The sequence below is a fragment of the Corvus moneduloides genome, chromosome 3 (genome assembly GCF_009650955.1).
Source record: "Corvus moneduloides isolate bCorMon1 chromosome 3, bCorMon1.pri, whole genome shotgun sequence".
In the NCBI taxonomy this organism is placed as follows: domain Eukaryota; kingdom Metazoa; phylum Chordata; class Aves; order Passeriformes; family Corvidae; genus Corvus; species Corvus moneduloides.
The window spans coordinates 37,325,943-37,470,121 of NC_045478.1; the positions used below are offsets into that span (position 1 = coordinate 37,325,943).

The 144,179-nt window shown below is 40.1% G+C and overlaps 2 protein-coding genes across 16 annotated transcripts; one reads left to right on the forward strand and one right to left on the reverse strand.

The window, feature by feature from the left end:
- The first annotated feature begins 20,221 nt into the window (after positions 1-20,221).
- On the forward strand, positions 20,222-41,115 carry MRAP2 (melanocortin 2 receptor accessory protein 2). Of its 7 annotated transcripts, none has more exons than XM_032104969.1 (7): positions 20,222-22,471; positions 25,295-25,389; positions 26,048-26,206; positions 28,950-29,054; positions 29,457-29,606; positions 34,502-34,601; positions 39,391-41,115. In XM_032104969.1, the coding sequence occupies exons 5-7, from the start codon at positions 29,480-29,482 to the stop codon at positions 39,782-39,784; spliced, it is 621 nt and encodes a 206-aa protein (XP_031960860.1). In that variant the 5' UTR covers positions 20,222-22,471; positions 25,295-25,389; positions 26,048-26,206; positions 28,950-29,054; positions 29,457-29,479; the 3' UTR covers positions 39,785-41,115. The 7 variants fall into 7 exon arrangements, with proteins under 7 accessions (XP_031960860.1, XP_031960862.1, XP_031960863.1 ...); XM_032104971.1 differs by having other exon boundaries at positions 20,222-21,662; positions 22,367-25,389; XM_032104972.1 differs by having other exon boundaries at positions 20,222-21,662.
- A 10,411-nt stretch (positions 41,116-51,526) lies between these two features.
- On the reverse strand, positions 51,527-93,862 carry CEP162 (centrosomal protein 162). Of its 9 annotated transcripts, XM_032104961.1 has the most exons (31): positions 93,617-93,858; positions 93,457-93,521; positions 92,870-92,955; positions 91,920-92,024; positions 87,107-87,245; positions 83,601-83,711; positions 80,961-81,110; positions 78,141-78,293; positions 77,688-77,874; positions 76,685-76,737; positions 75,355-75,470; positions 74,336-74,366; positions 73,840-73,962; positions 72,972-73,163; positions 72,724-72,805; positions 71,613-71,877; positions 70,174-70,441; positions 68,372-68,511; positions 67,350-67,577; positions 66,620-66,757; positions 65,602-65,714; positions 64,728-64,833; positions 64,303-64,429; positions 63,249-63,412; positions 61,738-61,842; positions 60,464-60,688; positions 58,683-59,353; positions 57,747-57,888; positions 56,658-56,756; positions 53,698-53,832; positions 51,527-52,005 (listed from the first exon to the last, which is right to left on the reverse strand). In XM_032104961.1, the coding sequence occupies exons 4-31, from the start codon at positions 91,977-91,979 to the stop codon at positions 51,787-51,789; spliced, it is 4,542 nt and encodes a 1,513-aa protein (XP_031960852.1). In that variant the 5' UTR covers positions 91,980-92,024; positions 92,870-92,955; positions 93,457-93,521; positions 93,617-93,858; the 3' UTR covers positions 51,527-51,786. The 9 variants fall into 9 exon arrangements, with proteins under 9 accessions (XP_031960852.1, XP_031960853.1, XP_031960855.1 ...); XM_032104962.1 differs by lacking the exon at positions 93,457-93,521; XM_032104964.1 differs by having other exon boundaries at positions 73,840-73,941; positions 93,457-93,858.
- Positions 93,863-144,179: the final 50,317 nt, after the last annotated feature.

Here is a 144,179-nt window from a genome sequence, read left to right on the forward strand (position 1 = left end):
CTACATTTCCAAGCTCCTTTTGTAATCACTAGAATTCAAATCAGCACAGCCTGTGCAGGTCTGAGAGTTGGTTCAGCTGTGCTGGAAATGGGATTCAGGGTGCCCAGGGCCATTTGAGATGTTCAGTGGCAAGCCAGACCTATCAACAGCATCTCTTTTTCTTTGTCTGTTTGTTTTTCCTTCAGTTTATGCCTGTCAGACAGTATTTTCTATATCTGAAGCCCAGTTCACTGCTTAAATCTGTCTCAATAACTAGGTCTTTGATCACTAATGATGTAAAGTAATAGCGCTATGAAAGCAGGTTTAGGTTTCTTGGTGTCTTTTTTTTTTTAAACTGTCTTCAGGTTTTTCCTGTATATGGTTATTAAAAAATATATATCTGCACTCCTAAAGAATTAATACTTTTATGATTTTCCGGATCTTACTTTAAATGGTCCTATTAAAATAGCTGTTTTCACACAATCAGCAGCAAGAAAAAGCTTACTTCATTTTGTATTCTACAGATATTTAAATCTACTTGGAGCAAGTTTTTCTAGGCTAGCCTGGAGGAATTTGGATTGACAAAACCCCAAACTCTCTGTACCACAACACTTTCAACTTCTTGAGCAGATATTATAAATATTAAAGTTGCCAATCACTGAGGGGAAAAACCTTGTATTTTTACAGAGCTGTCCTAGAGTATGTGAACACTCTACTCAGAGTCCAAATTTACTTAGTTCTTCTTCAGAGTAAATATTCTGTGGCTCTCTCTACAGTCCTATGAGTATGCAATACAAATTCTCTTAGTTAATTGCCTGCCTTTCATTCTTTGATTTTCCTGTTACTGGATAAATTTCATATTTTCCCAGCTGAAGTTTCAGGGCAGGCCTGCGTGCTTAGTTCCCATGGAAACAGATTACTGTCTTCACACAAACTGGACATGCTGAGTTGCTGTGGCAACACAGGTAAAAAATTCTTGTAGGTGTAGAAAAGTGTCAAGTCCGTGCTGGCTGCTAAGCCTGAGCATCTGGTGTCTGCCAGGAGCTGCTGCTGGATGTCCCAGAAGGGAGTGAGGAGCTCCCTAGGATGCAGATGATGGTCTTAAACCTTAAAGTGGCAGAATGTTCCTCCCAGCTTGCATATCTTTCTGCATTTAACCATGAGAAATGCACTTGCCTTGTGTGTTTTCTAGCTTCCCAAGGAATTTATTGATCCTGTTATTGATGATTGGGCATGTAGAGGTCAAAAAGGAATGTCTGGGTTTTGTCACCAACTTGCAAATGCTTCTAACTGAAATGTACCTGCTGGCAATCCTGTCTGTATTTGCATCTGTAGGTAGAAAACATGATCCTGTTGGAAATATTTTCTCCTGTTTGAAATAAGGAATCTGTTTAAAATGCAGTGGGATAAGGTAAGGAAGATCTACTTATTGTGGATTTAAAAGCAAATAAAACAAGAAGTTTGAATCAACTTGCAAAAGATACAAAGGTATTTACCTGGCAGAAAATGGAGGGGTGGGAAAGCACTTGAGATTATGTGATAGAGGAGTAAGTGACTTCATGCTACTCGAATTGACTAGACTGTTAGTCCTACAAGAGAAGCTTTTACCAATGTCTATAAAGACAGATATGTTAGTTAAAGCACAGTATGACAGGACCTTTCTACTCACTTAAGTTAGAAGTGGGGCCTGGCTCATTCCCAGTAAAGAGGAAGAAAGTTGCTAAACCACTCGAGCAGCTCAGGATGGAAGAAGGGGGTCACCTTGCTTCCCTTTTGGTCTTGTTGATCTCGGCTTTGAGCTGTGTCCCTCTTGATGAAATGAAGGTCAGTGCAGAACACAAAGTAAAATTTTGAGCATCAGCTCCATAAAAGATGAAGAGGAGACAAACCATTTTAGGGAAGAGTCATCTGCTTCAGTTAAAGTTGTGAAAACTGCACCATGAATGGTGTTCATGGAGAAGGCAGGGAGGTCCTGCTCTGCTGCATGCTCCAAAATGGCAATATGGGAGGTACAAGTGACAGGTCTAAACGTCAGCTACTTGAGAGGTGAAAGAAATGATGTCCAGGAAGGTGATAATTTAGGGGCTTCTGCCCACTATGAAATTAAAAATGGCCTTCTTGTCTTGAGTGATCCATTCATATGTCACTGGTCTAAGTGGTGAAAGGCCTTTACAGGTATTTTTAGACCATGGGGAGGAGAGAGAAAGGACGGTATCTAGAGTGTAACCTAAATTTTGTGGGGAAGACTTCTAAAAATTAGGAACTTGAAGGTAGATACCTAAATGCAGGGGCACAAAAACTAACTCCAGGTGGCACAAAGAGCAGCTGAGTACCTCAGTGCTCACCAATGTGAGCAGTTGTCATGTGTCTTAAGGAAGAGCTATCTCCTACCTCCACAGCAGGCTGAGTCACTGTTAAAAAGTGCATCCAGTGCCTCTGGTAGCTCATTCTGTTTGGAGCAGTGGAGTTTGCTCCTAAATAACACTATTTGAGTTTTAAGTAAGGTCATCTTCACCTGCTGCCACCCTGTAGCCATTCAACAAGATGAATAAATAAAAGCAGAGTAGATTCTTTATGGCAGCATGTTTTAAGTCTAAAAATGTGTTTAAATAACCATCTTAAATCCATCTATTGTCGCTTCAAGACTCTGCATCATTCCTCCCTGGAAAAATAAATTAACTGAAATTCATTACACTAGTTAAATGAACATTATTCTTTCTTGGTGCAGAAATTTCTGCACAATTATTTTTCTATAAAGAATACTGAATAGGGAAATCTTAAAAAAGAAATGGTCTGGATAAATAATACTTACATGCAGAGATTCCTCTGCATATTTTGAAATAAGTGAAGCAATTTTAATGACTTAATATCTTCCCTTCCGTATTTTCATGAACTTTAGGAAACTTGCCAGCAATGTTTACATGCTGAGTTACTGCTATGTCCTCTTCCTAGAAAAGTCAGGGACTTGACCAGCCCTCCCAAGCTGGCATCCTGGAACCACGCAGCTTGGCATAGGCTGCATTGTGTCTGTTCAGGCTCCCAGTGTGAGAGAGATGGCTACCATAGGACTGGTACTTCCCTAGCTTTGGGCTTTGTGAGTACAGTACAGATGGACCCTGCCAAGCGTTTTTGCAAACCTTGCACCTCACCATGCCTCTACTGAAGAGAAGTAGAGGCTGAAGGGCTTGTCTCGCACACCTTGGAGGCTGTGGACTGGTGCATACTGGAGAACATGGGGAGTGTTCCAGCTTCTGCAGAGAGCCATTTTGGAGAGCAGGAGTTTGGTGCACCATAGGCCTGAGTGGATATTCAGTTATACAATTTTGGTCTTCCCCTAATTAGAGTCAGCTTGTTCTTGCATTTCTCTAAGTTGATGATGCAAATGGCTACCAAAGCCTTATCAGATATTTTATTCATATTTAAATAAATAAATAAATAAATAAATCAGTTGTTTTAAATGTGAACCTATGAGGCTTTGGTTACCTTTTGAACTCATCTCCTAGGCTCTATTTATATTTGAGACATAGCCTCTCAAAAACTCCACTCAAGAGACCTTTGATCAGGCCTTTGCAATGGTGTCCTGCAGAAGCACAGATGGTCAGGGAGTAAGGGCAAGGGAGGGAATTCTACACTGATAATACACCAGCTTCTGCTTATACAGGATGTTTGGTGTATTATTTTTCAGACTTGTTGTTTATACATCAGTTTGTCCAGTGCAACTAATCTCTAGCTTAGCTTGCCTTATTCAATGCTGTTGTCTCAAAATGTCTCTCTACCCTACTCTCTCCAATTTAAGGTCTCAAACCACCTCATATGCATGAACCTATATACTTTATATACTCCACAGCACTCATGACTGGTGTGTGCGTGTCTCTGTCCCCTGTGCCTAACACTGTGCTCACCATTCTCCTCAGGAGCACTCTCCTCTGCTCCGTGCTGCTCTCTTTCCTTTCCCCTTAAGCTGAGTAACTGAGGAACAGAATCAAGTTCAGATCAACCATCTCAAATTTCAGCTGGAAGTCTCTTCTTGCTGTTTGTGTGCCCTCCTTTTGTTTTTCTTATTTCAGTTTGTCTAAGACAAGAAATAGCGTCTCCCAGCAAAACACATCTTGTTAAGATTAGAAAACCTCAACACACTCCTTTAGCATATGTTGAGGGACATAAGAAAATGGTGTCTTGCATATGTAAGGGAGACATTTGCCAATCTCTCTTGATAAGGCCTTGTGCTAAGGTGTTCCTTATCTCGGTGAGCATTTAAATCTGTGCAGCACTCCCTGGCATTCTCTTAGTAAAATAAGAATAATTTAGTAATAAAATGTCGATGTATCTATAGCTACAAAAGAGCTTCTCCCAGCCCAGCAAATAATTGCTTTGGAAAATAGTTTGTAAAACATTAATAGCAAATAAAGATCTGGCAACAAAACTTGCAAGTAATGGCCAAACTTTTATTAGTTTGATTATTAGTATGACTACTGATTATTGATATGACTACTTCAAAACGTCTACAAAGAAAAATTGAGTGCAGCTCCTTTCCTTTTTCATCCTTTGCCAGAAGCCAAGAAAACTCATGAATCCTGTGCATAACTGCTTAGTTTGTTTCAACTAGAAATTATACTTTTGTATATTCTTTCAGGCAGCAGAAAAATAAATTGAATTTATATTCTGCAAGCTAAGGATGATTAAAAAATTATAAATGATTAAAAATTATTAAAAATGATTAAAATAAATCCTCCAGCAAAATCGTGCAGCAGATTTAATGCTCCTGGTCTGGCTGTGCTGCATCATAGTGGTTGGTTTTGTGGTACCTTTGAACCATAGTTGTTACACCAGAAGCCGTAAACTGAGACTGATGGACAGCTTAGATTGTGCTGGAACAGTTTAATCTATTAAAAAGCCAAACAATGTCTTAGGGCAAGGCACTGAGGTGTCCTGATCTGACACACAAGCTGAAAGCACCAGAACTTTTTTTCTTTCAGGTGCCTGGCTTTGATTCTCTGTATTAGTTTCTCTAGTCCAACTCTGAAAACTATCTTATGGCATGAACATGGAAAATGCACATAACCTTGCGTCTCTGCAAATGGCTGAGATCCCTTTGACAGCATGAAGTGTGGTCTTCTTGACAGTGGCAGGAGTGGTTTTTTCCATTTGCAGATGTGGCTATAAAGAGGTTCTGTAATCAGTGAATATCTGTGCTCCCCAAAACATACGTAGATATAGCAGAATAAGCAGGAGTTCCCTTGGATCTGAGGAATTGAGAAATAATTACCTAAACTGATCTGCTACTCTTGTCCTATAACAACTGTATAGTTACCATAGCAATGAAAATGTTGCTCAGCATAAGAGAGAAGTCAGCTGGACTGATGGACCATGCCATGGGTGGTTTGGAACAACACTTAGTTCAGATTCCATTCACGGGGAATAAAGCCAACAGAAAAATGTCATATTTAATAAAACAGGAAAATAACAACACCAGAGTATGTCTCAGGTGAATAAATTCCACAGAAAAAGGCACAGGATGCAATTTTTGTTTGTATTCTATGCACAGTTCTATTTTTAATGGCAGGCAGCAGTTTTGGCAGTCCAAACAGCTTCCTAAGTGAAAGCATGTTTGCTTTTATTTCCCCTTTCAAATAGACTGGTATTGTGGCACTCTTTACAAATAAATTTTATGTACTCAAGGGAGAATGAGTGCGAGGCAAATTCAGAATTTGTATCCTGTTAGGCTGTGTACAGTGAGACCCAAAGATAGTGGAATTTTACTCAGTAAATAATAATGATATAAGTATGAAAAAAAATACTTAATAAATGATGGTTATATACATTTTTTAATGCAGTGGGATTTCCTCTTGGTAAAGCTCTTAATCAAATTCTAAGCATGGCAGCAATGCTTATGAATTGAGTATTGGGATGCTCACACAACCTGAACACTTGAAAAAGTTGCTGACAGATCATGACCCCGAGAAGTGGGGTTATCTGGAAGTATCTCTTAATGTGTGCTGCTTGACAGGAGAGCAGGATAAATCCATCATTCAGGCACAAGGATTACTTCTTTTCTGTTAGACATTGGAGGTGACTGATCCAGCAACTGCAAACACCCCTTGTGTAGGTTGGGGTTCTATGCACATTCAGCTCAATGCATGTTGGCTTTAGGAAGCAGGGTCACTCCCGCTCTGATGGGGTTTCCTGACCTTGCTGGTCTTTTGTGAGGGTACAGCATCAGCGGGACATTCGTCTTTCATCCTCCATCCTGACAGACTGCTCTCATCTCAGATTTTAATCTAGGTTGAAAATTTGGTATAGTGAAGATGCTTCAGTCTTCTCATATCTCTCTCATCAAATTGTCTAATTGTTCCCACAAAATGAAAAACTTCTGGCCATCCCTTGCCCAGCAATTTCTGAGGAGCTTTGCCAGGAAGCCAACAATGTAAAAAGCATGCAGGGAACAACTGGCTTGGTCTATTTCTATGCCCCTAGTCCTGCAGGGTGGGACCTGCACCCTGTCAGTGAACTGGCACAAACAGCTCTCGAACCAAGCGCAAGTCAAAGGTTTTAGTAAAAGGAAGATGGGTGATCTCTTGGGAAGAGCATCCTCAAAGCTCTTGTAGAGAAGGTCCTTCTCTGAGGCTTGTTAAAGACTGCTCCCATTACCCCAAATGAGACAGGTAATGCTGTTGCTCAGCAAAGCTGCCTGTGCTGTTTCTGCTGGAAGCAAACGTTTCTCAGTACTTGTGTAGAGCATCTGTTGTACTCGTTGCTGTGTATGATGGAAGGTATGTCTGGCCCATGCTTCTTTGACACTGTTTCAGCAAGGGATGGGCCTGGCCAAATATGGATGCAATCTATGTGTTATGTACCTCGGCAGATGCTTTGGCATCAGACCCTTGGAAAAGCAAACTGAGGTACAATGGGCTTAGCCTGCTTCTATGTCCACTGTTCATCCTTCTCTTTGGAACTAAAAGATGCTCCTGATCATAAGGTCTAGTGAGTGAACTCTTCTTTCCAACCTAGGTTTGTGTTGCAAAGTGCTGAAAATAGTTTCAGCAGTAGTTTTGTCACCAGCAACTAGAGTGTGAGCTCCTAGGCACAGAAAAAAACCCCACTTCCGACTGATCCTGTGATAGTGCCTGTTTTAGCACACAATTGACCATATAGATGTCTGTGCTGGGACTGAAAGTACTGCTGCCTAGCCTGGGTGGTAGTTAAAACTGGAATGAAGCAACAATGAGAACTGCAGCTTGTTTTCTAAAGTTGACCTGGGCTCTTCAGTATCTGTCACTTATGAAAATGTGGACTTGAAAATAGTGCCTGCTGTCTTATTACTAGCTTGGGATGATTTCATGTGTTGGTGGAGGTGAAAGGCAGCAAACACTTTATTCCTTCTCTCTTCCTCACCTCAGCCTTCACTGAAGAGAAGAAATGGCAGCATAATAGAGAAACACAGGTGTTGAGGAGAACATGAACTTGACACAACCAGCAATTTCAGAGTGCCTCAGAGCATTTCTTGAAAAAATGCCAAGATAAATAACCAGGGAAAACAGAGGAGCTAAATGTAAATGTTTTGACCAGTGGGTGTTATTTTACTGACATGTTCACAAGGGTGCTTAGAGATGGGAATGTGATGGCTAAAGAAGTGTTAGAAAATTAAACCAGCATGAAATTCTGTAATGTGCCTGTAGAAATCTAGAGGTGATGCCAAGGTGCAAAGTGTTACCTTTTTTTCTTTGGTTTCAGTGAGCCCAAGGTCAGGCCCTGAATGCACATTCTCCTGCTGTAATTTTGCAGGGCTTGCAGGGGACCCTTCTGATGAACATAAGCAGTAAATATCTTCTCCTTCCTTGCTTCACATTGGGCAAAAAATATGTTTGGCCCAGACAGAATTTAATCAAAGTGCTAATTTGTTTCAGGTTTCCCCTGATTCTTCTGTAAACATGGTGGTTTTTTCAAGTCTAGATTGCTGTTGAAAACAAAACCTGAAACTGTTTTTTAATAAAATCTACCTCATCTGTGAAAATAATCTGTTATGTAATTGCAGGGGTATAATTACCACAGTCACTGTCAGAATTGCATAATTTAAATCCTTTAACCCATGGAAGAAAAGGAACTAATTATTACAAGGATTCCCATTATTTATAAAGAGCAAGATTCTTAAAAGAAATTCAGTCCATTGGTGGCAGGTGACGTGTCTCATCCCAAGGAGCATTGCAAGGCTTGTCTGTGTGAACCCCAGGGAGATGTGGGTGTGGGGCCTTTGTTTCAGCTTTTGTGTTAGGTAAGTGCAGGGATCTGAATGTATACATTGAATTTGCAGAAAAAGGTCTCTGTGCACATCATCTTCTAAAGAAGAGTCTCTGCTAGTACTCTGAGATGAGAGTAAACCATGTTCTCCTGGATCATTGGCAGCCAGTGCTGCTGGTGAGGCATGTTTAGGCTGACAGATAGAAGACTTATTTACAAAATATGTCCCATCTTCCCTTCAGACATATTCATGGATATATTATTTTATCGCCACTGACAAGAAATTCTGATCTGTTCAAAGGACCTGGAAGTCTGTGTTGAGCTTCTTGTTTGTCCTGCCTTCCTGGTCATTGGCCTCTTTGTCTCTGCAAGGATCCAAAACATCTTTATTTTGCCTAATGACTACATTTCCTGGCAAGCCATCTTTTATTTATTCCAATTACTCCCTCTGTCTCTCATGCTTCTCACTCTTGGTAAGGTACTTTACACAACAGAGCAAATGTGTCAAGACTTGTCTACGCTGTCCTTTGCTTCCACAGCCTACCATCAGAGTTATCCTGACACTATGGACCTATCCTGTCTGTGCAAGTCACTTTCTGAAATATCTGGTAAAACAAACTACTTGGCTGGTATTGCCATTAGTTCTGTTAAAAAACCCACCAGCTTGATACTTCAATTGTTATTTTATCTCCTATGCAGCATGATACTCTTTTAAACCGTACTCTGGTAGGCTGGCACTGAAGAGTGGCATCATCAAGCAGCTACCTTTTAGCTATCTTTTTCTGTCCTCTTTAGAAACAAGATATTTTTTTCCAAAGTGATCACTGTCCTGTAGTGTGGAATACTTGAAGTGTCTTTATTGAGTCTTCCTGACCTCGAGCTCACTGTTCTGTCAGTCTGTTTCTCAGTAAGCCTTCAGTGACAAGGTGAACCTTAGCTTGGCGCAGATCCTCAGCTGTCATGATTTTTCCAGGACTTACTGCTAATTACTCTGATTTCCGTGTTCCCTTCCTAGCTGTAATCTTAACAATCTTCTCCAGAGTGAGAAGGGTAAGTACAGAACAGACCAGTCTGGACAGAAGATGGGATGTGTGCAAAAAAAGGCTGAAGAAGTGAAAATGTGCCAAGACACAGCTTTTTATCAGCTGGTTTTATATAGAATCATAGAATGGTTTGGGTTGGAAGCAACCTTAAAGATCATCTAGATCCACACCCCCATCAAGACTTTTCTTTTTTGCTGTGGGCTGTACCCTGTAGTTATTTCTGACACTTATGAATCTGACATTCTTCATATGTTAAGCAGTACCCAAACACTGTCCATTAAGTTGGTTGATAAGTGATCATATTCAGCAATCAAACGTGGACAAATGCAGTTTGCTGTTAAACTGGATAGAAAATCTTTGTGTATTGTTCTAGTAACTGAAAAGCCTGAGGTGGGGATGGGAAAATTGTAAGCTGTGCAACATACCAAGTTCCTTTTTAAGTTATGACATCCATAACAGCAGGGCTCATCTAGAAGTAAACCTGATATTACTCTCCCCTTTTGGGAGGGTAAGATTTGAACTTAAACACTTCTTCAGGAGTTGCATAGCAATGTAATTTGCTTGCTATCACAAGATGTGTGAGCCTGAATATTTCTTTCATCTTCTGATTATGAGTGTCTCAAAACTGGGGCAATCCTCACCAAGCATGCTGTAGGAAATTTCCTTCCACTCCATGCATTTGTTTTTTCAGTAATTGCCACTGTTGCTCGCCTTCAAACAAAAGCATTAACAGGAAGGTGTTCTACCTTTACATGTAATGGGGGTGACAGAAAAGTGAGATGCATGATTCACCTTCCTTGACTACCCAGAAATCAAGTGTAGGCTGTTCAGCTCACTCCTGCTTATAGTCAGGGGGAGAAGGACAGGAAAGGGCTCCTACAGTGGATGTGTCACTTAATTGCAGACAGACACGTTTCCACTAGGCAATGATTCCCATCTTCCCCTCCACTTTCCCCTGTACTGATCCTGGCTGGAATGCACTTTATTTTCTTCATGGCAGCTCATATGGTGCTTTCCTTGGGTTTGTGACCAAAGAGTGGTGATAACATGCTGATGTTTTAGCTATAGATGTACAGTGTCTGCACAGCAGCAAGGCCTTGGTTTCTCACTCTTCATGTCCACCCTCAACGGGGAATAGATTGGGGATAGGGAGGGGACAATCAGGCAAATGTCACGAGCTAAGCAAAAGGATATTCCATGCCATATAATGTCATGTTCAGCAACAAAATAGACAGGAGGGTGTTTAGGGAAATGAGCCATCCTTTTTTTGCTCATGGCTGGGCATCAGTCCACTTGTGGGAGGCGGTGAGTGATTGTTTTGGTTTGGTTCAATTTGTTTTCTTTCTCTCTTCTTCCACTTCTCCTTTTCTTATTAAACAACTTTTATCTTGCTTTTGCTCTTCCTTTCCTCCTCCCCTGCTCCACTGTTGATTGGAGGGGGATGCAAGTGAGCAGTTATGTGGTGGTCAGTTGCCTGCCCAGCTAACCCATAACACAACATTGCTGCACTGAGAAGACAGCTCCACTTCCAGTCAAGTCGTGTGAGTTTCTGAAGCCTTGGTTGGAATAGTAATAGCATATTTATATATGGCAGGTCTCTGAAGCCACTGAAGCCAAGCAACTCTTATAGGATGGATCTTAACAGTGAATACAGTAATAAACTGTGTTTGGTTAAAGCCAGAGAGCTTCTGAAGATACACAGGCATGAGGATCTGGGAACATATGCAGGAGTCTGGGTCTTCTCCACTGCTGTAAACAATGACTTACAAAGCCCTGGTTGTCTTCTAGTGGTGCTTGGGGATGACCAGTCTAGCCATGCCAATATGTAGGCCAGACTCATGCATGAGCAAGAAAGAATGGTCTCAAGTACCAGCTGCTTCTGGCTCATGGTTTTTCAAGCACCATCTGGTTTCGGTTCCTGGCTTAGCCATGGACTGCTTGGGCAAGACCCTTCAAATCTCTGCAGTGGCTCCACACCATCTACTCCAGTACTGTGGCAGTGGGAGGTTGTCACAGAAAAGCTTGGTATCAGGCTCAAATAACCATACAGACTGTGGCTGCAAGAAGCTTTCTCCCATGCTTTGAAGCTGACTTGCCCAAATTGAAGCCGAATGGAGGATGATAGAGCACTCTTTGTCTCTTTTTCCCCTTACAGTGATAAATGTTCCTCCTATGGTTTCATTTTTAAATTAAAGCAATTTAAATCCATTGTGCTTTCTCTGTACCTTTATTTAATTTTCAGCCTCTTGGCATTTTCCTTTCACTCTTCTTCAAAATTTGTTATGATTTTTACTGTCTGATTAAATTAATTTAGGGCTCTAGTTGTCACTTGTTTATTGTCTGACTCCCTAGCTCCCTTCACTCTCCTACAGTTTAATACTTAGTACACATTTTATTTCCCAGCTTTGGCAATATTTTCTCCACCTTCCTTGGCTGTTGTCCAGTATTTTGCTTATGAGTAGTTTTCAGGACATAAATTCTTCCTATTGCTATCCATCAACATTGGAAACCTTTGAGTCAGCTTCTCAGCAAAGAAGCAGCTTGAGCCACCAGTCCTGCAAGTTTCAGTACTAGCTAGTAGCACTGTGACTAGTTCAGCCACCACATTTGTTTCTTTTCTGATACCAAATGTAAGTTTTTGAAAATCTGAGAGAGGTGTTTTAAACCATGAGATTGTGCTGGTATCTCCAGCCTTATGTTCTCCCAACATACCTTGCTTTAGTGTCCTTTTTGCTTCTGTGAAGATGGTAAGAAAATTAAGTTCAATTGTATTTTATTCCTATAACTGACTTGCTGGTTATTTTCTTTATCCTCCTGGAAAGTCAGAGAAATATTTGAAACCAATCAATGTAGCACAGTTACAGGATACTCCATCAACAATTCACCAGAGTTTACTTTCTCACTGCTCATGATGGAGGATTTAATCACAGTCACAAAGGTAAGAGTTGGGAACAAGCTTTCTAGTGCATTTTTATATTTCCCCCTTGGGACAGATAGCTGGGGTGTCTTCCCTGGACACAATGTGTGACTATATTTTTATGCTTTGTGTTTCTCAAATCTCCTTTTGGGCATCTTGCTGTAACATCCCTCACTTCCATTTAACCTCTACATGCCTCAGGACAGGGCTGCCCCCATTATGTAGACTTGTACTCTGCTTCCTACTATGTAACTTCAATATCTGGAGCCACTGCCAAGGGCTATGTTAAAGAAAAAAAAAGGGAAATTAAGAACTGAAGTTCTTCAACTTCATCTGGAGATCCTTAGCTCTCTTGTATATCAAGGGTTTTTTTCTGGATCTTAAAATCATAGAAATGTAGAACAGTCTGGGTTGGAAATGACCTTTAAATGCTCTCTAGTCCAACCCCCATGCAGTAAGCAGGGACATCTTCAACTAGATCAAGTTGCTCAGATCCAAACTGGCCTTGAAATTTTCCAGGGTTTTACCACCCTCATTATAAAAAACTTCTAAATTAGATATGAAGACCGTTGTATCCTACAAGCTCAGAGGACATTGGGCCCTTTTCATTATCATAATGGACTTACCAAAATATATGATAACTTGCTTACTAGGAACTTGAGTTACAAGAAAGATATATGGATATTAAAAGTTTCATTTTCATTCCATCCCATGTAATCCAAAAATTGATCTTGAAGACATGGAAAAGCAGCAAGAAGTTAATAATCCGCCCTTGCTGGAGAGAAGCAACTCAGTATTAATTGTGTCTCTCATGAGGAGGCTTCAGGCATATCACTTCCACTCACACTGATCATAAAACCAGTACTTTGAATTGTTTCACATTTGTATCCGTATCAAGCTGATGCCAATTTATGACTGTTATGTTCTTTTTAAATACTAAAATCTTATCTTGTTTGGATCTGTACAGACAAGGCCTGGTAGTTCCATTATGAGGTATATAGTATGATTGCATAAAGCTGCCTGTTATTTATATTACTGAGCTTTTAGAACTTCATTCTCAAACACCACCCTAACAAGAGAACTAGCATAACAGGCAATTGTCACTGAAGGGCAATTAATGTCTGTCAGTTTAAACATACCTGGTGGTCTCATTTTAGCTGAGCTTTCTAAACCATTCTTAACTATAGCATGTTCTTGTAGCAGGTTTTTTTGCTCTTTTTGGTGAATGGGTGTGCCATGTGTTTGCCCAGAGTACGCAGAGGGCTGAATGGTGCTTGAAGCTGGTGGCAGTCACCTCTGCCCTTCCCTTTTCTGTCCCACTGAGTTCCATTTGAGAACAAGTGGCCAATGGGGATTTCAGGAACCATGCGGACTTGGAAATAGTGTGGTTTGGATTAGGCCTGGCAGAGTCGTTGGACTGAGATTTTGACCTAAGTGAGCTGAAAAGAGGTGGTTTTTCTCTGCCTAAGAAAGACTGTGGATGGATACAAAAATTCCTTATTGAGAACAGACTTAAAAATTCCACACTCACACAGCCTCTCACACAAGAGTCTTTCACTGAAGAAAGGCAGCATGCTACCTATCAAGGTTTTCAATGCTGTAGAGAAAAACTTTTCCACACTATGAAATAATCTTTGAACTGTTGGAAAGTGCAACTGCCAGACCCTCAGGGAAGGAAGGCCTGCAGGTCAGCAAGTTCAGCCTTTTCAATTTACTAGCAAGCCCTTTGTGATGGGGGCAGCCTCATTCAAAGGTGCAGGAATGAATACACCTCACCTAGTTGCTGGTGAAAAGTTCTGACCTCCTGTCCTCGTGCTGGCCAGAAGGATTCCTGTATCGATCATCCTTGTTCTCCATGCTCTCCAGCCACCGAGATTATTTGGCCTCTGGAGCACTTTAAATCTGATCATGCAGAAAATAAAGGAGCCTGTGGCCTTTTCTCTGACACAGGAGGCAGCTTAAATAACTCTGTTGAACTCAAGAGTCAGAACTGAAGCTGGCCTAAGGTCTTGAGACCTCCAGATGAAAGGTATTTCACTATACAAATAGCATATACTTAAATATTAATAGCTATTTCTGAGCTCTATCCTAGTCCAAGAGGAAAGCTTATTTCTTTGAAGAAATATGACTTTCAAAGATTAGAGGCTAAAAAACTTGATCAGAGTGCAAGAATATCTTGCTTTATCAAAGGAAACTTTTCAAAGCTGAAGATGGCTAAAAGCCAGTGTTTTTCATGCAGACTTCAGGGAGCTGTGGTTTTATACAAACTGTGGATCCAAAACGAATTTTTTAAAACAGCAAACCCTTTAAAGAGCAAAATTTTAATTGGAAGTTAAATGAGAGCTGAGTTTTAAAGTGGTGTTTAGTATTTAAAGTGCCTAATAAAAATGGAAGCTGTTAAAATTTTAGGAGTCTCTGCTGACCACCTTGAAGAAAAGAGGCAATTCCTTCCCACCAAGGATCTTTTCTTTCTCTCTAGAGGGCAGGTCACTCTTGAGTGTGCATTTCTTCCATACACTCAGCAGTGCTCTGTGACAACTGTGCATGTTTTATAAACCTGGGTTTGTTTCTATAACATAGTAAGGTGTATTTAAGGGCCCCCCCAAACCCATGATGTTTTAAGAAGGAGCATCCTTCTTAAATGAATGTTGTCATTACAAGTATCTGAACTTGATATGTTGGACCGTAGCTGTTTTTTGTAGAAGTGGGTATGTTGATCTAGGAATTTTGAAGAAACCAAACTGCTGCTGTGCAGTACCACAGAGCAAACACCTCCTTACAGTCATACTGTCAACGTTTTCAGAGAAAATGCTCCTTTAACCTCTCTCATGACCCTCAAGTTGTTTACCTTAACCAGAAGAGTCTGGCAAGCATAGTCGATAACTGTACTGCATACTGAAAACCACAGACTGAAAAAAATTGTTGGGTTTGTAGCACATACTGCTTCTGCCTACTTCACATCCTTGATTTATCCCTTACAAATCTACTCTGTAAGGAGTAAACGACTTCTCTCTCTTTTTTTTTGGAGCTACCGGTCTTACAGCTATATGTCTCTCTAATACCAACCTCTGCTTTACAGGTTGCAATCACATATTCCTTCAAACCATTTAACAGGTTAACATAAAAAGTTAAAATCTCATTCAAATTGCGCTTGGCTTTGAGGATGTAGCTTCTCCTTTAGACCAGAAGAAGGACTGTGTGCACATTAGTTTGCCTGTCTGATTATGTTAGTTTCTCCTGGTTTATCTGATAGAAGAAATTGGCTCACAGCAAACAATGCCCCCAAGAAGGTAGTGCAATAATTTTTTTATGGTGTGTTGCCTGGTACTTTAACAACATGATTTCTCAAGAGGTGTAGACCTGGTTGATCAAGATCCTCTCTACAGCAGTGATTTATGTGACTGTAAATCTTCTGCAAGCAAGCACACTTCTGGCAGAGGGTGATCCCCACTGCCAGTATCCCCCCCTACTATGGAGGAGACAGCAGGAAGGAAAATACTACAAGTTTGAGGCTAGACTGGACACAGCCTGCCCTAAGGGTTCAGCGTAAGATGACAGCCTTTGTACAGGACCAGAGAATGAATATCTGAATGTCCTCTCTCTCGTATCTAAGGGAATGTGGAATCATATTGATGTCCCGCTTTTGTGGTCTCCAGCTATCTGAGCACACACATCCCATTTATCCCATTTATCCCCTGCAGGAAAGAATGGCCCACTCACAGGCCCATCAGAGCTATGATTTGAGCTACAAGAAGGAGAACACGGACTGAGCAGGGCAGTAGGTGCAGTAAAGCCTATCATAACCTAAACATCTGCATCAATACCTGCAAGGCACACCAGTATTAATATGCTTGGCAGGTCGTTCCTGCCTAGAGAAGGATATGGATCTGTGAAAACAGAACAGATGAGCTGCAGAGACAGCTGCCCTTGCTAGGAGGCCTGGGAATACTTGCAGTGAAACATTTCCTTTCGTCCAGTCTCAGAGCAGCCAGTTCCTCACAGACAGCTTCAGGACAACTGAATTTCAGTGCAGGGGTCTGTGAGCACTTTTGAGCCTGATTTCTGAAGGCAGAATGGAACTTAGGCTTCCTCCTTCCCTTCCAATAGTCTATGGAAAGACACAACTGCCTTGTCTTCCACTGCAGAAGTGCTCTTCTACACAGCACAGCAAAATCTGTGCAGTAAAAGCAAAATTAGGTTTACCTGTTTCTTGGACTGCAAAATAAAACAAACATAACCTGGAAGAGCTTTGGGCAGTAAGGCACACTCATGATTTCTACCAGTTGGCATGGCTTACCAGTTACAGTGGGTGAACATGACTTTCTGATAAAGCTTTGTGTGATGTAGCTTATCAAATCTCAGTGACATGGAGCACATTTCTGTTTTATTACTTACTGATGCTGGGCTTGGCAGGCACTGCAGGTTATTTTGCTAAATTATGACAGAACTGTAATCTGCAGGATAAACTAGGATATAATGCCTGTGACTCATGAGTAGTTTTGTTGGAATAAAGCTGCTTCATATCCAACACAATATTTAGAAAACAATACCTGGAATTTATCGGAATGAAGTCTGCCCGTCCCTCCCTCCTTGTGTGGCTTACAAGATTGACCTGGAAACCTCTGAGGATTTTTTCCCCCTCAATTCCTCACAGAAATAGGAGCTGCTCCAGGAACAAGACACTTCATAAAGTAGGGTGTAATATGACAACTCAAAATAATTTTTTCTATGATCAAAACACAAAGGAAAAAGAATGCTGTTCTAAGGCATTACCAAAAGGACCAATGGGAGGATCTGTACAGGGACAACCTAGATAGGTTACCACAGGTGGACAAAAGAACACAAACTGTGGGCAAGGAGGGTGCCTCAGAAGCTATTCCACTGGCACAACATACCATTTCCCCATAGCTTTTCTGCAGCCTCAACTTAGTACTAATTCCATCTTAAAGTTATCACTTGTGAAATAGCGACAGGATATGAACACAGTGGGTGAGTAATCCACTTTTTATTAATTATTTATATCTGTAGATTTGCATCTAACCTGAAGGGGTGGCTTCTTCACTCTGCGTTCATGAACATTTTAGTTTTAGCTTCTAATTTAGTTTCATGTTGAAAGGTAAATTATGCTTTCCCCTAAAATATTGTTTCTTTTAAAACATGACAAACAGAGGAATTCAACAGAGTTTGAAGGAAAATCAGAACCAATTTTTGGCAACTTTGAACCCTGAATTTGTAAGTATAATTGTGTATCAACAACACTGGAAATTCAGCTTGGGCAGCTAGTTTGTAGATCTGAAACCCTGAGAAGTTTTTTTGAGAGTGTAGTACAGAAAAAAATGACAAAAATTCAGAAGTTTGTTTCTTTATATAATTTTTATTAACATACAAATGCAACCACACAAATTTATTCTTGTAACATAGTCATAATTGTCGTAAGTGGTGCAGGAAAGCTCCTCTCTTCCTTTCTGTTTGAATCACCACAGATCTGGAAGGAATTCAAAGCTTTTCACTCTGTAATAATGTTCCTTTCAAGAATGTTTTTCTGTTGTTGTTTTGTTGTTGTTTGTTTGCAATTCTAAGCTACAGTGAGAAGGGTTGTTTACTTTCCTTTGCTGTTGCTTTCTAGGTGTCTGTTAAACCCCAAGCAGCTGCTAACTACACACAAATCTAAAGATCTGGCAAGTGAGAAGGACTGGTAGAATGAATTTCTGCAGAATTTGTGCTCTAATTGTAAATGCAGTTTCTGGCTCTGTGTCACTAAACCCGGGGCTGACGCCGCAGCTGCCGAGCCATAAGAGGGCAGCTGCTGCAGATGGAACTCCATCCTCATTCTGGTCAGCCACAACCTGAATGCCTGTGCTACCTCTCCTCTTCCCTCAGCTGAATTCCTTTGCATTTTAAAAATTCCCAGTGCTGTCCCTATTAAGAGGAAGAGACAGTAATGATGAGCATGAAGAGTCAGAAAACTAAATGACGGGAGGAATGGAAAAAAGATTGTGTAGCACCCTTATCTACTACACTTGCAGTTGTGCATCCGCAGTTCCACATCTCATCAGGCAAGAATATTGTGCCTCTTCTGCTGCAATCTCAGCCACATTGCTATTACTGAACAGTCATTAATTCTGCATTTTCACTAATAAGAACTATTAGAAACAAAATTTAGCATCTTGGGAAAATGCTACAATTCTGGTAAATTAGTCTGTGGTTTGTTTTTGTTTGGCTTCTTTGGTATTTGGTACAAAAGCTCTAAAATATTTTCTTGAAGGACAAAGCAGAGATATGTTGGAAGTAGAGTACTGGCTACATGAGGCTTCTTCCTTTTAGAGAGAATTTGAATGCTAATTTTTTTTTTAAGGCTCAGAAATATGAGCAAAAGAATGAGTCATTTTGCCTTTTCAACCGCAGTGCAAATAGCAGGAGATGGGAAGTTCCTGACTTGCCACTGTGCTTATCCACATTTCTGATTACAATCATGAATGTGCATAAGCATCAGTGCTATATTTTTGAGATGAAGATGACAGTATTTGTAGCTTTTATGACCATTGCTGGAAAGGGACAGTACTGTCTAAGACCCAGGTCCTGCCTATAAAGAAAGATGAAGACAGTGTGTCAGAGCACTGGCAAAGATCCACTGTAACATTAGAGGGGGGGTACTGCAGGGGGCTGGTTGCTTTTTGGATTGGTGGTGTCTGAGACTTGTTTCCTAGTACTGGATTGAATAATTAAGCCATGTCATTCCTTACAACATCTGGTTGCCATGAAGACAGTTAGAAGCCATGAAGATGGTGAAGAGCCTGGGCATGTGATGTATGAGAATTGTCTAAGGGATCTGTGATTGCTTAGCCTAGAGAAGGCTCAGGGTGCTCTTACCAATGTGGATGAAGACTGATGGTGGGAGTAAAGGAAGGTGGAGTGGGATTGTTCTCAGTGGTGTCCAGTGACAGGCCAAGAGGAAATGGACGTGAATTGGAATAATAGACACTTCCATTAAACATGAGAATTTTTTGGTTGTTTTTTTTTTTTTTTTTTTTTTTGCAGTGAGGGTGATCAGGGTTTCCCAGACAGGATCTGGAGTCTCCATCCTTGGAGTTACTGAAGACCCAACTCATGTCCTGAGCAAAACACCGTAGCTGACTCATAGGCCTAGATGATCTCCAGATGTCCTACCAACCCCCAGCAAGTCTGTCAGAGCAAGCTACAGATATCACATATTCCAAAAGGTTTCTTTGTTTTAAGAAGATACAATTCATAGGTTTGGAAATTCAGAAGATGGGTACTGATTACAGTATATATAAGCAACTAAAGGGGGTGACAAGATGATGGAGCCAGGCTCTTCAACAGGCAGAAAGTGATGCACAGGAAGTTTCATCTGAACATGAGGAAGAATTTTACTGTGCTGGTGACTGTGTACTGGAACAGGTCACCCAGAGATGTTGTGGAATCTCCCTCACTGGAGATATTCAAGCACCACCTGGATGCAATCCTGTGCAATGTGCTCTGGAGTGACCCAGCTTTAACAGGGATATTGGATCACATCACTCATTGTGGTCCTTTCTAACCTGACCCATCCTGTGATATGGTTCAAGAGACCTGAGCCAAATCCCTGTAGATTTAGGGCACTGCCCTTCACCTCCTGGCGGCTGAGACAGCAACTCTTAACAACCTTCGCTGCTCCCCACCAGGTCCCACTCACAATGACTTCCCACGTGCAAGTGCGCTGGCCCCTCAGCCTCCAAGTGGGAACAGGCCATCCCTCCCCCTCCAAACCGATGTTTCCCCTTGGGATGTGCGAGCTCCTGGCCGGCAAGCGCCAAGCGGGGCTTGCCCCCAGCTGATGCTCTGCCTGGAGCTCGCCGCTCCCTGCCCCTCGACGGCCACGGCCAGACCCGAGCCCGCCGCCGGCCCCGCGCCCTGCCCGCACCTGCGGCCCATTGGAGCTGCCCATTGGAGCGGGAGCGTCACGCGGCCGATCCCTGCCGCCCGCGGGCCGGGGCAGCGCGCCCGCTCCTCATTCATTGGCTCTGCCGGGGAGCGAGCCCGCAGCGTTCCGCCCGCTCCGTCCCGCCCGCAGCGCTGGCTCGGCTCCGCTCCGCTCGGCTCGGCTCGGCTGGCCGGGGCCAGGGCGTTCCGGGAGGGCTGCGCCTTTCGGCCGGGACCAAGCGGCTCTTCGGGATCTGGCCGGGCGGACGTGCCCGGCGCGGTAAGGGGCCGGCGCAGCGGGCGGGGGGTGAGCGAGCGGAGGAGAGAAAGGGACGGCCCTGCCCTGCCCCGCCGTGTCCCTGCCCCGCTGTGTCCCTGCCCGTCCCTTCCCGGGGGTGGGTGCTCCCGGCTGGGCGGCGCGGGGACACCCGAGCGCCTGCAGTTCAGCCTGCGGTTAACAGGTGGCCGAGGCTGCTCGGAACAGAGACCAGGCGGCTCCCGCAAGCATTAAGATCCGAAGCGCTCCGCCAATTTTTCTTTTATTTTAAATAATAATAATAATAATAAATGCATGAAGTGGCATTGTTATTTGGGTGACGTGGGGAATGCCAGCTGTAGAAAAGCTTGTGTCTCCTTTCTGAATTTGTAACGGAGCGATTCCTTCTGCATTCAAAAGCAAAACAGCTAAAAAGCACTGACTGCTGAGCATTTGAATGAACTTAACAATTGAATCAAAAATGTTTCAAAAAAAAATGTGCGGGGAAAAAAAGAAAGCCACGACAAGTTTATTGTGTGTTTGTTGTCGGGTTTTTTTGCCTTTTTTTCTCCCCGCCAGGTAACATCTCTCTTCCTTTGTGCTTTCAGACTGAAGGGATGAACATCTCCTCCATGCAGCCTTAGATTACTTCTCCTGTTCTGTCTTGCCTTCGTCCCTTTCTCCATGTGCCCTTTCTAGTCTCCTGTTGACTCATACTTTCCCCCTGCCCCTTCCCTCCCTTCCTTCTCCCTTAACAGTCTCTAGTTTAAACAGTTGTCATCTCAGTGGTCTCTTCCTCTGGCCTCAGCCTCTGTTGACAGTGACTGGTGTGTAAGTTCAGGTCCCTCTCCTGAGCTGTCTGCCATTCTTTTTTTTTTGCTGGAAATGATCACCTCAATGATAAGCTTGCAAAACTTCTCTCTGAGCAGTCACTGTTCCCTGACATTTGCCTTTTCATCCTGTCGTATAGCCTTGTTTGGCATGTAAAGCTGGACAGTGACTGGAGGCATAGACACAGCACTGGTTTGGCATTTCTCCTGTGACACACATAGCTCATAGAGAGATGGGACAGCAGTGGCAGTGCTGCCTCAAACTGCCTCAGCAGGGCTGGTTGGACCTTGTTGGAGAGAGCACTGAGGTGCTTCTATTTCCAGGTGTGTTTCCCAGCCCACTGCTCTGTCTTGGAGTGTCTCCCTATTTTGGTTTGTTCCTCTCATTTGAGCTTCCCGGAGGCTGTGTACACAGGGGTGCAGATGTATGTAATCGCTGTGGAAACAAACAGATGTTTTGGTTTCTACTTAGAGATAATCAGGTAACAGTCTCCAATTCTGGTTGTTTTCCTTCTCCATTTGTGGCTTTCTATTCAGATTCTCAGTCAGAGTCAAGACAATTTTGACCACAGGAGTAAATGCCTGGAAAGATGCCAGGGGAATGGCAGGTCTCCACTGACTGAGGACGGCCTGGCTCCATTCTTGTAAAAAATAATGAGATGTTCTGGCTGTATCAATCACAACCAAATTTGTATAAAATAAATCAAGCTATTGCAAGTAATTTTATTTTATTTTAAGGAAAAAGAACCTCACAATATTAAGAGCTGGACAAAGTAATTTACTGCCTACTCTTTCCCTGGTTGTCCATGTAGACTTTGTGATGGAAAAGGTTTAGAGTGAAGCACAGATGATACTCTTGCAGCTTGTTCAGCAATTTAAATCAAATTTAAAGTCTGTGAACCTATAATAGCAGCTATTACTGGCAAAATTATACTGCAAATCTTATTACAAATAAATTAAGGCTTTATTCTGTGTACTCACTGCAATGGGCTGTGGTTATACAGGTTTAGTGATGTTTTCTTGGCATCTAGTTACTTATTTATAGCCTGGTGTTACACAGACACATGGCAGGGATAAGAATGGGAAAATTTAGATGTGTGCCTGTGAGTTGGGTACTGCTGTCTGATTTACATGAGGAGAAATTTGTATTTGAGGCACTACAATAAATTGTTTGCTTCCTCGACAGTGCTGGAGGGAAGACTTAGATTTGAAGATGGGGAAAAAAAATCCCTCAGTTCTTGTTTGAAACAATCCCAGACCAGTTTGACTCTGAATGAACAGCTCCATTTCAGTGAGTGCTTAAAATTGTCACTGAACCGATTAAGGCAATATTTCTGCACTGTGTTGTAGGACAACTACAGAAGTTGAGAATATATTTGTCATATAGGTGTGGAAATTTTAAAGAAAATCTCTATAATTTTATTTTATTAGCTCCTGAGGAAATGTAATACGTGATTCAAATTGAAAAGCTCACGTGTTATTTTGCATCTGAGAGATTGTGGCTTACAGACCCTGTGTGGGTGAGAGCACAAGCTGAAGATTTTTCCACCATAGCATTGTCAAACCCCAGCTGTGAGATACCAAAGTGTGGGAGTAGCTCTGATAAATGCTCTATCATACCTATTTTGCTTGGGTTTCTTTCATCCCTGCCAGCTGGTTTATCTTGCTCTGGCTTCAGCAGAAGCTGGGAACAGAACCATTTCTGCAGGGAGAACCACTGAGAAGTGAAGAGGTGCTATGGGAAGCATGCTTCAGACCAGATGAACACTGTGTGAAGATTAGAGAATTATTTTGTAATGGGAGAGAGGAAATTGTCTTTGGCTTCCACTCTTCTTGTCAGCCTCAGCTCTGTGGTGACTTTTTCACTGATGCAAAGCTGACACAGAGCTATGAAACAAGGCCTGAACACACTCATCCATTTTCTGGGCTGTGCAACCCTACGAGCACCTGCATTTAAACCTGGAGCCTGGCACACTGCAGGTTGGTAAGGCCGCCTGTGCAGCAGCAGCCCCGCTGTGGGGCACGGGGCATCGCCGGGCACGGGGCATCGCCGGGCCCGGGTCACTGACACAAAGGGAGCCCAGGTAATTTCAGCTGCAAATCAGTGCTGAGTTTCCCAGGAACAATCACACAAGAGTAGTTCTCTCTTTCAGCCTTGCCCCTGTTACAAATGGTTGGTTTAGGTGTGGTTATTTGAAACACACCTGGGTGCCTCTGTTCTTGGATTTGGTTGTGTTTTCTGGCTGAGCTGAACACTGTGCTTCCAGTGTGTCTTCATGGCTTGCAGACCAGCCAATTTGAGTCAGTCTAGTCAGGTAACCATATGCATTGACATAATTTCTCAGTGAGGATTTTTTGCTTTCAAATTGAATTGCCATCTTTTAGTTACAAAAAAAGGGCAATGTTTCTGCTGTCTCTTCTGTGGAAGCTGCTTTTTTTTTTTTTTTTTTAATATGTTCTTACATGGTAGCACAAATAGAAGGTGTTTTAAAAGCAGCTCTTAAGGGTAGGTCATATTCTGATGGAGCCATTCCAGTTAACCTGCAGCGTGCTGATCAGTAAGAGTGGAGGAAGGAAGCTTTCCTTTCTCTTTGCTCAGAATAAGGCGCCAGAATGACAGACTTCAGGGCTAGAAGAGAATTCAGAACATCCTCATCTCAACACTGAGATTTCTGTGAGAATAAAGCTAATAAAGAAAAACATTTACTAAAACTTGCTTTACAGTTTAATCTTACCTCATTAGTAGATATGCCAGGGCTCTTTCAGTTCAGGGTTTTCTAGAACAAATCAGCCCCAGAGGTTAAAAATTTGTAGTGAGAAAGGTTAAAATAGGCAATATTATAAATAGGTGAGGGAAAAGCAGCCTTTCTTTGGGGAAGTGTTGAATATATGTATACATAGCATTGATGTCAGCATTTATAACATTATAGGACTGAAAATCTCAGTACTTTAATGCTCACTTATAGGGCTTCTTCTAGTCTGGTTGGTCTTGAGGAAACTTGGGTTTGCAGCTGCCATACCTGCACATCTAAGAGGAGGTTGGCTTTTAGGAAGATGGGCTCAGTACTGATTGGGTAATCCTGCCCTAGATGCAAGAAATAAATGGAATTATAGCTAATCTTTATTACTTTTAGATAATGCTGTCTCTTCAGACTGTATGTTCTGGTTGTAATATCTAAAGCTTTTGGTACTGGAGTTAAGCTCAGCTTCAGTGTGTTTTGGGAACAAGTCCCAGTAGCTCCCTACTAACTGATCCATGTCCGTTTACTGTCAGTGTGGGCCTGAAACTTTTTAAGAGGAATGCAGGCCTTCTTTGATACCGTGTTAGGTGTAACTCATCTGTCTTCTCAGACAAGGCTAGTGAGTGCGCTCTTGTAGGATTTGCTTTATTTATTTTTAGAACTATACAGTTGTCAGTGTATGGTGTCATTTCATATTGGCTTCTGCCTTAACTTCCAGGTGGCACCTACTGAGTTGGACTGCTAAGTGGGCATTATTGTCTACTTATATTGTTATTGCCTGTAGGAAAATAGTTGGCAAACCTTTTTTGCCTTTTTAAAGTTTTACTTTCAAGTCATAATGTCATTGCTTTTTAACTAGGTACAAACAGTAGCTATACAATTAGTATGCAAATTATATATATGGTGTGGGGTGTATAAGTAGTTTGTTTTTGGAGTCTATTTTGCATTGCACAGTTATAAGGATAATAAAATGTATATTATATGATGTGTAATATGGTGGCATGAGGCAAAGATGTCTGTAACTGTAACCTCTCATCCTTAGTTCACAGCTTAAGCAATGACTAAACCAGCTTTTTTCCTTTCTTTTGTTATAAATTCCTTTTGTGATGAATCCAATGTTATTCTTGTTACTTTAGTGCAACAGCTCAGACAATGCTGTTTGTGAACATCAGTAACAAACATGACCATGATTAACACTGGACTTTCTTTTCTCTCCAAGGAAAAACCTAGTTATCAGAGTTGGCATTTATGATTGATTTTTAATTTTAAAATCAGTTTTCAGCTATCTTTCTTTCTTTTCTTCTTTTTTTTTTTTTTTTTTTTTGTTAAATTTAACTGATTTTTATTGTCTGCTTTCCTCTCTTTTATTGCAGGTGGGATTGGGTATTCCCCTGAAAAGACCACAAATTTGAGCTCAAACCCTGCCCATCTAGGATATTGAGAATTAGAAAGAAGCAAGAACCGTTAGGTGAAGTATTTCCTGCAGACTACTTTCCTGTCTGTGCTTGGGAGTGGCACAGCTTGTTCAAAGCCATGTGGCAGGGCTGCAGAAAGATGGGGTCCATATTGCTTTTCAGCTGATGCAGTGCAGCAGAGTAAATAAGTTTATGCTTGTTTTTTTCATTTGTTTTTTTCTCTGACTTCACCTCCTAGTCTTTGGGATGGAGTAAAAAGGAATGTGGGGGTGGCTGGCTCCCTCTTTCCTCATGCAAAATATTGGTGCTGCTATGGGGACTTAGAAGATGTGGGAACAGCCTGAGTTATTAACTTCTCATAGCCAACAACTTCTGGGTTGATGGTACTGCCCAGCTGATGGAGCTGATGTACCAGGGTGTAGTGCTAAGCTTTCTTAGGCTGGGACATCTCACAGTTTGAAATGTTCCTTCTCTTTTCACCTGTCTGGCTCTTGGGATCTTCAGAGTTTGTAAGAGGACACTGGATTAATCATTTATTCTTTTAGAAGACCACTGAGCACTTAGATTCTGTGGCACTAAGTAGAATAGGAGTATGTGGAAAACAGATGTAGTTCTTGACTGAAAATTCACCAAGCTCCTTGTGTCTACCATATTGCTCCAGAAACAAATAGTGCATGAACAATCCACATGGTTTTCTCTTTGTGCATGCAGGTCACCTTCGGAGGTAGTTGTTGCTGGTTATAAGGACAGTTTCAGACATACACAAAACCAGATATGCCTTTGTGGCCCCAGTGGTGGTATAAGCCATGAAGTTGTGTTGCAGATGTGGTGTGCGTTCAGTTTTGCTTTTACAGTGACTCATTTTGAAAGGTAAGTGGCTGAGAGCCTTGTGCAATGTATCAGTGATGTCCAGATTGGAGAAAATAGCCCAGCTGCACAGTGTTTGATGTCCTGCTGCTGCCACTCAAGGGCATGGATTTTATGCAAACATAACCCAACAGCCAAGCTAGCTTGCTCAGGTGCCACTGGCAGCTGTCAGGCCAGCTGAGACTTTACAGACTTTCACATAGGTTACAAACAAGTTCTCATGAAGGTATAATTCAACTCCAGGAGTTGCAGTTGGGTCTTCAAGGGGAACATCTGGTTACATTTATCTGCAGGGAGCAACCCAGTGCTCCAGAAGAAGGCCCTGAGCATTTGCTCTTTTTAGTTTCCAGGATACCGACCTGCCTAAATTTCTGGTTGCCAGCACTGAACACAGTCCTTTCTTCAATAATCAAAATGAAGCTTTTTGTTCCTGACTTACTTGGAACTCCTGGAAGAAGAGAGCTGGAGTGAGGAAAGCCTGTCTGCATCCATACACATCAAAATCAATAGAGAGGCTTTCATGTTTGCCTCAAAAGGCTCCTGTACCTTCCTTAAAAAGCCTCAGCAAAGTCAGTTAGAGGAGCTCCCTGTGAAGCTTTGGAGCTGTGGGATGAATCATGGCTCTCCATGTCTGACAGAAAGAGTGTTTGAGAGCATCTCCTGGAGGAATTCCTTCTTAGAAGTGCTTACCTCTTACCTTAATCCCTGCATGATGTGCTGTGGCCAGGCAAATGCACCTGACAGGCTGCTACCATGCCAGCTCAGCCTGCTTTGCTCTTCCTTAGGAGATGCAAGGTCTAAATAGTCACTACTTTCACTATGCTGGTCCTTGTACCACCATGCTGGACTGGCTTTTTAAGTAGAAAAGAAGGTTTTTGCATGTTTGAGGCTGAGTTTTTGGAGGTATTTGGACAGAAAAAGCTTACAAGTGAGCTGAAAGTTGGTTTGGAGCAGTGCTTATGCTTAGCCCTACTGGTTGTTTTAGAGGCATATTTTCTATGTCCCTCAAAGCACAGATTAGCCTGAGAGCTGGTGACTCATCTTTTCATTAGCACCTCTCCCTCTGATAGTGGTTTGTCTACAGTGAGAGCAAGTCTCCACATGCATGCAGTCAGTGGTGAAAGGCTGGAGCTTCTATCCTAACCTAATACTAAACTGGGACAGATCCTTGTGTCCTGGAAGGGGCTATCCTCTCCATAAATCATAAATGGACACTAGTGACTAGACTGGGAGAGAGCTCTGCATGCGGCCCAATGAATCCCATCTGCTTTGAGAGTGGGAAGAAACCCTTGACATGGAAGAAACAACATTTTTCAGATGGCTCCTATACCCCATTCTGAAGTTTTCTGCAAGTGGATTTCAGCTCTTTTTTGCAATACTAAATGGACGGAGATGACAATGGCCATTAGTGATGCCATATGTGGACTATTTAAATGAAAGGCTTCTCTGGAAAGCTATAAAAGAGAAAAACAACCTTTAAGCAGGACTAATAAATGTTGTCAAGAGACATGTTACCAAAAAAACATTGAGGAGAAGGGGGGAAAAGGATGGCGGGAACCCTGTGTAGCACCATGTAGTCTCCTGGAGCACAATCACAAAATGAAACCCCAAGTCTTGTCATAAACAGCTGACAGAGCTGAGATGGGAGCAAACTAGGACAGGGATCCTAGGGTTTTCTCTCTGCCACTTCTTCCTCCCAGAGGAGGCAGCAGTGGCTTTAGTTGATTAAAAATATGAAAACTTCTGTCTAAAGCTTAATTAGACATTCTCTCTTTAATTTGAGGAAATGGAAAAGCCAAGGAGGAACTTTACTGTCAACACAGGCACTTTTAGTTAGACTTATGTCTTTCTCTCATTCTTAAAGGGCTGGAAGTACAAGATGGGAAACATCCTCAGCCATGAGCTGGGTTGTCCATTTATGGTCATGGTTTTTTTTTCCTTCTCTACTGTGCTTCAGGCTATTTATTCATGCTGGAGGCTTTCTGAATGGCCAAGGGAGGGTGAGGGTAATGTGGTGAAGCTTCTTATCCTGTCCCAAGAATGGGGTTGGTCACTTCTCTCCCCAGCCCACCCTCTCACCTTTGCTGCTGTTAGGTTGCTCATTGTGAAAGCTAAATGGGTTTGGGTTGAAAAATAGATCCATTTTGTTTTAAAAGATTTATAACTTGCCAGTTAAGTTTTTTGGTGTATGTTTAAAATTCTGAACATTGTAACTAAGAGTGAAGTTTACTTTTTCAGGCCTACTGTTTATTTAAAATTGCTTTGAGGCATTACTGCCAGCATTTGTTAATGGTAAAATAGTTGCAGAAAGAACTATTTCACAAATTTGAAATGCTGTTCATATTCCCTGAGTGAAAGTGTTTCTTATTTTGTGCCTGATTTTTGTTCTTTGCCTATGGCCCTTCTAGCACTTGACGCCTTATCCAGTCCTGCTGGATTTTAATTGAATGCAAAATTACCCAAAGCTCAGCTTACTTTCACGAAAACTATTTTGTAATATGTTACAATTTGGATTTCCTGACTCCAGCTACTGTAGCAGACGTTTTGTGCAGAGATGTGCTTTCTTTTGGTGTGCATAAAACTGTCTTATATTCTGAAAAAATTACTCTGCAAGATGCAAAGCTCTGGCACAGAATGGTGGTAATGACAGAAATATCTATCAAGGTAATTTCATGATGCTCAGTGTTGCTTTGCAGTTTTTGTTGTCTTTGAGCGAAATCACTCCTGTTTTATTTTCCTTCTGTAGTGGCATATTGAGCCCGTTTATCAGCATAGAGAAATTTAGGTTGGAAGGGACCCCTGGTGGTCATCTGGTCCAACCTCCTACTCAAAGCATGTTCAACTAGATCAGGTAAATTTTTCCTTGTATCTAATTTGAATTTCCTGTTCCCCAATTTTTGTCCATTGCTTCTTGTCCTCTTCCTGTGCACCTCCAGCATCATCTCTGCACCCTCTAAGTGTAGACAGCACTAAGGCCTCCCTGGAGCTGTCTCTTCTCCAGGCTGAACAAACCCTTAGGCTCTTGTGCCTCCTGTGCTTCAGCTCCCTAAACATCTTGGTTGCCTTTCACTGGGCTCCAGTGTCTGAGTCTATAATTAGGGGAAGGAATGGGAGGGGATGTGATAGCCTTGTCTGATGAGGCAGTGGCTGCTCTGGGGAACAGTGACGAGGAAGTGATCCAATAGATGAGAAAGAATAAAAGCCCAAAAGCAGTGCTAGGTGTAGTCTCCATTAATGCATTTCATATCCACAGGTCTGTATTTGCTGAGGTGCAAGATGTCTGCCCTGAGGCTGATCTCTAACAAAACCTCCCACCAGGCCTTGTCTAACTCGGATTACACCTGGGACTATGAGTACTATGAGTATGGACCAGTGTCATTTGAAGGGCTGAAGGCTCATAAGTGTAAGTTCAGTAGAGACATGCTTCATTGCGGCTGAGCTTCCTGTCTACGTGTTCTATTCTTCACTTGAGACTGAATATTGTACAAAAAGATCTCTCTCCTAATTCCTAGGATTCTCTGCAATTAGCAGTATCTCTCTATTTATTAGATCTTCATTATTGTTTATTATTCTGTATCCTTTTGGTGGCTGTTCTTCTTGTGCATGAGAGAACCATGGATTTATTGGCTGTGGTAGAAATTTGTCAATACTGACGAATTGACTGTCAGGAAACATTATCAATAACAAGTTCAGATATACTGCTGCTTCTGGTGACTGCTTCGTACAATCAGTGTTTCTTTGTTTTTGTTTCTATTTGTTTGTATTTGTTTCTATTAATGGTAAAAAGGCAGTGGTTACTTGTTCAGTTCTGTGTTACTTGTGTTCGGTTCTGCTGATAGAAAATAAATTTTAGGTTTGAAAATAAGAGAAGAATTTCCTCCTTCTGAACAAACTTGCCATTGGTACTTTCTTCATAGGAGGAGTGTGCTAAATTCAGCATTCTGTTAATACTGGAGCTGTTTTACAGTAGAAGCAACAAATGAAGGATAAGGACCAGAGAGATGAAAAATATGGATTGGAATTGGGAGAAAATGTAACTAGGACAAGCTAATACAGCTGGACCAACATTTTTCTAAAAACTAGACAACGGATTTGATGATCTTTCCTTTTAGAGGAGATGATTGTGAGGCGAGAACAATAAAAGAGGGGAGAAAAAACAGAAACCAACTCAATTGCCTGATGGGTCTTGCAAGCACTGCTGAAGAGAAAAGAAGCCATCCTGTTTCTTTGTTTCTGAGCTAGATACAAAGTGAAAGGATTTGATCCCCAGTCTTCAAAGCTTTTGGGAAGGGTCTCCATCCGGTGCTGGAGCACTGGTCCAGGTTGGATTACATACTTTCTGTCTCATTTGTCACGATGAGCGTTCAGATTGGGAAAAAGTAGTGCCTGCACTGGCAAACAGCAGCTCAGAAAGGCTGAGTCTCCCTTGCTTCTACACAGCAGCTTTTGGGGAGGCTCTGCAAGGGACAGAACAAACTTGCTGAAGTTATTAACACTTCTGAAAAAAAATAGAGTAGAATTTGCTTTTTATTTTTTTCCCTCCAAAAAATCTGCTGATTGCTGTCTGTATTTTTACAAATTATAGGCACTTGAAAAATGTGGGTTAGCTTTTATCATGTTTTTAATTTATCTTCTATTCTTCCACCTAATCAGAGGTCAAACCTGATAGCAAGGATTACTGGTTGCAAAGATCAGCTGAAATGTTATGTACACACCTTCATTTCAGCTCGGCCTCTCAAACAGCATGATGGGACAAAAGGTATAAATGACAGCTGCCTCTGGATTGTAGAAGGCACAGCTGCAAATCAGATCTTGGATTGCCATCGAAGTGACTGCCATGCTGAGCATGGCAGCTGAACTTCCCTGTCTGGCTGTGCTGTGCATAGAGCAGAAGGTCCTGGACAGCTCTTAGAGAATGGGACAGAAGTAACAAGTGCTTTTCAGATGGAACTTGATGAAAAATGTCATTAGTAGTACTTGAATCAGTGATCTAGGAAGTCCCTTCTGGTTGTGGTGGATTTTCTTTAGTTTTTGTTTGTTTCTTTGTTTTAACTGATAGATTAGAGTTGTCTCTGTTTAATTCATTGTTATTACATGCATTGCCCAGAGGGCAGAGTTTAATCTACTAAAGGAACAGTCTGTGTTGTGTCTGGGATGATATTTCTTGACATGGTGTGTTCTTGTTCCAGCTGCTGCCAGCAGAGATGAGATTGTTGTGAAATGTGGAGGCAATGTGATCAGATATGAACTTCTCCGAAATCCTAAACTGAGGAGAAGGAGAGGAGATTAAACAAGGGTTACATGAGGAGCGAGACCTTGAATACTTACAAAGAAGAGGTGTCAATGAATGCCTGTAACTTATGTTGGAGAGTTCAACAGGGAATGGACTCCAGTTTAGGTGATTTGATTTAAATATAAAGGAATTCAGAAACCTGTTTTCTGAAAGCAGAGAAACATTTATTCGAAGTGAGTCATGAGAAAAAGGATTGACAAAATAATCTACCACACAAAAATAGTTTTCTTAAAAAAAAAAAAAAAAAGATGCCACAGTGATGTTTCAAATATATGCCTGCAAAAAAGGGAAAAAAAAATCAAAAAATATGTTCTGCTGGAGGAAAAGTGAAGGCAGGAACTAGAAATCAAAAAATCTGGAAAAGTAGGGACCAGATATTTTGTACATTAAAGCTTTAGAAAGCAAATAGACAAAGATAGCCAGAAGATACTTGTAAGTGGCAGAGATAAGAACAAAATCACTTTTTGTTCCTTTGAAAATGGGGAAGCCTCAGTAATGTTAGTGAGAGGCAAAATAGGTAGGAATGATAAGAGGAGTTAAAACTGCTGCCAGGATAGTATGAGTCTGTGTTATGAAGAAAAGGAAGGCTGAAACTGCAACTTGAAAATGTAAAAGTATCCCATGACTATCTATTTGTAACTTTGGGCAGTATTAATGTCCCTCATACTGTATTTTTTGAACAAAATTTGTGTCATGTACTGTTAATTTCAAACAAATATTTAGAATTTAGTAGGTTTGAATAATTTCCACTTAAGTGAGTGAGATCTAAATGAAATATTGAAGAGAACTCAGGTCACCTGCTTGAATTTTAAACAAATTCAAATAATGTAATTAATACAGCAGAGAGTTGGAATTTATACAGTGGAGGGTTGGAAGTGTGTCAGGAGGCACAATAAAACAAGGAAGATGTAGTGTTAGGCTCAGTAAACGTAAGAATTCTGTTGGGAGCAGGAACAGCAAACCAACCACGAAACAGGCTTGTTATTCAGCACACAGTGCTAGCAGGTGTGATTTTTGTGGGGAGTAGTAGTTTATCAGAGCCTTGATTTTCTTTTTTTCTTTTTCTTTTGTTTCCTTTTAGTTAAGTTTTTCAGCTTGATTGATATAATCTATGTGTGTCTATTTTAGTCATATTAAACGCATTTTACATTCTGGTTGTTAATGCAGCTGCATATCATCCAAGCACGTCTGACTAATTGGAAGGTACTAGTAGCTATAAATGGCTAAGTGGTAAATTTTTTAAAGAGATTATTTCTTCTTAGATGAAATCTGCAGGTACTACGAAGTCCAGCAGGATGAGCTATTGCGTATTAGAAGGTCAACCATAAGGTGTATCTTGAACCACCTAATACAGGCTGTGCTTACAGAATGATTCTGAAAGTAATTTAGGGCACATAATATATGGAATTACAGAAATAAACTCGTGGCAGAATGCTTTAAGCAGAAAGGAGTATAAAAAACTCCTCCCCCTCCATCACAGAGACCTATGCTCAAACCACATTCCAGTTATTTTACACAGGGTGTTGAGAGGGGAGGATATGGCACAGGAGAGATGGAATAAATATTGCAGTGGGAGACTGGAAACTTAACCTCCTTAGCTTACCTGAGAAAGGGATTATGGAGGGACTTCATTGTGATAAGGTATTTTCACAGGGAGAAAATCTCAAGTTGCAGCAGGCATTTTGACTTTGCAGCTAAAGAGAGAATGGTTTGAGCTGATTACCAGTTTCCACATCTGCCTTTCAGCATGGAAAGATATTCAGATATTTCACAGTGGGAGCATGATTAACAGCTGGGGTCAAGCACCAGGCAGGATAGCTGATTCCTTTTTTTTCAGTGTCTTTAGTTAGCCCTGTAGGAAATTCAGCAGTTCTGTGCTGTGCCTGCTGCACTGGGTCACACATTACAGCCAGTGAGGATCTCTGAGGTTTGGTAGTGGCTGTGTGAGAGGTTAAGGGTAGAAAGGACTCCTGTCCTGACCAAGCCTTCCCTCTTGCACGTTTGTATGTAATGTTTTTGAACTTCTATAGTGGAAGTTTTGAATACTTGCATAAGCAAAGAATAACTAACTGAAATGATGTGAAAAAATACCTGTGTGCTGATGGGTCCTGGACCAGGTGATATTGTGTGTTGGTGCTCTGTAACTTTGGTCCATGCTAATCAGTTGATTGTTGTCTGGAAATATGTTTGTCCCACTTGAACCCCTCTAAATCAAGTTCCTGGAAACAGTAGGTACAGTTTATGCACACAGGTAGAAACCCATGCTCTTCCCAATGGCTGCTATATTTGGTTATTGCACTGATGTTTTTCTATTGATTAACTGGTTGGTTGACTTTTTTTGCCCAAATCTGTTGCGCTCCTCTGACATTGTATTGTGGCTGTCTGTACTTAAGTTGGAAACCCAAATTGAAAATTATTCAAAAACATCTTGTATCTGTTGGTTATTGATATTTAGTGAAGCAGCAAATAGTTTTTTATCTGTGGTCTTGTTTCTTGCAGAACGCTCTGTCTTGCCACTAAAAGGTCTTCCTAAACATATTGCATCAAAGAAATCCATTTAAATCCAGAAACTTAATGGTCTGGGGCAGAAATAACTTAAAATAGCAGGAGTCCAGTTCTACAGAGACAGAGGATTATGTGGAAAATAAATAATCCTCTCTTCCTAGTTCTAGCACTGAAGTTTTTTCCACAGCAATGCTTGGAAATGGGCCTGGCATCACATAGGGATCTCCTCTTACTTTACTAGCCAAGAGAACTGTCTTCCCTCTTTTATCTACTGTGGTTTTTCTAGATATCAGTAAAACTTGGTCTTAAAATGCGATTTTCAATGGCAGCTTTCTGTTTAAAAATACATGAAGATAAATTTGATTATCCTTTCTCTTTGTCACCCAGAAACAAGCTGCAAATTGTTTTGGGTTTGCACTCATGCTGCGTGTGGAAGGCAACTTTTTGCAAGTGCAAGTAAAATATTGATCATCTTGTTTTCTCTTTTTTTTTCCCACCAGATTCCATTGTGATTGGATTTTGGGTTGGTCTTGCAGTTTTTGTCATCTTCATGTTTTTTGTCCTGACCCTGCTGACGAAGACAGGAGCACCACATCAAGAGTGAGTCTGAAAACGGGAATAAGAAATGCAGCCTACTATGCAGCCCCCAAACAAGCAGTGACAGTGCTGACATTGTACTGGCTCAGCCTCATCTTAGTCTGGTCTGTTCTTATGAAACACTGCAGTCTGTCTTCATTTCAAGTAATTTTAGCATTTTCATTCTGAAAGGATGTTTTGGGTAGGCTGCCAAACAGGTGCCTTTAGATTACTGTTTTGGCAACGGGTGGGATGGTTCTAGGTAGGCTCAAGTTTTCATGGAGTGAAAGTGTGAATATCAACAGAGTATATACAAATAAAATGCAGTGCAGCTGTTGAATTAAGGAAGCTGAACCCTGGCTGGTTTCCAAATGTTTGTGTGTTCAACTCCAAAAGACAGATACGGGTAGTATTTGCAAAATCTTCCCTTAACCCCCGAGGTCTCAGAGTGTCTTAGTTTCTGCTGAGAAATTGCAATAGATGCTGAAGTACAGATCAGCTCGACATTTCTCTAAAGCCAGGGTCCCTTGAAAGTCCTCTATTTTTTATTCTTTCTGGCTGATAAATATGTGCAGACCATGCCTTGCCTCAATGCTCTATCTGCATTTGCATGGGACACAGGCTGTCAGTGTCCCTTCCTCTGAGAAAGTTTGAACCCACATCTCCTCTCAGGCTTCTGTGCCATGAAGTGGAAATAAAAAGCCTCTCTGGAGCGTGAGATTGCTTGCAGGCAGGTAGCAGTGATGAGAAGCTGATTGTAAAAGGCAATTGCTGGTGCTTATCGCTTCCTAAAGCAGCCTATCTCTGCCTCCTGGAGTCCCTTTGCTATTTAATCACATGTAAAGTGGCTCTGAAACTCCTTGTAATAGCACAACTCTAGAGACAGGGTCAGATGTATGTCTTGAGTCTCTTCTGTGATCCTAAAGAAGCAAATAGTGGCAAAAGAATCCAGCTTACCAGAACTGACTTACTGGTAGTTTTGCTTCCCCTACAGACTGTTAAGAAGTAGCCAGACAATTCCCCCGAACAGATTTTAAATCCCTGTAATTGTTGGTGTGCTGCCTCTTTTTCACAAAGACCTAATTTATTAGCTGAGCATGAGGCTGGATCCCATGTGGATAATTTGAAAGGGGAAAAAGTAAAAATTACATATATAGAGAGAATTTCATATGGCTATTTGTCAAAAATTTTTACACTTGTAAAAATTTCTTTTCAGGTAGCAGAGGCCTGCTTGATATCTCCCACTTTTTTCTGCCTTTTTCACCAATTTTCTCAGAACATTGTCCTAGAGAGTTTGTGAAATGTCCACCTTTGGTCAACTTCTACATCCACATCAGAATGCAGAGTTGCCCTTGCCTTCATCATTAGGCTTGAGACCTCCAGAAGTCCCTTCTGTCCTAAACCTTAATGTAATTTTTCTTTAGTTGCTGGAAAGAGACCAATTATTCCTTTCTGTATTTGCTATAAACCTCTTTGCAGCTTTGGGAGCTGTGTGCCTGAGTGCTTGCCCACTTGCTATGCATGCTGAGTTGGCACCTTTAACAAATCTGAGCACTATTTTTTTGCCATTTGGTAACGAAATGTGCATAGTACTGAACATGGATCCTCCAGGGATACACTAAGTGCAGTGAATACAGTTGTGTCCTCTTACTTTTTTACATGTATATAAAAACTGGACAATAGCTTCCTGTAAAACCAGAGCAGACTGGTTTTGGTTTGCCTGCATCTTCTATTTTTATACCTGACTGGACTCTTCATGACTTGGCATTTCATTAGTGGGCTGTCTTGAGACCTCCTTTAGAAATAGATGTTAATGGGATTCCAAGGTCTTGGGAGAAAGCCAGCTTGATTGATGGATGAAGTCTCTGAAGTCTCCAACTTCAGTAAGGCTCTTTGGCTGTTCTTTAAAGTACCATTAATGTGAGAGATTAAGTGTAACTGGGCTCAGATGGATGGATCCAACGTAGAATAGTCTGATTTTTTTCTAGTAGTATGCTTTTCTTGGCTCAGTATAAAGGGGCATGATAGGATGTACTTTTCAAAATTACACAAGATGTTCAGAGTTAGGTACGTTCTCAGACCAGAAGGGTCAGGATATGGATAGGGACAGGCAGAAATTTAATCAGCTACAGAAATTATGTCTGCTGCATTTCTCCTTTGTTTGCTTGCATATATATTAGCTTGTGCAACCAAAAAAAAACTGTTGGCAATCTCTGAATTTCTGTCCAAAAAACGCTCTCGTTCATCATTCAGGAGAGGAAAGCATGCTATATTTGCTTCTGCATTTGAAAATGTCTTTAAGAGCTCATTTGTGCAACAAATGCAAGAGTTCATGCAACTTATCTGTACAAAATATTGGCTGATGTGATCTTAAAGCAGTAAACATTAAATAACTGATTTTTTTTTTTTTTTAGAAGTCAGTTGACCTTGGTTAAGTAAAACTGGGATCTTTGAGGCTACTTTTTTTGAGTGTTCTGAAAAGATACCTGCTGAGGTGTTCTTGAGTATTGTAATGAGCAAGACTATGCAAGTTTATACTCTAGTTTTAAGAAAACAAAATTCCTCTCCAAAATACAAAGATAGTGTTTGTGAATTTCACAATCCAAAAATATCACTGTATATTAGATTGTGTGTTCCCTGCTCATGAACATAGGATTATGCTTCATCATATATCCTCAACATTCGGGTCACTGTAAAATTTATTTGCATCTTCTATTTGTCCATTAAGATTAGGTGGCCACTGCCAGTCTCGTGTGCCCCTCTGCATGATCAGCCTTTGCTCCTTCACAGCTCACTGGATTATGAAGCACTTGCCACACCTATGCAGTAATTCTATTCCTCTAGAGGATGTGTTTTAAGCTTTCTTCTGCAGTCACTTTGATGCCATGAAGATTTTTGCCTTTTCTTTTATACCCCTGTTATACCTTTTTAAAACTTCCGTATTCCTAATGCTTTTTGCCTACATTCTTGAACTTGTTTGTCAAGCTAAGAGACTAAACATTTTAGAAGCTTCATAGCCAGGGATCAGTGTGCCCCAGACCCCAAGGTCCTCTCCAGAACACATTCTGTAAAGTAAGATAGAACCATCCAGGGGAAGGTTCCTTGGGGAGGGGGGCTCACTTGAACCTCTCATTGGGGAATCTTTGATAGATATGCTAATTAGTAAAACCTATAATGTTATACCCAATGTTGAGGGGGGGACACAGAGATAAACTCGGCGGGGTGCATCTCGATGCATGTGACCTGGACGTGTACACCTAAGGATCCTTAAAAGAAATACCAAGGTAAAATCCCTTTTCCCCTTCTAACCGTGTATGCCTCTTGATTTTAAGACCAGGAAAAGGCATCAACTTCTTCCTGGCCTTACAGTGCTTGTCCTTCTTTCTGTGCTTATTTGCCACATCCACTGTCTGTGACATAACGCTACCTAGAAACTCTTGGGACAGACTTGCCAAACGATATATGAAACTTAAAGTGGAGCTTTTCACTGCATTATAAATACATAAATCTCAGTTCAGAATTATTCCAGGCTGTTTGCCCCCTGCTGTGTATACAGTAGATTAGTAGTTAGTTACCTGTCAGTCTTACATCAATTTAAATGTTATTCTTCTACCTGGTTCACTTTGAAATGCAGAATGAGCCAATACAGTTTTGACAAACTAGAGAACTGCTTTGATTTCTAGGCTAGTGGAAGTGATGTTAGGACAGAATGCTCCCTTCATGTAATGGAAGTAAATTAGCTTTTGAGAAGAAGGGAAGAAGGGAAGATTAACTGCACCTGAAAGACTAATGGTAGGTATCCTGTGAACTTGAAAGTTTTAGTGGGTAGATTTCTGAAGGTGTCATCTGAGGCTTTCAAAAGCTTGTGGGCACTTAATCTCCTACTGCAGGCTTGAGGAACTACAATTAGACTGAAAAACTCTGAAGTGCTGGGTGGACCTTTAGGTGTCCAATTATCTGACTCCAGTGTCATTTACTACATCTTCAGATGTAAACAGTATGGTTTATTAATTCCTAACAAAAATCCATATTCTAGGAACATGTTTAGATTTTCATTGCTCTTTCTCTGAATACCTCCACTGCTTTTCAGATGCAAATAACCTGTGTTTTGTGATTACAGCATATAAATTCAGCCTGACAAAGAATGAATCTTTTCTCAGCTCCAAATGGCTCTTGCACAAGTCCATGCAGATTGGTGCTGGTTTGAGATAAGATTTATAGAGAAAACTGCCAAAAAAGATGTTAAACTATCCTTCCTGGGCTGCCTGGACTGTTAAGACTTCCAGCCTTTAAAGCAGTCTTTAGTTCCAGCTCTCCTAATTTGGAAATCTGAATGTCATTGATTGAAGTCAGTGGAAAAGATGGTTTGATGTCTGGACAACCAAGCACTCAATGCCTTTAGCAAGAGCAGAGCTGGCTGTGCCTCAGGAACATTTTGTCTATCAAGGACTTCTCTCAAACTGTTCTTGCAAGCCATTTAAAAAAATTGTTACTACTTGATACTACTTGAAATCAAGAGTATTTCTAAACCCGTTCAGTAAGGTGATTATTACAGTATATTGATTACTAGAAGTGCCATTTAAGAGTGCTGGCATTAACTTATTTCCATGGAAAATTATCATGACAAATGAAGACTTACAATTGTTCAGCAGAAAATAATAAATAGTGCTGGCTTACAGGTCTGTGGTAGATAAACTGTAGGGTTTCCTTTTCTCCTGATCATAATGGTTGCTGAAAAAAAGCTTGTTGATAAGAACTCAAATAGTTCCACTTTTACTGTATTTTTTACTGTATTTTTCTTTTCCCTCCATAGCAATGCAGAACCTTCTGAAAAAAGATTCCGTATGAACAGCTTTGTGGCGGATTTTGGGAGACCTTTGGAGTCTGAGAGAGATTTTTCTCATCAAATGGCTGAAGAATCCCAGTCACTTTTCCATTTCCATATTAATGAAGTGGACCATATGAACAAAGCAAAAGACAGTCAGAAAGGTCCAAGTCCGGAGAGTAATACCCACTTCCAGGAGGTTCCCAGAAGCTGTGGAGTGTTTGAGGAAGACCTACATTGTCTTACAAAATTTAACATTCCTAACTTTGTGAACACTGAGCAGAACCCTTCATTAGGTGAGGAGGATCTCCTCATTTCAGAGCCACCAATCATTTTAGAAAGCAAATTGGTTATGCAATCTTCCCATCGGATCCTTGACTGAAAAAGTCTTTAAGGTAAACATTCCTGTTATTGTCCAGCTTGAAGCCTTTCTTGGCCTCCCACTCTTTTGACAGAAGGTATTTCAGACGTGTGCTTTTTACTGGATGTAAGACTGGCTGTACTGATAGAACTCAGTTTAGACAAGAAGTAAGACACTGAATGCTTTATTATGATGCCTTCTGTGGTCTAAAACTTTTGCCCAGCATTATTTGATTTTTTTTTTTTTGCTTGTTTCTTGTTTTGTTCTTCATTTTTAAATGACTGCTTATGACCAGCTTCTGAAGGATAGTAATTTACAAGGACTGTGAAGGCTGGAGCCTGGCATTGGGAGGTGTATGAAAATTCCTTGGCCAAGAAAAGTGTAAATCTCAAAGAAGACTGAAGAAAGGAATAAACAGCCCCTGGGGAAGTTCTGTAGTTTCTGCTACTCCCAATCAGGATGCCTGAAGCTGAGCAGCACAATAAATATCTGCTTGGGATTAACTTCAATTTCTGATTCCTAACTGCTTTTCTGTGCAGGTTAAACCCAATTTACAAAGCTTCCAGAAGGAATACCTTGCAAATTAAATTGTTTGGTTGCAGTGTTTACAAAATGCTATCACCACCTGCTGCTGAGTAAAGGCAAATCGGTGCCTGTAATTATACTCCAGAGTGACACCGCAGCAGCTGCCCCATGATGACATGGAATTAGTCACCTACACACAGCACAAGCTGTGATTTGACTCTTTTTTTTTTTTTTTTTTCCCTGTTAATTGCTGATGTGAATTTCCAATTTAGTAAGTACAGGATTCAGTAGCTAAATCACAGGATATAAGAAAAAACCTATTTTTCTTTTTCCAATAAAGTTACTACATGCAAATGGTGGTGGTATGTTAAGCTGGTGTTATGTGTTGCCTATAGGTTGAACCTTCCTGTGCTTTTTGGCTTTATACATGGCCATTTCTTTACTCATTGGCCAGTGAAGTGCTAGCAGGCTTTGAGTTGTTGAGAGGACCAACTCCAAAAAATGTAGCTAAGCTGTGCTTGCTCCATCTTCTTTTTGTACTCAGCTGGGATAGAGTCGCAACCTCAGCTGTTCTCCCAGTGAAAGATTTGGTAAGGATTTGAATAGGTGTAGTTTCAACCTTTATTTTTTAGAGGTGGAATAAAGTTCTGAACCTTTGAGAGTACTTAAAATTGTATTTCAGCTTTCTTCAAAAGATGGTAATTAGTGACTGAATGGTTTTAGAGCAAGCATATAGGATGCAGACGTACCAGGTTCAAACCCTTTGCTAGATTTTGAGTATGCTCTGCAGGAAGTTCTTAACTGAAATTAAAAGAGTGGATTCCAGAGACTGTGCCTCACTGGGTTTTCTTAAAATTAACATGCTTTGTATACAACACAGGTGTGTTAAGAGTTTAGAGATCTGCTGATACATCCTTCAGCCAATTAAATGCTGATTAATTCATCCCTTCTTCACCTTACAAACAGGAAAAAGAGTGAATGGGTTGAGCATTTAAAGAATACAAATTGTGTAGGAAGAGTGCAGGAAACATCCTTTGTTTTTATCTCCCGTGCCCTTATTACATACCACTTATAGATAAATTTCTTGTTTTCAAATGTAATTCTTGCATGATGTGCTAGTGTTTAAAGTAACAGGATTATACTTAAAACAAAGCAGAGACTGTTTAAAACTAGCAGGTTGTTGCTGAAAATAGTTCCCAGAGAAGACTGAAATGAACCCTGCTCTAAATGAGCATAGCTCCAAGGGCTGCAATGCACATCTCCAGTACAACTTTTCAGGTGCAGAAAAGGCCTCCTTTCACAGGAAGTACATAACTGTAAGTACGAAGGCTGTAGGTGTGAACTTTCCTTTTCCAAAAGTTAGGAAATGTGGGAAATCTGTCTCTGAATGCGGCATCTACTTCCTGCCGAGGCACCTCAATGATGTTAAGCTATCTCATGGTTAGACTTCTAAGCTCAATATTGTTCTTGTTAACACGTGGTGGGACTTGTACTAAACAGGGCTTTCAGAGCTGATTTCTGGATGAGTGAGCTGCCTTCAGTAATGTTTGAGCTATTATTTTTACTTTATTTTTTCCTTTGCTGTGCTTGAAAACAGAAATGCTGCATGAAGGAAGGGAAAATCTATGCGAAATCCATCTCCTCTGCAACTGAGAAATGAAGGTTGCCTTTAAGGCATTTAAAACTATGTTTCATAGATCATTTAGATTGGACAAAGACCTTTAGGATCATGAAGTCCAACCATTAACTCAGCACTGCCAAGTTCCCTTCTAAACCACCTCCCCCCATGCCACATCTACATGGCGTTGTAGAGCCCCCAGGGATGGTGACTCCACTGCTTCCCTGGGCAGTTTGTTCCAGTGCTCAACAACCCCTTTGGGGAAAGAAATCTCAAAAGTTTCAGAAGTTTCAAAATAATGCAGATGTGGTTTTAGAAAAAGAAGATGCTGCTATTCCCTGTAGGCTAGCCTACGCTGCTCTTCTGCCACCTTAAATCTTAGTGGCTTTTCTTTGGGTACCTAACTGCTACTTTGGGGAGAAAAAGGAAGCATTTTGTATATGGATATTGGTGATGATGCCTAGATGAAAGGTACTTAATAAAATAACCAAGAGATAATTCCAACTTAACTTACAAAACCTTTGAATTGCATTGTTCATGTCCCTCTGAAGCATGTATTAATCCTGTAAAGCTATTTAAGTGTTTGGTTCCTGCTTCTGTTCTTTCCTGATGGTGGTTCTACTTTTTTCATCTTATCTCCCTTCTGTATTTAAAGTCCTTCATGCTGCTTTTCCTAGAAAAATAACCTGTCAGTCCCCACTGCAGAGCTCCCACACCACTTCAGAGACACTGTGGCAGCAAGTCTGATTCAGATTTTTGCTCTGCCTCTGCCTTAAAGCAGAGCCAAACGCAAAAACGTTCTGCAGTCTTCAAAAGCAGCTGTTTTAAAGCTGTCCTTCCTTTTTTTTCCTTTTTAAGAATAACAGACATATTTTGCCTCAGGGGAAAGGGCAATATGTAATCTGTTTAAAAAAAATTCATCTTTTCTCAGAAAATGAACGCCCTGGTCCACTAGAAACAGAATAGAAAGTGTTCTGACCAGAGTAATGCTTCAAAAGGAGTACTTGGAATTTAATGGTGTTTAGAAATGGAATTTTTGTGAGTTTTCTTACTGCTTGGCTTCAAACCCCTTCTCAAAACTCAGTATAAATGCATCATCTGCAGCAGATTTAACTGCAGAGACACAGCTCCTCTAACCCAGCTACATATGTTTGTTTGCCTAAACATCTTGTGTAAGAACTTAATAGGTCAAGTCATGTATTTCAGTTTTCAAAGATGTAAATACTTGCAAAATGTTCTTGTGTGTAAACAAGTTTTAGTTGTCTACCTTTAACAAAAAAAAGGCAAAACCCCAAAACTTATAATGTATAATCAGTAAATGCCTGCTCATAGAGAAAAGAAAGCAAATGGTAAAACTGTCAACATCTCTACTACACTCCAGTGCTATACAGTCTCTGAGACTACAAGGTGAAGTAAATGAGGTATATTTGTCATGAAATTAAGTATTTATGCACCTGAGCCCTCAATCTTGAATACTGTAACACTGACATTTTTTGTCACTTTTTAGCTTTGGATATTGACAGGTAGCAAGGACAGCAGAGAAGAACCTTCTACCCCACGTTCTCCAACAAGAGCAAGAGTTGGAGGCCTGTGCTTTCTTATTTTTGGAGGAGAGGTATATAGTCAGCTGTATGAAAGGCTAGTTTTTATTCAGAGATATCACTGGATTTCTGGTCAAGAGTCAGGGCAGCACTTGATGTATGAACCCCCCTTCCCCCCCCATTCCCTGCAGAAGTGGATTTGCACAGCTAGTGCTGCTATACCTGTCCTTTTCCTTATATTTTCCAGAACAGGTTAAATATGGGATAGAGAGGCAGACTTCAAAACGTATTATGTGCTATCAACTAAAGTCTTCATTCACCATAACCTATTTAATTTGTTACACGAACAATTTTGACATGTACTTCAGAGAAATGGAACACTGCTGCTGTCTCTGCCCTAACTGCCCTGATGAAATCTCACCCTTTTCTGCACATCCTGTTTTTCTTTCTTGAAGCAATCTAGGTCACTGAGTCACCTAGCCAGCTGTTCACATGATTTCTTAAAAGCTTCAAACATGACAAATCAAATTATTATATTCCAGCTGCTTTGCTGTAAACAGATGAAGTCCAGCTAAGCATTAGGCAATGATTTAAAGATATGATGTTTGATTCTTTTAATCCATTCATTATGGCTCCTGGAAATGCATGATGAAACAGGAGGGCACAAGGAGAGGAAAAATATATGTGAGGAGTATATAATTTATATAACTCCTTAAAAGATCACACTGAAATCCACACAGAGTCAGTAACAACTTTAACAGAGAACTTAAAACTAGCACCTGAGTTCTCTAAAAGGAACACCCTAACTGCAGCCATTCAAGCCCAGAGACAGTCTGTTACTGTGTAGAGTGTCCACTGCATGGTAAATGCCCAAAATCTGAAGACCATGCTTCAGTGAGTGCACAGCTGCATAAATACGTGTGAGAACATGGCATAAACATTATGATACAGTAATGGTAAATAATACTGTCCCTGCTCAGTAAAATGGACTCAGAGAGAGAATTTAATTCCAACTATGTGAGATACCAGCATTTGCTAAGAACTGACTGTAAAAATTGCAAAAAGTGCTTGAATGAACTGCATGAACATTAAGGCAATCTCCCCTTGATGACTTAAGCAACATACATGTGAAAGGGTTTCCAGTAACCAGAAACTCTTCCTCTAGGATTCCTGTCCTAGGAACCTCCATCCAGGACCTGGCCCCTCTAGGAACACAAGGGTTGCAGCAGTTGAAAAAATTCTCTCACTTCAGGTCACACATTTTAATACAGTGTCACACATACAGCAAATTGTACAGGAAATAAATAAGTTGAAATGATACAATTTTTATCCTTTTCATTTGCAAAACAGAACCAAATCAAGAAAATGCACCATATTTACATATAACTGATATTTTATATACAAAGCAGTTTCATATTTACACATTTTATGAATATGGACTAATACTTTCTTAAATGGGAACAAAATAGAAATACTGAAAATATCTGAACACGAAACAACCAAGATTACCATACTAACTGGCAACCCACCTTCCTTTTTTAATGTCTATATATATCTGTATACAGGCTCATTTTATGTTTGTGTATGTGCCAAAAAGAAAAACCCTTGCACTTAAGCACTGTCTATGTCTATATGGTCTAACTTGTTACACTCTTTTGTTTTTTATGCATGTTCAGCCACATGCTTGTATGAGAGAAAATGCATGTTTACTGCTGGTCCCTGAAGAACATGATACATAAACACACATGCACAGACCTGAACTATTTCACATCTGATTTAAATGCTAGGCTCAACCAATACTACAGGTCCTCAGGGACCTAAGTAGTACATTCTAGCTTTTATCTTCTCTTTGCCCTAAACAAGTATAGTTGATTGAGATACAACCTCAGTATATGTGCTACAGAATTCTTAAGGACTTGCAGCCACTGAAACTTCAAACTAATAATGTACTGATTTGTTGGGAAAGCATTCCTTCCAACCATGGAATAGCTATCATCACCTTTTTTGAATTTTCTTTATTTTTAATTGCTGCTTCTTGCTTTTAGCAGCAAGTTTTTCAGATATGTTAAGTGTAATAGCCATGCTCACCATCCCCCCATGTCTCCTCTCTGGGGCAGTGCAGTTTCTATGGCTTCAGCAGTTCCAAGGGCTGCATTTCCTGGAGTGATGATTCTTCTTTCCCTCCACTGGATCTATCTCTTTCTTGAAAGAAGAGACCAAAAGCGTAGCACGCCGAGGTACACATTTGTGACACAGTAGGAATTGCTCCTGTGTACCTGCTCTCCAGCACAGGTGTGTAACTCTGGCAGGGCCTGAGGAGAGGCAGAAGGCAACAGCCTCTAACATTCAGTGTGTTACCTGCCCTGAGGCCTGTCAGTTCAACAGAATGTTACCTCCACGTTTGGTATTTGGGTAGTGGATTATTCCTGCTTAAGCAAACTAGTCTCCTTTGTCACTCCTGAGGATGGTAGTACAGGGATTTTTTTTGGTCTGGTTTTTGGTTTGTTTTTTTTGTTTTGTTTTGTTTCCTGGCCCCTTTCCTAACTTGCTCAATATTTTAACTCTAAATTTCCCCATCTACACACCCCTGAAGTCTGAGCTTTAGCACAATGTCTTCACATTTGACTGGTCTCTCTGTCTGTCAAGATCACCTAGAGAGGTTCTTACTATGTCAGTCCTGAACAGCCCATTGTGACAACCTTATCAGTGCAGCCTTCCTTTTTAAAAGGGACACCAATAACTACTCTCACACTGTATTGTATAGCCTTTTTCTGTATCTGCCCTGTACAAATTCAGCTAGACCCACTCTGCCATCAGTCTTACCAGCACAGTTGGGATTATCTGAAAAGTAACCAAAGTACAGCTTGAATTTGAGCACCACCAGGGAATGCCTGCTCTCCTCCAGCCCTCCAATCATTCACTAAGTTGGAAGGGGTCTTAAAGATAAGGGAAGGGATATTATATGAATTGGAGGGAGAGAAGCAAAATCAAAAAAAGATGATTTTCCTGCCCTATGGAATGAAATACATTAATGCCATACACTAAACATACAAACCAAACAGCTTATTACTCAAATTTTTCACAAAGGAATCACTATAAGACAAGTTAGAAACCAAAGTTAAAAATATTCAGGCATGTTCTACAGTATGTGAAAAAGGGAATTTTTCAATGATGTTGGGGAAGATGAAACAGGAAAACCTTGGAAATATGATTGCCTGACAAAAGATTTTGGGAATATGAAAACTACAGGCAACATCGAAATGAAAGCCACTTTTGAAATACCAGGTCTTAGTTACTGAACAACTAGAAAACAATGGTATGGCCACTGAAGATAATCCCCTCTTGATTGAACAATACCCTCTGCTTGCAGGCAGGTCCAAGGGTCAGAGCAGACCCTACTAGCTCAGCAGAAGGGGTCCAAAGAGTAGTTTTTAGAAGTTAAGATGTAACACTCTATGGTAATATAAGAACTCTTATAGGCTGTATGTAAATGCTATAGGATTTGTATCTTGTATTAGATTGGTTAGTGACAATTAGAATATTCAGTACAGAAGATGATTTATTGTATTGTAACCAGGACTTCAGACATTCTCACTTCCATCCTCTCTTACATTCCTTTCCTCTCTTCCACTTCTACTCTTGCTCTTACTCTTGCTCTTACACTCTCCCTCTCACCCGTTCACTCTCTTGCTCTCTTGGGCCTGCTCAGAGCTGAGTCTACCAGCTCTGAGCAGTGCCCCAATACCCACGTCTTTTACAATAAACCGTGTCCCAAGACCTGCCTATAGAGATCTCTCCGTCTACGTCTGGCCATCCCGTAACCTACAGTCTGGCGCCCACCGTGATTGCCGAGCCCACACCCAGCACCTGCAGTCTGGCGCACAATGTGATTGAACGCCCGGTTCAGCTTTCTCCATCTGTGGGACTCTTCTCCATGGACGGTAACTAAAAGACCAGTTATAGCCACCTAGAACGTGTCGTGAGCACAGCATACCGATGCTGCGCATCGTAATAGCTGGAGCTCTGTAATTCTGCTGAGGCAGCCTTCGAGCACGGGGATTACCTGGAGCTCTTGGAGGCAATTGCCTGGCAGTCCTCGAGCACGGGCCGCCACTGCTGCGCAGCGGCCCCCTGGAGCTCTTAGAGGAGGTCTGCCGTATCACCCCTCGAGCACGGACACGCTGCTAAGCAGCTGACTGGAGCTCTGCGGAGGGAAATCTGCCGCACGCCCCGAGCACAGGCGAGTAGTGCTGAGCACCGCCCGCGCTGGAGCTCTCAGTGCGGACCCACCCGTGAGGTCCTGAGCACGGAAAGCCGTTGCCAAGCGACGCCTGAAACCGGAGCTCTGGGAAAGGACCGAAAAGCGGCGTCCTGAGTGCTGAGTGGAGTGACTGGCCATCCCCCCACGACGGACATCTGAGTAAGGACGCTGCTCCTGCGACATCACCTAAGTGAGTATCATACTGGTCTAAAAAATGGGACAAACCCACTCTGCCCATGACAGAGATCTCTATAAGCAACTTAAGCATTTACTTATAAGCTCTGGTCCAAGTCAGTTGCCTAAACACGAGCTAAAAAATCTTTTAGAATGGACCCGACTTAATTTCCCAAATGCTGACCATTCAGCCGTCTTTACAAGAGACTTTTGGGACACAGTTGGAGTTAAGCTCTTTAATAATATCTCCTACCGGGATATGGCCGCCGCGCAGCTGCTCCCAGCTTGCAGAGCGCTGGTAGAGCTGTTTGCTGCGGTGGCGCCGCCCGCAGCAGTCACCCCGCCGAGCCCGGCTCCGGCTGCGAGTCCGCCCCTTGCCGCCGCGAGCCCGCAGCGGAGCACGGCCCCCGCCCCTCCGCCGGACCCCGCGGCTCCGGTACCCGCGGTCCGGCTGACGCGCGCCGCCCCGCCCCGCCCCCCGCGCTCGCGGCCCCCGCACCCGTTACCCCGGCCCCAGCCACCCCACCGGACCCTACGGCCCCTCCCGCCATCCCGCTCGCCCCCACTACCCCATCCCCCGCGGTCCCCGCCTTCCGTTCCAGCGTCCCCGTGCCGCCCCCCCGGTTCCGTCACCGCGGCTCCACCCCCCCCGCTGCCGTCATTCTTACCCCACCCCCCGCTGCTGACATCATGATGGCCCCGCCCCCCGGCGGTACCCCGGCGGGGCCAGCGCCTACCCCCCTGCTACCTACGGGTGTTACCCCTCCCCCAGCCGCGCCGGTTATGGCCATGGCTGCCATTATAGCCGGCCCCCCGCAAAGCCAAGCGGCGACCCTTCCTCCAACCCCCCAGGTCCCCCCCCCCCACACGGCGCCGATGATAGCCATTGTTCCATCCGCGTCCGCCGCTGCTGCGTCTTCACAGTCCCCTGCTGCTCCCGAAACACTGGTGCCCACAGCGCCGGCCACGGCCGCGCTGCTGTCCCCTGCACCCCCTGTGCACGTTACCGCAGAAACCCTACCCCCCCACCCTGCCGTTCAAGCGCACACAGCACGCCCCGAGCTGTCCCCCGACCCCGCGGCAGCACAGACGCCTGTGTCTACTCCCGCCCCTGCTGCCGCAGGGCATGCAACACACGCATGCGCAATTGCTGCAACTCCCGGGACCAGCCGCGCATCCTCCCGCGACTCCGCCGCGCAGCTCCGCCCCGCCTCCTCGCCCGCCGCCACCGAGATCGGCTGCGCCACTCCCGAGCTCTGCCGTGCCATCGCTGCCTCTGCGGGGTCCCATCCCCGCGCCGCAGCCGCCCCTGCCGGGGTCCCCCGACACCGTACAGCCGTATCCCTCCGCCGCCCAGCCGTATCCCTCCGCGCAGCGCAGCCTCGCCTCAGAAGCCGCGAGCAGGGGGGGAACCGAGGGAAATGATGCAGCTCCAGTGGCAGGGGAGACGGAGAGCCCCTCTGCCGGAGCTGATGCTTTAACACAAGTAAACTCTGAAAAGCAGCCAGATTTGTTTGCAATGAGCCCCAGAGTCCCGCCAGCGAGTGACGGGGATCTTGCAACCCAGAAAGAGAAAACGAGTTCTGAAAGTTTGTCAGCGCTACCTTCTGAATCAAAAAATCCTCCAAAGTGCTCAGATTATTCTAAATTAACAGATTGCCATGAAATAAGACCCCAAATCTATAAAGATGAAAGTCTTAGTCTATTAACTAAGCCTGTGATAGCTAGCCAACAGCCTGACAGTCCTAAAACGTGGGCTCCCATCCACACTCTCGAAATCAAAGAACTAAAAAGTGCTGTAAGATACAGTGGTATTTGCTCACCGTACCTTAAACAACTGCTAAAAAGTACCCTAAAAAGAACACATCAAACTTTAAAACGCATTTTAAATCAACAGAAAAGGGGAGAAGCCCAGGCTACACCTCAAAGAAGGTTGAATAAAGCCTTGTATGTTTTTAATTTTTTGAATAGCTCTGCAGAAGAGCCTGATCCCTCCATTCATAGACATTTCTTAAACAACAAAAAAGCAAAACTAAAAGAGCACCCCCCAGTTTTAATTAAGAATTTAGCATCAGGAAAAATAAAAAGACCTTATGATCTTATAATGTGGGGAAAGGGATTTGCATGTCTCTCCACAGGTGAAGGAACCAAGTGGATTCCAGCAAAGAACATGAAGCTGTACCATGCATCAAAGCCCACTGTCGGTTCCACTTCAGCCAGTGACCCTGCAAGTGGAAGCCAAGAAGCAAGCACCCAGACCTAAAGTGCGCAGAATCACCAGAAGAAAGCGATCTGCCAAAAACAGCTCAAGAAAAGAATAGAGTTTTAGCATTATTTGTGTAGATGCATGTTGCTTTTAACCTTTTGTTTTAGTTTTTGTAGCGAAGCTTTACCTGTAAATCAACCAAAGACAAATGTCTGGGTTGCTTTAGCCAAATCTGCAGGCTCCGATACCATCTGTCTATCTGACACAAACCTTTTTCAACCTGTTTAGTTGGAATACCTTTTCCAGAAGGTTTTGGTAATGTTATTCTTGATAAGTATTGGCCATATAATAATCATCACATTTCTCAAACTTCCAGCCATAGACACCAAACTTATATTGATTATCTTTTATTAGCACATGGACATGGCTGTGAAGATTTTGAAGGATTATGCTGTATGAACTTATCCGATCATTCTGTTTCCATTCACAAACAGTTACAAAACCTAAGGGACCTAGCTAACCAAATTACAACAGATAACCTGTCTTGGCTAGACAGTTTGTTTGATGGTTGGAGCTTTGCACCCTGGCTAAGGGAACTCTGTAAAATAGGCTTGATTATTCTAGTAGTAATAATTATAGTTTTAGTAGCAGTACCTTGTATACTTCAGTGTGTGCAAAAAATGACGAGTAAGACTATGTCTAATATCTTAATTGTCCATCGAAAAGGGGGAGATGTTGGGGAAGATGAAACAGGAAAGCCTTGGAAATATGATTGCCTGACAAAAGATTTTGGGAATATGAAAACTACAGGCAACATCGAAATGAAAGCCACTTTTGAAATACCAGGTCTTAGTTACTGAACAACTAGAAAACAATGGTATGGCCACTGAAGATAATCCCCTCTTGATTGAACAATACCCTCTGCTTGCAGGCAGGTCCAAGGGTCAGAGCAGACCCTACTAGCTCAGCAGAAGGGGTCCAAAGAGTAGTTTTTAGAAGTTAAGATGTAACACTCTATGGTAATATAAGAACTCTTATAGGCTGTATGTAAATGCTATAGGATTTGTATCTTGTATTAGATTGGTTAGTGACAATTAGAATATTCAGTACAGAAGATGATTTATTGTATTGTAACCAGGACTTCAGACATTCTCACTTCCATCCTCTCTTACATTCCTTTCCTCTCTTCCACTTCTACTCTTGCTCTTACTCTTGCTCTTACACTCTCCCTCTCACCCGTTCACTCTCTTGCTCTCTTGGGCCTGCTCAGAGCTGAGTCTACCAGCTCTGAGCAGTGCCCCAATACCCACGTCTTTTACAATAAACCAACTGTGTCCCAAGACCTGCCTATAGAGATCTCTCCGTCTATGTCCGGCCATCCCGTAACCTACAGTCTGGCGCCCACCGTGATTGCCGAACCCACACCCAGTAACCTACAAACGATAGTTGAATTTCTGGAATAACCTCAATATTTTAAACCATTATAAAAAAATATGTAAATTTATTACTAATAAAATAGAAGACATAGAGTATGACTAGAGTATTGCTCAATGCAAATCTGCCTCTGGACATGACAGATTCCAGAGAAGATCAGAATGCAGTGCAATTTATGTGCATTACAATAATGATTTTCAATAACATTTTCTGTACGTAACTTTGAGTATTAAAATTCTGCTTCTCTACTTAACTACTACCTAATCATGTCTTCCAACAGCTGTCTGTCACTCTGAAACCACTGGAATCAGGTGCAGGAATAACAACCCCTTGTTTCTGCAGTTCACGTAAAACATCTAATATTGAATCCAATTCCATTCGAAATTTCTCCAGTTCCTGATTCTTCTGCTGTGCCAGCCTCCGCCACTTCTCAACCTCCTGGGCTTGCCTTGCTTCAGTAATGTGCTGTGTTAGCTGGGCTGCCTGCAAATTAGAATAAAGTCAGCACTGTGACTTCCTACTCCAATACCCAGCCAGCGCTGCCCCTTTGCACAAATCTGCCACATCATTTTATCTGATGCTCAGTCTCAAAGCCGAATGCTCACGTTAAGTGGAAACAATTTATTCTGAATATTACAAAAATCCTTCTCATAGCAATGAATTCCTTTAAATATTTGCATTAATGACAGAAGGGTAGAATTGATTATTGCCTAATGAGCCCCAGGAGAATTTAACTTATCCTCTCCAAAGCAGCAATTACATTTGAATATTTAGACAAAGCTGAGCATATAATATAAAACCCTCTATAAATCAAAATAAACTTTTTAAATTGCCACTTAAATGTGATAATTAAAGTAACACTCTGCAAAACAAACCAAATCTGAATGACATGTTGTAGTCTACTACTCTACTTCTAAAAGCCACAAGTTCTATGAATTATCAGAAAATGTCCTGTAGTCCCAAAGATCTGATGCTGCTGCAGATAAAGGTCTGAATAACTTTAACTTGAATCCCTGACATCATCCTATTAAATTACACAACATAAGAAGTGTCATCGGATGTCAAAATCTCCACACCACAATTAATTGTAATAGATTTTTTTAAAGAAAGCCTATCACTTAAAGGCCATAATTATGATATTTGCAGTTGGATACTAAGGATAACCTGTTAATTTCATGCTCAGCAATTTCCTTACCTCCACTATTCATTTTGATACAATTCATTTGGGCAACTGTTCAATGCCCCAGTGCTGATGGTTAAAGGAGCAAAATTAGGATAAAACAAAACCTAAAGCTTAATACATAAAAAGAGCAGGAGCACCACAAAAAGACTGAATTATTTAGTACTAATTATGTATACTATTATTTATTTTAAAAAACCCCAAAACATTACAAAACATCTTAGCAAATACTAGACATAGATCACAGAGTAGGCATCAGCAAGCACTTCAAAGAAATGGTAAAGACATCCTCACATTATATAAAACCAAATTATTTTCAAAAAAAGAACTGTATTACAGTCACCTTTAGCAGGACAGAATGAAAACATCAGAGCCAACAGGATTTGTTTTTAATCCAATGACTTGTTTTATGCACAGGTCTTTTTTGAAAGCAAATAAGTATCCGCTACAGAAATGTATAAGAAATCCTTCTACAACAAAAAAATCTGTACATTAAAATTATATTCCTTGAGATCTGGTTTTAAAATTTAAAATAAAATAAGATGTTTCTATACTTTTAATGCAGCTTTTCTGAATAGGGCTGCTAGGACTAGATAATTACAGTTCAATTGAGGAATATATCATAGCTCAGACTCCGCATTCCAAACTCTTGTCATTTTTCAGTAGCTTGCTTTCGTTGTGTAACTGAAATACAAAATAACCAAATGAAACAAGGGACCTCCAGAGGTCACACAGTCCAACGCTCTGCAACAGCAAGGCCTTCTTACACCAGGCTGCAAGGAAGTTATACAAGTAATCTTAATTATCACAGCAAGGCCAAGCTGACCAAGCCTGCACCTATATTCACTTGCATTAGCAGGCAAAGACAAAACAGCTGTGTAAAAACTACTTCCCTCCTGCAGCACGAGCTAAATAAGCATGAATAAATACCATAAAATTACAGTTAAACCAATAAATTGCTCTTAAGAAGTAAATGCAGTTATGCACTGGTGTACCTTTTGAATTTCATGCTCTCTTTCTGCATGTCTGCTCTCTATATGCTTGATTTTCTTTTCCAGGCACAAGAAATGTTTCATTTCAGGACTCTGGCTCTCCCTAGCCTCTCTCAGTTCTTCCAACAATTTTGTCACCTACAGCCAAAGAGAATTGACAAAAATTGTTATCACTGTGTTAAGCAGTGTATAAAACAGGGTCCTTTAAAAATGTATTTGCATTGTTTAATCATTCCATTCAAAAGCTGTAGAAAGGAAGACATAAAAGAGAAATCTCCTTTGTTCAAAAGCTTTAACAGAGACTCAGGGACTTATATTACGATTTTTCATTTCTAAGAAGTAGCCTGAGGACATGAAAGTCTAGTCCTCTCTGATAAATCCCATCCTGTTAATAATGTTATGAAGTAATTGTGTTCTGTCTAATTTTATACTTCATACAACAAAAGTTAACAGAGAATATTATGATTAGATGTTCTTACACAATCCTTTCTCACACCCTGAATTAAGACCAAATATAAAAGATACCAGTGTATTTCTAAGGACTAAATTAATTAAAGACATGCTAATTTAATGTCTAAAGAGATGATTACAAGCTCCATGTAAGTTTAATAATTACCAGGCAAAATCAACTTGCCAATGACTTAAAACTGTTTTCCTAATCCTCCAGAAATTCAGGGAAGTTTTCTCATAAAGCCCTTCTGGTTTATTCTCAATCTTTGCCTATTTTAAATAACTTTATATTCCTTCATTTAACATCCTAAGTACTTTTTGGTCACTCTTAATGTGTGTAAGTAAACTAAAGTGAAAACTTTCAAGTCTTTATCCTTTATGATAGTCCTTAGCTCCCTTTACCCAGTGTATTGGAGAGCTGCTAACCCTCTACAAGCATTCAGCCATCCTTGGCTCTCTGCTGTGAATTCAAGTTGCTGGAAGCAATTGTGTCTTCATAAGATGTTGTCACTCTTACTGAGAAGTGATTTTAAGGCAGCTCACTATTATTTCCATATTTTAAGGTGGCTAAAACGACAAGGCCTATGCACGCACATTTTTGCCTTTCCATTACTCCAGCAGCTTTGAACCTGTTCAGCCACGTTTGTCAGAGGAGCAGAAATCTTAGTTTCAAAAGGTCTGTGCCACTGAGTGCCTGCTGCCTGGCTGCTGCTAAACTGCCCCACTGAAGGGAAGGGCTGATGTGTAGTCTCAAGTATATAATTAAATACAATAAAAATATCATAGTGGAAACATCTTATGAGGGGAAAAAGCCCCAGGAGAAAATGGGCTCTGTGTATTTTGCCAGCAACAGAACCACGTCAAATACAATGCAGTGTTACGTGCAAGCTGTTAAGGAAAAGAAGTACTCAGTTAATGGAAAACATCCATGAACAGCATTTCTGAGATTAGTGTTCAAATAACAATCTTCCAAGAAGCCTCAGGAAAAACTTTGCCTTTTTTGAGGTACCATCATTTTAGACAGAGGACTCAATCCTATTACCAGTGAGGCGCTTTCCCCTATCACTACTAATTCCATTTGCAGGTTTGGTTGTCTTCTTTTCTCAGCAAAACTTGTTTAACCATTTAATGCTTAAGATGTATTTTATAAGCAGCATAGCAACCATGCTGGAGGGCAAAAGCAAGGCTTTACATAGATATTTCTCTCTGTATAGTCTTGCAATAATTTCTGTGGCAAAGACACTCCTTTACATTTTCTTAAATGCCAGCACCTTGAAGTTGGCTGCTAACATGTGGGTCAGATTGGATGATCATTCTCTTAAACCATCACTGTCAATAATCTGTAAAGCAGTCATAGAGGAAACAAATGAATAACATTTTCTCATTGTACTCTTGCCCTGTTTTTCCCGGAAGAAGTATTATATATTCTGAGACCACTGGAATGAAACAAGCTTTGTAAGGAAAGGCAACATCTACCGTTAGATTCAGAGTATGAACCCGAAGTCTCAGCCTCTATTCTGCAAACACCAAACTTGCTTAACAGGACATGTTTTCCTCCCCCTATAAACCCACACTTGTATACAAATACATCACAACAGAGGTGGAATTTTGCACATGTAAGATAAATACCCAGATAAATCTGAGTTTAGCGAGATTAATTGCTTTTAATAACTCTTGCAAGTAAGAGTATTATCAAAATTAAGTTAATATTAGTGATGTTCATACATCAAGGAGATGGTGAATGAAGCAGAGGCACAGTGCTGAGACAGGCTACATCCTCCTGAACAGGAGGTGGTAACAGAAAGACTCGCGGTACTTCAAGAACTACAAAAGCATAGCCAATGATTCTAAAAGCTTGAGCTAAAAGATGGACAGCAACTTGACACAACATTAACCCAAAAGTAAAGATAAGAACAAGTGTAATTTTCAGATTATATGTTATTAATAGAAGTAGAAGATTAGAAAAAAACTATATACGTCTCTCAAAACCAACTGAATTTCAGAACTTTTATAGCTAACTCTCCCTTCTTAAGACACCTTAAGTTTCAGAGATAGCAGAGGAGAAAACCAAGAATATAATTGCCTAAGTCAGATTTATGGCAATGGAGGATGAAAAAAGAAAAGCTTTTGAAAACAATAATAAAAAATCCTCTTAATAAAGAGAAATAAAGAAAAAGTCCTGTGGTCTATTTACCATTATCCACCATAACTCTCAGAGAATATGAAAGACTGGATTAACCTGCTGATCAAATTTCACACAGATGTCAGACATTTCAAACCAAATAAAAAAAATAATTAAAAGATTAAAATCAAAAAAGGTCAAAGTTCTGTTCTGTGTTGTTCTCCTGGTCACACTAGAAAAACCTTGCATTCTCAGGTATAATTGATGTAGAAGCAACTGACAAAAATTTTGTTTCTAAGACTTATTTTACTATATATTATTTGAGGCTTGACATGAATTAGGATGAAAACTCTTATTAGACTAAGGTACCCCAACTGAAATTTAGATATACCTCTTTTTGTAGAAGTTGCTCTCTTATCTGTGAAACTAAAAGAGCTTCTTGACGTCTCTCTTGTTCACCAAGTTGTTCTTGAAGATGTTTTATTAATATCTACAGAAAGTTTAAAAATATTTTGTCATTAGCACATACACCCATGACAACATGTGAAAACCTCTGCAGGAGAAGTACAGAAAAATACAAGCAGCACTGAGAAAGTTGGGGCTGTTAATTCTGGAGAAGACAAGGTTGTGTGGAGACCTCAGCAAACTCCCAGTATCTGAAGGGGGCCTACTGGGAAGCCAGAGAGACTCATCATCAGAACTGGTGTGATAGCACAAGGAGTAATGGGTAAAAATTGGAAGCCGGGAAGTTTAGGTTAGATGTTGTGAAGAAATTCGTTACTGTGAGGGTGGAGAGGCACTGGAACAGGTTTCCCAGGGAGGCTGTGGATGCCCCAACCCTGGCAGTGTTCAAAGACAGGTTGGATAAGGTCTTGAACAACCTGGCCTAGTAGGAGGTGTCCCTGTCCTACAAGAGGGGACATGGCAAGGAGGGTTGGGACTAGATGATCTTTGAGGTGCATTCCAACCCCTTAACATCTCTGTGATCGTAGTAGTACAGGTGTAAGTGATGCGTGCAGTAACAACACTGCCTCTAACACGTGTGTGTGTGTGCTAGTGAATAGTGCTCTGCATGGGCTGTCAAATAGCACACAGGTACATATGTATATGAAAAAAAGTCTCAATCTTCAAGTTACTTTCCTCATTTTAAAATGTTCTTAAATAATCTGAATGCAATAGCTCTTTCTACCCTTTATATCATGCGTAAAACAGCCCAGAGAAGTGGTGGAATCGTGCTCCTTAGAGATACTCAAAAGCAACCTGGACATGGTCCAGGATGACCCTCCTGAGCAGGGTGGTTGGACAAGACCTTCAGAGGTCCCTTCCAACCTCAGCTATTCTGGGATTCTGTGAATGCTGTGGCACAGGATGATTTTTAAAACAAGAGGTCCTACTTCAAAGCAAGTAAGTTTATAGTAATACAGAAAGAAATAACCCTAAGATATAGCTATATGTAACTAATGCATCTACTGTATCTTACCTCCTGTGTTGAAATTCTGTTCTTTAGTTCAGCTACTTTAGAAGTAGAATGCTCCTTTGCATGCTGGCAAACAATCTTCTCGACTTCCCTCTGGTGGGAAGCTTTCAGAGATGCAATGTATTCTGCTGTGTCTTCCTGCATCCTGAACAGAGCAAGAGGAAAGTGGGATATAGTAAAGCAGCTGCAGACAGCTCTTCAAAAATGCAGCAGCTTCTCACTTGAACATACAAAATATCAAAAATGTTAAATGTAGCATGTCTTTGATATTTCATAAAAAAACCTTGCAAGACAGGACCACCATTAATTCTACTGCTCTGGAGGGATGAAAAGGTGGGAAATCCACAATGCTTGGTCTGTGTATCATTTAACTAGTTAGGATACAGAAAATTCAGTCAATCATCTTTGTTGGCTCCTCTTATTAAAACCATGGTGAGAAAACTCATGCTTTTAAATCATAATGCATCTATCTTCTTTTAGGTATCTGTTTTAGAAAAGAATGTGTTGCAATCTAAATATGCCAATTTCTTCTACTTTGACTATGAAGGGATGTGAGGGAGACTAGGTGAAGTATAAGGTTTCTACAGCTGGCCAAGTAAATCCCACTGCAAGCATACCCCAGATTTGAAGGAAAGTACATGTACCAAATATTAATGCCATACAACACAAAGCATCTAAGATAGGACGATTTAAACCGAGGTATTTTACTAAGAAATTGTAGTATTAATAAAAGCATTAATACAGGTTTGCCCATAGAAAGAACTGTGACAGTGCACTGCTTAAAAAACCCCCCCAAAACCCCCCAAAGCCAGAAAACAAACAGTACAAATGAAGGTATAAGCAACCTTTCACACATGGCTGACATGTTAATGCGCCAGTTCAATCCTGTATCTGCTAACACTTTAAGAAGGTTTTTAAAGCAGTATGTTGAGCATTTACCTTCGTATGTTATTTTCAGAATAAGCCAGTGCTGCTTGAGACTCCACTCGCTGCTGGCCCATTTCTAGAGACAACCTCTCTAGCTCCTCTTTCAGATGTGCATTTTCTTGCAGAACTTCCGAGAGATGAGAATCAGAAAAAATACGTAGTTGATGTATTTTGTCTTCATCAAACATGCTTAGACAGGGTTCAGTGTTGTTGGAATTCCTTCTATCTGTTGCTGAGGTATTCTTTTTCAAGACCTCTGCAGAGTTTCCATTAGTGTTTGTGTTATTTCTCAAATTATTATCAGACAACATCACCATCCTTTCTTTTTGAAGTTTCTCTACAGTTTTTGTAAGGTCTTGTATTTCTCTATTTTTAGTGACCAGTTCTTCATTTAGTTTTAACAACCTGTCTTTTGTGCTACCTTGTTTCATCTTAGAGTCCATGGACTCTAAGTCTTTATTATCATTTTTACTTCTGAGTTTTAATTGGGAATTTTGACTTTTAAGATTTTCAATTTCTGTCTGGAGGTTTCCAACAGTGATCTCATGGGTCTTCTTTAGATTCTGAAGCTCCTGTTCAAGTTCTGTAGAACTGGCTTTATCACCATTCAGTTTTGGTGCTTCATTCATAAATTCATAGGCAAGGAGTTGCTCGAGCTCTGCAAGTCTTTGCTCATACTGTATCTAGGAGGGGAGTAGAAAGCAGGAAGAAAAAAGCAGTTTCATAAGTGTACTGTTATTATTATCTCTTCCTGTTATTCTTTAAAGTTACTGCCCATCTGAAGCAAGATTTCAGAAGACAGGATACAAGTCAGGATTACTAACAAACCACTCAATCAGTTCAGAAATTAGTGAGTGAAATAATTAAGTCTGCTTTAAAACAGAATTACTCGAAACATTTACTACAAAATAATCTAACCACAATGGATGCGGTAACAATGGGATAGAAAATTACATTGTCAAGAAAATATTTAATTTTTATGTAATTGAGTTCTCTTCAGATGCTACCAATGTTAATTTTGTCATTATGTACTTGCTATTGGTCAGCTGGCAAACATTCTGGTCACATGCTCAAAACTGTACTTTGCATTTTTCAAAACATCTTAAATTTTAACAGAACAGATCTTTATTTATTTATAAGTACAAAGACAGAAGTATGAATTCAGGCAGACACAGAATCTTTCCTCCTAATGAGCTGAGGAAACCTAACCTTCTTAATAGCCTGGATGGCCATTATTTTCCTTCGAGGAAAGCATGATGAGTGACTCGTGGAGAAAAGGTGGAACAACTGGCCAATGCTTTCCTTTCTTGCTCATTAAGCACCTGTGCAGTTCACCTTTTCCTTGAATTAAAATGCCAGACTTCCATGCTTCCATGCTTCCTAACACGAGTCTTTAGGCTCACTATCACGTAATTTTTGGACAGCATGTTTGTGCTTCCCAACGGTCCCTGCAGATATGCTCTGTCAGCAGACCTTTGGAGAACACAGCCTTTGGTACAGCAAGGAATTAAATAAGCAGCTACTCTGACCCACAGGGTGAAAACCACTTACCTTAGTTGTAAGAATTAAATTATTATGCCTCAAGAACTTGTCCTCTTCGTTTCAATCCCACCCTAGCAATTTCGATGCTATTTTTATCTTAGGTGCTGAAGGTACTGAAATTCTGGTTATGAATTCTTTGAGTATTTTTTTCCTTTGAATGTGGTGTTTGCCTTCTGTTTTAACCACTAACCTGTGTTAGACTCCAGTTGCCTTGTGACTGTTACTTGCAAAGTGGACTATTCAACTTTTACCTTTATTTTTTGAAATTGTTGTTCCATGGCACGGAGGCTTTTCTTAGCTTCATCATCTTTACCTTCAAGTTCTGTTTCTAATTTCTTTATTCTTCTCTCCAAAAATTCAACTGTGTTTTTTTTAGCTGAAAGATCATTAGTTTTCTCAGCAGCAGCAGCAGCATAAATCAACGCAGGCAAAGAATTTGGATACCTTCTTTTTAGAATTCCTTCCATTTCTCTAATCTATTCATAAGAAAATTAAGTCAAAGGTCAAAAATAATAAAGTTCTACTGAAAAGTGAACAGAAATAAGTGACAGAATGTTAACACATTTCATCCCCTTAAGGTGGAAGAATGAAAACTATAGATGCATATATTGAGAATTATTTTACATTCTTCCCATTCTTGTTATTGTTTACAGAAAAGCAAGACTCATAATCTTTTACTGACTGACTTACACATGATCTTAAAATACTGCTCTGGTCTTTAGACTGCCTTATGTCAACAGTCCTAAGAAAGTCAAAAAAAAAGGTCTTCAAGTTGAATACGGCTTTTAATGCTGTGAATATGTTTGCTTTTCTTCTGTATTTGCATTCACATTCTACTTTTCCAACTGTTAAAGATATTTCATAGTGATATTGGAATTACTCTCCCAATAACAGATTATATGCCTTTTATTTTGTAGTCTGCAATAATGTAAAACTAACACCTTGCATGCAACATCATAACTAGCCCCTCTATTATCTATGGATAAGGTATTTTTCTCATCAGAATTCTGAAAGGCTCTTGCCCATGAGTCCCACATCCCTAACTAATGCAGCTGCCATCTCCTATAATTCAGGAAGTCCCACTTCCACTTGATATTTCTTTAGTAGAAACATGGATTTTAAGGTCTCCGCTCCCCCAGTTTTCATGAATCTTGTAGGAATCCAATGGAATTTAAACCCCTACTTTTGAATCAACTTGGTTGATACTTTTAAGGAATTACTGAACATGGACAGGAGTCTTAGAAGATAAACAGCAACCTTTGGCTTTTGCCCTCTTGCCCCTTTCAAAGAAACTCTAAACAGTATTTTAAAAGATTTAAAAGGGATATCAGCTTGTTAGAGCACAGTAGCAAGAAGAGCTCTAAGTAAATAATTGCAGCTTTTTGTGTTTATGAGTGTTCAATAACACAAGTTACTTTATCATACAACTTCATGCTACGCTTTATCCTTATGAAAGCACTGGTGTTTTAAGAGACCTTATCTGAAACAAAGGTTAAATGTGAAAGACAGTTCTTTTATTGCATACTTGTCGCTCAAGATCCTGAATTCTTTTAGCATCTGCTGCTCTGTCTCGCAGACGTTTTTTCTGTTGCACACACTGATCTCCTGCTTCAGCTCTGAGCTTCTCAACCTGCTCAATTTACGAGAAGACAAATTGAATTATGTATTCAGAGACACTGTCCTGTAGTAAAAAAGCATTTCAAACACACATAATATAATATATATATTCTGCCACTTAAAAACTGGTAATGGTAATTTCTATACTAAATGATTCTTCAGGTTCTTAGCCCACATGACAGCTTCCTCCTCCAAAGCAGCTGAAACTAGCTATGGAAATCTAGAGGAGAATTTCAGTTCAGACACTCTTGTCTTCGTACCAGTAAAACTGTTTCTTTCTCTCATACTTCCAGTATGCAGGCTTGATTAATAAGCTATTATATAAAGCACTACAGTGCATTCCATGACTTCAGGATGAGTTTAGGAAATGGTTTGTGATTTGCAATGCTACACCTTGTGATGAGATATAGAAACAACCAAAAGGCAATGTTATGTTGTGCCTAAATAAAAGCTGAGTTCCAGAATCAGGGAAGGAACTGCATAACTCATGCTCCTGCACTCCCGTGAAGTCTGGCCATGAGGACTCAATGCTATAATCTAAAATTGAATTTCCTACCTTTATCAGCCACTATGATCTCTATACAGGGATATTACACCCTGGATATTTAAAAGTATTCCTATCTTGATTTCCCTCCCACACTGGCAATATTAGCATAAGTAATGCTTTCATGCCAGCATAGTTTGACTGATTCGATTATTTCTATGAAGTCAGAGCTCTAGGCACCAGAATTTTTAGGCACCAATCCAGCCCAGAGAAAATGCCAATAAAAATATTTTCTTTCACGGCAATGTTATCTTGATCAAAGTTTGATATGGTGGTGTTTAAGGGATCTCCTTCCCTGGCTGCTCCTTCGGAAGCACCTCCTTTCATCTGCGATCTCTCTAAGAAAATACCATGGAAAAATTCCAAGATCACTTGTATTTTAGCACCAGTAAAATTTTTTCTTTCTGTGAATCCTAAGTCCAATGTACTGACTGTAGACAATGCAAATCTTGGCAGTATTCAAGATTCATGTATTAGTTTGTTTGGTTTATATTTTGAGTGTTTTGGGTTTTTCCTCTCTACTATAGTAACCAGAGATTTTTCCCAAAGAAAGAATTTAGAACTGGTACTTAAGAGAAAATAAATGTGTTGCCTAAGTTACTGTGGATCAAAAAGGAGGAAAAGAGAATGACAAGAGGGGTGTTCCTAGTTGTTAATGTAACAATATACCTCTTTCCCTCAGGTCAAGAAATTTGAAGGTTCTAGGGAAGCACGTTACTTTTGCTCCCAGAAGCATAACCAAGATGTCCAATAGAACCAATCTAATATACCAAAAAAATGGGATTATTATGAAGGAAAGAATTACATTACACTCATCACTGGAAAAAGAAACAACTTCCAGTTCCAACTTCTTATATAAAGCTAGATATTATCACCTCTAGTCTTAGTTTCTCAATTTCTACTCTTGCATCTTTAAGACGGGCTGCATCTTTATCCAGAAGATCTTGATTTTCTGCATACCACTGAAGTCTTTTTTTTAAATGAGTAATTTCCTGTTTGTATGATTCTTCCATAACTTTAAATTCATAAGACTTCTCACCTACAAGAATAAAACATTCTTAGAATTGTTTTATTAGTAATTATGTATTGAAGGAGTAATTAGTCAACACTATCCTCCTCAGCATATTTCATACATTTACCATTTTGACAATACTGTTACTGCAGTAGTTTTAAACCTAGATCCTAATTAGGATTTAAAAAGCAACAATATTTGAAAACCACCCTTTATTTCTCTCATACATAGCAGTCAATGGCTTACAGTTTACTATGGAAAGTACTTAAAACAGAATCTCAGGGATATCTATTCTTGATCATGCTTTAGTAAACAGACCTTCAGCACCAAGAGGAATGACAACATTGAATGCGTGTTTAGATGTGTATTGATCATACTCCTCCCATTTAGGGATCAAGCATTTTGAGAAGAGACATGGAGGTAAATATTACTGTGCTTAGCATTACTGTGCCTGACACCGGAAATGAGAGAGACCAATTTTTAGCCCACTCTCATTAATTCAAACTGGAAAAAGCTCTGATAAGAATGCTGAAGAAAGTCCCAAGGCATAAGTTATAGGTAAAAAATGGACAAGATCTAAATAGGAGACTAAGATGTAACATAGTAAATCTTTTCTTATGAACAGAGTTGTCGCATAATAGAAATCATCTGTTTTCCATGTCCAGTGAAACATGGGCGAGAAATCAAACTTAATAGGCCACAAAGGGTTTGTCTGGATACAGAAGATACTTTCTAATAGAGTACCAAAAGTACTGTAATATGTCCTTCACTGTATGCTTCTGTTAGAAGTTGAGACAATATTTGGAAATGGTCTAAATGCATTTCACTAAGTAATACTTTAATAAAGTCTTTGTTACATATTTGCTTAGTGAAATGCAAAGTAAGCAAAATTATTCAACAAAATGAAGGTGCTTTACTTGACGCAGACGCAATCTGGACCTTTGCTAAATCTCTCTCTTTCTTGGCTTGTACCAAGTCTACCTCAAGAGCTTGCTTATCTTGTTTGAGACGTCTTATCTCTTCTAATAATTTAGCTTCTTCTTTCTGGTTTTTAAAGAAAACAGTAAAACATTAAAAACTAAACACATAATATCACACAAAAATCCTGAACATGCCTTTTCATCATACAATGATTAAATCACAACAGTTGTATCAGACCACAGCAACAATAAGGTCTTTAAAGTTTGGTTTTATTCTCAGGCCCTGCTATAGCAGAGCATGGGAAAACGTTAAATTAAACATTAAAAAAAATTAAAACCCAAACCCCATTATTAGTCTACAGTATGGATGGTCATGCTGTTTTTGCAAGAACACATGAATGTAAGGCTTGATATATACCTACCTGTGCTGCTCGAAGCTCTGAAATCAGTTCTGTGAAACTCTGATTTCTGGCTGGTTCAGAATCCTGCATGATTCGTGACTGGTTATTAGTCTTCTCTATTTTTTCTCTAAACAGCAACAGCAACAACAGTTATGCAATGTGGTGACTCAGCATACTAACAGTGGCTACTGAAAAGCAAACACAACCCCCTGCCCCCCAAATGGTACCACGAAGTCAATGTGTGCTGGTTCAAACCAAAAAAAGAAGCAAATATACACAACATTTATATACAAACAAAATTCACTGTAAGGTGAAATCTTCTCACCTCGCGTGAACTTGTTTATTTGGATTACACAAGGGAGGGAAAGAAAAATCTACTCTGCATCAGTGGAACTCATCTACAGGCCTCTCCAAAGCAAGGATTTGTAAACTAGGAGTACACACAATTGCTAGGTTGTTTTCCCTCATTACTAGCACTGGATGCAAATCTCACAGGACCTACAGTGCAGTGAATAGAATGGTTTCTCCACAAGCAGAACCTCTTGTGCCCCCTGATCTACTGCATATCTTACAACAGCATCAAAACATCTGAACACATCAGCAGAGCCACAATACCAGAACAAGTGCAGTATAATGTATTATGCATTCTGATATGAATAAGAACATTGAAGTGTTCCCCACATGCAAGTCTCTAGTCTTCCCTCGGGTTTGCAGCACCATCAAGCAAACAAAGAATTAAGTGCCCATAAACAACACAAATCAAGTCTCAAAAGAAGAAACAAAAGCACAAACCTGAGAAACTCTAGAAAACATGCACCTGATAGACTCTGCAATGGTTCTTCATAAAAACAAAATAAACAGTAGAAAACTCAGATCAGGTCAGATATGAGCCTACCTTAAGTTTATTAATTCAGACTTTAAGCACTGATTCTCCTTAAACATTCGTTCCTCGTTTTTTTTGTTTTGGATTTGTAGCTCTTTCATTTGTTTGTATAACCTCTCATTTTCCTAAGTTGAGACAGACAAAGTTAAAGAATGTTCATAAATCACTGTTTTTTACAGTCATAAAACAATTTTCTATGAATCACATAGTTTTCCTGCTGAAACAGTGGAAGAAAACACTAAATATTTAATTACTAAGCTTCTAAAATTGGTATCTACTTTCATTATCCACATTCTCGTCCAAGTGTCTGCTCACTTTGCAGGAAGGAGCTAAGCCAGATCCTCCCCAAAGCTATCCCAACTACAATCTAAAAGCATGTTCATGGGTGGGTGCTGATAGATCAGAGCCCAGCCTGCCCAGGCTCCATTCCTGGGGACAAAAATCATCATTGTTTGGGATGCTCACAGCCATATTGGAAAGGTATTGTGTTTATATCAAGAAATTATGCTGAGCACCAGCTGGAAGCTGGTTAAGCTACCTACTGGATTTTACAGCTGCAAGTGTTCAGAAGTATTATTAAGCATGAATTCTCTATTTCTCCACTTGACTAAGTAATAAAATCAGGCATGCTAATAAGGTTACCTTTAAATCTGCTGCTCAGATCTTGAGAAAAACATTTTAAAAACCAGAATTTTTCAGATTGCTAATGCTGCTTAAAAGTACTAATTTTCAACTACATCTGGGCAAAATGTTTGTGGTACTTCATAGACCATAAAGTATTTTCCCAGTTCTCAACTGTTGACAAGTTACCAATTTTTACAGTTTAGATCAGTTACGTGGAATTGTGGAAAAACTTAGCCCAAACCAGACACGTGTGAAATACTTTTTAAACCTGCACTATGTTTGCCCTTCACACCCAAATGTCATCCACTTTTTAGAAAACAAGGTACCTGTTTTCAACAAAAAAGTAGTAAGCATGAAACAGTTATGTTTCTGAAGCTGGCTAGAACACACAGCTGCGTGGTGTTACCTGTTGATAACCTTGAATAATGACCTCTTGATCTTCAATTTCTTTTTGTATTTGTGCCAGTTTTTCCTCACTTACAGGAACTGTTGCTGCATGGTAGGTCCACCTCTTTTCTTTGGCCATCTCTTCCATATTTCTTAGCTTTCAGAAAAAGGCACACAAGCAATAAGAAAGTTTTGTTAACAATATGGAATTTTCTACAAGACTATAGTCCAATCTCTTAATTAGAGTATGAGAGCAGACCATTGAGTGGGTCTTATTGGAGTTTTACAGAAGCATTATGAAACAAAAAAAAGCAAAATGTTTGAGAAAAGCTGTAAGTTTCTGTTCTTATGTGTCTAGACAGGAGGGTATCGTGGAATAACTCTGGGAATAGATATACAGACAAAACACAACATTGAAAAATGCATCAAGAACAATAAACAATATCTCAACATAAAGTACTTATCTGTAACAAATGGTATCTGTTAATCTCTGTGAGAGTGATTTAAATATTTGCAAAAAACTAGCTGCAGCACTCACAAAATAGCAAAGTAAGGGAACTCAGGATAACATATCTCTAGGAAAAAAAAATCATGTCTTACAGGCAATAAATGTAACAGCAGGTATGCATGTATAAAGTTGCACTGTCCGTGTAAATTCGGATTTTCTGCTCAACAACTCATGTAAAGTAACACTAATTCAATTTTCAGAAACAATGTTTCTTCTCTTCTATAGGCACAGGATACAGTACCTTACTCTGAAGAACATAGTTTTCCTGACCCAGACGAGAAAGCTCCTTTTCATGCTGCGTTTTCAGTTCTACTACCTTTGCCTCCATCTCCTTCTCTTCTTGTGAAAGCTTGCTGGCCAGCTGTTGAATCAAATCCCGAGCTGTGTTCAGGTCCTCCTCTGCTGCTTGTACTCGTTTTAACAAATATAGCTCCCTATCACGACTTTTGATAGGGGAAAATGGTAAGTCCTAGAGAAGACAATTCAGGGAAACATTACACTGAGCTGATTGTTTACCAGAACTCTGCTCATCAGTTTTATTTAACTGGTTTGTCTGGCTCTCAGCAACAATATAAGGCACTTGAAAAAACAACCCAAAACACAAATACCCAACATTGTAATAGCAAAACATCCTGCATTTATTTTAATGAGCTACCTTCTCATTTGCAAAATATATATGAGGAAAACAAGCCAAAAAAGCCCAACAAGAAACAACTACATCATATATGACAGCCACTATATTGCTATTATATTGCTAAGCATCTTACTTTTAGAAAAGCAGCAATGCTTTAGGTATTCAATGAATAGCTTTATTATGCAGTTGATAAGGGAGAAGGAAAAACCATTATGGTACTGCAAATACAGTCATCTTGGAGAAGTCAGAAGATACTCTTAAATATTTAACGCAATGCAAATAGGAAAGATCCCTGAACAGTAGTACTGTTTCAACATTCACAGCAGAATATTATAAGTAGAAGTTCAATTTAGCCTTCTTTTACAACAAAATAGTAATTTTTAGAATTTAATAAGCAACTTTAATTACATAGAACCACCAAAGCAACAGCATTATCCAAGCAACTGAAAAGCAGTATGATTGTACTTGCATATTTTAAAAGCAATAACTAGTGTTTGACCGAAGGGAAGTCTTTGTTCAACATTTCAGTATTTGCCATTCTTGTGGTAATTGTTAAAAGACCTGACAAAATAGGCTTGCAAACCAAGCTGTACATACTATAACTAGGAGCATCACTGATTATTACTCACATGATATTGCCTGTTGTAATCCACAGCCTGGTGTCGAAGATTACTAACAACTGATTGGCCAGACAAAACTCTGTTAATACTCCCCTCCAAAGTTGGTTCATTTGTTGCAGATCTTATTATCCTAGTAGCAAATAAGGCTTCTTCATTTAGGCAGAAAGTAAAATAGAACAAATTAAATTCAGAATTTTATGTCTTTTAAGAAAAAAATGTATTCATGTGATCCAACCTGTAGGTATGTAAAGTATTCTACAACCTGAATTTTGAATTAAATATAGAAACTCGAGAACAATGAAAAACTGGAGGATTTGTTTTGGTTTTTTTTTCAGTAAGGAACTGATGACAAGATAAAACAAAACCCAAGAGAACAACTGAAACAAGTAGCTGGATAATAAATCCTTCATGAAATAAGGTTAACCTCACTCTTCTGCTTGAGAAGTTGCCAGTTATCTAAGTATACAGAAACACAACATATTGCAAGCTATGGGGAAGATAAGAAACAGCAATTTTCAAAATGGACTTTGGAGTGCAGACATCATAGAAAGAAATGCAACATTTATTTGTTGCATCAAATAACTTGACTGGAATAAAAAGGCAGGAAACTTCCCCCTAGAGTCACTAACATACATGGAGCTGTTCACATCTCAGTCTTCTGAAATACAGATAGCAACTATAATTGCCATTTTGACTGCTCCTGCTTAGGAACGTTACACCTGAAAAAAAACCCCACCAGACAATGATTCTTTTCCAAATTTCATGCCTTTTTAGAGTCACACACCCCTCAGAAAGGTGCTCCCTTAGCAGTGATGACTAGGGAATTCTTTGATTCAAGGCTATTCTCCTCCCAGCTATAGAGGCCTCGGCAGAATGTGGCTGTGTGATTAACTTCTGAAATCACCTAAAATTGCTATGGTGAATGGTTATAGCTAGAGGGAAGAGCAAGTTTGCATGAGGCCAGTGGCCATTTTCTCAGTACTTCTCATTCATTTTACCACCTTCACCAGGCTGTACAAGCTTTTCTTCCACAGGCAGAGACACAACAATGAACTGAGGTCCCTTCAGTTCAACAGCTGCCACTGAAGCATCTCCCTAAGGCAGGTAACATAATCCTAAACTGCTTTTCCTGACACTACCTGTAGGGTTTTTAAAAGCACTGCATGCTAGAAGTGCACTAAAGCCTGCCTCAGGGATAGCAGCAAACGTTGTTTGCAAAGACACTAAGCTGAATTATGTCATGAAACTCTTCAGGCTTCACCCCAAAATAAAAAGGTTCAGTCCTTTACTTGCAACTCAGTTTTCACAGGACTACATTGGTATTCTTCTTTCCATAGACATTTCTTTCCAGACATGAACAGAAAATAGGACTTTCTTTTCAGTACATTTTTTTGTACTGCAGGAAAGCAAAGATCAAAAGAAGCAGCTGAAAAAGAAATTCAGCCTCAAACATAGCAGTTAGTGTGTCAGCATGTTAGTGTGTCTTTGCATTTACTGTAATGAAAAATGTCAACTAGTAGATATTTATTTTTGAACACCAGCTTTTTCTATTCTTTTGGTCCTACTGGTGAAGAATAGGTAAGTCTCAAACATAGTGGTGGTATATGTGAGTGGAAATGAAACACGACTACAAAGATACATATAAAAGTCTCTCACAGCAATTTCATGATAATACAGAAAAAATCAGTACTTAACTGCATTTGAGTTTAGATTTCTCTATGATATTTGGGTTTTTTTAAATGTGAAGCATAAGAAGCAAATCTCTCTGGCTCTTAAAACTCAGAATTAAAACTCTTAAAACTTAGAATTACCTTTAGATTTTGCTCTATCTGCAGGACTTTTGGCTTTCAGACAGGTCTTTTTGAAAGTTTCTTTTGATGTTCTCTTTTCACTAACTGGAAAAGACTGCTTTGAAAGTAAACTGGGTTTCCCATAGCCAGAACTTCTAACCAGTCCATGAGTACCATGTAAAGGTTTCTTTTTATGTAAGGGTGCTGGACTTCTGATATTCTTGTATGACACTGGTTTGTTTGTCATTGATTCTGATCTTTCATTCTTCAAGGAACAAAACCGAAGAGCCTGTGACAGAACACATTTGTTTAAAACAAGTTTTAGGCTCTGCTGTAAACTGAAGGTAACTTTACCAGTGAAAAACACAGAACCAGTTACCAAAACTACACAACTGTAAGACTCAGGGTGATGGCAAGCATTATTTTTAACCAAATTAGTAGGAAGTAAATTTGCAGAATTGTACTACTTCAGAACTACATAGGGCAAGTATTTTGTACTGGTTCTGTACTTGATCTGCGAAATTGTATTTTTATTTTAATTGTACTGTACATTACAGGATCTTCTGCTTACCAAATCAGGTCGGTCACGACTAAAGGCTAATGAACACAGTGAATGTAGAAAACCAGCCATGAAGAAAGGAACAGTGGCAGGCAGAGGAACCTTACTACACTTGATCATCAAAAAACAAAGCACACAATTCCCAAAACCAGTAAACGAAAAAGTTTAGCCTGTTTGCTCAGGTGGTAAATTCACCAGGATAAATCAGCCAAACCTCTGTCCCTATAATGCCTTGCATACACAAGAGAGTATGAAAAGGAGTGTGAAGCTAACTTAGGGGATGCAAGGAGAAAAGAATTTAGGGATCCAGGGAGAAGATTTGGGATTACATAAATCTTGTTCTGGAATATTTGAGATGATTGTAAGAATGTGCAAAATTTACAGGATCTTTTGGGAAAGAACAAAAACAAAAAATAGGTAAAGAAACGAGTCTGGGAAAGAGAAGGAAAAATCAGATTTAAAAAGCTGGTGACATGACCAGGTTGTTGGTCAGCACACTTGTCTGACTCAGCTGGACACTGACCATTACAGTCTCTCCTATATTCTTACTGAACTGTACTTCTAACTGTTCTCTCTGTAAAAATGTTCCCTGTTCTTAGCCTGTTGTGTGTTCATACGTGTCCCTCCAATCCTCACATGCTCAGAGACATCACTATCTTGAGCTGGAGACTCCAGCAGCCTTGCATAGGTTGGGCTGGGACAAGAAGAATCTCACTGGCCCCAATGTCCACTGGATTTGGTGACCTCTAACAGTAGCAATGGCAACATGAGAATTTCAAGAAAAAGAACAACAGTCTCTCAATTTCTAAACATCAGAGCATAATCAAGTGATAGGCAGTCTAAAAAGATATACCTTTAAAAATTATTTCCACGTAACAAAAATTTGGTTGGTAATACTTACTCTTTTAGTTTTGCTTCCTTGTGAAAGCAGAGAGTCTTGTCCTATTTTTTCTCTTAGTATATCAGGCTGTACTTCACTGGTCTGAATTTCTTTCTCAGTGATCCTCTGAAAGTTATCATCATTCACACTTGTCTGTAGAAAGATGCTTTCTTCTCTGGTAAACTTTTCAACTGAGTTTTTCTCCCAAACTGTATTACTCTGGGGGTCTTCAAAGGGCGAGTGGCTAATGAGGTCATTTTCTGTGCTGCCTACCAGTTTCACAGGACTACAAGAAAAAAGAAACCATACATAATAAAACACTTGCCCTTTGCTTTTCTATCACTTTGGAAAAAGCAGGGCATTTTTTCTTTAGGTATCAGCTGTAAAGACTGCCTGAATTTCAAAGAGCTATTAAGCCTCTTTTAAGACCCATCTTGCAGATTTAGTCACACAGATTCTCTCCCACGCTGTGGAACAAGAGCTGCTTACCAGTAGCGACTGTTTTTGTGGAGGTACCAAAATTGGCTACAAGATAAACACCTGTAAGCCTGCAATTAACACTAATAAAAAATTAGTGGTAATTTCTGCTGGGTGCAGCTATATGATAAGCTCCCAAAACTCATCTGCTAAGCATAACCTGTATTTCTGACAGTTCCAAGGCCTGTGCTGTCTGCTCTAGACAGAACAGTTGCAGCAAACAAGGAGGAGGTATGGAGCACAGGTTAGTAAGAATCACAACAGTAGGCTTTGATCTTAAAAGGATTTGAACTTAAGATTATGGAGGCTGGAGAGCCAGGATAGGATGTGGGCTGAAATCCATGTATGGAGAAGGGGAAAGAGGAGAAAACTGGGAAGGTAGAGATCCTAGGTGTGGAGGAACACCCCTCCAAATGATTTGACAAACATTGCTGCTTATTACCCAAAGTAAGTATGGGAATCCCTGGTCTAAACCTATTAACATTGTATAATTCATTTAACAGTTCACTGCAAAAGTCATAATGCCAGTGCAGGATATAACAAAATTTCAGTATTTAATCAGGGAAAGAGACAGATGAGTTATTTAGTAAGGTGTTTTTCACAAATAGTAGCTTTAAGTTACTACAATTCTTAAAATGCATCTTGAAATAAATACCTTTCAGAGTCCACATCAAAATTTCTGATATTACATAAATGTCCTTTAATTGTTTTCATCAATTCTTCCACAGTAGGTAAATCTAAATAATGAGAAATAAATATACAATAAATTAAAAAACAATCTAGAAAAAGTATCTGTTACAAGGACAACATTTAAAAATGTGTCATAAATGGCGTATTACGGATATTACTAGCTCACTCATTTTACAAGCTTGTACAATATATGCCTTCCTTTGAGCTCTTTACCTGAATCAACAGTTGACACGTTTTTTGCAGAGATGTCATTATTCTGTGAAATGCTTTGCCCTAAGCCTTCTGAAACTGCCACTGCAGAACTGTGCAGTTTCTGCTTGTCAGTGTCCCCCAAAGACTGATCAATGTGATGATATGCCTGGTGTAGCGCTTCCATGTCACTGGTGGTTTGTCCATAGGAAGTACCTGGGAAAAAAGCAGGCTTGTAAGAGACACTACTGGATTTTCTGGTTTGGGAAACATCCCACTGGAGCCTGTGTTTCAGTTACTATCTTGGTCTATTACATGGGGAAAACAGTGACTTCAGTTACATTAAAAAAATAATCAAAAACCTTGTTTTTCCTATAAACAGGTGCCAAGTTAATTAGTGTCTACTAAATTGTCTCACCTACAGTTTGCATTCCTCTCCTCAATCCTCCCCCAGCTCAATATTTTAACAGTACTAAAATTAATAGCATATATTGTATGACTATTTTAACAGGTGCCATCACAGTTATAACTAGCCTATTCGATAAGAGAATGTATTTAATAATTGAGCTCAGTGTTGTCAAAGAAGAATTTTAGACACGAGGAATAACCACAGGAGATGGTATTTAAATATGAAATTGCAACATCAAAAGCTACTTCACAGTAACCAAGTAGACAAAAGTGTCTTCTTAGTAGAAACATTACTTTTTCCTGAAACATTTCCTTCTGCTTTCGAAATCTGTTGGTAAAACCTGAGGGCTTCATGTTCCCCAATAATCTAAGAACGAATGAAGACATCAGAGTCACCTATTCTAATACAGTAAGATTTTAAGTTTTCTTGTGTGGTGGGTTTTTTTTTGTTTTTTTTTTTCTCTTTTTTTAAAGCACCCCTTACCTGCTTCATTCATTTCAACTGCACTGACTTCTTCAGGCTGATCATGTTCGCCTGGAGCTACACCCGATGTTTCAACGGCCTTCTGAAGTTCTGCAGTAGAATCTTGTGACTCAAGTAAGACAACTAAGAAGATAAATGTTAAACAAAACAATTCTCTTATTTATACTTTGTCACACTGGAATTAGAAGTATACCAGAGCTTATCTTGATGTCTTAAGCATGCAAAAAGTACTATACAGATTATTTTAATGCCATTAATGGTAAACCGATGAACTCTGATTACAAATCTGAGTTCTGAGTAGGTGTAATAAATACAAAAATACATTGATGACCTTGAATTGCTAATATGTAGATTATTTTTAACTATTTTGATCCAGCATATTTTCAGGAGAACACAATAAAATCAGGTGAAAAATATCAAAATACTAAAAAGCAGGTAAGCAACTTTCAAAAAGTTACATTTAGTCTTCTTCCACTGACCAAAGCTTATATTTTACCTTTAGCCAGCATCCCGGTGTTTGCTTCTTCCTAACAAGAAAGAGAGAGAGAAAGAGAGAGAGAGAAAAAGAGAGAGAGAGGAAAAGAGAGAATTACTTTTTGAATATCAGGGGAAAAAAAAACTGGACAAACTTTAGAAGTTGGTCCAATACCTAAAAACAGTTTTCAGAACTTAGAACTAAGCAGTTATTCATTCTCCAAGAATATGCACTTCTCTAAAACCCTCCTTATGATGCCGAAAGTTCTCAACATTATGTACTCTACAAACCCTCTCACAAGTGAACAGGAATTAAAAGTTCCTCTGCATAAAGAAGCATTTTTGCACCTTCCTGATTTCTTTTATTGTAATTTGAGAAAAGAAAATTAAGTAGCAGTAAGCACATTATGACAGTTCCATTCTAACTTTTCTTTTCAAACATTTATTAGAAATACCACTCTAATAAATTTATTTAAAAAGAACTAAAACCCAAATAAGTTTACTTAGTGAAAATGAATACATGGTCCTCTATAGACTTCAGAAAAAACCCCAAATCTGAATATGTGCTCCAGGGATGCACCTATGTGCTCCAACCACATGTGCTACACATCAAAAGACCTGACTAAGCCAGTCGACAGCAGTGCCCCCAAAGCTCATACAGTGAAGATTTTTGGGTCCTCTGTCCAAAGGGTTTCTCTGTACAGAATTACTTCCACCAGTCTGTGTCACTTGTACCTCAATAGCTCTGAGAGATTAAACACTACCCAGTTCTGAGGCTGTCTCCACTTAAGCTCATCATTTGTGCACTTCCATTGACATTTCGTAACTTAAAAGAGGAGTAAACAGGAAACCCTGTGAAGCACTTAACCCTTTCTATGATCTATCACAGGAAAGTGCATATCCTTAACAGAAAGATGTAGTCTGAGGGCCACTATGTTCTCTCAGACAGTACCTATCATACAAAGGTTTACTATATTTACAGTTACACACTGTACAGTTTTTAAAATTCCTGCAACTAATAGAAACATTTGCAAGCTATACCTGTTCTTGAGGACTTAAATCAACTTCTGATATGATGTTTTGATTCACCTGATCTCCCTCGGTTTTAAGGGCGGGATTAGTATCTGTTTCTTCTTCAAAATCTTCACTGTAGCTACCTAAAAGAGTAAAATAAACATCAAATAGAATGAACGCTCAAGGAAGATAAAGCAGTAAGAGACAGCTATTTCCTTTTCCCCAATGCCTTGTCTAAGAACAGCTATTGCTAGTATTACTCCTTTCAAAAGGCAACAGAAAGTTTCCAAAACTGAGTGTGGTACTAAAGCTACAGTGAAAGTCACACATAATATCTCTAAAGTCAAAGAAAGCTTGCCTTGTGATCAGATATGCTTTGTCTCCTCAAGGTGTACTTGAATTGACCCCTTCTACTCAATTACTTTCTCTCACTTAGGGTGAAATGATGCAATTCCTACCCAGTAGATAAAGTACTCTGTACATCCACTTTGACAACTTCAGCGGTTTTGAGGCTCAGAATCTGTAATTTGGCTTCTTATGACCTGCTTTGGTGGGCCAAAAGCCACTCTCAAGAGTAAGCATTATTTAAATACAAGTGCGTTAGAGAATGAACGACACAAGCAAGCCAAAGGCTTTTCCTTCAGTTACCTAGATCCTTCCACAAGTTTCAGTTCTCTTTTGCTGTACCTCTCCCACTTAGCTCCTGTGGTTACCGCCTCCAGTGTCTGCATTATCTGTAACACTTAAACCTGGAAGCCTTGAAAAACACTGGTTCATAATGTGTTCTTTCTGTGTTTATGGTTTACAAATATATCCTCTTTATGCTAGGGAAATTCAAGCCTGACAACAGGACCTCTCAAAAGTTCAGCTAAATATATAAATTTGAAAATACTATCTGTTAAGTTACAGGAATACACTCTATTATATGCCAGCAATAAAGCATGAAGTAAAGAGACATGACAAGTGAAAGACAAATAAACAAGAAATGTAGCATGGAAATTTGGGGGGGAAATCAGGTAAGAGTAATACTGCAGATTACAGAGATGAAACTCAGGCATGAGAAGATGGCACAAAAATACAGATGACAGTTAAGACACCAAAATAAATCAAACATCAAATCAAATTTCAACATCAGAGTCTTTTTTTCAGTTATGATTGATAGAGGGTTTTTACTACTTTTTTTCCTTTTCTTTTTGTCTTTTGGTTCACAATAGATTAAAAATCCACTTTTAAAAAAAAAGCACAGAAACAAAAGTAAACCCCTAAACCCCTCTGAGTAACAGCTGCACAGTCATAATGCAAAGACAGCCTAAAAGGCTGATGTAAGAACTACAGGTGAGAGAAAAGACTGTATTACCAGATTTCTCTTCACGTGCAGATCCTTCTTCCTCTTTTTCAGTATTTTCATTTCTGAGAAATAAAATGAAAATTCTACTCTTTATTTGGACAGCAAATAAATAGACTTTTTTTCTTGGAACTCTACACTCTGACACTTCTTACAATTAGTAATAAAAGAATGAATCTGAATTTGTCCAACAAATCAAATCAAAGGTAAGGAAAGTGGAAAAGTGTCAGCAATTATTAAAATAAAGTATTTCCCAGCTAAAATTCTCAATCTAACTCTTAAAATCACTCCCTTTCTGCATTCCCTTCAACATCTATGCTAACTTCTCAAAAATATTTTTATCATTAAGGTTTGCCTCCTGTTCTGACCCTGTCATTCTGGAGTAACAAAATAAATTTAAAAACCACCCGCCTCTCCTTTCTTCCCCCTTTTTCCATAAAATTAAAGTTCTGTCCTTATGTAAAGCTCTCCAGAATTCTGCCCCTCCAACTGTTTTCATATCAGAAGTTGCCTTTGAACTCAGCATTTTCAGCAACAGCAGCCTGAACTTCCCCTTCATCCATTTCTCTCACAGATGTTTGAACTTATTTTCACAAAACTGATTATAAATGGGTTGCCCATGTCTATTAAGATTAAGTATCTTTTGTCTAGATTCATTGGTAATACCACATCTAAAGGGACACAGAATCTTTCCTGATCTATTTCCTTGTTATTATCAGTTGTTACCTCTTCATTTAGTTACACCTTACAATTATGAATGTTAAATTGACTTGTTCCTGTTGAGTTATGCACAAGACTGTGGAGCTACATCCACTCATGAGTAAGTCATGCTCCCACTTTAATTTATTAAGCTCATTTTTGTCCTTGTCTTGAAGAAAAAAAGCCAAACCACAATAAACCAACAAAAAACTGACCGAATAATATACAGGATATCATCCAACAAAATCTCAGTGGCCATACCCAAGCCACGTGTGCCCACTGATCCAGCCCACAACTTTTCTTCCCTCTAAATTACCGTACAAATGGTGCAAGTATGACAGAATCATTGGAATCCAGCTCTTTATTTAATCTTGAATAATCAATAGTAGATGAAGCTTCTCGTTCAAGCTTGGCAAAGAAGATCTCTTTTTCTTCTTGTTCTTCCAAGGTATCCAATCCAACTCCCACAATACTTTGATTAGGCCCAGAAGCTAAAACTGAATCTAAATTTCAAAAAAGAGAATAAACTGTGCCTGTGCTGTACGTCCACACAGAATAGCCACAACAGTTAACAACCACTACAGACATGCTCATAAAATATTAATGGCATCAAATCATTACAAACTAGTACTAGGAGCCTTCAGTTCACAAGGTGCAGCTGACAGAAGTGAAGAATCCCATCTTGAAATTAATTAAGGTAAACTGCTTTTAATAGTAATTTATTTAGATCTAGCTAACTTCATGAAATGGTTGGGCTCTCAGTTCTCACCATTTGTTTCCAGGCTGTCTCTACTCAAAGAGACAGCATCTCCATTACTTTTCTGAAGCTGCATCTTTCCAACATCCATATTTTCATGAGTTTCTCCCACAGGCTGTGAAGTGTTCTGTATCTTGACAAAGCTTCCACTGGCTGCAAGCATTCCTAGGGAAAAAGTTGTGATATTCTTGACTACCATCTAAATGCTATTTGTATGACATATCAGTCTTCTAGTCTCCTTCCAGAACCACCAGTTTTAATCTCCCATTGCAACTGCAAAGATAAGCAGTCTCACGAGTCACATTCACCTAATTTCCACTGATTCTATGTATAAATCTTGTTTAATTCATTAAGCTACTATAAACATTATCTTCCTATCCTTCATATTTGCACATATACCTAAAGTTCAGCATGAGTTAAATGTAACAACTGCAAAAATTGAGGTACTGTCATATTACTCAGGAAAGATGATCACACACACACAGACCCTACACTGAAATTGACATAAAAGTCATTTTATTTTGTCTGATCTACTACCTCAGATCACCACAGATTTTTTAAACTTGCTGAGCCATTGGCTTAGCAGCTACACTTCATTTGTTGCTTAAAGGGTTTAAGGAAAAAAATAGTAATCAAAATTTCTTCAAAGTCACTGATAAACACAGTTCTCCCATTCTATATATTTATGCAATTAGAACTTGCACTTGCTCTCCTTATTGTAATTTCACTGTTGTGAGGGTTCAACATCACCTTAAAAACTTTATGCTGGCTCTCAGGCAGAACACTGCCTTATCTACTTCCTTATGGAAGACTAAAAGCCAGATATTGCAGGACATTCCTAGTTCAAAAACTCCCTTCTGTCTGTCTGCAAAACACACATGTTTATACTTAGATTCTGTGTAAGTTCTTGCTGGAGAAGGGATAGTAGAAAAGCTGCTTATGCATTTTATCAAATGATGTATGAAATTATTTAACAGTTCTCACAGAAGGGAACAGAAACTGTCTTTTCCAACATGAATTGTCAGCTGGTAGCACTCAGAATTTTTTGTTCTGCCTGGCCACATGATGTTTGGACTGTAGCTGTGTCCTTGTACTGAACACACCAGGAGGGGTGAAGACACTGACAACAGCTCATTTCCTGCTGCAGGAGACTGGAGGAGATCCATACATCAATAACACTAAATCAGTCTTCCATGTGCTGACCAAGTGCTTCGGCTCTGGGCTCTTCCTCTGTTCTCTACACAGGCCCATGGAAGTCCCATTTAAAAAATGCCATACCTGCCTACATCATGACAATGGAGAATCCTTTCCCTTTGGTACTGAAAATGTACTTATGGTGAGGGAGGGTGGGAAAATAGGAGTCTCAACACCTTTTCCCTCCCTACTGGGCAGCCCTCAGCACATTCATTCTGATTGTAAGAGCCTCCCTATTAAAAAGTAGAATAGGTTTATTTTCTTGATTTTAATGACAAAGTCCCCTTGCATGTTTTGTTGGGATGCTAAGTGCATAAGATTCCACATCTTGGAAATACACATTCCTGTATCTAATCTCAGCTCTGTCCTCAATACAGAGCTCTGACTGACTTGCCTTGCACACAACAACTAAATGTCAGAGGCGTTGTCTAAAGGTCAAGCTCCGCATGTACAGAAAGTTAATGCCTCAATAAATACATATTGCTACATTGAAAAGTAGAAAATGGAAAGCTCAAAGTGCTGAACAGAAGTAAAAAACAACAAATAGCCCATTTCTCAGATAGCCAAATGCAGTAATTTAAAGTAATTTACTCAGATGGCACTCTATTCTAGTTATCAAGACAGCAAATAGGAGTCTGCTTGCAGCTGGGTCACAAGCTTTTTGCAGAGCTTTAATAATCTCACCAGACCTCCAACACCCTATTTTTGAATGAGAATGTATTAGCAGAATCAAATGCTAACTGCAATTGACCTCCTATGTAGAGAGTTGCAAGAAAGGAGAAGGGATTATACATCAATAAAAAAACCAATTAGAGTGCTTAATAGAACAAAATTTTAAAGAAAAACACTTTCCTGTGGTTTTTTTTTCATTTAAATAATCTCATATCCAGTGAAATTTCTCAGCAGATGTACATTGATCTTGAAGGCTTCACAAGATTTATGTAAGCTGTCTAATAATATTTTGCCATTCAGGGTTTGAGTGAAATCAGAGTTTTTTTAAAAAAGCACCTTCCATAATAATGTGAAAATCAAACACTGTTTCTGCAGCCATTAAACTTTGCAATTTAGCCACTCACAACCCCCAGACACACTCGCCATAGCTAGTGAAGGCAAGAATATTTGTTTTCTCTTGCCCTACACAATCTGAACTCTGAGAAACCTATCAAACTTGGAAAAAATATCAACTCATATGGATTTAACAGTCTTTTCATCATGTTTTTGGCTGTTTGAACAGTCCCACTGATTTCTGTGAGGCTAGCACGAGTCATTTGTTTTTGGAGGGTGGGTATTGGTTACTTCTTGTAAAAGCTTCTTAAATAGTTATCTTGAATGCCAAAGATGTCGTTATGTGTAGGTTTACATGCAACATTTTGTAAGGCTAATAATATACAGTACTTCTTTTTAAAGCCCAGCCACTTGAAATTAATTAAAATAAGAATCTGAGTTTCACTTTGAAGAATATTTCTAACTACCACACTTGTAGATAAACATTTAAAAACATAAATACAAAGGACTCAAACTGATAATGACAAAACATCTATTTCAAAAAGTAACTTCCTTCTTCTAATCTGACCAAGACTGTCAAGATTGAGTCATTTTACCTTTTTAGTATCATATAAAATACAGTAAATTTGTTACCCTCAGAATTGTCTGGACTGTCAGAAGCGAGGGTTCCTTCTTCTTTGTTTAAGTAAGAGTCTTTCTTGTCCTTATGAAATTTTTCCAACATTTTGGATTTAGACAAAGCCTTGCTGTGAGATGCACTGTAAGATTTAGAGGGAACTACTCCTAAGTATACATAAACATTTATAAATTTTAATACATAATGGACAGGGAATAAAGAGAAGAATGAGATGTGAGACTTCAAAGTGACACTTCTGAAAAAGTAATACAGTTCAATTCCTTGTACACTGAATTACCTCTAATTTTCTACCTATAAATAAAAACTAAAGTTAATACTTATAACTTCTGAAAATATAACTACTCTTCTCCATCTTTTTTTTTTATTTTTAAAAAGGATAAATTCCTTCTCGATCCATGTATACTTTGCATTCAAATACACTGTTCTAAGACCTCAATAAATGACCTGAAAACAAAGAAAACTAGTAAAACTATCTCAACAGTAAAACATTTACTATGAGGTTTGAAAGAAAGCATCCAGACTGGTTCAAAGAAAGTGGAAAAATGTAGGTACATAAGTATAAATTACTACTGTCTTTACCACTGTCAGGTATAAGAACAGCATTTGTTTGCTCAAACCCTTGTGAGGACTTGCTCAGCAGCAAATACAACAAATGCCTTCCATTCACATTAGCAAAATTAAGTTTTAGATAATAGCACCTATGCTGAAAACTGTGCTGTAATGATCAAAGAATCATAGAACAGTTTGGGTTGGAAGGGATCTTAAAGATCATCCAGTTCCAATGCCCCTGCCATGGGCAGGGACACCTTTCACTACACCAGGCTGCTCAGAGCCCCATCCAACCCGGCCTCGAACACTTCTAGGGATGGGGCATCCACAAGATCTCTGAGCAACCTGTTCAGTGCCTCACCACCCTCACAGCAAAGAACTTCCTCCTAATACCTAATCTAAACCTACTCTCTTTTTAGTTTGATACCATTCCCCCTTATCCTGTCACTACATGCTCTTGTAAAAAGTCTCTCTCCATCTTTCTTGCAGGCTCCCTTCATGTACTGCAAGGCCACAGTTAGGTCACCCTGAAGTCTTCTCTTTTCTAGGCTTAACAAACCCAATTCTCGCAGCCTTTCCTTATACAAGAGGTGCTTCACCATCTTGGTGGCCTCCTCTGGACTCCTAAATGACAGCCACACCACAGCCTTTATACACCTTAGGCTAGCCAGATGGCCTGTGTTAGGTTTTTCCATGTTTAAATTGTCACATTGAAGAGGCTTCAAAATTAAGTCATTCAGACAAAACTCTTAGTTATGGGTCTTTTCAGTTTACCTTGACACAAGAGAGAGTAGTCTAGGACACCAAGCAAAATACTTCTGCTATTTAGAACAGGAGTATAGGGATATGTGACCAGAAGTTAACACAACTGAAACATCCAAGATAACTACAAGAAGCTGGTGCAGCAAGGAGAGAAATGGTATTAAATCTATTCTGATACAATGCATAGGTCCTTTATTCTCTCAACTGATGTGTAAGTTCACTAGCAAGGCACTACTTCTCTAGACCTATATGCTCCCACATTAACTGGGAAACCAGAAGTGTTGGCAGTATACCGTCCATTGTAAATAATGCAAACACCTGATCCATTTTAAAACAGTAATCTGAAATAACTACCAAGGTCCTGCTAGTGCTCATATTTCAAACACTAATCCTAATTTGAGAAATAAATTAATTTTTAGTGTTTCTCTCCCAGACCAAGATGCTTTATAGCCATATATGCAAATGAGGCTTATGAAAACAGAGCTCCATATACACTCTAGAAAACTAACACAGGGAGATGTTCTATAGGCTACATACTAGATCACCAACATGATCCAAAGACCAAGTGCCAAGTATTTCATTGTCATGGTTCTCCAAAATATTACCAATCTGCTTGAATTTAACACCAATGCCACGTTTAGTACAAATTAATTGCTACTGTCTTTCACACAGAAGTATTTAATGGATCAATGCTTATGATTCCTACTTATTTCCTGGAATTTCTTTTCTTTTTCTTTATAATATAAAAAGTGACTTCACATAAAAGGCTGAATCTAAAGTTACACTGACTAAAATAATACTGCAGATTAAAAAATTTAAGTTTTTCATTTGTACCAACTGCTGCTTCCATTCCAGGGGCAGCATGCATAAAGCAGCACAGTGATCAATAAAGAGAAAAGAACCACATCAACAGAAAATAAATAAAATGCTTATCTGACTGCTGTCTTAGAAATTAAACAAATAGAACAATGAATATTAATATTTCTTGAGTATGAGATGCAGGAAGTGCAAGAGACTTTCTATTTACTAAACAGGTACTTACAACAGGTGAGAGCTTTTTGTTCAGACTTTTGAAGTTATTCCCCCCTTTCCCCAGGCTGACATTCAATACTGTCTGTCCTACTACATCATTATACGTAGTTATATATGATGCTAAGACAATTCAGCAAAAGTTTACACAGTTACTAGTTTCTTCTGAAAATGACAAAAGAAGTATGTGGCAGCTTGGTCTAATGGACAATTTGCTAAGGATTTTCTACAGCAAACACACTAGTAACACAAGACTGATACTGAATAAATACATCAAAACATATTTAATCAAATACCAGACTGGGAATCTGAACTGGGACTCTTTTGTTCAGTATTTTCCACTGCTTCTGCATGGCTTTCTGTCAGTTTCTTCTCTTTTCTCACTTTAACAAATTTTATTTGAAAATCTTGAAAAGACAAACAGCAGGAACAGACAGGCAAGCAAGACAGGACAGGAATTCTTAGTATCCAATTTCTTTTTATCATTTAAACGACAAAAGCAAGTAGAAAGGACATTACTCAGGTCTCTAACCTGTCCAATATGGAAGACAGTGTCTTGAATCATAATTTGCACATTTCAATTTAAAGCTGAAGAACAAATAGTTTAAACATGCCTAGAATAACTAGTGGAGTTACTTTAAAATGTCCTTTATACTTCTCAGCCAAACAAACAGAAGTAGTCTACACTGTTACCATTAATCTACAAAACCAAGTAAAAACAGGCTATTAGTTTAACTCTCTACTTATTTCCTGGCACTTCTGTAACAAGCCTTGGGAAAAAAAAAAGAACAAGACAATAAAAAGGTGTAGAGCCCATATTAATCTTCTTCTCTTTCAAGAAAGCATGATATAGGTAACAAAGTAACTCAAAATCAAAACCTCAAACGGCAAGCAACATATCAGCTTGGTGTATTACACAAGCTAATTATCCAGGTTTTCTTCAGATAACATTATCTCTATGCAGTCACACCCAAAGACATAAACTTATACATACGGAGCATGTATTTGTAATGAATGCAGTGCCACACTGTGAGTGAAAGTAAGATTTATGCATTTATATGATTTATGATGATAAAACAACTTAAAAAATACTATTGCTATTAGCTGAGAGTATATTGGTTATGTCCTATCTGCAACCAACGTGAAGGTTCAAGCCCAGAAGGACACACAAGGATCTCCACAAAATTTTGAAGCATGCTGACATTACACTATCCAGAAATTAAATTCAGCTTATTTTCATGTTTTTTAGCATCACAGCAATATTATTATTTTCTCCCATAGGAAATTATTTTGCTATTTAGGGGACATCGACATATAACCTTACAAAGAACTGCAAGTCTAAATCATCATCTTCGCAGACATCCAGTGCAGTAACTTACATTGCAATGATGCTGTGCCATCATCCACTTTTAAGAGGTCTGAGCAACACACCACACAACATACACATGCTGAGAACATTAGACATGGCAAAATGGTATTTGACAAAGTACTTGGAAGCATGCAAAACAGATACACAGAAGAAAATACGAGCAGTTCTGGAAGTCTACCCACACTGAATTCCTTACAGTCACCTGACCTGTCGTTTTACAACACAAGTACATCTACACAAACTAAAATTATAGCCACATAAAACTGCAGAGGAAGACTCAGTTTATCCCAGAGGGGGCCAAGCTGGCCTCTGCAAATGGCTCTTTTATGACTCTAGGTTAATTGTCCTAAAACTAGACCCTATCTTGCAGAAAGGCATTCATCATGGTACACATTCTGCAACTGCTACCATTTGCGAGTGTCCAGTGTGACAAATACAGCTCTTTCCTCATGGGATGACACAACCACTTCATGCCACAGACTTACCCCCTTCTTGCCAAGACAGAAAATGGAAAGCCCTCTAGCAGGAATTAAAGGCAATATTAAAGTACTAGGTAGGAGATGGCTTTCTGCATATGCTCCATGAGCGTGGTATTCTACACAGAGTGGTGACAGAGAAGTAAATGAAATACAACTAATCTGCCTGGCAAAAATGGTGCTCAGGGAAGAATTCTGTGCACAGATCTGGCACAGTTGGCGTACACTACTATATTCTCAGGTTTTTTATGTCCAACTGCCAAGATGTTAGATCTTGGAGCCAAAATGCATTGCACACAGATTACCTTCAACTCCCTCCAAAAAAAAAAGAAATCCAGCCTCTCATCAACAGTATGAACAGGCTAACTTCTTTTGCATGTAAATTGATTCCATACTGGCAAAACTGGGTAGGCTCACCTTCTGAATGTTTTTCTATTAAATAAGAAGGTTTTTTTTAAGAGAAACCTGAAAAAGTTTACCAGATATTTCATACATCAGTAAATTGTAGATCAGGTTTGTTTCAGTTCTAATAGCTTTACCTCTAGTTAACCTGCATAGCAGGTAAGACATTCTTAATTTTAAAAATAACAGTGGTAGAAATCATTTGGATGGAACATCTTGATACAATCACATTGCTTCTTGTGATTCTGTTTTGAATTTTACTTAATCCATACAAGCACTGTTCTCTAAAACTTGTAATCACCCTGCCCTTTAAGAACCTATTCCAGTGTGTTTTGTACCATGAGAAGTATCAAAGTTGGGTTGCCTCAAGCATCTCAGAAAAACCATGAAAACATGCTGAACTTCTAAAGTCACCAGAAAACTTTCTTTGATAGTATCTAGATAAACAAGGTCATGCTAACCTCTTAATTCTCCCATTTCCCAGCAAGAACACTCTGTCCTTACATTATTTGAAAAGCTCTAAGGAAATCATCGTATCTCACAACTACCTGATAAGAACTTTCTCATATCCATCTGAGTTTTACAGCAACATTTTAAAAGGCCAGAGACAGATAAGAAGTCCACCTACCACCTATTAGGGTTAAGCCTAAAATGACACAACTGCTGACTAGGATTTGACTCCCCACTAAGACAACACTGACAGGATACAGTTAGTCTTAAAATCTGAGACTACCAGCAGTATTTTAACTCTGTCAGATGAAAAACTGATTTTTGTAACTTTCTGTTAAGGTCCACTTGCAATTAATACAAATCATGACAATTAAGAAACCACCAGTTACTACAAGAAGGAGAGGCAATCAGCCTGTGGAAACTCCCTGCTCATAGGCTTTACTACCCAACAAGAAGACAATGTAGAAACTAAAAAAACAGAGGTGGAAAGCTTGCAAACAATAATATATTTTCTTCCAGAACTATGTGACCGTGTCAATATTGAACCAGCAATCATGTCATCACAGCCCATTTAGCCTTAAGCCATGGTTCTTGGCAAGGAAAATGATGAGAATACTGAAGACATACACCTTGGACTCAACTGGTGTTGAAAGGGTTTTCTGTGCTTTTCCAACCTATTACAAATGTTGCAGTTAGCATAAGTTTATATAAATCGGTCTTTTTCCACTACAGTTTCGAAAACAGAAAGCTACGAAAAGTCAGTATAAAGAACAGGCTAACTACAAAACACCCATACCAATATTTCCGCAGAATTCCTAAGTTATATTTTCTAATTATTTTACTATTTATAACGTGCTTATTCTTTACAAGTTTTATTAAATCAAAAGCTACAGAAAAAACCAGCAGAAAGCTTGCATACAGCTTGAACATGAACCATTTAAAAAGATACAATTCTATTTGACTTCTATGCTTTACAAACCTGCACTGTAACATTCTAAAACACTTGACTGGCATCAGCTTGATCTGAAACCAGGCCTAACAGACATTATGAGAAAGAACTAGTCTGACCCCCTGTGGCCAAAACATTGTAAAACTGTAAATTTACCACCATCATCCGAATCTTCCTCAGATAACCACCACGGCACTGAATCCTTTTTCTTCTTCTCTTTTTTCCTGGGCTGTCCCAATCTCTCAAGAATGCTGGACTTTTTCTTTGAATTTCCAAGCGAATCATCTGAAAGAGACTGAATCAGTTGCATACAAGATTAAAGAGAGCTTTTACATTTTTACATTGTTTCAGCCACTCAGTTCTGGACTTCTGAGTCCAGATGCCTCTCATTATTCCCCACTGTTTGTCTTTTTGTATATGCATGACAAAATTGATTAAGAAACAATAACTATATTCATGTGGCATAATAGTGCATATTTTAATAATCCCATTTGGATATATGAAAAGTTGACTACTTCAGAGAATGTATGTTCCAATAAACAGCGTAATCAGCTCTTGTTCCATTTGTTACAACACATAAGAACCAAAACTCTGACTACCTTCCTGAAGATAATAAAGTAGAGCAGAAACAATTTTGCCTTGTCCTTGCTTTGTATGTGAACATTATTATTAATATTCGAAAAATAAATGTGTATTAGCAACACTCTAGCTGTCAGCAAATCAAAGTTCAGAACTAATTGTACATTTTGTATTCATTGAATATAATAGATATGCCAGAGCCATTCCTACCCAACTGTGTATTAAACTTCCATATGTGTTAGTCATCCATGCTGATTTTGACTGACGGCTTAAATAAATGGAAAAAAAGTCTATGAGTATGGACACCATATGAATTTAAGTTACTGAAAAGTAACAGGAAGGAAAAGACAACGAACCTCTGCTCTTTTCCTTTAATAAAGCTCTTTGTGGCCTACAGCAGGCTCAGAGCCACAATTAGCTATCCACACACTGAACAAGAAAATATTCATTAAAATAGTGCACTGCAACCTTATGTGCTACGTATTCTTCATGAAGCAAACTGAGGTTAAGGGGAAACCAATACTTTTTATCTAAATTTTTAGCTACATCTGTTAAAGCCAACTGTCCTAAAGTGTCTTAAAGAACACAGTGCACAGAGTTAGCAAATGGTACAAAAGAAAGAATTCCCATATGAAATGCATCACATGGGAAAATTTCAAAAACTTCACTTTTGTAATAGTCATAAATAAGAAAAGGTGATAGCATAAACCGAATATTACAGGAAACGGGATTGTGGATACTTAACATGTAAAACACAAGGGTATGTTTTATTAAAACAAGCCTCTGCAATCCACTGCCTCCTATTTCATTAAAAACACTGCCATAAAAGCCTACCTTTACTATATGACTAATGCTTCAGCTTCTCTAGGCTTAACAAGAACATTTAAAAATCAAATGCCAATCACATAAAACTGTAATTTAAGCAAAAATAATTGTAATAAAGTATTCCTAATAATATCTCTGATCAAGAACATCTTTAGAGTTTACAGTTTCACTTGAGAAAACTAAATGCCTGTCATATGTCTCAGAAAGAAAGAGGTGCTTTGCACTTGCACTTTAATAAAAGAGCCTTGCACTTTAATAAAACACAATTTTAATAAATTATGAAACTGCTAGACAACAAGATGTATTGCAATTTCCTTAAGTTGGCTCTTTAAGTGATTCTTTAGGTTTAACCATAGAACAAAACAGGTTTAGATTCCTAAAAAGTACCCCATAAATAACAACTTCCTCACATTAGTCACAACACAAGTACTAGTGCCATTGTCCCCAAACATCAGACTGCCTCCTGCTAGCTGGAAGCACTGACAGGTGCTTGATGCAAGCTCTGTTATCACTTGCTGTTTCTTTTACAACTGATAGTATCCTCTGCTCTGCAAACAGAACTTCAATGACACTCATACTCCTTAGTGCATTGTAACCAAATAACCTGCAACTCCCACAGGTTCTGCTCAAGTTCTGGAAACTTTCTATGTCCAGCCATCTTGTCAACCGCAGACAGTAAGGCTGCAGCAGCTGGGAAATAAATGCTGACACAAAAATTCTGGTGCGTTTTTCCCAACACGTCAGTTGTCTCAACAGCAAAACTTCCAGATTTTATTTCCTTCCTTTGAAAAAAAGGTAAATCAATCAATCTATCAATCAGCTTTTTGGACCCGTAATGACTTCTCAGCACCAGTAAGTGGCACCAATTTCTTCCTTCCCCTCCTCTATAAGACAGCCTGTCAGCCTTCCAGGAACATAGACACACACAAACACACAAAAAGTGTCAGTTGTTTAATCTCAACATAAATAAAAGCCAAAAGAGACTGTTTTAAGAACTAGAACAACTATATGGCACATCATCAGCTTACCATCTCCTTTGCATGTGAAGTAACTTAAAAAAGATAGGTAATACCGAATTTGATCTAAAACACTCAGACTTTCATGACCAGTTGTCCTAATTAATTAATGAAACAAGTATTTTTCAATTAAATAAGTCTACTCCAAAACATGCTTTTATTGCACAATAATATGTTAATACATTCAATCTTTTAATAAAAACTTAAAATGTTTCTCAAACATGGCTTAATGTGTGGTGTTTTTCTTCCAGATACTATTCTACAGATATTCTAATAAAAATGATACAGCCTTTCCTTTTGAAAGTCCTCCTTCTCAAGTATCCATGAATATCAAATAGAACAAAAGTCAACTGAAAATACTAGAAGCAGACAATGGCTTTTCCACAACATTGCTTTGGGTCATCAATAAAAGGCAATTAATTCAATTAACTGAAGTACTGTGTGTTAGAAAGACTTCCTCACGCTGCATGTCCCAAAAGAACTTCAGAGCCAACACAGCAAACACTCTGAAAACCTGAAGCTAAATCAGTATGACAGACGATGCTTAAGGGAAATCCAAGTGACAACAGGTGAAGCACACCAAAACAAGATACTGATGGTGAGGAGTGGATGGACCACAGGAACACAGACAGTGGAGGAGGAAGGATTATGGGAAGAATTATAGATAACAACGGGCTGTCTTGGCAAGAGGCTGGGAATAAGCATAACCAGGCAGAGGGAATCATTAAAGGATTTATCCTACATGCAGTCACTGTTATTACACAACTGTGTTTCCCTCTGTATAATGATAATAGTCTAGAAAATCCACTGATAGCTTTTAAAGTTCAGTGTATATGCTAAAAGACTTAGTTTAATCCTCATATTAGACCTGCATCATCAGCTGTATATACAGTCTCTCTTTTAACTTCATGTGTTTTAATCACAAACATATATACACACCCTCACCCCAAACACAGATTCATTAAGTTATTTAAAAGGGAAAAATCCTGCTCCATTTTCTCTTTGAAAAACTTGCTTAAACAATATTAAGTCTTCCCCAAACTACTGTGAAACTGTTTTTACTATTCCCCACCTGCTGTTACACTCTCAACCATCACTTACAGAGAGATTTCAAGCAATGGAGCACACCAGTTTCTCATCTTTCTAACATTAAAAGGCCACACACTTTCTATAAAAAACAAAAGCAAGAAGAAGGACATAGCAGAAGACACGTGTAAAAGTAACAGAGAGTAGATAACGTCATTGTTATTTGGGTCTGTATCCAGCTGGCAAAAAACACTGCATATTTTTAATAACTGGATTAGCAGTTTGAAAACAGTTTTGGATTGAAATGATAAAAAACAATTAAGACATGAATTGTTAAAGTTACATTCTCTGGGACACTCCAAATGCCACTTAGAATAATTCAATACAGGTATTTCAATTTTTTTTTAATGAGCACTCTCAATGTGGGCAATAGCTGAGAAGGAAGAAGAGTATGTCAAATGAGGAATAAAATACTAGAAGGAATCACATGCAGAGTTTTGACAGCTGTGCATAACAAATAAAAGAATAAAACTCCTCTCTCTTCCCCAGAGCAACTCCCTTTGTAACAACAGTAAGTTAAGAACTTTTGAAGGAAATGCAAAGACTATTTTTCTAATTTTACTAACATTAATAATTTCAGTGAATTCAAAGTGCTTATTACATCATCAAATTAAATTACTTTTCACAAGCCATTAAATTGTAACAGTCTCTACATCAAAAAAATTTCAAGCATACACTATGTATAACAGAGACTCCAGAAATATTATCTGCCATCACTAGCTATGCTCATATACAGAATTAAAATGCAGTGAAGTCCTTATGTAGGCAGTATTTATGTTTTAGGGACACCACACTGTGTGTCTGATAGACCAGAGGGCAAGTTCTGAAATTACAGGTCTATTTTCAGTGAAAAAAACATACCTAGTTGGGGCATTTAGATTGTGTCTGATAATTCCGAGCTTAAGTCAGAAACCCACTGACTTTGCATGATTTTGCCAGTACTCAAAATCATGAAGCACCACGAGGAACTAAAGGAATCTACTTTCAAATTTTCGTAATCACTACAGCATGCTTCATTTTATACAAGAATTTTAAAACATAATTCAGTGAAAGTAAGCATTGCCACAGAAAATAAGAAATTTTAAAAATGTAGCTTGTGTTTATATACAGGCAGAGGTTTTTTTTTCCTAATTTTCAATTATACATCAATTTGAAGCTTCTGGTACTAAGTAGCAGCAACAATAAAATTGAAACAAAAATCAAGAACCAAGGGCTCTTTCTGAAGATACAACCTAGCAATGACAAAATATTTATTTATTTACAAAACTGTTCTCTTGATTTCAATACAGCAAAATAGTATGAATTAAGCTTAGCAACTAAGACCTTGCAAAGACCCATACATAAGACAGCTACATTAATTATGTGATAAAAGCACAGCTGAATCTTACATTTCATATTCTTCCATATTAAATTTTCCCCATTTTTAAAGAGAGAATAGGATGTGACCTTGGTCTCAAACATACCTCTTTCAGAAACTCTTCAAACTGCTGATCTAATTCTTCCTTTGAAAATCGATGAGCCATAATTTGCAAATGGATTTTACCTTCCAAACAACTGAGTCTAAAAGACTAAAATTTAAAATAAAGTTAATTAAATGCATTCTGAAATTGATGTAACCTAATGATTTGCTTGAATAGAGCTATAAGCAAAAAAAAAACCATTCCAAATCTTGAGAGATGACAAACACCATTCTCCCATCCCTTACTGAAATTTTTTACTGATTGCAACAATCAGTGCAAACACGTCTAGATCACACAAATTCCTTATAAGCAAAATACTTATTTCCTAAACACCAGCTCCAGCATTTAAACTTGGAGGGATAAATAAAATGTGATTCACTTCAGCATCTCTACATTTTTCTTCAAAAACAGCCCTCTTAGCAACCCACAATTAAGCATTTTGTTAATAATAAAATGAGAATCTACTGCACTGCAGTAGTATTTCCAATCATTTTAAGGGCTTTAATTCCTTTCTATGTTTCTTCTCCAACACTGGGGACATCTGCCATTATTAGTTTTGTTTCATCATCTCTGCTGTGCTCTGGATTTAGTAAACAATAAATACATGTAAATCTTTTTCAGGTTAGAGAATGGCGTTTGGTTTGATCTGCCCTGACACAGAAAGCCAATGACACTTGTCCCCCTCCCCTTCCCCTAAGTCTGCATCAACTTCTCAGGTATGAAATATGCCCCACAACCAAAAGGCTGCAAAGCTTTCGTGTATCACCCTGCTCAGCACATATGGCTGCCTTCAAAACTGCATATGTATGGCAGCATTAAACTGCACCAGCATCTTCTAGGGTGAGAAGCACGATGTAAACATAAAAGGGCTAAACATTTGCAAAAGTGCTTTTACCACTAAATAAAACTTCTCCCAGTATGGAGCCCACTCAGTACACAGGACTGTTACCTACCTAGTAAATTGATTCTGACAGGTGAGTTGTGACAACTGTTTCCTGCTTTCACTCCTTATCCATCCATAGACCACCCGACACTTTGGCTTTGGCAGTTAAAAAAGAAAAAAAAAGAAAGAAAAAAAAAAAAAAAAGAAGAAAGAAGTTATATAGCAGACGGCCCAGGCGTTGGATAGAGCACGATGTCCTTATGTAAGCATTTGGACAATATCTCTGAAAACATGGTAAGGAGATTAGGAATGTTACCTCTCAGGGCACACATAATCCAGTATCCTTTTATACTTTCACATCAAAGAACACTTGATGTTAAACGCAAGATGCTTTAGTAATTTACTAACTGTGCCAGCTACTTCAGCAAGTGGGGAATATTTAATTCTAGCCTTGCCAGAAAAACAAAGTGCTTCTTCTGACATTATCCATACTTCTACCTACATTAGAATGACGGCTTTCTTCTGCCTACCTTAAAATTACAACTTTTACAAAAACTAACAATATGTAACTCAAAGGACAGCAAGTATGTTGACAATTTCCGTAACAGAAGATCATAGGCAAACGTTAACATTAGCAAATATACTTTTCAGCCATACCTTCAGACCTGGAGGCTCACAAATGACTGTGCACGAAACAAAGGCGGCACTTGCTGGTATATATGCTACAACACGGCGCAAAAAGCGGAAGTTTTGAGGAGGTATGGCTAAACGACGGGGATGGGGGAAAGCTTAAACAGCCTAACACGTTTCAAGTAACCTTTTAATCAACCCAGCCGTGACCTGATCCTCCTTCTCCTTTCCGTGGAGCACACGCACGGCTGGCGCACGGCAGCGCGGGGGCTCGGGGACGGGCGGGCAGGGCTCGGCTCCAAGGCCCGACGGGAGCTCCTGGGAGCGGCGGGGGAGGGAAGGACGCGACTCGGAGCCGAGCGCAGCCCCGGGCGCTGGGCGCGCACCTGCACCGCGCCGGGGCCCGCTCCGCCACAGCCGCGCCGCTCGCCGGCGGCGCGGTTGCCTGGGAAACCCTTTCGGCCACCGTCCCGCCCGCCAGGAGGGACCGCGCCACGTGATTCCGCCAAATCCACCGGCTTCCCTCTGCTCTGCCCGCCCCGCCGCGGGACACACGTGACGGGAGGGAGCGGGTCCCGGCGGGCACGAGGGGCGGGAGGGGACGGGCCCCGGTGCTACTCAATCCCGCCGCGGGACACGCGGGCCGGGCCGGGCCCGGGCGGCGCCGACGGGCGGCAGTTGCGGAAGTGGCCGGGCGTGCGGAGCGGCGCCCCCTGGCGGGTGCGGGGTAGTCGTCGTGGTCCGTGCGCGGTCAGGGCCGGACGGGGTTCAGGGAATTGGCTTTTCCGAGCATTCAGGAGCCATCCTGGTGTCACAGTCGCACCAGCTGAGCTGCGACCGAAGCCCCTTAGCAGCTACAACACCCCACAGTCACACGGTCAGAGCAGGTTTCCTTGCAGCTCGACCTCACGCAATTCTCTGAAATCCTTCAGCTGATCTTTCGGAAAAGCAAGAAGGAAAGAGTTAAAAGTGGGTTGCATTCCCTAAGGCAAGGGTCAAACTCAAAGTATCCCTTCTCGCTTTTTCACAGAAATCCCCTTCTAAAGTTTTCCTAATGTTTCATCCTCAGATGTCGGCCGTTGTGCTTTTAATACATTTTAGCACATCTCTGGAAATGTTTAAAATACGCAGAGAAATTAATGACCCCTGTTTCCCTGACCACTGCCTCTCAAATAACCACAGAACAATTGCAGTCTGTGCTTGCATGTGCTCTCCAGCAAGGGTCTGTCAGTTGTGTTTGTTGTGAGAGTCACGTTGCTTTAGGAATTTTTATGCCAGCATTTAGTAAATGGCAAAATAAAACAAGTTCAGTTAAGAATACAAATGGACATTGTTCACACACGCGCACACACACACAAACACATTTTGTTTCCCTGTTCAGCAGACTTGGAACGAAAAGATTTTGAAAGGAAGTTTTCTTTGACGAGTGTTGGATACTTATTGCAAGTGAGAAACCAGTTAAAGTCCTATTACTGTCTCTCATTTCCTGTTAGCTTGAGAGATAAAGACAGTGCTTCCAATATGGCCTTTATGTGTCCCAGATTTTTTTAACGCTAGTATAAATTACAGATTAAATTCAAAGAAGCAAAGAAATATGGGCTCTGTATTTTCCACACAAGTCTAGAGGAATTACTTTGCTATAGGTGCTGCAGCACTTCTTTCAGTCAGGCCTATTGTCTGCAGATGGAGTATTATGTTTCCATTTGCAAAGTATTTTTTTCGTCTTTGTGTGCAACTTCTGCTGCTGTCTGTGGGAAACGTGGGAGCAGATCAAGGACAGAATGCCCACATAAACTAATATACTAGAACAATGTGTTACACATGACAGCCTACTGATGGTGAAAACGTCAGTTTCCAACATTTACTCTTTTCTCTTGTCGCATGAAGAAGTATGGAGTGAGGCACGAGAATTTAAAAAGAAATATGGAAATTAATTAAAAGAATGTCAGTCATACTTCATGCCTTGATCCTGCTCGGATTTAAGCCAATGCAAATTTTAGTATTAACTTCAAAGTGATAGCTGTGACATCATTCATTGATCATGAGAGTTACTTCATATATGATCAAATAATCACATCAAGCGCTCAGACCTTCAAGCTGCTAAAACCCCATTGCACATAGAAGCTTTTCTGCTTGCAGAAATATGTTCAAAGAGCCTTGTACAAAGTATAGAAAAATGTGCAGAGGGATCAATGCTGTTGGAAACCTCAGTGCCCATATGGGAAAGAAAAAAACATAAACCACTCTTGATGACTGTGGTGGAGAGGAGGCATTGCCTGGTGTTGAAATGTCATCCAGTGCATTCAAATAACATGCACAATAGCCACTTAAAAGATTTTCATTTCCTTCTAATGCCAACCAGTTGGAGCAGTTTTCTCAAGTGCTCTTAACAGCAGAACTTAAAAAATGGGAGAGCCATGAATTTCAGCCAGGAACATGGCAATTTGGGCACCAGTGCTAATAAAGCAGAGGATGGATGCAAATTCTAAAATAGATCCTGCTGGACAGAGCCCCAAATTATAAGGTAGATTTCAGGCTCTGCTGACATGGGTGGGAAGCTTTTGTTGACTTCTATGAAATCAGATTTTGCCGCTGTAGTCATTGGCTTCTCATTTAAATGTGTGGCATGTGCACACATAACACATATGTTTTTTCTTGCTAAACAGCACAAATATGAGGCTTAATGGATTAGTGTAATGATTTCAAAAAATTAATGGCAAAATTAAAAGGAATGAAATATCCACACTTTTATTCTGTTGTCTGATTTCAGTTTTGTATCATCCATAAAAGTCAATGGAAAAAAGATATCGAATAAAAACCAAAAACTTCTGCCACATTCACTTTGGCTGAAGCATTGCATCAGATAGTATTTCAGTACTGAACTTGCAAATATGTGAAATATGAGATTATGATAAATATTTCACCATATTCTTGGCTATGTTTTTTTAAGGGTTAACAGTTTCCTACTGAATCAAAAGCAAACAAACAGTAGTGGACTAAGAAGTTAAAATTGCATTCTCTGTGTATGCTCACTGTGATGAGACTTCCTTAAGTGACAATGCAATAAAAGCCCTTTCCAGTATGCACATCAGAAAAAAGCAAAGCTTTCCATAACTACAAATTGCACAGAAAACGAACAGAATCATGTGGAACTGTATTCCATGTGGGAGAAAATGGTAGTCAAATTAGGATTAGTTATAAAATAGTTCACATAACTATAATTTTAGTTTAAAAGAACATTTTTAATACTTTCACTTTTGGTTCACTGCAGGTCTCATTTTGGTCCATCAGTGATAACAAGTCCTCAGATCCCAAGGGTTGGATTTTTGGTTGATTCAGTTACAGTAGCTAGCCTGAACTCAGCGTCTCACCCTACGGGTTTTTTCCATCAGGAATTTTCTCCACTGAGAAACTAAGTTCTGTGTCATGTTTCAAATTATTCCAGAGACTCAGACTGGTCACAAATCTTATTTTTGCTTGCATCCCTTGAAGGGAGCTGCAAAGTTCAGAGTTTGGAAGCTGGGCTGTTGCTGGCCATTTCCCGTTTTCTGGAAGTTAGCAGACATGCACTGTTTCTCATGCTTTTTGAAAACGGATCCTCCCTCTGGCTTATTTGTGTAAATGTTTAATTGCCTTAATGTTGTGCCCTGTACTGCCAAGTTTTCTGTTTCTCTGGAAGAGTGCAAAGTTGCTGTAATTACTGGCTGCAGGAATAAATCCTTCACCATCATAGAGGAAACTCTGCTATCGCCAGCAACTATAAATAATTAAAAATTCCTTCAAGAAGGTGATTGTTTTCAGTCAATAATTAAAGGTGCTTATCACTCTCAGATTAAAGTGCATTTGCCAACATTTAACACCGCTTTTTCTTTAATTTCCTGATTCTCTATAAATGTGTTGGAAAACATTGCTCCACTGTGTAATCCAGCTAGTGGAGCAAGATCCCTTCTGTTGCTTTTGAGAAATCCTGGGAAAAATACTGTGCAAAGATAGATACAAATATGGCAGGTTTGATCAACTGTAGCACTTTTGAACTACTCTAGTGATGCTGCCCTGTGCCTATTGTAGGTCCTTCTTTGCCAGTGAAAATTCTGAGTTCTTGGCATCAGGCAACATGCTTGCAAATTCCTACTCTGTGGGACTGGAGAAACAACTTGGGTCGCTTCCACCTCAGATCATTTGAACTGCAAAGCCTCATCTGCCTTGAATATTCTCCTTTGCATATAGAAAATTTTGTAATAAGTTTTTGTCTTTGTGTGAAAACACGCTGCATGTGTTCTGTTCAGAAAAAGTTAGGGTAAATATTTTTATAAAAATTTCTTGGTGGCTTAGGAAAGATCAAACTCAGAGAATTCTGCAGAGAAAAATTAAGTGTTCTGATTTATTAAAATTTTTCAGATCTGTAACATCTTTCGTTGATCCTCACCACATATCTGCTTAACACTGGCAGGAATATTAGCTTTGCATTTCAGATTTTCACTTAGTTATTTTTAGTTCTTCTGAAGCCTGGGAAATAAGAAATATAACCGCTTTGAACAGTCTGAAAGAGCCAACTCTAGCAGGGCCTCTGAATCTGATTAGATAAAACAACAAAGAGGTTCTGTTAGGGCAGAGGCAGGAAGAACTAAGGTGGGTGGCAATATCTGTCATAACTCAGGGGAAATGTAGCCTCAAAGCACTCAAAAGTGGGTGAAAAAATAACATAAGCAATAGACAACTTTCCCACATCTTAGGTCACTCTCCAAATGCAGTTTGAAGAACTTTCTGTGTGCTCCACTTTTTTTTTGTTTTTTGTATTTTTAAAGTACAACAAACAGCACATGCATGTGTGTTTATATTAAAAAGCTGATTTAGGGGGACATCGTTTCTCTAGAGATACGTATCTGAAAAAGTACAGTGTGGCAAGTGCAATTAGCTTTGTTGGTACAGAAACAGTGTAAGATCTTAAAGGACTGATTTGCAATTTTCAACATTTTCCTCAGAAAGTTAGGTCGCTTAGGGATGGACACAGGAGATTTCTCCCCTAAAATACAGCTAGTCATAACATGGCATTTTATCCTACTGTCCAGAAAAAGAATCAAACTATTGTGTTTAATGCAACTCGGAGGTCTTAAGTTTTTTGGGGGGGTTAATTTAAAAATGATCTGTTATTGGAGAGGTGGAAGCCTGAAACACCCGCTTGGCCAAGGATTGTGCTTTCCTTCGTTCAGTGTAGAGTGCTTATTTTGGGTTGGAAGAGATCGAAAGAGAGATTTGTGCATTTCCTCAGGAAAATCAGTCGAAATGTTTTCGAAGTTACTGTGCATCCACAGTGTTGAACTTCGTCTACATCAGAGGCTGGGAGTGTTATCTGTTTGAAGCCCACTGCTAAGTGTGCTCCAAGCTAGCCCTGCAGTTGAGGAATGTGGTGCTTGTTCCTCATATTGGAGGCATATGAGGAAAGTCCCTCTAAACTGCTCTTTCCCTGTGTGTAGCTGTGGCATTTCTCTGGTAACTCCAGGTCTGTCTCCCATGGGGCAGATGTGGCATGGAACAGGAGATGCATACAGGTGTGATAACTAATGCTAATCTAACACCAGTTTGCACTGTTCCAGAGGTTCAGCCCCCATGCCAGGCTGAGCATGTTCATGTGTGTATGTCTGTGAACTAAGTGGCTTGTAAGTGGTATTTTTCATCAGGCTAAAGATAGTTACAGTGTACATTTGGGCAGGAGATCTGGAGTGTGATATTTATCCGTTTTACCTTTCTCCTTAAGTTTTTTCTCATTGTAATTTCATCAGAAGATAACTGCTCCACATTTTTTTATTTTCTTTGAAATCTCTCTGTGAAGTTCAGTCTTACATTCCATCACAGGGAACTGAGCATCAGGTCTTAAAAGCTTGGGGGGGCAAATTCAGATTCTTGCCAGGAATTGTTGCCTATACAAGTTATGCTCCACCAGCTGATCCATGGACTTCACAGGTGAATGTATAGGAAGCCTTCTTCCCCTGATGAATGGAAAAAGAGTAGATTAGTGCACATGGATACCCCTTTTTGTCTTTGGCCAGTGAAGGAATAACCCCCTCAAAACCAGGTTCACATGTAATAACAAAAACCCTGGGATGTGTTAACCAGTATTGGTGGGGGGGGAACAGGGTGGCTATTACAAGTTTGTTCTCTGTGAGAAGCAAGTTTACATGTTTTGTCAATTTAATGTAGCTGTCTCACTCATCATCCTCTCACTCGTGGAGACAGAGGGCCCAGTCCCATGCTGTTTGTACAGATGCTGTTAGTACAGAGACGGGGGATGAGGAAGTCAGGGAAATCTGAGGTCTCCTCTGTGGCCACATCCCCAGCTCTGCTCGGGGACATTTCAGGTATGTGCAGGCCTCTCACCTGGAGCACATTTTTAGCACAACACCTCTGTTGCCTTGTGCTGGCATAAGGAGGTTCCATTCTGCACCAAGTGAAGCAAGCTTTCTGCAGCCAGCACGCGTCCTGCTTTTTGGTTTAATGTTTCCTTACCTCGAAAAAAAGATAATCCAAACTGATGTTCTGTGTACATGAAACAAGAGCCAGCCAGATAGGTACTATGGAATAGAAAACCTCACTGCTCTGGAATTCAAATGTGGACAGGCAGATTTATTTTTTTTTCCCCATAAACAGTGCTTTAGGGATATGACCTGTCATTACTTAGAGATTTCCAGCAGTGGAACCTTTGGTGTCTGTCTACCACCCACCTAGTACCAAAAATGCCACCAAGAAATCGGCTTGTCGTGGGACTAAAACAGTCCTTAAAGCTTAGCCTCAAAGGACTATGACACCTGCTCTCCTGTGTCTTCTCTTTCTCTCCATATCTACTCCACTAATCACCTATTAGCTCCTAACGTACCAGAAATAAACACCAGCAGTCCCAAGGTTCAGACAGTGTATATTAAGACCTGTGAAAACAGTCTTTTGCAAGCATTTGTCTGGAAAATAATACCTAGCTTAAGGATTTAAAACCTATTGAGGTTTCTTTCTTGTTGTTTCAGGCTTCTGGGAATGGTCATTTTCTTAATGTGATAAGAAACTGAAATGTTTTCAAAGAAAAGACACTTAGATGTGTGGCCTGCCTGGATTAGTAAAACTGGAAGCTGCTTTTCCACGAATCCATTAATTACGACAAACCTTCCCTGGCAAGCTGCTATATATATTTAGTTGAATATTAGGCTATGATTTTTACATGTATACTAAAGGTATTTAAGTGTCACAATTGTCTCACAGTGTAATAATATTTGAATTTATTTAATTTAAAGTTGGATAAGCTTGGACTTTTTGTTCATTTCCTCCATTCTGAGGGATGAAATAGCATGGTGTGAAAGCCTTTTAAGATTCAACGATATTGTTCAAGCATAGCATCTGCAACTAATAACTATGTAACTTTGAATGAAAAAAAATGTCTAATTATCATGGAAAAGGGAAGATGGTTGGCTCATCTTCTGCAGTTTGGATTACATGTGTGGGATTGTGTTTTGGATGGAGTACTCCAGAATAGCAACACTCCATCAAAAACACAGTCATGCACCTGTACTCCAAATGGCTACATAAGGCAAAACACATGTCATCTGAACACTGTGAATCAAATTAAAAAAAAAAAAAAGACAAAGAAAAGAAAGGAAAGCTGGAAGAGAAATAAAGACAAGTATCATAACATTGGTGTGTGTGAAGAGTTGTTTCTTTAAAGCTCCCTGAGTGATTTATTTATCGCTAAACCTCTGTTCGCAAGCCATGTTTGATTTTGCTCGATGCTGATATAGACACTGAAACTGGATATTATGGAAAGGGCTGCCAGCAACTGTTTGATCCTGATAAATTACAATAACAGGCACAATTTACAATGAGAAGCTATTGCTGCTTCTGGCTCTAATGTGTGATGCGGTTTAAAACATGGTGGGCCAAAATTCCCTTACCTGGTGGCCCCCTCAGACCATTTACAGAAGAGCGTTTAAGAGAGCCACTGAGTAGAAGAAAATTACATTCACAGCAAGGGCCAGGCCCAATTTTATATCAAAGGTGAGCATCTGTGTGTATGTGTATCTGCCTACATTTGGAGTGAAAGATGTGGGGAAAATAAGTAGAAGAAGCGTGTATAATCCACATGTTTGGAAACGTGTGTTCACTGAGCAGCCCGTTCCCTGGTTCCTTCTACATGTGCGCACACCCCTCAACACCCCCCACACCACCACCCCTCACCACCCCCCTTTATGCCTGCAATGCATATGTGTGGTGAATATTGAAGTATTTGCTCTGGAAAGTTAATTGATGACTGGCTGCTTATTTGATCTTCACAGTGTCGAGTTCAAAATGTAATAAATGATAAAACCCACCCAATAGCTGGACTTGGAAACAGGTCCAAATTCAGAAAAGTGATATGAATTAGAATCCCCTGCATATATTTTTTTGCAGTAGCATTCCCAGACACCTGCCCCTCATTTCAGAAACTTACACAAGCCACAGTCCACACCCAGGAGATGTTTCATTGCCTAGAATCTTTTGACAATCTCATCAGGCGCTGTTTTTCCACTTTAGGGGACTTTGAGTCTAATCAGATTAACATACACATTCTTACTGATGTGCCAAAAGTTAACTGTCATGGAGGCTAATGAAGAATGGAGTGAAAGGCATGTTGCAGGAAAAAGAGGAACAAGAAAAATATATTGACTACATGTACATGAACCTGTGCATTCTCTGATCAGCTCATGTTGCTGGTGCCTCCTGTAGTGAAGTGTACCAGGGCAGAAGGGATAATTTCATACACTTTTATTAATGAAATGTTGAACAAGGCTTCAGAAAGTCTCCAGGAGTAGTGGTGATGCTCAGTGTCTCTGACAGATTGTTTACTCAACTTCTGAAGGACTGTAAAGCACCTCGCCTAACACTGGATTCCTGTCTTTGGGAAGTGTTCACTCAGCCAAGACTGTATCATATCTCTTGCCTGACCTCATCTTCTGTTAGCTGCCTCATCCAGCTGCTGTTAGATTCGCACGGGATAGGTCCAGAGATGATCAGGAGAGGTTTTTCTCTATTTGCAGCATGGTTCTCTCTTACTCCAACATATATAAACACTTGCATGCGAACAGCAGAATCTGTCCCCAGTTCTATATTCACAAACCTAATTTGTCTGTGTCCTCTGCCTCTGACAAGTAAACTTTTGCATTCCTTTATTTTTCCTTTCTCGTTTTCCATTTAAAAACCTATGTATATTCCATTAAGCATTCCTCTTTTCCTTTGAAGAAATGTATGCATACATGAACCTACCACCCCTTCTCTCTACCTCTGCTTCCCCAGCATTTTTACAGGATCAGTATTTCCTGTGGCATCTGCTGGAGAGAGGGAGGCAGAATTGCTGCATGTCTTTAAAGAGTGAGTGTGTGAGCGTGAACACACACGTTCACACACATGCTCTGATGTACAGGTGGAGTGAGTGCTTCCCTGGGTCATGGAGAATGAAGCAGAAGAGGTGAACATGTCTCTATAACATGGACACAGTTTATAAGAGACATAGTATGAAATATAGATCTTGAATGCAAAGGGGACAGACTTTGAGGACAAAAGGCACATATGTTCCCATAATTCTAAATATAGACAAATGTTTAATGTCAGTATCTATGTGTGAAGGTGCAAACTACCTAAGAAAAGAAGCTAAGAATAATTTCTAATGAGGTACCCATTTTCATGCTGCTGGAAATTTTCAGCCAAGAATTAGGTTGGATAATTCCAGGCCAGGTTCCAAGATTACATGCCTACCAGGGGGGCATACATTAGAAATTGAAATTAGATATGACAAGCTGATCACAGGAGAAAAAATGTTTAAGTCAAAATATTTTGGAAAAGAGATCAGCCTGAAATTAGATTAATAGTTGCAAAAAGTGGCCTGAATTTTCAAAATGAGGGCAGTCTATGGGAAATGCCTTAAATGAGTCTTTTTTTTTTCTGAGCAGACTGTTCAAATTGCCAAAAATGAGCAGAATTTAAGGAATTTGTTTTCTCAATTGGTCCCATAGTGAAAGAAGAAGCATGACTATCATTTCCCTACACTTCTGGGGAGTGTGAGTTATGTATCTACAGCTTGGTGGTTTCCCAGAGTAGATAAGTCTGATGTCCCGTCTATTGGAAGTACTGTGGTACTGGGACTGGTAACTTCTGTGACCATGAATTGCCCTCCAGGAAAGCAGCCATAAAGACATTGCTTTCCCTAGTAACTGGTTCTGGTCAGTAATAATGATTACTTCTTTTGATAAAAACCCATCTAATTCAGCACTTAAATGTGTTTGACTTGAGCCTTCCAACTTGTGAGACCCCCTCTGTTAGATTAAAGAGCTCAGAAGTGCACTCTTTCCTGTGGCAGTACTAATATATTGAAGCCAAACCACTTCTTCTTGACCAGCTGTGACTTGAGGTCGGCAAACTTGCTGTGGGGAGCTACTGATTTCATTTTAAACCAGCTTATATGATAATAGAGCATCAGGATGTGCAAGTCACTGGAGTTTACCTTCCCACCTGCTTGTGCGGGCTCCGAGCAGCAAATGCAAGCGATGAGGAAGTTAACGACCAGCGACAACAGAGCTGGCCACACGCAGTCCCCCCCATCTGTCAGCTCGGCTTCAGCTGAACCGACGTTGCCACAGGGGCTGCCGTAGGTTTTAAGAGAGAGATTTCCACGCGTCCCTTCTGCCTTCTCTAGGCAGCAAACTACCTTGCATAGTTCAGATTTCATCATGAGCCATGTTTACTGAGTTGTCAGAGATAAGCCTGTCTCTAGAAGCAAATGTTAGGAGCAGGAACAGAAATGCCAGCAGCGAGCACATATGGCACTGTTTGTACTCTTATGTTTGAAAGAACTAGACAAGTTAACAAATACAGATGTTAAAAATCAGTAAGAGTGTTTAATGAAAACAAACAAAATACTGTAGTCTATAAAGGTAAACCTGTTTTTCTTTCACTCCTTTTGACAAGCTGGGATTAGTGTTTTTCTGAACCTATACCCTCCTTGACATATGGGATGTTTTTGAGGGACATTAGTCCCAGCAGATGCTGCATGGAGCTTGGGTGGATGCCTCTGATTTTTAGTTAGTTAATAAATCAGCTTTTATAACCATGTGTATCCTATGATTTAACACATGCATAACAATAATACTGGATTAGGAAGAACAAACTCTTTCACTGCAAAGGATGTTTTATTTCTTAGTAATATTGCATACAATAAGAGCTTTTCTGTAACATAAACAAAGGATTCATGCTATTTTTTCATTTAGCCAGTGCCCTTCATCCCCATGGGTCAAATTGTACTTGGAATTGCATTAGTACAAATGCAGAGTACCTCCACTGAGCTCAGTAAAACTCTTTCCATTCACTTCAAAGGATGCTGCTTCAAACCTCATGCAGCCTGCTTTCCACAGGCGTCAGCAGCCGCTTCCTGCCTAGTAAACTGCTTAAGTGATGTTCCCTCAATTAGCAGACTCGTGTAATGCTTTACCTAATCAGAAGGTTAAATAGTGTCATGTTGCTTTCCTACAAAAATCTTTTTCCTATGTATCCTGCTCTTGTTTTTGGAAGGAATTTTTTTTTTTTAATCTTTAAGCTCCCACTGCAGATATGTGCTAAGCTACAAGCACACATGACATCATCCTTGGCTTCAGCCTTTGAAAGTGAAATGGTATTTAAAAATATGAAATTCTGGTAGCAATGTCACACCCGAAGTTGAAGTTTAAAACAAAGCTGACAACAAAATCAACTGCCAGGAAATGGACTATTTTTTAAATTAGACATCTGTCATGTCAACTTTGAGTTAATCTCTGGAGCCAGCTCAAGAATGGATGAGGTAATATTTGCACATGTTGTGGATAAGATAGAATGAAAATGAATTTTTTTTTTTTTTTTTTTTTTTTTTTTTTTTTTTTTTTTGGCTAATGTGCTGCAAAGATTATGAAGCCTGATGGTTGGAATCACGAGCTGTGATTGAGGGGTTATGTGTGAAGAAGCAGATTAGAATGGTATTAATACGTTGCATGATGATCTCTGAAAGTCCCAGGCTATATACAAAGTGTGGTGAATAGGGGCACTTGCAGGAGGTAGGAAGACAGGTGATAAGTGGAGGGTTGACATAATTCTGGAGAAAGCTCTCAAAGCCAACACCTTTAGTGGATAAGTTTAAGGACTTGGTCTCACTGCTTTAGTTACAAGTGCCAGGGGTTGAGGCTTAAAAGGGAGTTAGGACTTGCTGACAGAGCCAGCTAAAAGATGGCTGGATGTAAGTCATAGTGCACAGAAGAAATGAAACACTGAATCCTAACCTGTTACAAGAGCAACCTCTTTTGCTATTACAGAAACTATCTGAAAATTTGTTTTTGTCTGTGTTAATAGTGCTTAAAACACATGCGAATTACAGCTGGGAAAGGAATTTCACTAATTCCTGTTTTCTGTGCTGTTTGTGAAAGCTTTTCATAGCCTTTGTCCATGCTGTTCTCTAAAGCATATTCCCGGCAAAGGCCAACATTCCTTGCTCAGCATTTGTACCCAACTGCCTGTGAAAGGTTGACACGTGCAGACAGGCATGGCTTAGGAAGTGTGGCGCTCAGGTGGCTTGTTCTGTCTTGTTCTTTTTCGGTGGTCTTGGTGCTCTTCTCTGTAATCTTGGCAGTTCTGGAGACCCAGTTAAGTTAAATCAGTTGTTTCCAAGACCTTGCCCAGAGGTCCATGCTGCAGCCTTGTCCGTAATGAACAGCTATGAGCTGCTAGTCCTTTGATCTGTTTCTCCATACCACTGGAGTTACTTAGCACCTCCTGGAAGTGTGCAGGAGCAGAGGCAGGACAGTTCTACAGGGTAGGACCCCACCCTCCACAGGCAGGGATATGAGGTTTTTTGGACCTTTTGTGCCAGTTTCCCTTGGGGATGTCAATGGAAGAGGACTGAAGGACATACAATGAGCAGGAATAAAAAGATGTGTTTCTATGGGAATGTGAGGGCCAGGAAAAGAAGTGAGATGTTGGTCTTTGAATTAGAGCAGGAAAGGTCTGTCCCACAGCCATCTCCATCCCTTTTGAGAGATATGCAGAAAAGAGGTGGATTTCAGTCACTAATGTGGCATTTTTGCTGTGGGCAACTGTGAGTTTGTTACAATCTTCTGGAAACCCCACAGTCAGGGGTGCTGCAGTCTTTATTCACAAGTAACTATTACATATCCGACTCCATTTATATCTGCTCTCCAGCTGAACAATAGGTCTGAAAACTGATTAGCTGTGTTTAGGGCCAGGACACTATTCTGCCTAAAAATGCCAGAGCACGTTCAGGTGAGAACCAGCAAAAGGTGAAAGAACTTAATGCTAGCCTTAGCTGTGGACATGACTCAACCAAGGAGCTCAGCTTCCTCCAAAGAAGAGCACACTGAAATTTCTTGTAGGACCACACAGAGCAGGACACAACACAGAGTATTTTCAGTCAGCTGCTACTCTGCAAATAGATAAAGAAATAAAGTCATTAATTAAAAAAAAAAAAAACAGTGTTTTTGAAATTTTGGAGTTTTTCAATAGCATATAAAATGAGTACACAATATTCACTACTTTCAAAAGAGAGTCAGTGGAGAAAATCTGAAGTAACCATGGCTAGGACTGGGAAGGAATGGAAGTGAAGTTTGAAAAACTCGCAGTTCTGTGGTTTTTATTTCCCTAAGAGTCGGGTTTTTTCTGTGTTCGTTTTGATTTGTGGAAGGCTGTTTACATGACATTTATGCTGTATACCTCTCTGTGAAGAAAGTTATACAACATATGTGTTAGTCTATGCAGGTGTTTATAACTGTAAATGTTACTTTTGTAGTTTGCCAAATGGAAAATACACCCAACGGCATCTTCTTGAACCTGTAAATAAACTGTTTTCCAGAGCAGCCATCAAGCACATCATGAAAGGAAATGGCAGAGCAATTCCACTGACAATAGCATGAGAATTATTATGAACCAGATGTGAAACAATACAAATACTAGTGAAAACAATAGTTTCTGTCTACCCAAGCATGACAAAGCTTCAGGAAACACAGTGATACGGATTGGATGTGCAGTGAAAATAAGTGTGTGATTCTCTGACTGGAACTGCAGGCTGAAATGGTTCTGGACAAGCTCACGAATGACATATTGTTGGTATGAACACTAACCAAAAGCCACTCATCCCTTTGACTGGGGCTAAACTTTTCTTGCTCTCCATGGGCAAGGAGCCGTGGCATTCCACATGGGCATCAAACCCACAGCTCCGTTCTGCCCTCCAGCCACAATTCTGTTACAGGTCCCTGTAATGCCTGACGCCAAGGGCACTTAGCAGGTTTACACCATGTAGAGGATTTGATTCAGTGCTTCAGCCCTTGGTGTCTGGCTCTGTTTGTGATGCTCCTCTGTTTGTGTGTGCCTCCCCGAGGCAGCTGGGTGCCACTCTGGAAGGGGAGGCAGGGACATGAAGCGCAGTGGGTTGTGTACCATGTCTGCCAGCCCACTGGGGATCTCTCAGACACAGAAGGGCATTTTGAAGGGCACCAAAACCTGGTTTTGGGCAGCTGAGTCATGCCCTAGGTGTTTCACACAGCAGTAAGCTCCAGCAAGCTTGGATGTGAATGTGAATACCAACACTACACTATGGGCTGAGGCTGAAGGTTGAATATAGTGCAACACTGGCATTTCAGAAACAGAAGATAAGGTTTCACTCCGGAATTTACCAGGGTACTGGTGCTAACATGTAAATTAGGTGGAATAATCACATTTTGTCTTTTTAACTAAGCTTAGAGCTCTTCCTTATCGGCAAATGAAGTGTTTACCAACTGACCAGGTTTCTGTTGAGACTGGGCAAGGGCAAACTGATGTGATTAAAATCTCACACCTTTTTTTTTTCACCACCAATGTTTCATGTGAGAACTTCAGCAGCCTATCTGGCCTCAGCTGGTGGTTTTCTAAGTTGCCAGATTTACTTCAGCATATTGTGATAATATTATTTCAAAATAGCCACATCACCAAGTATCTTTCAAGATGTGAAATATTTATAAAAATATATATTCCTGTTTCAGTTTATACAAACCCTGCCATCCTTTACCTACCAGACTCGTGTCATGGAGCTTTTATTCCATTATTACAAGGGAGATGTGAAGGCATGTGGCCATCCTATCACAAGCTTTTGCCAGCTGTAAACCTCATCACAGTTCCTGTAAAGTACATTTCCACAGATCAAGTTACTGCCAGGGAAGACTTTAACAATCTTCTACCCTACTTTCAACCCTCAACAATTAGTATTAGCAAATGGTCCAGGCCACTGCCTGAATCACATATGATTTCTATTCACGAAAGACAAACTTTTATTCAAACCAGACCCATAAGCTAAACACATGAGTTTCCCTCCTTAAAATAATGAATCTGAAGTAGTTTCTATCATTCATTTTAAAAATCACTCTCACATTTGAAATCAAGTTGGCTATTTTCCCTAGTCTGTATTAGCCATCTGGTAAGGGTGACTTTTCTAACACTGGTGTCTAGAGCTAGGATTTATTCTTTAAAAAAAAAAACCAAACCAACCATCTTCCCCTTCTCACTTTAGTTTTCTTTCATTTTTGGAGCTTGTCCTTGTAATATAGACAAAACTCATCCTATCTTTGAAAAGGGAGAAAAACCCCCCACACATGGCATAACTTCCTCTATAAGATTCTTAATATATTTTACAGTCAAAATGTAGTTTTGTATGTGATGATTTAAGAAGGCACACACATGCTTTCAGGTCATTAAAGTGCATTGTAAAAATAATAGAGACACAAAGGGCTTATTCTCAAGAAACGATGCACACGCTCTTCTCCATGGAATATTGAAGATCTGTTTCATTTTTCAGTATAAGGCAAGTCCAAGATGCTATTTCCTTACCACATACCTCAGCGGTGCATGACCCCTGAAATAAAAAAGTGAGGGGATTTATATGCAAAAGAAAAATCTTGGCACTTCTTAACATTTTACTGTTCTTCTTAAATAAAAGACCTTCAGAACAAATCCTCTTACTGCTGTTGCAAGGGGGTTGTTCTGTCAGAGAGCCTCATTCTCTGTGGATGCTGGCCTGAGTGAGTCAGGGAATTTGTTAGATGCTGCTTTGGAACAAGCTCTAGTGAAACAAGGTGTATTTAAAACAGCCCTTTGTCCCTACCTGATGACTGGCTGTTCACAATAGATGTGGATGAGAGATGGTATGTGTGGTTTTGATACACTCACTAACAGAATTGTAATTAAAATCTGAAAGCTGGATCAACCAGAACATTTTTCCAATTAAGTATAACCCAAGGTCTCTTAACAGGTACTTTTTGGCAGAAGAAAGCTGTCAGTATGCTTTCCACCTCCATTAAAAATATAAAATATCGTGATACACAGAAGCAGGGATCCATAAATTGCCTCTCCATGCAGTGTAACACTCACAGTATTTCTTACAGTGGTTGGTCTTGGCTTACTGTCTGTCCTTGCAGTGGTTCAAGTCTGTCCTCTGTGAAAGTGTTGGTTCTCCCTGGATGAGTGAATGGGAAAGAATTCAGCATTTGTCACAAATCTTCCTGTATCCCTGCCCTGTTAACAGCAGACCACCTAGACAAATTCTATAATAGAATAATAGAATGTCTGGAGTTGGAAGAGACCTTAAAGATGATCTAGTTCCACCCTGCCTACAATGGGCAGGGACACTTTCCACTAGACCAGGTTACTCAAAGCTCCACTGAGTCTGGTGTGTAACACTTCCAGGGCTGGAGCATCCACAGCTTCTCTGGGCAACCTGTTCCAGTGCCTCACCATCCTCACTGTAAAGAATTTCCTCTAATACCTGATCTAAACCTATCTGCTTTCACTTTGAAGCCATTCCCCCTGTCGTATGATAATCTGAGAAAGCCGAGTGTAATGAAATTTGGTAACAGCAGTCCCTGCAGGTATTCCTGGTTGTGCAGCAGCCTTTATCTGAGGTGCTGTGCTTTATCTCACAGAGTCTGTGACAGTGTGTGAGCATCAGCACAGCAGCTTTCACGTGTCATGCCACTTGCCAAGGCTGCCCAGCAATGCTTCCCACTCTGCATCAACCAGCTGCATCCCCAGCATGAGGACAGCAGGAAAGGGAAATCTGGGGCTCACAAGCAGCAGTGTGGAGGGAGAGATAGCCTCGCCAGGGTCTTGAAGCCTTGGCCTCTATCCTATCATGAAGGGTGTCCAGCAACTGTTCATGGTTTCTGCTGGTGCAAAAAGGGGCTCCTGTACCACAGACTGGAGATAAGCAGCCAAAGGTTTCAGGCAGGACAAGGTCAGTTTGGTTTCTAACTAAAAGAGGACATGCCTCTAGCTGAGGTTTTTTAACCTGCCCTTCTAATCTGTATAATAAAGGATTGCTGGTAATAACATTTTCATCATTTTTTTGAGGGAGGGAAATATCTTCTATTACACAAGTCTGAAAAAGCAGACAAGATTTCAACAGACAAACTCTTCCTCCGATCAGTAAGGGTATGCCTAGAGAGCCATTAATGTTTTGTGTTTGTAATCACTAATCTTCTCAGTGTGATTGCTGGAGCGTGCACACAGAAGATATGCTGGGTTTTCTGCAGGGGATGCTTCATGAGTTGGAGTTGCATTGCATGGCATTTCTGTGGATAACAGGTGAATGAATTCCCGCTTGAGTCCTTTTCATTTGATCTTTGCTGGGACATTAAGCTTTGCTATTTGCTGCAGAGCAAGGGTTTTAACAGTCTCTGTGACCCTGGAGAAGCTGAGATGCAGCCTCCCTGCAGTCAGGGGCTGTCCCCCAGCAGGTGCCCAAGGTGGCCACCACTGGCCTCATGGCTGCGGCCCCTCGTGGGAGTCAGCAGAGGGTGCTCCTGCAGCAAGGCAGTGCTGCCATACAGCCCTGCGTTAAACAATATGCCCGATAGGAAGTAATGGTTTATAAATTATTAACCGCAGCCCTCTGACACACTAGCAGACTCACATCTGTGGACATTTTATATAAAAGACAAGTAATGGGAGAAGGTGAGATCTTCAAAGTGTCTTGTAACCCAAGAAGGTCTGTACTGTATAAGCACAGGAGGCAGCAAGGGATTACAGTAAGTTGTGTTTGTTTGGGCTACAGGGAGAGCCCCTGCTCTTTGGCCACTGTTTGATTCCTGGGGCCGGCACGGAGCCTTTGTCAGCAGCAAGTTTCCTGATGGCAATGCTGAAGGGAAACCCTGGAGGGAATATTTCAGCTGCTGTCTTTTGGGTACGCAGGCCATGGCCAGCTGCTGAGTGTTTGCTGGCTGCCACAGAATGTGTGGGAATGTACAGGGATGTACAGGGATGTGCAGGGATGTGTGGGGATGTTTGGGGGGTGGGAGGAGGGCTGCAGCAGAGAAGTAGCATAGCTAAGGGTCGAGAGCAAGAAAGGGCTGCTGCCAGGAGGAGGATAAAAGCAGAAGGAAAAAGCAAAAAAATAAAGGGAGGAAATACTCCAGTGGCCCTGAATACCCATGGACGTTATTGCATTTTTTGTTTCACACTCTGGTTACTTTTCTGGGCCTTTAAAAAATGTCATGTGTGCCTTATGTGTATGTGAAAAGAGGACATTGTAGGGATGCTTTGAAATGGGGATCTCAGGGCGGTATGGAGACTCAGCCAGTTTTATGACTTGGAAGTACCCTCAACTTGATGATCTGGAAGATTTGCTGTAGACAGCTGGATTCGGAGTACTTTGTCATCTCATTAAAGCCAGTTAATGTACTGTCAAGGTCACAAATGCTTCTTTCTGGCTGATGTTTTTCTACTCAGTTATTTGCTGGTGTCCAAGAAGTTGGGATTTGGGGAAAACAAGATTTTTTTCTTCTTAAATAATTTTTACCATTGAAATTCTCAGTCAGCATGTTCCTCTTGTCATGTTGAAAAAACCTAGTACAATCATCAAGCATTTGGGTGTAGGCAATAATATAAAATAAATAAAAGCATTTTTGTACTATGTCACACTGTTAGCTCCTGAGGGAAGCTCTCATAACAATGAGAATGGAAACAGGCACAAATTAGGCTGTAACTACAGCTGACTAAATAATAGCCGGAGTTTTTTGTCAAGTAAGTTGTTCAATTAATATTTTTGTGGTCTTCAGCAGAGAGAAATTACTTGACCAATATCGCATTGTTTTTTTCTGCAGATAAAACAACATTGATACATACGTGCTCCTTTGCCTGGAGTCACTGTCTGGCTTTGCTTTCATATCCTTCTCTTTTAATCACTACCTTGAAAGACACTTTTCCTAAATGACTTGTATGTGTTCTTTTCAAAAAGGCATTTTTAAACCAGAGGAAAAAATCACCCAAACTGGCTTTCAGACCCTTGTAATGAGCATGGCTTCTCCCAATCCATTTTCATTTCCCCTTCTCTTCACCCATCTCTTCTACCTATAGGGGTGGGGGTGTGTCTGCACTTTTTTTCTGTTTCTACATATAGGTGGACCCAGCTGCTCCTCCTGGAGCCCCCTGATCACAGAGGGATGCAGAGTGTGTGTGAGAAGATGCATCTGCCCCTGTAGACAGGGCCTGTAGTTGGAAAGCTATTTCAGTAGTGACCTTTCCTTCTGCTCCACAGTAGAGCCTTCAGCCAGCTCTCACTGCTCATGGAACAGCACTAGCCACATGCACTGAAATTTAGGTAGGTCGGCCCTCGTGTATGGCAGCAGACATTGAAAAGTAGCTGCAAGTCAAAGAATATGTGATAGCTGGGAAAGAGCAGGATTGTCTGCTGGATATGAGGAAGCTCCAGTCTGCTATATCCATTGTTGTTGACAGTCTCTGTAAGTGAAGACTTTTACAAAGAAAACCAAAGTGTAATATCAGCTATCCATTAAACCAGAGACATTTCAGCTCCTGTTTATCTCAAATTCCTTGGATTATCTTCACCAGTGACACTATTAACTTGTCCTGCCTTCAAAGAACTCCAAATCAAAGCATTTGCCCAAACTAATTCCTCTGGATATTTCATTATCCAGATGAAACAGACTGTGAAGTGGCTTTTTGTTCCCTGGATTCACAGGATTAGCCAGGAGGATGCATATTGTGAGGAGTTAGGAGAAAAAGGCATTTTAAACCATTGCAAACATGCAGCACCTTTCATTCAAGTAGTTCCAGTTTTACCCCACTTTCATAGTGGATCCAAGCAGACACTTGCAGACTGTAATTGCAATATTACAAAGTGAAAATACAGATTTTGCATGCAGGAAACTTTTCTGTAGCAGAACATCAGTGCTGGGTTAAACCACAGATGGTGTGGTTAAAAGCATGTTTTCCTCCAGGTTGTTACAGCGTTGACCTGACCCTGGTGTATCCCCCCAACACCAGTGGAATTCAGTGGCAAAATTCCCACGTACTGGGGGACACAGAAGATATGCTGATATTTTGACACCAAAATCTCTCAGTTGCTGCAGTATTCCCATTGAATTTGAGGACTCTTCACATGCATCAAGGTTTGTTTAATGGACTGCTATATGTGCTCAACAACTTACAGGATCGACCTGCCTGTCAAATGAGTAACGTAGGGTTGCAGCTGCTTGACTTGGCCAGATTCAGAGCAAGGTTGGGTTGAAGTGGCAATTCTGCCCTGGGGAGTCTTCAGGCTCTGACTCACCTGTGGCAACAGAATATTACTGAGTGGCTGAAGGTGTTCTGCCCCCAGCTGTGTGCTCTGGCTGGCTGAGGGGTGGTACCTTATGGTACCACCACCATCCCATGGGCATCACCGCAGCACTAGTGGCACTGAGGTGGGCTGAAATTCCAGCTAATTTCACACTGGAGATTGTGACTGTCTTTGTTTTTCAGTTGAGCTCTTCCAGAACAGATGATTTGTTTGGACTTCAGTGGCAGGGATGGAGTAACAGGGTGGGGATGAAGTTACCCCAAACCTAAACCATTCAGACAGTTTTGGTGGATAGCACAGTTAAAATCCTAAACCAGTAGAAATGCCTATTGATCTGTGGACTTTCTAACCCTTTTTTATAAAAAACAAATAGAAAGATATTTTGAAATAAAATATCCTATTTTAATTAGGAAATAAAAATATTTTTATAAAATGTCACTGTGAACAATTGGCATGTTTTTAAGATTTCCTAGTATATAAGTGATTTGTTTAAAGCAAAATGTGTTCATAAACTGTGCGTTTGTAAACCTGATGTGTTCATAAACCTTATGCTGTCAAGTCTGAATTCATTTTAAAAAAGCAACAGCACAAATGAATGCAATAAAAACTCCTTTTATTTGTTATTCTAAAGTAAAAACAATGCCAAGGAACATTTTGATGTTCCTTATGTGACAAGTTCCTTGATCCAGCTGAAAGCTTAACTACTTATCTTCTAGCATTGAGTACATCCATAAGCATAACAATATTATATAGTTAAATTTCATGGAAGCACAGTTAGGCTTTAGTCTGCTGCTTTGTCAGTGATGACCTGAAATCTTAGCTCAAATCTTAGATGGATTTTGCTTGATACTTGCAGTGAATATTCTGTGTCTAGTCTGCAACCTGAAAATGAAATTACTTTACACTAAAGAAATAAGCGGTCAAATTACAGCTTGTTCTTAGGATATTTATAAATAGAAAAAACCCGCCAAGCCTAAAATCTGTAACTAGGCTGTTGGCTATGGCTATACCAAGGGCTTTTCATTTGCCTGTTTCTCTGAAGGGCTGGGAGTAAACCTGGAAAGCATAGAAGACTCCATCAGAGTTTCATGAAAAATGCCTTGAGTTTTAAGGATTTGGGATTGAATTAATATCTGTGGACCAATGACAAAATATTATTTTGGTGTCACAACCATTTCTTTTCATAAAATTTTTGTTTTGTGCTTACCTAATATAAAGACAGTGATTGAAATGTTTTTGAATTTATTTTCATTTGGCTGTTGGCAAATTTTGTCTCCTGACAGTTGCAATTCTGAATGTTTGCATGCTCTGCATGAAATTGGCCATTTTACAAAAGAATTATACAAATCCTGGAATTCTTGGCTTGCAAATGGGCTGGAATGAATTATGACATTTTCCATAATAGCATGTCATCCTTTGTCGTGTATAAAATTAACTAAAACCCAGAGTAAAGCAAAAGGCCTTCTGCTACTAGGCTTTTTATAAGAGATCATGTTGAATTAACTGTTTCTTGAACTTCCAAGAAATGTAGTGGCTGGATTATTACAAAAGCCTTTGCTCTATGAAGCTGGGATCCTTTTGTTTTAGGAAAACAATAGGAAGGCTTTTTTTTTTTTTTTTTTAATTTTTTTTTTAAATGGACAGATTCTCCTGGGCTAAGCACCATGATGCCTGTGCAGTTACACCATGGTCAGCAAAGCCTAACAAAGTGAAATTAGTTGGTTCTGTTCCAAGTGTATTTATTCCTGGGTGCTTTCATAAAGTCACCACACATAGGAAAACTGAGGGGTCATCATGGAGCCTATGTGACACAAATGAAAATTTGGATTCTTGAGTCAAACCACAGAAGAAAATCCTATATTTGGGAACAGATAAGAACTTAATAGGATGCTTAATCACTGGAGCAACATTAGATACACTGTATAGATGAAATCTGTATTCTGGGGAATAGTTCTTACCACAACAAGAGATTATGTTTTTATTCCTTAGAGACTGAGGGAAAGAACTGGGGATTATGTATCACTTAAATGTGCCACACACATTGTCTCTGAACACTCTGGTAAAGAGAAGAGCACTTTCTAAGGCCATGGCTTCCTTGCTTAGTTGGATAGCTTTCAAGGAAAAAAAAAAAAGAATGAAAAATTAATAAAAGGAGAGGACTTTTTACATGTTTCACATTACCTTTGTTTGTTAAGCTGGAGTATGATGTGTGGAAAAATTTTAAATCTTTAAGGCATCTTTTAATATTTTAGTTACCTGAAATATTGACTGATTTATTAGGTTCTATGATATTGGATCCAGGTCAGTACAGGAAATACTCAGCTGCAGTGAGTCTCTACAAAAAACTAGGTCAGACTATCCATATATCTTCTTACATTATTGGGAAATTGCTTCCCAGATAGCACTTTAAGTAGAAATCTGAGTTTTTTTGCATTTCACCATATCCCCAGTGGTTGCACTGTGACTTCCTGCACATGCTGTTCCAATGCCCCTCTGTCCTAGTCCATAAAAGAGCTCACTTCATATTCCCCAGAATATCATGAAATATGCAGACAGTGATATTTTCCATTTTAGGAGCAGAGCATGCTGTGACATTCTAGGAAGAAACCTCTGGGTTACACATTTGTGGAGCCTTAGCATCTCAAAGGCAAAACAGCTTCTAAAGGTAGGGGTAGACAGTATAATATTTTCATGGAAAAATAAAAATATTTTTGAAAACACTATGTATTTATTGTACTAACAGAATGCAAATCAAATTCTACTACAGCTTCACAGATCTGTGTGAATTATTATACAAAACCAAACTGTGCTATTTGCTCCAGAACCTCCTTCCATTTCATGTTGTATATACACACACACAAAAATCAAGGGAATGAGTGAAAAATCTGCAATGTCATAGATAAAATTCTGCAAAGGTGTAATCAAGGGTTGCTATTTCAGGTACTGGATTTTGGGATTCTTATTTATCTTAGCCCCTCTCACTTCATCTGACAAAAATATCCCCAGATGCTCCTCTTGTTGCACGCAGTGGAGGCTGCAGCTTTCTGCCGCGGTATTGCAGCCAAAATGGAAGAGCAGCAGCTGGATCGAGAGTGCTAGAGCTGAAAAATCCCACAGAAAGTCAAGTACTTTAGCTCAAGCTAGTTGCAGCAGGTCGTTGTGTAATTTGCTGTCAGCCAGGACACTTCCTGCCAATCTTGGTCATGCTGTAGAATAAAACATCGAAAAAACCCCACACTTTTAGGAGTGGAAATCTACAGGCCTAGGGTCAGTAAGCCCCATTTGTCTCCAAAACCCATTTTTAAGTGTTTCTGTATTGCCTTGGATGCCCAAAGTCCTACAGCCTACCACAGGAAACTCTAAGCACAGGGATTTATATGAAATTAGGCTACCCAAGACCTGGTCCAAGGAGCTGTACGGAGGTCTTCCATCTTAAGGATGTGCAGGAAAACAGTTTTTCCCGTGAATTATGAACCAGGTTTGAGGTGCTGATTCTTGTCTTCAGAAAACAGGCAGGACCTGACCTCAGGTTTTCCAGAGAACTTGCCAAAATGTCAGGGAGGAAATATTATGAATGACTGCTGGTCTTCACCTTGAAGACTTGCTGAGACAGGGACCTTCTATACCTGTGGAATAACCCACTAGAAGAACAGAGGACCATCTGCACCTGACAGAAGGTGAGGGTATGTGTCTTTCCAACACATCCAAGCTCTCTGTTGTACTCAAAAGCAAAGCAAAGGAAGAGCCCAACAATGAAAATAAAGCACTGTCACATCCCCAACTCTCATCCAGACAATGGGCCATATATGACAGATACTGTGCTAAGGAAAGAGGCTTCCATACTTGCATAGTCTTGTGATGACCAAAGTGATGTGGAATATAACAGGTAAAGTGATTTTTTCTAGCCGGTTTGAGGAGTTACTTTGCTAACATCCTCACTGTGGCCCAGGAAATGTTAGGGTCCTGTTATATTTGCAGAGTGGGAGGACCTGATCTGTTGTTTACATGTTACTATCTGAAACACTTGTTTATACAGTTTTAGTCACCATATCACAGGAAGAGGATATAATTTGTCCATTACTATAAGCAGAACAAAGAAGACCTGGTGATAAGGAAAGGTTACATAAGTTATCTTTTTTTTCTTTTTTTGACCTCAAAGGCAAAGGAAATATTTGAAATGGCCTTGTCTAGTAACTCAAAATTATTAAATATATATATATATATATATAATGTACTGTTGACCAGGTCCACTACATTAAGTCCAAGTGTAGTTCCTTAAAAAGAATTAGGCATTGTAATGCCCAGCTTCTAGACATTATCTATATAACAATATTAGGATTGGTGCTTATGCACTGTGATGCATGGTTCAAGTGCCTAAGAATCAAAATTACAAAAATCCAATAGGCTGAATTGGAGTCATATAAACTAAGAAATGATGAAGCTATATCTTAAAGGCTCATCCTAGTGTGGAACTTAGATTATTAACTCTGGACTTGTTAAGACTTGTACCCTTGAATGTCCTTTTGGTGTTAGGTCCTTCATCACCCTTTTTATGCAACATCTCCAGTTTAGTTAGGCACAACTTTGGGGAAACATTTCTGTTTATTTGCCTACTGTGTTTAATGTTTTCTAGGTGAGAAGGTGATTCTATCCTGCAGTAGTTTGATGAGGTTTGGTGGATGTAGGGATGACTGCATGGGTAATGGGCTCCACTTATCCCATCATTTGCTAGATTAACTCAGCATCTGAAACCTTGTAAACTGCTCAGTTCTTTGTCTTTCCACCTTTCCAATTTAAGGGTATGGTCTTTCAGTGGAAAAAAGCCTACAGTGTCCTTTATCTTGGTGCTCTATTAGATGTTTTTTTTCTCTAAAAGCTCAGATGAGAGGGCCTCAAAGAGCTTGCCTAGATCCTTTCAGATGAACTTTTATTATTATACCTCAACCAACAGAGTAGTGGTTACCTCATTCAGACAGCACAGAGTGGTGCTGCCTTGTACTGTACTGTGGCTAAGGAAAAACGCAAGCAAAACGAGTTTGCTCACTTCTGTTTCAGGCCATGGAAAGTTTGCTCATTTGGGAAATGCAGTTAGCCAGTGGATGGGTTGTCATTACTCGGCGGTGCTCCATATGGAATGGCTGGAACCCCTCCAGCAGCAGGACAGATCTTCTGCACAGTGTCCAAGTCTCACACCTGCAAAGCAAAAGCAGCATTGCTCACCTTTCATCTGGTGGAGACCTCGATTCCAGGCTGGCCCCAAGCTTGCTGGGTGAGCCTGCCAGAGGCCTTTGGAATGTGAGAGACTACCCCTCTGTCAATGCAAGCACAACTGCTTGCAACACATCCAAGTTAAGTGAGAACCTGTGGCTGTTAGTAAGGAACCTATCCCTAGGGACTAGTTCTCCAGCATGAGACAGCTTTCTTTTCCAACCCATATATCTCCTTTAAAAAAAGTTGCTTCTGGATCAATCTCTGAGAACATAAAAAGGTTATTTCTATCTCTGAACCGACATGTAACAAATTCTTATAGAAGAAAAGTCTCTGTTTTCTCTCTTTCACATTTTATTCCTTGTGGAACAGAGCAACTGTCAGAATGTGCATGTGTTTCCCTGCAGTTGCATCCACAGTGACAACTAAAAATAATACAGGAGGGAGATAATTAACATATTGCTACTTTTCTCTTTGTACTGTGCTGCTTACACATGTATTTACTAACATGCTGCTCTATCATGGCTCCCATTAGAGTTGTAAAGTTTTCCTACATATGGGCTTTAAGCTTTTCTAAGCACAAATTTGACTTTTATTAGAAAAACTTGATATAAGACAGTAATTTCAAAACTGACTTATTGCACACTTATTGGCTCAATTTGTGAAGTTTTATAAGATGCCATTATTTAATTCCCAGAGCCTGCTTACAGCTGCTGCTGGTCTTCTTGGAACACCTTTTTGCCTTGGCAAAATTGCATGCTACAATCCCCTCCAGTTGGTAAACACACAAACAGACCATTGAGCGCTGAAACAAAGTATTCTGTATGCTTCTGTAAGTGATCCTAATGCCTGCCTGAAGGGTTGAGTCAATGCTTTTGAAAACCAGAGTTTTCTGTGCATGACCACAGGCAGTGGGTTATCTCTGGAGCCAAGAGTGCTTGCGGTGTGTTTGGGATGGTGAGTGTAGCTGGCAGCATGATGCAGACATACTTAAGCCAGTTTTGAACAAGGTGGCTGAGGTATTGAGAGGAGGCTGAGGCTGGGGCTGTGAAACCCAACTGAGAGGCTGGCTCAGCCCTCGGGCAGGCAGCCACCTTGCTCTCTGCACTGCCACAGCCACTTGTACACATCCTGCCACCTCCAAGCTTCTCAGCAGCACCGCTTGCTAAGGCTGCTGCACAGAGCTCAGGGTGGAGGAACAGGGGAGTGCTCAGAAAGGCTCTGGCCAGCTGTTTGAGCCAGAGGCATTGCTCCACATGTGTCCACCTCAGGGATGGCAGCAGCCAAGCAGAGCACATGTCAGAGCAGTGGGTGTTTTCTGCCCCCCAAGGGGCTCTCTGCAGCCATTACTGTGCCTGTGCTGGTCCATAGCCACAGACTGGCAGGCTGGTGGGATTAAAGCTAGTTCAAGGGTGTCCATGTTTCCACTGAAGCTCCCAGGCAGACAGAGGTGAGGAACTGATGGTATTTGGTAAGGCTGGGGGGTGCAGTGTAGGGTACTGTGCTAAGCTGTAAACTAGGACTAAGCAGATCATCACTAGTTTTTTCACCCTGTGTCCAAATTTTCCCTCAGTATAGAGTTTCAAACTGTCTGCTGATATTTGTTCTATGTAGCACCTCTAAGGCTGGAATGCTCATAAGAGGTCAGCTTAACCTCCGTAAGTGTTTGGTGAAGAGACCCAAACTGGGCTGTGAAGAGCCTTAAATTTCTTTTAATTGCTATCTTGCAACTTTCACAACAGATTTTATATAGTTACTGACTGTCACCATAGGATTTCTTCTGGAATTGCTTCTTTTGAAGAACTGAGCAAGCATTGTGCAGCATTACAGTGTTACTGGCTGTGGGAGCTGACAAGGAAAGAAGAAACGCTGGTGCTCCATAGAATCATTCTGCCAGTTGGTTGATGTTGTATTTAATCTTATTCACCTATCTCTGAGGAACCTACAATGACGACTGGAAGCTCATTCCTGCTGTAGCTGATTTTGTTTTCCATATGTCTCAACATTCCTACATCTGGTGCAAGAAACCATAACAGAGCAAGCAAAACCATTACATTGCAAGAACCAAATGTGAGATGTTATCATGTGCACTGTGTATGTGTGTATTTTAAAATGTGGCCATTTAGAGAGGTGTAAGAAGGCAGAAACCAGTCAGATTCATTTCAGCAGATATATGGAAGAGTGCCTTTACTGGGAGGCTGGTCCAGAGCTCCAGGCTTTTCCAGAGGGAGGTGGAGGGAAGGAGCCTGGCATCTGAAGTCAGGAGCTCTGAGTGTAGCTGCACCTTCTGGAGCACCTCTAGGACCATCCTCAGCACAGATTTTTTTTTACTTGATGGAACTTCTGTCCAAAACACACTTTTGAAACTGACCTGCTAAGATGCAGTTTCAGAACAGAGGTGCTGATATAACTTTAATTATGCTTGTATTAATGCTAGTGATTCAACTTAATTGAAACACTCAAACTTATTTCATTCAATATACCCATTTATAGAGTGTATAGTCAGGGTAACCTGAATCTGTTGCTGCCCTAAGGGAAGCATACCTTATTTTCTGAAGCTCAGGGTAATTTCCTCCGTAGACTTGCCACCTTTCCACCAGCTAATAAGTAAAGTATGCTGGAGATTAAAAGTACTATTCAAGATATCAGGTGATAATTTGGCAATCCTGTGATGGGAACATAAGTTTTCACTGCTTATTCATTTGTTTGCTTTGTACTGTTTCAGTCTATAATGTTTGAATTCAATACCTGGCAAGATGTCCTATGAGTTGTTAAACTCTCAGGAGAACATAAACGTGGTCTTGGCACTGCAAAAAGCTGAAGATCACTCAGACACAGTATCTTGTTTCTAACAGTTGTTGGCAGCAGGCATGAAGGGACAGAATACTAATGCAAGGCATGTAGAGCTTAACCCATCTTCCCAGTCTTTAGTTATCAGTGCCTTAGTGATGCCCTACACTGTCACCCACTGCAATCAATAACCTGAGATAGACCTACTTCCCATAAATCTGTTTGATTCTTTTTGGACTCCATAGCTTACCCACATGTAGTGTTAAAAACTACTTCTGTGCAGGCATTTTAACCATCTGAAAATTTCACAGGTGGCACAGGGCAAAAAGTAGGTTCAAAGACAGTGTGTGGCTACATCCAAGCAGTAAATAATAATTTCTTATTTTTCTTTGCCATGCCACTTACAATGCTGTCTGTTGCTCTGTAATACCAGTTTTCTGCTGCTGTTTTTCCAAACTGAGGACACCCAACCCATGTATTCTCTTGAATGGCAGGTGCTATGTCAGTGATGCAGCTGACATGCCTGAGGGATGGGATGCAATTCAGAGGGACTTGCACAAGCTTGAGAAGTGGGCTCATGTGAACCTGTTGAGGTTCGCAAGGCCAAGCTCAAGGTGCTGCACCTGTGTCAGAGCAACTCCTGGTATCAACACAGGCTGGAGAATGAAGGGATTGAGACCAGCCCTGCCAGGAAGGACTTGGGGGTGCTGGTGGATGAAAAAAATGGATATAAACTGGCGCTTGCAGCCCAGAAAGCCAGGTGTATCCTGGGCTGCATGACAAGGACAGTGGCCAACAGGCCAAGGGAAGAGATTATGGAGTACTGCATCTGGCTCTGGGGTCCTCAACCCAGTAAAGTCACAGACCTGGCTGGGGAAGGTCCAGAGGAGGGCCAGGATGATGATCAGAGGGCTGGAGCACCCTTCAAATGAAGGAAGGCTGGGAGAGCTGGGTTTGTTCAACCTGGAGAAGAGAAGGCTCTGGGGAGACATTACTGTGGCCTTTCAATACTTAAAGAGCATTTCTAAAAAAGCTGTGAAAATAGACTTTCAGTAGTGTCTTTAGTGGTAAGACAAGAAGTAAGGTTTCAATCTAAAAGGGGGTAGATTTAGACTAGATATAAGGAAGAAATTTTTTACCATGAAGATGGCAAAACACTGAAAGCCCCATCCCTAGAAACATTCAAGATCAGATTGCACAGGGCTTGGAGCAACATGATCTAGTTGAAGATGTCCCTGATATTGCAGGGGAGTTGGGCTAGATCACTTTTAAAGGTCTCTTACAACCCAAACTATTCTGATGATTCTATGTGTGGTTGTCTAGGTTGCCTGTCTTGGCATTTTCTCAAATTTTAGTATATAGATTCCCAGCATTTGAGGATCTGGTCCAAAGATGTGTACCTACACATACCCTTAAAATTAATATACAGGATCAATGCCTGACTTTTTTCCATTAATATATTTTCTCTAGGCCTACCCAATGGTTGACTCAACACTCTAGGATATGTGCAAAGCAGATAATATGTGTACACTTAGGAGTACAGGCAGAAAAATCCAAAGGTTCTTCTAAGACAATGGAAACTAAAGTGCCCTGGTATCCCTTCAAGCTTGCCTGGTTACCTGATGCCAGGTTTTTTTTTGGGTTAACTCAGTAGTTTCCATGACATCTCTAAATTTCATCCGTTGTTCTCCAGCAGAGCTAATCCAAGTGTGTAAATGTTTTCACAATGCAGGACTGCATCTTCACATTATGTGCTCTGAGTGCTGTTTTTAAGGATAAGCATTGTGACTTTTCCAAACCTCTTCTCCCATCAGTCTCTTCTGGTTGAACATCAAGAGCTTCCCCTGTCATTGCCTTCATTCTCTTCCTACAGTCACCGTGCTGCGAAGAGCAAGCACGTTATGAAAGGGAAGCTCATTTCCCAAGTAAAATCAAAGCCTCTTCAGGTCTTGTGCTACAGTCCTCTCTGTACTTAACCTATTAGACCACTGTCAAGGGCTGCCCTTGTTTCTCCCTCCCAACGATAGTATATTTTGGCAGTGAAATGCCTGCAGTGCAAATCCTCCATCCTCAGGCCTAGCCCCAGCATGCCGGTCACGCAGCAACTGTTTTCCGCAGCAACTGCATTTCCACTTCAAAGCTATTGGAAAGCTCAGGAAAGGACAAACATGGTCTGTGGACTGCATGGACCACAATTTTGCCTGGGGAAGGCTGGCTGCCCCTAGAGCTTTTTGGGACCTGCAACTACTGCCCTTCTCTGTGCTTAATGAGGCCTGTGGGCATAGAGCTGATTTAGTGGAAACTAACAGTCAGAGTTTAAATATGCTCTGATGACAGCTGACTTTACTTGTTAGAGGTGTTGCACAAGGCTGTTGCTAATGATTAAAGCAGATGGACAGGAGGAAGAAAGCAGAAAGCTCGAATGTGTGAGAGGTGAAAGGGCAGCAGAATTAGCCCAGAGATTTCCTGTGGTCTGTGGGTGTTTTGTGTTGAGCGCTAAATCAAAGAATTGTGTTTAATGAATGAAAGCGCTATACTTCAGCAGCTTAATTACAGCTAGCCTTCCTCTCCTGCCGCAGTGGGAGTGGGTATTATTTTAGATATACTTGTGGTGGAGCATAAAATCGCCTTGCTTTACCTTTCTGCTGTTATTCTGCAAACGCTTAATTTGGGGGGACCTTGCAAAAGGCGAGGCTGTGAAGCATCACTCCCGTGAGCAGCAGGACATCGCTCGGAGGCGAGGGGGAGACCCTGGCTCGGCTGGGTGTTGGCCAGCAGCTGCCTGCCAAGCAGATGCAGTTGTTGCATCAGTTGTACTGAAACTTTGCAGGGTTTTTCTTTACACTGGGCTTCACGTGGCCATGCTGCCATGCCATGTCTTGGATTTGTTGACACTGAGCAGCTGCTATGGCCCCTGCCCCAGCAGAATGCCTTGCCAGTGTCCCCATCAGCCTTGCAGGGGAACGCAGGAAGGTTTGGGCAGGACAGCCAGCTTGTACACAAGCATCCAACTCCACCAGGGGCGTGCTCTGGTAATGGGATTAGAGGGAGAAACAAGGCCAGGATGAAGCTCTGAGGTACATTTTTCTCACCATCTCTTTCCTAAGCATTTTGCATTGCATTTTTACATAGTCTTATTATCTACATAAAAACCCTGTTGATTTTAAACTCAAACATAATCACTAGATTTTTTTGAATGACACCAAAAAGGTCCTCATTCTACATCCAGTCATGAAAATGAATTCGTAACTACACTGTATTCTGCTTTATGTGGCCATGGTGATACCAATATGTTCTTCTTTAGCCTCCAGTGATGAAAATATTAAATATATTTTAATTGTCTCTTAAGACAAATTGAAGTACAATTATATTTACTCCAGCATCAACTGCATTATAAATTAAATTAAATCAAATTAAATTAAATTAAATGCAGTTTTCTGTCAAGGAAAACATCTGCAATTCAAAGCAAAATTGTGTTTGTTTTGGTGAATTTTACAATTCAACCCCAAAAAGAAATTAGTTTGTGCAAACGTGAGGAAAAAATGTAGTGCTACCTGCCCAAGTTCTTCATATGTTGCTATTTCAGGTCCGTTTTTGTGAGTAGTTGGCTATGTATCTGCATTAGCTTCAAGGTATGAATATATTTAAATTTCAGATTATTTATTTCACTAGGAGAAAATTAAGTCTATGCAAAAGTATTAATGAAATGAAAATAAAACTCTTTGCAACTTACTTTCTACAAAACCTCTGTCTGGAAAACAACATTCCACTTGATCATTCCAAATAATAACGATGATGATGAAAAAAGGAAGTGCTATAAATTTTGCAATGCAAGTGAATTCCAGAATAGCAGAATTAGCCTTTTTTAAATCTTTCTGTTGCTATTTTATTGCTGCTTTCACGTGCCTATTCCCTGTAATTTAACATTTGGAATGGTAATTTGTTTTAACCACTTCAATAAAAGCATAAGAGTTTCCCTCTGTCTTTTTGGTTGAAAGACTGTATATTTTAGGCAAAACCAGTTCTCTGTTCTGGAAGAATCTGTTTGCTATGAAGAAATCAACACTGACAAAATTGTAGGACTTCTTACATTCTGGTGAAAATAGGTAAATAATTATCAGGAAAAACCTTGTACTAAAAATCAGCATGATTTTCCATTTTCATATGTGCAAGCAGACAAAAAGCACAGATAAAATATTTTATAGAGTTTGGCTCAAGATGAAAAAAGAACCAAACCAAAACAACTTTTGTTCCTGTGAAAAAAAGAAAAAAGAACAAAAAAAAGAAAAGAAAAATCCAACAACTTTTGTTCCAGTTATGTCTCTCCAGCTTTGATTTAAGCTTTAGTTTCATTCAAATTAAACCACGTAGCTTTGTCTGGTTTGAGAGTCATAATCATACAAAACAACGTTTTGCCAAACACAATAAATCAGCCCAAGTTCAGTCTAAATTTGTCTCACATTTTTCCAAATTCAATAAATATTTAGCAGGTTGGACCATGGTTTGAGGTTTCTAATGGATTCCCTGACTGTGTTTAGCCTCCTTTGATGGTTTGATGCAGAAAGAAAACACAGTTCTATTGAAAACTAGAAAGAGGCGACCAAGAGAGGCAGATGGAGATCTGTGTAGACATGTTTGTCTAGTCCTCCAGAATTGTTTAACCCATTAAAATATCTTCCTAGTGGAGCACTATAGCAATAATTAGCCATGCACAAGGTAGTGGGCATTAGAGCTATTTCAATGGCTACCAAAGTCCCCAGTCCCCCTGCTGAATGAATTACTCTTGGCACTAGTCATGCAAAATTCAAGTCCTTTGATTTCAGGCAGTAATTTTGTTTTGTCTGGGTGATGTTGGGTAAAATTATGAAAAAAATGTAGGATACTTTTAAACTCTATTTGTGTTCAGGATCTTGATATTACTGCATTTTAGTATCTGGATATAAATTCACTGAGCCTGGATACAATATTCCCTATCAATGGAAAGATTTGTTATTTGATAGATATTCTTAATTCGTTGAGGAAGTAGGGAACCACGGTGGTCATGTGATGTAGAGATTGAAAAATCCTGATTTATAGCGGTGCTGTGAAGTTTGCAGCAGTGTCTTTCATTTTATAACTTCATCCTGCTATCTATTCAGAATTGTTTCATCTTAACTTTGAAATAGAAATGTCTCTGGTGAAGTAACATCAACTTCCCTTGAGTACAAGAATTGTGAAAGTTTCCTTGTGGCAAGTTTGAAATTAGAGTGTTAAAAATGAAAGTAACAAACACGTGAAAAAGAAGTAGTGTTATCATTAAAGTGAGAAACAATCTGAGACAAATTATGTACATAGCTTGAATTCCATTCTAAACTTTTAAAGAATTAAACAATGTATTTTCTTCTGCCATGTTGAGGTAGTGTTATTGCTACATTTGGGGGAAAAAAATAAAGAAATGTTACTTTAAAATGTGATATAATCCATTTTTGCTTTAATGAAACAATAGCTAAATGAAGAGACACAATTGCAGCAGGGAAAACATTATAGTTAATATAAGTAGTAGTAGAGAGCTGATTTTAACTACTTTCCCTCACAAAACACACAACTAGAATATAACTGCTCGTGAAAATTAGTCCAAGCTACTGATTGTGCTTGTTTTTGAACACTTTGGTTCCCACTTTTGTGCAGCTGTGAGGGGCTTGTGCTATATATACTGTGATGCAGCTTAAGCAAATAGCAGAACGGATATAAAGCTATCTTTCAGTCACCTTGCACGTAGAAACATGTGATGGCAATTATGAAGGACAATGAGCTTGGACAAAGCAATATGAACAGGTACTTGAAATATCCAGGCTGGCTCCAACCCTCCTGGTTTTGTTTAAACCCATGCATTGCCTGTGCTGGGCATGCCAGTGGGACCCCAGGATGGGGGAGAACTTGTTCTGGGACTGTTGGGCATAGTCTGACTTATGTTCAGACTCCATCTGTGTTCAGAACTGTGCTTGTGTCACTGGTTTATCTCTGGAGATAACAGTAGGTGACAACTGAATGTATCTAGAGCCAAGATGAACTCTTTTCAGATTGCTGTATAAATCTACCATTTGAGCCTGGGAAACAAACAAAAAACCCCCACTGTCTTTACAGCTATCTTTTGCAGCTGTCTTTGGAAGGAAGAGCTATGTAAATAGCAAAGGAACTTTTTTCCTCAGATGTTCCTAGAAGTCTGTGGCATTATTTTCCTCAAATGATCAGTTTTCTCACTCGGTCACAGTTGCCCAGGTCTTCATTCATCTCAGTTATATCTTAAGTTGTAAGATAAATTGCATAGGCAAAGGGCAGAAGCACACCCAAAACTTTTGAAGCCAAGAGGGGAACCAAGAAAAATTATATTCAGACACTAAAAAAGAGCCCTGGCAACTTAAATTCCGAGAGCAAGGAAGCTGTCAAAAGCAGGAAGCAAGGAAAAAGTGCATTTGAGCAATGTGGTCTAGTGAAAGGTGTCCCTGCCAATTACACGGCGGATGGAACTAGATGATTTTAAGGTCCTGTCTAACCAACCATTCTATGATTCTATGATTATACACTGCATATTTTGTTTGACTTCTGAAATGGTATATGGAGGAGGTATTGATAAGATTAAAGGAGATTGGAAGGTGCCAGGACCAAAGAGGGAAAAACCCCAAGTCAAGAGTATGATTTGTAACATTGTTTTTTATCCTTTGCTCTGGAAAGTAGGAGGGATGGGATGTGAAACAGTGAAAGAGCAGGTATGGAGGAATTGACACTGGTCAGAGGTTTCCTTTTGTGGCCCTGAACAGGCATGGTGAAGGAGAGAGGAGGCCCCCAGACAAAGGCAAGGAGTGGCAGAGCATAACATGCAGAAAGCCCAAGGTGCAAATGAAGGCTAAATGTGTCTGTTGAGACGTGTGTGTTCTGTAGGGAAAGCTAATTTATGGAGGGGAGAAAGAAAGTGAACAAAAAGGGAGTAAAACATGTTGAAGACTAAAATGTAATTTAGAAAAAAGGGCTTTTTCAAAAAGGGTACAGCATTTTCTGTAGCCTAAAAGAATTAAGTGTGGATGTGTGGGATCCAGTCCAAGACTGTAAGTTAAAAAAGGGTATGAAAACATAGCAGCAGGAGTGCTGAATTGAGATCAAGAGCAAGCGTCCTTACAGGTCACTGGAAAATCAGTGTTGGCCAGTCATTACCTCATTGTAACCACTGATATCTTCTACCCAAAGTGTAGAGAAAAAACATACTAATCTCAGATATCCTTGTGTGTGAATTCTAGATCCGTGATAAATGCTGATGATGCCAAGGGAGGTCTTTAGGTCTGATTGGCTTCAGTAGAGAAATGGAGCTTTAGCCCCAATTCTGGCTTGCAACCATTTGCTCTGCTGTTTTATAGCGTGTCTGTGGGCCTAGATCCTAGTGGAAAAGAAACCAGGACTTGCCTTATATAACTGAGGACAGGAGAACATCCTTATCTCCACAACAGAGAAAGCAATGCTCTTCTGAGAAGAGACAGTTCACTCCAGCGTCCTTGTAGAGTGTACTGGAAGATGCTGGTTGTAGAACCAACCACCATTTTGTTTCATCTTGATAAATTTGCAAAAACATATCACAAGCTTGGGACAAGCTGAAAATGAAGCAGAGGCCTGGACTCCAAATGTTCTTTGTTTCATGTGATGTAGTGAAAACAATGGTAGAAGCAATTGACAGGTCATTTTTTAACAATGGAATTTTTCCATTGTTTCACATTAATTTTCATAAATACTCAATAACGTGACACACGGAGTTGACTTGTGTAACAGTTTGCCATGTCTGAGGCTATTCTGTTATCCTGATCATTTTATCACTTGCACATCTGATAAAGACAAACTGGGCATGCTGAATGTGAATCTGCCTCATTCCTCCAACTGTTTCAGTTACTCCTCTCTTTTACTTGCTTTATTAACCCTGTGTGTCTTCCTTACTAGGCTGCCTGGTACAAGACTATCTGAAGGAAAGTCGCACTGCACCCTGGCTTCTGCCCTTGTAATCATCATAAACTTCTCATGTACAATGTCTCTTTTCCACACTGTACATGCTACACCTCATTCTCCAAGGAATCAGAAAGCCTAATGCATGATGCAACACTCATGAAGAAAATGTAGAGATCTCTTTCCTAAGCAAGTCACCTCTAGCTTCCTTTTCCCAATATTTCCTGCAAGCATGGAACACCCAATTCGTGATTTCCTGAAATATAAAGCCTTAAGGGTTTATTATTCTTATCATCAACACCTACTTTTAATATTTAAAGAATACTAGTGGTTCAGACCACTGTTTTCTCAGCCACGGTACAAATGATACATTAAAAGAAAGTCCCTCTATCATAGACAAATTAAAATCTTGGTAGATGAGAAGAGGAAATGTTCTGATTAAATAAACAAAAAAGTAAGGAAAGTGGAGAAGAAACACATACTTTCTCTGAAATTTTGTGACAAAGCTTTGTTAGTAAGAAGGCGGTACGGAAGGCCTTTGAGAGCTAAGCGTCAAGGCTGCAGAGATGTGGCCAGTGTCCCCCACCTGCTGGAGACGAGCCCTGGCACACCCAGGTCACTGTTAGCAGAGAGGGTAGCAGGGACTTCATTCCTCAGCATCATTCTGTGTGCAAAGCTGAGATGGCTGATTGCCACTATGGACTGAAATACACAAGGTATTAACATGAGCTCTTGCTCAGCTATTTTGTCAGCTCAAAAGATTAAAAACCAAGAAGGGAAGATGCTGTTTCTCACATATATGCATATTCTACTTCAGGTTAGCAGAAAAGCTCTCCCACTGGGTCCTTAAGGATTTGGTATCCTGTGGGTAGCTCACACCAGGTAGTCAACACCATCCACCCCAGAGCCAAGGTTGCCACCCAGCATGCTGCAGCTGACGTACAGCAGGATTAGTGCACGGTCTGAAGATGGGAACCACCGTATTGTGAAAGGGTTGTCTATGAGAGGCACCAGGTCCTGTGCCCCACCTTCATTAATGTCAGCCCATGACAAGTCTGGAGACAGAGGCTGCTCAGTGGCCCTGTGCTTCTCTAATGAGCAGCAGCTCATGTATTTCTATGGGAACGCATAATTTCTATGAAAGAAAAACCTCATTGCCCATAAAAGTTTGCCTGCTGCAGGCCTAAGCAGTCTGTGTCAACTCAGTCAAGTCTTGCATTATGTAGGCTTCATATCTTCTCTGGAGGCTTCATATCAACCTCCTTGCTTATGAACTAAAGCAGTCAGGAAACTTAGATTGCAATTTCAGTGTACACGGCATGTCCATTTTGAGGAGCAAGGAGTCTACAGCTTAGGCTTTAAATCACATGCACAGAATAGGATCCTTCTGCCATCAGACCAACCCCAGCAAATGCTCTTGGCTTGATTTCCAAAGTTGCTGAACATCTGTTGTTCTTGCCGATTTCAGCGCGCTGTGCAAAAGCTCAGCAAGAGCTCAGCAAGTCTGAATGTCAGACTGGCTGCGTGACATCCTGAAGTCTCCTGTGGTACAGGGAGGTCCACAGTGGGTTTGATGCTGGCATGAGACCAGTTGTTTCGTATGTGGGAAGAAAGAAGCACTCATGCTCTGTGGCCAAACAGGCAATTGATGGAGGAAATGCAGCAGTGGCACAAAAAAATGTGGTGCAAGCTGAGGCAATCATCACTCCAGCAAGCACAATGAACACCTTCTGGCTACATACATGGCTACATGTGTTATGCATTAGAGTTACACATGTTAACTATACCCCTGTATTTTTTCCTTCTGTAGAGATAGCCAAGCCCTGGTACTGAAGGCCAGTTGACTGACAGACATAACAAGATCCACTGGATTCACAAGTCTATGGGCACAGAAGGCCCAAGATAACTGCTGAGCTGCTGACCAGTAGATTGACCTTGGGTGAGTTTCCTTCTCTGCTACTGCTGTTGGTAAATCTGTTCCCTGCAGTTGCAAGCTCCTGTCAGGAAACACCAGAAGGAGCTGGGGGAATAGAGGTAGCTTTTTCCAATGAATGCTACTGCCTGCTGACAATTAACTTCACCTTAGGAGGGTCGGCGGGGTTGAGCAGGATGGTTTAGGAGAAGGAACAGGTGTTGATATGGAGTTAGGAAGAGAGACAAAGGCCAAGCATAGACTTAGAGATAGCAAAGGTGTGAGAAGCTGTGGGAGGACATTATCCATCTTTTTGACTCAAGACAGGATCTTCTGTGCTGAAACTGTATCTGACAAATGCATTGCTTCTTACAAATGCTGCCAGTACTAGAAATTGCACAACCTCCTTCAGAAACACCTTCCAGTGTTTAAAGATCCTTATGGGTTTTCCTAATGCCTGGCCTCATTCTTCCCTGCTCCAATTTAAGCATGTTACTGCTTGCCACATCTAAACAGACGTGAAAAAAGCAAGAATAGGTTTTTCTCTTTTGGCAGCTGCCGTTCAAAGCCTTCAAAGCCTATTACCATTTTTCATCTCAGTTTTTCTTTTTTTATTTTTTTTGCTAAGCATTATGAAATTTCTTCTCATCCCTTGTTTTTCAATCTCTGCTTGTTCTTATTGTCTTTCTCTGAGTCCCTCCCTTCACATAATTTTGAAATGCTGCATCCAAGACCAGATTCAGTACTTCAGCAGAAGTCCTCCAATCATGCCAAAGGGTGTCTCACAAGTGTCACTCCTATTTATACCCCCACCATTCCCATTTTCTGCAGTTCCCAGCACCAACAGTTCACATTTGATGTCTAAGGTAGAGTCACCCATCCAGTCCTCTTTCTGTGCGGCCTGCCGTGTAACAAGCTGTCCCTCCTGAAGAATTTAGGCTGCCAATTGCTGAGGAATAAAGCACTCAGAACAAACTAGAAAGCCAGGGCTTTGACACATGATTCATTTTGAAATGAACCATTATTTACTGAGCAAGAACCGGGGAACTCAGCACAAATAAAACTGTTCTCCCAAGTCCATGGAGACCTGTCTGAGCCCAAAACCAGTTTAATTTAGCCTCTGCAAAGAAAGCTGCTGGAACAATAGTAGAAGTTGCAGCAGCAAGGAAAACAGAAGCAGCGAGGTTTGTAGGATCTGGATGTCGGCCATACATCTGGGCAAGCCCACTGCACACAACCTGTGATGCAAGCCTTGCACGATGCAAACAGACATGTGCATTTTAGTCCAGCCTACATGTAAGCTTTTAGCAACTGGATCCCCTGGAGTGGCCCTCTTCAGCATTAAGAGACCATTTCTATGCTGGAACATCATGGAGAAGGGCACAGCAAGGGTATAAGGGAAGAGACACAGGGTCTTTCTTCCCATCAGAATGGAAGACTCTTCGGCTTTCTGGTAGAAACTGATGCTTTTTTCCTTCACTATTTGTAGTCTCTTATTTGGGCATTCAGTTCAAATTCTAAAATAAATCAATATAGTGAAAAACAAACCTCTCTCAATAAATAGTTTGAAGTGATATTTTGCTTTCAAACAGAGTCCTAGCAATAATCAAATTGCAGCATTTCAATTGTTCTGTTTGGAAAAACAGTTTGCAGAAAGTACTGCACTGCTCTACATGAAGTCCACATAAGCTTAAGGCTTACTCTTTTCTTTAGTTTTAGATAAGACACAATCTCTTGATATGAATTAAAGAATACTCTGGTTAAAGAATACTCTGTGTGTGTGAGAGAGAGAGAGAGAAGCACATAGTGGTTTTTATTTTCTTACTTTTAATAGGGCTATTTTGCGAGGCTGAAAAAAAATTGTTAAACTTGCCTTAATTGATTGTTTAAAGTACCATGGTGGATTTGTCTTTTAAACATAGCCCGTGGTTAAAGTTCCCATTGCATTGTATTTGAAGTAGGTCCTTTGTGCTTTAAAATGAAAACTGTAAAACTTTTGGTGTTTAAGGCTTTCTGACTCCAAGTTAATTGTTTTCCTTTAATATGAGCAGAATTAAAGATATTAAAAATCGACTGCTGGAGCACATAATTGTGGCCTCCCATCTATTCTTCTTGTGGAAATGAAAGGAATATTGAAAGAGTTTCTATTTTACAATACCAGAGGTGGCCATGCATTTACAACTCTATATATTCTTTTAGTTGAATTCTTCTAAACCTCACGCCTGGCTAGCAGTTTTCTCCCAGACGATTTTCATTTTCAAAACATTCACATCCAATAAACTACACGAAACATAGTGTGAGAGAAAAAAGGGGACAGGAAATGGCTCTGTTGCATGGTTATTACATCCTATTGCCTGTGGGTTGCTTTGTTATGAGTTTTAACTATGTAAATATGACGTATATGACATCAGAATTTAATCTAAAGCTACTAGGTGGGAGATAGAGTGTGACTTTATTGTTAAGGCTAAAATCAACTGGGTGTTGACAGGTCTCAAAAGTCACTGAGTATAAGCTTGAAAAGGAAAAGCTCAGACTGATAAGCTGTTCCTTGATTGACAACTTCAGGCTTGACTGCAAGTATTGAAAACAGTTGAGCAAATGGAGGGAAAAAAGTTTTATTTCATAACAAACTACACTGGGAAATACGAGGATTTATAGGCTGACGTAGCACAAAAACCTAAGAAAAACAGGTGTGAGGTTTATAAAATCTGGAAACCGGGAAAGCACATTGTCCATGAATGATTTCCCCATTATAGTTTAATTAACCTTGTAAAAGCCCCTATGCAAATATAATGCCAGAATGGAGGGAAAAAATAAAATGCTGGTGTCCGCTAGCTTCGACTTTCAACAAATCATACGTCAACAGCTCATGGCAAGGAGGTGGGTTGAAAAAAATGAGAAGAAACTAAGAGAAAAGGATTTCAGTGGGAAATATATTCACCAGGGAAAACAACACACTGATTTTTCATCTTTCCAGTGAAGTCAGACCAATTTTTGGCACTGTAAAATCCATTATGGAGACAATAAAATAAATACAGTTTAAAGTAGCAATCGTGGGTTGATTGAAATGTTATGATAGCTACACATGCTATATCTTATCAAATATTATCCATGAGGAAGCATTCAATTCATTTTGTGCCAATTATCATACTCTGTGCATCATAAACTTTTATTGCTTGTTATGGAATGCCACTCAGCCAACTTTTTCTTCAGATATTGCATCATCAGATTCAGATGGAAAACATATTTTAATGTGGCAAAGTGTTAAAGAAATCTAATACTCTGGGGCTGAATGAAAAATGTTAAGGTTCATCTCCTGGATAAGAAAAACAATTTATGAATGCAATATTCATTTCCTGAGGTGGGCATAAGCAAAATCCTCATCTGAAACTTAAAACCAACATGTTTGCCTTCACTAGTTTCCTTAGTTTAACTCATTGATGTCATGTATTATGGTCCACTGCTAAGACCACATCTGGGAAGGACTTGCTTTTTTCAGTTCTCCAGATCACTTTTACAGGGAACTCCTTGTATAATTGCATGTGCTGAGATTTGAACCTCAAGGGCCAGCGGATCAGATTTCACTTTTAATATATTACAGAAGAATATCAAAATAATCTACTTGTTTAATCTTGATCATGCCAGCCAATTAACACTTTGACACCCTGAATCACAGATGTTAAGTACTACGGGGTAAGGTTTCAGTGAAGCTTACAGACTATAATGAGGCTTTGTGAAGTTACAGATCTGAGGTCAATTTATTTACTTAAGCATTTGTGGTACACAAAGCAGGGCTGTAGCTATCAAAAGATAAAGTGGACAACATTTATAAAAAACACCAATTGTACATGGGGGTAGGTGTCAAGATTGGCAGCAGCTTGCTGGATGGGATGGGAATATGCTTCCTGGAGGAGGTGACAAAGTGCTTCTGTTTGCTCTTTTAGGGGCTTCATAAGTGAAACAGGAAGGGTACGGTAATAACAATTCAGTTCAGAAGACTCATGGATAAATGACTTATAATGCAATGTCAGTTTCTGATGCATCTCCTATGTAGACACACTGACAGTAGTAAACAACATGACTCCCCAGACCCCCAGGGAACACTTAGAAGCAGCTGAGACAGGGAACATCCTGTAATGTCCCCAGTCACAGCTGGTACAACTGAGGACCAGGCTTAATTGTATTTTCTGATGAATTGGGTCAGCTTGCACAATTTGCAGTTTGTCTCTTCATCCTATCCAAAGCCCCATTGATATCAATCGCAATTCATTGAATTCAATGACAATTCACAAACATAACTTAACACAGACCTAGAAGAATACTTTTCTGAAGAAGATTTTGATTATTTTCTTTCTAAATTCTCAGGGTTTTCACTTAGTAAGTTTACTGACACCAACTGCATGGTTCAGTAAATCTTCTGAGGGTCATTGGAGGTGTAAAACATACGACAATGTATCAAGGAAGTGAGACAGTGGGCTTGACTCTGCAATCCATATTGATCCAAATACCTGTTCCAAATTTTATCCATCTGGATTATACTTGTTTAAGAAGAAACCAGAGATGGGAGGCAGTATATTAGGGTCAGTTTATCTAATGTGTAGGACGGAATAGGGAAAGACCTGTACTTGGCTTCTTTGAAGCACTTCTTCAGGATTCTCCATCTGTCCTGCAGTTGAAGACAAAGCTGAAGTATCCTACTCTAGGAGACTTCTCTCCCAAGAATTGGACAATATGTACCTGCAGGGGTTAAGTCTGCCAGCCTGTCCACTAGCCTTTCCTCCCTGTGTGGAAATCCTGTATTGCCACAACCATTTTCACCAAGGAGACATCTGAGTCAGTAGACGGTGAGTAGAGCAGGAGCTATTGTCTTTCATACAGTGAGTGGGGGATCAACTGGGTGTTACTGTGTCCACTGCTCCCACAAGGAGAGTGCATTTATGACAAACTGAAGTCTCCAACCATCCCTGATTTCTCACTGAGTATATGAAGCTCCTCACCTAGTTGAAAACTCCAGTGTATGTACCACGTAACTCTAAAAGTCAAGGGGAGAAAGAATACTGCAAGATGCAGGTGTCCAACTGTTCCACTGGCAAGGAAGCAACCAGGATCCTGGGAGACCTGGTAACCACCAGCTACCAGCTGCCGCAACCTCTGACTGGCCCCTTCTTCCTGTCCCTGGACATCCCAGTTACCCACCAAAACACTGCTGCTGCCGTTCATCTAGAGCAGAGTCAGCTGAAGAAAGAATTCAAGAGTCAAAGAGTGGCCACTTCTATTTCTTTTTCCACTGTTTTATTTAGCTGCCTGCAGTAAAAACCCAGCGGCCTACTTCCAGAAGTGCGTATTTCCAATCTGTGAAATATGAGCCGCTCCCGAGTCCTTGATCTCTCTTTGCCAACTAAGAATTCTTAGTTATTCCCAGTTTACCCTGAGAACTGGTTGGCATCTCTAATGTGTGCATGATACCAGGCCCTGCTGCTGTAATGCCTCTGAGTCACCACTTCATCCAAGGGCTTTTTGAACAAGAACCTAGGACTCCAGATATCCTTGATTTCAACTTCAACCCATTGCTCTTCTAGGGCTGCATTTTCCCTTCTTGATGACAATTAAAAGCGAGGTTTGCAGAACTCACCAGTGGATTATTTCTGTTCTTTTTGAAGTCAGTGGTATTAGATTCAAGCCAAATCTGACCATTAAAAAAAAATCCTAAAAATGGATAAGCAAAAGAAGTATAGTTTCTTGAACGTGCTGTTGAACTTAACAGTTTCTGTAGGTTCTACTCTGGCAACATACTGAGAAGGCTACTGTTCTTCCTTCATGCAGAGAAATACTCTCTACTTCTTCTTCCCACTTCAGTGGCAGGCACAGCCAGATTCCATGAGTTAAAGAATGAGTAGTTTTGTTATTTTTTTCTTTCTATTTTAAAATTTTTTTTTTAAAAAAATCAACCGTTGCTGGTCACAAATACAGCAAAACACCAAAGTTTTAGTCACAAAGAGAAAGGATACAATCACTTGGCTAGGGCTGTTTGCCATCCTGAGGGGCATGATAGATGAAAGTTACTTAAGGAGAAGGAGAAAAGTTCCCCCACTGCATCTCTCAAACTCTTATTTCTCTTTCAAACTTCTACATTCACTTTTTGAATGTATTTCTCCCCTCTTTATTAGACCACAGTGCCAGAACTCCCACCTCACACCTCTTGACTCTGGACTTGGCAATGTCATAAAAACAGATCCATCAGCCACCACCAGACCTGGTCCAACAAACCTGTGACAAAAGAAATATGAATATAACTAAAACTGGTTCCTTGGGCAACAAAAATGAGCAAATAGCCACGCAACATACTGCACATTTTTTAAAAACTCTTTTTGGAGTAAAAATATTTTTTTCCCATTCAGTTATACTTCAAATCTGACACACTATACAGGAACATTTATCAATGAATTTCATAATCCTTCTCACAGAATTTACCACTAAGTTGCTGCTGTTGTTACAGCTGCAGGAAGACTAGGGGTCTTGATCCAAAACTCAGTACTAATAAAGATGTGGGAACTAAGGACTAGAAATTATGTGGGAACCTCAGCCATGCAGAAGATACAAAGCAGGAGAAGAAGGGCATCTGTTTTACCTCTGTTTGTGCCTTCCCAGAAGAGTTGGAGGGACGCTCCATTCAGAGCAACAGGTCAGAGAGCCTGGCATTTCCAGCTGATGTGAGTTTCATCTGGGAATGAATACCTTGGCAAAGCATTTACTTCAGTAGCAAATTAATGTTTCTAAAGCAAATATTCCTGGGTACTCATGTGGTGGATCCGACCTGTGATCGATCAGCTGAGCAGATGCATGTACTGCAGTTCTCAGCAAAGGCCGGATATTGATCCCAGCTACTTGGGCCTTCAAGCACCAGGGAAAGAAATGAGTGGTACAGATGCTCAGGCAGCAGAGGTGGTTATAGGGGAAATGTGATCACATTCACTGAGGTTATTAACAGTTATGTCGTGACCGCTGTATTTTTAATGTGACCATCCATCTTCATTTTTCATCGTGCATTGGTAATGTTCCCTTACAACCTTATTTCATTCTTCCCAGTTAAAGCAACTCTGCCTAATCCTTCTGTCAGGGGTTGTAAAGTAGTAACAAGGGCAGGGTCCAAGCAGCTGGGGCAGTCCAAAGTGGGTGTGATGGCTCCATCAGCTTTGTTCTTACTCTTTTAGTTGCAGTGGTTCTGTATAACCTGTAACTTCCTCTGGGGCTCAACTGTGCAACAAACCAAACCATCTTCTGAGAGGTGTGCACACTAGCCAAAAAAGAGCCCGGAGGTCTAGCCGCACCCCTCTGGTTCAAGGCAGCTCACTCACAAACTGTACGCAGAAGGGATGAGCTCCTCACCCGAGGGAGCTGTCTTTGAACTGGATGGAAGGCACGCCAGCAGAGACGAAGAAGGAGGGAGGGGACTCCTCGTATGGATTCCACAGAGAAGGTTTATTGTGAAGGTACCAGGAAAGAAAAGGCAAAAATCCGAGGGTGTTCAGGGAGCTTATAGTGGGGATAGGAAAGGCGGGGATAAGGGATACAGCCAATGAGATAAAGGGAAGGAGGTGGAGTTGAGGTTGCGGGAACCAATGGGATTAACACATAGGAGGGACTTAAGGAAGGGACCAATGGGGTGTCAAGTAACACAGACGGTTCTAGAACTTATACATATTAACTAAGGCAAATGAATATTTATAATGCCATACATAAAACTGAGAGGGGAAAACATGAACCAATCATACAAAAACATATAGATCAGAGAATTGGAGGATTATGGGTTCTCACCCTAAGTTATGAAACCTTGGTGCCTGACCACCAAGCTGTGGGTTCTGGAGTTTCTTCCAGGGTCAGGGTGGCTGCAGCCACTTGCACCGCCACAATCTTCTGCAAAAATCAGCTGCAAGACAGAGAAGAAAATGGCTCACGTCACTTACCCTGGAGTGGCAGTTGGGATGTGAGCCAATCTCTGCCAACAGAGATCTGGCAGGGATTCCCAGCACAGCTTGGACATATCGTCTTAAAAGCAGCCAGCCATGTGAACCAGCATATCTAAGAACAGAGAGTACTTTAGCCTGGCACCTGTGCAAAGTCTGGTCTCTCCACTGATCTGGTATGAAATGAAAGGATTTTGTTAATGGTGGAGAGGACCAGCAACAGTGTATGTGTATGATTAAGATAACAGTTTCTGACAGTAAGTACAAGGGAACTCTGTTCTATCTCTTCCAGCACAGTGAGTTAATTAGCAAAAGCATCTTGGTTCTTGTCCCTTCTCCTTCCCCTAAGCCCTCCTCATGGTTGGCTGCCAGCAGGTAGCAGCATCCCAAACTGTGTCACTATTAACAAATTAAACTGACCATCCTCAGGCACTGAGGGCAGGAAAATAACAGGGTTCAAGCTCTTTTTCAACTCTTCAGAAGAAAGAGGGTGGAAACCTTGCGTTTCCTTATTTTAACAATATGTAAAAGCAGAAAATTCCTTTCTCCTTGAGTCCTCTATAACAGAATTTTTTGGTAAACAGTCCAATGAAGCTGGTCAGCATACAGAGGCAGGCCCTCATCCCTGCAGCCTCAGGATTTACACTTCTAAGTAACTTGTTGAAAGATACTATGGTGGCCTCACAAGAAAAGACTTTTTTTTGGGCAATATTTACTTTGCCCCTGTGCCATGGTTTGGAGATGTCAGGACTGTGCACACATATCTTAAATTTTAGCTTTTTGTTACATATTACAATGTGAGAAGTGAGATCAGTGCACATTAGCTTGGTTTCTGTGGTGAATGCTGAAATGCATAAACAAACTGTGAGCATGTCAGCTGTGTTTGCTTAAGGATGTTAAACATAGCTCAGTTCCTAAGGACAGAAATATCTATTGTCCATCTTTTCTTCTGTCTTCTTGTCGATGCTTGGCCATTCTGGAATGGCTTAAACTATGTGAAAAAAAAAGAAAATAAAGTGACACAGGAGTCAAGAAACATAGGAGGACTGAGAAGATCCTGCTTTTTCTAAGACTGAGAAAATCCTGCTTTTTTCAACATGAGATACCTCATCATTCCTTAAAAGTTATCCTCAAAAACATAAATAGGAAAACCAGTGGCTTATTCACTAAGTTTATATCTTTGGCGGAAAGCAGCTGTAAATACACTAATTTGTTTACTTGCTGACTAAACTTTGGTTAAATTCTGCTTGGAGTTACTTTAATGTAAAGTTGGAAGGATTCCATTCATTTTCAGTGAGAGCAACTTTTCTCACTCCCAAAAGATCATTAGGTTCCTTCAACACTTATTCTTTATTTTGCCAAGATAAAGATTCAGATGTTTTGATTTTTCGGTTCCAATTCTAGAATGCAGTTTTTCTATGTTCCGGCAACATATGGCATGAATATGTTCTTTTCTATTTAATACAGGAAAATTATTCAAAAGTTCAGACTTGCTTTAATGCTTTTCATTCCCTTGTAAATGTTTAATTTTTTTTGATTACCTTCTGAACAATGTCAAAAGCCAGGACCAAGTTAAAAAAAAATGACATTCCACTGAAGTATCTTCCTATTGAAGTTTTGGAATACCTAGTAAAGCATAAATTTAGGAAAGGACCATTTTCAATGTTCACTTTGTTGGACATCAGGCCTGCCTTGGTAGAGGTTTCAACAATGAAATTATTGTACATATATATTTGCTTTAATGCCTTTGTTGTTATCATGTATTTTTAACAGCGGTGTTGGTTATTGCCATATGTCCTGCTCAACAATGCTTCAGCACACATGGGAATGCTTGTGATGGCCAATCAAGTGAGCTGGCAAAATGGAAACAGATGGCCATGGATGTGTGCTCTAACACATCTTTAATGAAACTGGGCCCTTGTGTGGATGATTACATTGCGCTAATCACCATTTGCTTATCCTAGGCCTTGCACCTCCAGTTATAGACCATCTAGTGTCTAGTACTGCATTACAACTTATTTATTCACCTATTCTAGTTTCAGCTGCACGAGATATTAGCAAAGGATGGTCCAGTGCAAGAAAAACTGCTTGAAAGCAGAAGTAAATCTACTGCCTGGCTTAAGAAGTGCACAAAATGGGCTAGAAACATGCTAATGATTTATTTTCTGCCTTTTAGCTTTCAGTGGCTTTTACCAAATAATGCTGGAGCCATGTATTCTTGACCTGCAGTACAGATCTGGATACAAAGCCACTCATGGTCCAGCATTACTTAGATAGTCTCCTCTCTGTTACTGGGTTACTGGACGCTCTGTGAGAGCAGATATGTGTGCCAAACCCAACCCCCGCTGTACAGCTTCCCTTGATTTTCCTGGGACTCTGTAGCTAGACAGTAACTAGTTTCAAATGCAATCGGATGGGCTCAGGAAATCTTGCAAGAAAAGCTGGTAAGTTGGTACCTCCTGCAAGGTAATTGTATGGTCTTTCAGTTCTTCCCTGTTTTGGCGTTGAACTCAGGAGATTCAGCATGGTCAGGGGGAACACCATGCTTTGTGTCATCCTGTATGCTTAAATCTCATGTGTATGCTTAAATATAAAATAATTGTTTCAACTATAATGTTTAAAACAATCACTGACCTCCAATCAAATACCCAAACCCATTGATTAAGATATATTGTGGGTCTGGAAAGGGATAATAACTAGGAAGCTCTTGCATATGCATCCCAAATAGGGATTCAAGTGTTCTGTCTTTTCCTTGCAGCCACCAGAGCTAGAAAGTAGAAAGCTGGCTGAGATTTGAATTATGAAGGTCTCCATGGACATCCGTAGGAGGCTCACAGTAGCATGGTGAATGCAAACTAGATAAGAGCTGGGAATAAATTGTTCTGATTTTTCTTCTGTTGCTCCTCCATGGGCAACATGTTGATTTGTTGATTTTGCCTTTGGCAAGGCAACAAAATATTTCAGTATTGCATCCAAAAGGTTAAATATGGGCATGGATTTTCAAAGGATTGTTAAAATGAGGGTGGGAGGAAGAACAGGAATGTTCATCCTCCAGTTGATGGAGAACTACACAAAGCTGGGGGATTTTGGTGGGGAAGCTGAACAGGCAGCTTTTGGGGGACACTATGCAGCAGGTCCATGTCCACACACTGTGTCCACCAAGAATGTGGTTCCCTCCCACCCTGGTTTCATCATAGCAATGCGCAGTTCTTAATACTCTTGCATTGCACTTAAGGTAACCCTGATGTTCACACCTCAGCATCTGCATCACTCAATGTACCCATTGGGAGATATCAGCCATTCTCTATTCATGTTTAAATTATCAATATAGACTTGTTCTCTTACTTAGTGCTTTATGGAAATATTTTCATTCATTGGGAAGTTTTATGCAAGGGTCCCCTATGTAATTGTAAACTCTTCAGATTTTTGGGTTGTTTTTTTTTTTTTTTCATATCTTACAAATAAGCATGAGAATCTTTAAGCCCCCCCAGTAACATTTATTTTCAGTTTGTGTCTGGTATAAGCTTGGTTTTGGCCAGACATAAATGGATGGTATTCTTTTAAAGCATGTTCTCCGACCCTCTTTGCACTTTTCAAGTAAAAATGGCTCATGTATTTTTGGAAGAGTGCAAACAATGAAATGTCAGATTTCAGTTACTGCTCTTAATATATTTAACCATTCAGCATACTGTAATTGGCTCAATCAAAAGTTATTTCAAACAAAACCCAAAGGATGATGAAATAAATCTAAAATGTCAATCTTTCAAGATTTGGGTATGTTTTAATAACATTACAGAAATTCCAAAGGTCTCATTTGGAAATAACAATAATACCAAGTATAGGCAAATTTTTCAGGGAACTAATATAATTATTTGTTCTCTTAACTTCCATTTTGGACTAAGACTTTCAAATTTCACACTAATATAATTCAAATATATTCTTATATCTAACCTTACTTAAGGAAGAAGTGGAGTCACTAGTTCCACATATACATAATTGTATTTATATTCTGGCTTTTTACACTTAAGAACATGACAGAATCTGCTCTAGTACTCTTCTGATTTCCTTGTTGTTCTCATCTGCTAAAACGTAAGGGTTTTTTTTTCCTTTCCTACAAATATCACTACACTGGGTAATTCAGCCTAGACCTATATATTAGATTTTTAAACCACAAATATATTGAATCAATACAAGAATAATACCATCCATGGGTGATGATAATGCCCTATTCTGTGTAGCTGCCAAGGATAATATTTGTTTTACC

Excerpts from the sequence above, each read along its gene's own strand:
- MRAP2 (XM_032104969.1), top strand. The coding sequence starts at position 29,480 with ATGTCTGCCCTGAGGCTGATCTCTAACAAAACCTCCCACCAGGCCTTG. Across the intron at positions 29,607-34,501 it reads AGGGCTGAAGGCTCATAAGT|ATTCCATTGTGATTGGATTT; the intron begins GTAAGTTCAGTA and ends TTTTCCCACCAG. Across the intron at positions 34,602-39,390 it reads ACAGGAGCACCACATCAAGA|CAATGCAGAACCTTCTGAAA; the intron begins GTGAGTCTGAAA and ends TTCCCTCCATAG.
- CEP162 (XM_032104962.1), bottom strand. The coding sequence starts at position 91,979 with ATGGCTCATCGATTTTCAAAGGAAGAATTAGATCAGCAGTTTGAAGAG. Across the intron at positions 81,111-83,600 it reads CAGTTCAGATTCCCAGTCTG|GAGTAGTTCCCTCTAAATCT; the intron begins GTATTTGATTAA and ends ATGTATACTTAG. Across the intron at positions 72,806-72,971 it reads CGTGTCAACTGTTGATTCAG|ATTTACCTACTGTGGAAGAA; the intron begins GTAAAGAGCTCA and ends CTCATTATTTAG.